At 43.7% G+C, this 144,179-nt stretch overlaps 3 protein-coding genes across 8 annotated transcripts in view; all 3 read left to right on the top strand.

The window, feature by feature from the left end:
• UBA3 (ubiquitin like modifier activating enzyme 3) overlaps positions 1-35,292 on the top strand; it is a 73,031-nt gene extending 37,739 nt beyond the window's left edge. For all 4 annotated transcript variants that reach the window (XM_068253948.1, XM_068253947.1, XM_068253946.1 and 1 more), the window contains 13 exons: positions 7,529-7,609; positions 9,511-9,554; positions 9,647-9,711; positions 10,112-10,267; positions 19,425-19,527; positions 19,940-20,053; positions 21,000-21,053; positions 24,089-24,125; positions 24,209-24,290; positions 26,721-26,821; positions 28,167-28,230; positions 32,988-33,042; positions 35,137-35,292. In XM_068253948.1, the coding sequence (XP_068110049.1) occupies positions 7,529-7,609; positions 9,511-9,554; positions 9,647-9,711; positions 10,112-10,267; positions 19,425-19,527; positions 19,940-20,053; positions 21,000-21,053; positions 24,089-24,125; positions 24,209-24,290; positions 26,721-26,821; positions 28,167-28,230; positions 32,988-33,042; positions 35,137-35,225 (1,045 nt within the window). In that variant the 3' untranslated portion in view covers positions 35,226-35,292. The remainder of the gene's footprint in view (positions 1-7,528; positions 7,610-9,510; positions 9,555-9,646; positions 9,712-10,111; positions 10,268-19,424; positions 19,528-19,939; positions 20,054-20,999; positions 21,054-24,088; positions 24,126-24,208; positions 24,291-26,720; positions 26,822-28,166; positions 28,231-32,987; positions 33,043-35,136) is intronic.
• A 12,660-nt stretch (positions 35,293-47,952) lies between these two features.
• Positions 47,953-106,333, top strand: TMF1 (TATA element modulatory factor 1). 3 transcript variants are annotated; one of them, XR_011024075.1, is made up of 18 exons: positions 47,953-48,190; positions 55,802-56,994; positions 61,882-61,985; positions 64,156-64,282; positions 65,796-65,901; positions 70,353-70,495; positions 74,713-74,879; positions 76,327-76,483; positions 79,971-80,063; positions 80,739-80,895; positions 87,492-87,684; positions 93,212-93,281; positions 93,355-93,447; positions 94,675-94,794; positions 95,040-95,192; positions 97,770-97,895; positions 99,725-99,947; positions 103,216-106,333. XR_011024075.1 is itself a non-coding variant. In XM_068253945.1 (17 exons), the coding sequence occupies exons 1-17, from the start codon at positions 48,049-48,051 to the stop codon at positions 99,866-99,868; spliced, it is 3,288 nt and encodes a 1,095-aa protein (XP_068110046.1). In that variant the 5' UTR covers positions 47,953-48,048; the 3' UTR covers positions 99,869-99,990. The 3 variants fall into 3 exon arrangements, 1 of the variants encoding a protein (XP_068110046.1); XR_011024074.1 differs by lacking the exon at positions 103,216-106,333 and adding an exon at positions 103,067-103,162; XM_068253945.1 differs by lacking the exon at positions 103,216-106,333 and having other exon boundaries at positions 99,725-99,990.
• A 24,486-nt stretch (positions 106,334-130,819) lies between these two features.
• GPR176 (G protein-coupled receptor 176) overlaps positions 130,820-144,179 on the top strand; it is a 103,293-nt gene continuing 89,933 nt past the window's right edge. Inside the window, exon 1 of the mRNA XM_068251828.1 lies at positions 130,820-131,208. Within this exon, the coding sequence (XP_068107929.1) occupies positions 130,917-131,208 (292 nt within the window). The 5' untranslated portion in view covers positions 130,820-130,916. The remainder of the gene's footprint in view (positions 131,209-144,179) is intronic.

The raw sequence follows: 144,179 nt of genomic DNA, 5'->3' as shown, positions 1-144,179 counted from the left end.
GTATAAGCATCTGCAAATTTTGATGACCGGTCTATGAGGGGCTGAATTTTGTGGAACCGGTCAAAAGCAGGGTGGCCTCTTAGATGACAGGTTGTATTGGCACTGAGGTGCAGGAAGCGCAGAATGTTCTCAAATCGTGACCTGAACATGGCAGCAGAGAACATGGGCATGTGATATATTGGGTGCATAGACCAATAAGACCGCAATACATTCTTTTTGACTAGACCCATGTTAAGGAGAAGAACTTGGAGTGGTTTCCACCGAAAAGCTGGGCATAGTAGCTTCTTGGATTGGCGGTTGCGTATTGTGTAGCGTAACGGTTGGTCTGAGCCACAATTAAGTCGTAGAGACCAGCAGTGATCAGAAAAAAAAATTCTGTCACTGTGGTGGGACGGGTGAGGGTTTGGCCGGGTGATCAGAAGCCCACAGGGGGCATATTAGGGCCTGATCTGATGGATAGGAGTGCTAGGGGCGGGGATGACAGGTGGTGACAGGAGGTGATTGATGGGTGTCTCAGGGGGTGATTAGAGGGGAGCATAGATGCAATCAATGCACTGGGGAGGTGATCGGAAGGGGGTCTGAGTGGGATCTGAGGGTTTGGCCGAGTGATCAGGAGCCCACAGGGGGCAAATTAGGGCCTGATCTGATGGGTAGGTGTGCTAGGGGGTGACAGGAGGTGAGTGATGGGTGTCTCAGGGTGTGATTAGAGGGGACTGCACTGGGGAGGTGATCAGGGGAGGGGGGGGTCTGAGGGCGATCTGAGGGTGTGGGTGGGTAAATGGGTGCCCGCAGGGGGCAGATTAGGGTCTGATCTGATGGGTAGCAGTGACAGGGGGTGATTGATGGGTGATTAGAGGGGAGAACAGATGTAAACAATGCACTTGGGAGGTGATTTGAGGGCTGGTCTGCGGGCGATCTGAGGGTGTGGGCGGGTGATCAGGTTGCCCGCAAGGGGCAGGTTAGGGTCTGATCTGATGGGTGGCAGTGACAGGGTGTGATTGATGGGTGATTGACAGGTGATCAGTGGGTGATTACAGGGGAGAATAGATGTATACAGTACACAGGGGGGGGGGTCTGGGGAGGATCTGAGGGTGTGGGGGTGATCAGGGGGGCAGTTTAGAACCTAATCTAAAATATAGCATTGACAGGGAGTGATTGATGGGTGATTAGGGGGATGATTGGGTGCAAACAGTGGTCTGAGGGGGTGATCGGGGGAGGGGGGTGGGTCTGAGTGGTGCTGTGGGCGATCAGGGGGCAGGGGGGGCAGGATCAGTGTGCTTGGGTGTTTACTAGAAGGGCTGCCTCCTGCCCTGGTGGTCCCTCGATCACTGGGACCACCAGGGCAGAAGGCAGCCTGTATAATGCACTTTGTTAGCTTAACAAAGTATAATATTATACACTTTGTATGGGGCAGATCAGGGGTTAACAACCCGCCGGCGCTGCTAATTGGCCGGCGGGTTGACGTCACGGGTGGGCGGAGCCTAATGCCCGCGTATGCGCGCGATCCCCGGCTACTCAGTCCCCCAGGTACTGCCGCCGATCAGCGTTAACGCGGTCCTGGGGGTGCCTCTTTGCCGACGCCCATAGGTAGTGGGCGGTCGGCAATGGTTAATATGCATGTGAAGAGGTGTATTACGAACATTTTTTAAATTATAAGCTTGTAAATAGTGATGGACGCAAAACTGAAAAAAATGCACCTTTATTTCCAAATAAAATATTGGCGCCATACATTGTGATAGGGACAACATTTCAAGAGAACCCGAGGTGGGATTTACTTATGTTAGTGGGGCACAGAGGCTGGTTGTGCACACTAACACCAGCCTCTGTTGCCCCATGGTGTGCCTCCAGGACCCCCCTGTGCGCCGCTATACCCCCTGCAGTGCTGGCGACACACAGCGTGTCCCCAGCACAATGTTTACCTATGGCTGCCTGTTAGCGCCGCTCCCCCACCTCCTCTGTATCGGCGCTACCCGCCCGCGTCCCTTCCCTCCCGCTGATTGGAGGGAAGTGACGCAGGCGGGTAGCGCCGATACGGAGGAGGTGGGGGAGCGGCGCTAACAGACAGGCATAGGTAAACATTGTGCTGGGGACACGCTGTGGGTCGCCAGCACTGCGGGGGGTATAGCGGTGCGCAGGGGGGTCCTGGAGGCACACCATGGGGCAACAGAGGCTGGTGTTAGTGTGCACAACCAGCCTCTGTGCCCCACTAATCTAAGTAAATCCCACCTCGGGTTCTCTTTAAATGGTGTAATAACTGAGACAAATGGGCAAATAAAATATAGGTTTTAATTACGGTAGCATGTATTATTTTAAAGCTATAATGGCCGAAAACTGAGAAATAATGAATTTTTTTTAAATTTTTTCTTAATTTCCTGTTAAAATGCATTTAGAAAAAAAAATAATTCTTAGCAAAATGTACCACCCAAAGAAAGCCTAATTGTGGCAGAAAAAAAACAAGATATAGATCAATTCATTGTGACAAAGTTATTAGCGAATGAATGGGAGGTGAAAATTGCTCTGTTGCATAAGGTGAAAAATCCCAGCGGTCTGAAATGGTTAAAGAGCACCATCAGCATGCTCAAAAATAACCATGATGCAATTCTCTTGTTATAAATAGAATTGGTAATTAGTATTTATTGTTACTCATCCGGTTGCCCTAAAACAAGGCCAGTGCTTGAAACCCTGTCCCATCTGCCTGCAGTCTTTCCTGAAGCAACCATTAGCTTTGTGGCCATTCTTAGCTGTTATGCTGCAGCCCACCTCTAGCTCAGAAACCACCTACTAGGTCGCGGCCGCCAACCTCACACTTTCAGAGATTACTGCTGTGAACTTCTTGGTCGGCATAACTGTCCACCACTTTTATCTTTTATTTGTAAAGCACCAGCATTTTATGATGTGCTGAACAAAACCTATAAGCTATAGGTGACGAACCTACACACATACCAAGTAGACATACCAACTTGCAAAGCCAATGAATGTTAGGAACTCAGTACTCAACATACAAATACATTTTTTTGGAAGAGTTATTCATTTGATAAATACCTGGGAATTTTTCCAGCGGTGAATTTTAGTTTGAATTTTAGTGAATTTAGTGTTTGGATAACCATCTTTATATGAAACCTATAGCAAAAATTTAGAAATGTAGAGTAACACTTGGGTCCTCAGATTAGAGGATTTCAGTGATGCTGGCCCAACATCCTCCCACATGTGACTAATCCTCTGATTTCTACACTGGAGTATAACATGAGAAAACCTGTTCCTGCAGTCTTACTATCCAAATGTGCAATGAGGTACGAGTACCCACTGGGGCTCAGTTGAGCTTTTTGTTTTCCAAATGGCAGGGATTGGTAAACAAAGATGTACAGTATAGCAGCCTTTTTGATCAGTGTGACCAACCTCAACCATTTTATGTGGCCCATGAGAGCTTCAAATGTGCATAATTGTAAGCAGTAAAAGAAAGGAGAAAAATGGAGAGCACCAGCCTGTGCTGTATACATGCTCAGAGTAAACTGGAAGTTACCACATTGTAGGATGACCCGTCACGTGTACAGGCATTGTCTGGTGTTTCCATGAAGATTAGTATCCATGGCTAACTTATGTTAATTTGTTGTGTTATGCATTCATCCCCATCTTCTACTGTGATTGGGGGTACATGGGTAGGGAACAAGTCTACAGTTGGCGCACGTGCGTGATCAGTGCTTAACCACTTCTGTACCAGCAGTCTCTAGCCCCTTAAAGAAGTCATCAGGGGATATTTCATAAAATAAGTGGTACTTACCGGGGGCTTTCTCCAGCTCCAAGCTCCCAGGACGTCCTTCGCCGCAGCTCTGCCCGCAGCCGTTCGCCGCAGGAGCTTGGAGCTGGAGGAAGCCTGCGGTAAGTACCACTTATTTTACGATATATCCCCTGATGACTCCTTTAAAGGGAACCTGAATTGAGTAAAATTATTTAAAATAAACACATGACATAGCTGCAAATGAATATTACATACTTACCTCACCGTCAGTTCCACTCAGAAAGCTCACCATTTTCTTCTTAAAGTGATCCCTTCCAGTTCTGACAATATTTTGTCAGAACTGAAATATACCAGTTGCTGTCAGTTATATATCAGCTGTTGTCAGTTACAATTGAATGTGCAAGGTAATTTCCATGCTTCCCTGTGGCTCGAAGTGGACGATATTACAGTTTAACAGTGTGCTGACCAGGAAGCTGTTAGGCGGTAATGGGCATTTGCAAAATGGAGGACAGAGAATTTAATTGATCACAATGGGCAAACAGGATACAGGAGAGGAGAAAGAGATTGATGAGTAGAACACACAGGAGGTAAGCATGACGTGTTTGTTTATTTTGACTTTTAATTTTCAGTTCAGGTTCTCTTTAAGGACCAGAGACTGCTGATTCTTCAAAACACAGCTGATCGACGAATTGCTGCACAGACCCGCCGGTCATGCCGCTCAACCACCACGCAGGGCTCTGTGAGCCAGTCAGGAGCCCCTTTCATAGGCTCCAGACTCTGTCATCAATGTAAGCCAATGGGATTTTCGCACAGTGATCACAAGGTCAGGAGCCAATGAAATCGGCTCCCGACTGGCTCACAGAGTTCTGTTGTCATATTAATGGCAGGGCGAGTGAGCTGCAGCGGAGGCAGAGTGGCAAGAACGTTCTGCGATGTTGAAATCTATATCCTGTCTGAAGTAAGCAGCTACAAACAGAATGTAGATTTCAACTAGCGTGGTCTAGAAAAAGTTTAACCACTTGAGGACCCACCCTTTACCCCCCCTTAAGGACCAGCGTTGTTTTAGCTGATCTGTGCTGGGTGGGCTCTGCAGTCCCCAGCACAGATCAGGGTGCAGGCAGAGCGACCAGATCGCCCCCTTTTTTCCCCACTAGGGGGATGATGTGCTGGGGGGGTCTGATCGCTCCTGCCTGCCGGGTGTTGCGGGGGGGGGAACCTCAAAGCCCCCCTCTGCGGCGAAATCCCCCCCCCCCCTCCCTCTCCTGCCTGGCCCCCCCTGGTGAACCGGGCTGCACAGGACGCTATCCGTCCTGTGCAGCCAGTGACAGGTTGTCCCCTGTCACATGGCGGCGATCCCCGACCGCTGATTGGCCGGTAATCGCCGATCTGCCTTACGGCGCTGCTGCGCAGCAGCGCCGTACAATGTAAACAAAGCGGATTATTTCCGCTTGTGTTTACATTTAGCCTGCAAGCCGCCATCGGCGGCCCGCAGGCTATTCACGGAGCCCCCCGCCGTGAATTGACAGGAAGCAGCCGCTCGCACGAGCGGCTGCTTCCTGATTAATCAGCCTGCAGCTGGCGACGCAATACTGCGTCGCTGGTCCTGCAGCTGCCACTTTGCCGACGCACGGTATAAGCGTGCGGTCGGCAAGTGGTTAAAGCATGGCGTCCTTGCCCTGCCTGTCCATAACTTTTTAAAAGTTGCTAGCAAGCATTCTTTTTACCCAAAAACAAATGTTAGCTGTTTGGAGCTGTCACCCCTATCACCTGCCTGCCAGGGCATCCTACAGTACAAATGATACTTCCAGTTTGTCATGGACTAAAGTATACAGCAAAAGCCAGTGCTCTCCATTTCCTCCTTTCTCTTATTGCAGATGACGGCCTGCTGCTGCCTTTCCATCCAGAGGAGCTCACATTCAGAAAGTGCACCTAAAATTTTAGGGTGCACACTGGAGATTCCATCCTGTTAAATTTTAATAAACACCGTAATTTGGCCTGTAACATAGACTTTGTTTTAAATTGTGGCCTTATATGTGAGAGGATAAAGGCTTGAGCACACTGGTGACCAGTAAAAGCTGCTTGATCCTCTTATGCTGTAGATCAGGGGTAGGGAACCTACGGCTCGGGAGCCATATGTGGCTCTTTTGATGGCTGCATCTGGCTCACATACAAATCAGTAGGGGTTGATTCACTAAGCTACACTGCTCAAGCAGCGAAGCTTTGTGTGGCAGTGCAAATGAAATTTTCAAAGTAGGCATCCTACTGCTGTAGCATGCACTACTAACTTACTCGCGCTACCCCAAAACTAATGGCCGCTCCATTTGTCTCACCCTGGATCCTGTCAGGCCCAGTGACTTTGTAGGACGAGATCCCTGCACTTTGGCCCAATAGGCTGCCTGTCAAGCGACAGGCAGCCTATTGGGCCAATTTAAGTGTGTGGATCTTGTCCTAAAAAGTGAATCAACCCTCAAGTCAATTAGCTAATTGTACAAGCTGTTAGTTGGTATTTCTCCTGTCTGGCTGTCAGGGACATTGCTGATGTTGCTGGAACCCAAGAGAAGCTGAAGACGTGTCTGACACTTCCACTGCCCACTGGATCAACTGTATACACATCACCATGGCAACATGGCCCTCTGCTGCGCATGCGCACTGTCCCAGTTTGAAACATATTGTATGGCTCTCACAGAATTAAATTTTAAAATATGTGGCGTTTATGGCTATCTCAGCCAAAAAGGTTCCTGACCCCTGCTGTAGATGAAGAGAGGCTGGGGCCATTTTCCTGAAGGGGGCAGGGCTACGTGCTGGAGCCTGGCTGAAACAGGGCTCTCGTGACATCTAATGCAGTTTGCCGGCCTATTATAATTCCTCTTTATTAGTTATTAGAGTATTGTGTAGTTTTTACTGGTCACCAAAAGTGTGCTTTAAAGGATGCATCCGAGGTAATTAGATCTCCTGCGCAGAACACTCCAGGCCATGAGAGTGTGATCACGAGTGGCACGGCCGCGTGCTCGCACAGGTGCAGCAGACCCTGACCCGGCGAGGTCAGCATCTCCAACAGAGGGGATCCCGGGACTCTGGAGCTGTGGCGAGGGACAAATCGGCTGCCAGGGGCTGGAGGAAGACCAAGTAAATCTCGTTTTTATTAATATTATTACCTCAGACGTATCGTTTAACAGAAGCTCATTACATTTGATTCAGCAGTAAAATAATGACATACAATAACTTGCAATATGGGATATCCAGCCTCTGAGGGCTGCAGCTGTTGCCAGGTTTGTTGAAGCAAGTCTTTTCTCCTCCCTCTGGAGACTAGGGGCCTGATGCATGGTATTAGCAGTTGCTATTGTAACGTGCGTTACCATTAGTAGTGCACATTACCTTAGCAACAGTCGGGCTAGTCGAGTGCTACGGGTCCCACTAATAACTTACCGTAACTAGCCGCACACAGTGTCTGTAGTAAGGGTACTATTGCAGTGTGATGACTGTGCACGACAATATTACGCTGTCGTGCATCAGGCCCTAAATGGCAAGTTGCTGTTAGGGGACAAAAGTCTCCCAATACTGTAGAAGACTCTAGTTTCTGGAAGGAAGTTTCTGATCAACGAGACTGTTGGACGTTCCAGTATGGTACTGCCCTGACTTTTTATTAGTTTTTATTTTTTGTACTGCTCTACAGTTAAATTAGAAAATGACTTTTGAAAGTGGGATCTCCTCACAGTGGGGGAAGTGAGACTCTCAAGCAGTTGTATTATACACAATAAAACAATTAATTGCTCAGTTCTTCTATTTTTACAGACCGAAGGATGTAGGAAGACCAAAAGCAGAAGTAGCGGCTGATTTTATAAACAGCAGAATCCCTGATTGTTGTGTCACTCCGTATCCTTCCTAGAGGTTTATGCAGGATTTCTAGAGTGCTATTGTGGCAAGGAAGCGCCTACATTTCTTACTACACGATTATTCACGCTAAGCCAGCCATTGTGGTCTCATGCCTGAAATAAGAACATACAAACTCACCAGATTAAACTATTCATGTTTTGGGGGTTGAAATCAAGCTAGGCATACATTTACCAGTCTATTGGGCCAATTTTAATCACTTTCATCAAAACTGACAGACATGCATTGACCTTACTACCAAATTTACTGTACTTTTGATCATCGTCAGTTCATCAATAGGAAAATTGATCGCACATGTTAGAAAATGTCCATGCTGGTAGGTAGGGGAGGAATGGTGGGGGGAAGTAGCACAGTACTGCATCTAGCAGTAGCAGTGTGGCTGATGCTGTGCTGAAAAATTGGCAGCATGAAAATAATCTATATCAGATTTCATGGCATGAAAATAATCTATATCAGATTGGGGAGGAAATAGTTTAGTTTCCGGATCGGGATGATATTGACGTCTGTAAACCTCGGTTTAGATTATTGGAAATGTATTTAAAAGGAATAACTGTACACAGGTAAATCTCACTTTGTATGTTTGCTTCCTGATTATGTTTAGTTATGTGCTTTCCTGTCTATTGCTGGGTACACACTATGAGATTTTCTGGCCAATTTACTGTCAGATCGATTATTTCCAACATGTCCGATTTGCTTTCCGATCGATCTACAAGCATTTTCAGATCGATTTCTGATTAAAGTTCACGGAAATCGATTGGAAAGCAAATCGGACATGTTGGAAATAATCGATCTGACAGTAAATCGGCCAGAAAATCTCAGTGTGTACCCAGCATATGAATCCCTATTAAGATTGCAGTCTGGCATAAAAAAATTGCATTTCTTGCATAAACGCTGGGATTTTTCGTCCAGACTAGTGCCCGTAAAGTCTAAAACTCAGTTGTTTGTCGATAAACTACTAACAGGGCTCTGTAAGGTAACAAAGGAAATGTCACGCCCCCCATTTTACTGTAGCAGGGGATGCCACAGTCAGATGTTCACAAAGCTGCCGCATTTACATTTTTTTTCCTGCAACAGTGGGTGCGAGACAGCCGCAGTGCATGCCGGGAGATGTAGTCTGATGCGAATACAGTACATGGCAAATACAGTGGTTTGCAAAAGTATTCAGCTTTTTTCACATTTTGTCATATTACTGAACTTTCCCACATTTTCGTTCCACTTCTCACATGTACACCACTTTGTATTAGTCTTTCACGTGGAATTCCAATAAAATTGATTCATGTGTGTGGCAGTAATATGACAAAATGTAGAAAACTTCAAGGGGGCTGAATACTTTTGCAAACCACTGTACATATGCACAAGCTTATTTTCAGTTTATTTTTTAAATTGGTATTAATGTATATTTTTCTAATTTGACGTCACCAACTTTAGACTATTTTGTGCAGAAATATCACGTTAAATAATATTAAGAAACATTAAAATTACAGGTTGGAGTGTTACAAAATAGGCACAAAGCCGGTGACTGCTTGGGAATACTTTTTGCATGAAATATATTGGAAAATCGTCCTGCTGATGCCAGACAACTGACATTTTTTTAAAGGAAATAAATGTAGCAGCCACCATATGTCTCACCCCGAGTTCCTTTTTAAAGGGATTCTCGCTTTCTCTGGAAAGCAGTCCTATCCTCAGTCTGGCAAGTTCAGCAGATCATAAAGCCAAGAGATAGTGGTTGTTATAGAAATAGTGGAGGAGGCCTTTCAAAAATCTATTGTCAAACTGCGTGAGAGATCGAGATAGTGGATTAATTCTTTTTGGGAGGAAATTATGCTTTTGAGTTGAAAATATGTGGCATATCTTGTCCTTAACGTTGAATTCCATGATAAAAGTCATTATAATAAGATTCAAGACATGGATGAATCATTTTATCGAGGTAAGTATACCACATGATTTTGTTTAATAACACAACAATACATGAATCTGGATATTAATGTATTTATGCTGATGTTGTTGTTCTCATTCCAGATTTCCATATTATAGTGTGCGGTTTGGATTCTATTATTGCCAGGAGGTGGCTGAATGGAATGCTGGTAATTTGACACCCTATTCTTATTATTTTGCGGGAAACCCATTACTAATAACATTATTATCAATTTGTAAAGCGTCAACATATTCCGTGGCGCTGTAGAGAGTAAGAAACAAACATGGGGTAAATAATACACATAATGGTATACACAAAATATAGGCGTTAGTACATAATACAGACTTGTTAGTCATATTAATTTCAGTGACAAATGTAATATGAGGAACAAAGTTTTTTATGTTGTAAATAAAGATATCAATTCCAAATATTCTCTCTTTTGAGTTGCAAGGTTAAATATGTTAAAGCCGTACTGCTCCTTCATATCACTGGTCTCACCCACACAATGTTAGCATGTGCATTATCTGTCCAGATAGCTTTATAACGTTGATAATTTTTATTACATCTAGATGTCTCTTTTGAACTATGAAGATGGAGTGTTGCAGCAAGGTTCAGTTATTCCTCTTATTGATGGAGGTACAGAAGGCTTCAAAGGAAACGCCCGAGTCATTTTACCAGGAATGACAGCATGTGTAGAGTGTACGCTCGAATTGTACCCTCCTCAGGTTAGTATGTACTCCTGCTCCGTAGCATTTTTATCTAATATATTGTATGTTACAGAGGTTTTGGTCTATATCCTTTTCTATTCCTTAAAGCGAATCCGAGATGAAAAACTAAATATAACAAGTGACTTGTCTATATATCTTATCTAAAGTTTAGATAGTTTACACAGCAAATCTATCTTCAAACCGCTTCAACAGTATATTAATAATTTTTCCTGTGATACAATGGGAGCAGACATGTTTTCTGCTTGTCACTATTACACAATTACACACACAGGCAAGCTTATCTGTATCTAGGCATGCTAATCTGCATATTCTGTGAAAACTCCACTCTTATCTCCTCCATTACACAGGCAACTGATCTGTATCTGCACTGCAGCTCTCAGATTGTGAAAACTCTGCCTCTGAAATCTATAGCTAGTAACACCTTTTTCACCTGCCCAGACTGAAATCCCACAATCCCTTGCAAGCGCCAAGGCACTCTGGAGAAGATGTGGGTGTGGCTTGTTTAGTTTATAGGGAATTATAGTATTAAAAAAAAAACAACAAGTATTTGGCTTGAGGAATGCCCTATAAACTATATGTAAGGAACACAATTATGCAAGGAGTAAAAGTTCATCTCGGATCCACTTTAAAGGACAACTAACAAAGATAACTAAAATTTGAAATACCACATATATTTCTAGTAATTACTAGCAAATGGCAATAGAAAATATTTTTTTCATCTTTTCATGTATGTGAACAACATATGACATTTACAGAGAGCAGTTTTCACTGTGGGCATTACTATGGAGGACTGTGTCCAGCACATCCAGCATAGAGAAACAGTCCTCACTATCTGTAATCCTGTGACTAAAATGTCTTCAGAATGATGGAAAGCAGAAATATAGCATCAAATAGTGTGTAAATAACTCATCAGCTGCTCCTGTATATCTATCTGCCTCATACAGTTATATAGTAAACAGAGATTTCAGCCAGGAAGAGCTCATTCTGAATGTTGGGTGTAAGCAAGCAAGTACAGGAATAAAGTACAGGTAGCTGAAAAATCTATCGTCTGTTCTCATATGATCTGTGAGAAAGCAGTGTGTTTGGGCAGGGCAGAAACAGTAAATCATTCTCTTTGAATAGTGATAGAGAAGTGGTACCTACATGGTACAGCTCTAGCCTCCACGCCAACTTTGTTACAAAAAGCTGATACACAAGGTATTGCTTTCACACAGGCTGTGATCAGAGACTAATGAAAAGTTTTCAATTGTTGCTGGCTAAAAGCTTTATGGGTAGGTGGGGTTTATAGAATGACCGTTTCTTTGATAGTTCCTCTTCAATTAACAATGTATTCAGCTGGTGAACTTTAACTGTAAAACACACACACACACACACACACACACACACACACACACACACACACACACACACACACACACACACACTCACTCACAAAGCCTCCCTCAATATAATGTGTGTGGAGTGCACAGAACATAGCAGCCACTGGGACTACTCTAATCTCATCTTAGCTGGCAGTTAAAGAGGAAGTGTAGTAAAATAAGAAATGTATAACATAATGAACAAAATACCTTTTTTTTTTTTTTTTTTTTTTTTTTTTGTACAATGTTCATTTATAGATTTAGTCAGTGTTTGCCCATTGTATCTTTCCTCTCCCTGATTTACATTCTGAAATGTATCACTGGTGGTGACATCTTTAGTCCTGCCAGGTGATCTGTACAGAATGTTCGTTACTGAGAATTCTATGCACAGAGGTAGATACTGCTCGCTTGACAGTTGGAAAAAGCCATTATTTCCCACAATGTAACGAGGTTCGCAGACAGCAAACTCTGGACCTGACATTACACTGTGGGAGGGGTTTCACCCCAATACCAGCCGTACAGACCCCCCTGATTTATTTGTGAAAAGGTAAAGATTTCTCATGGTAAAGGGGGTATCAGCTACTGATTGGTATGAAGTTCAGTCTTGAGTTAATGTTCATTTTCAACTACAGTTCAGCATTAAGCAGCTATTAAAGTGAATGGGAACCGCATTTAAAAAAAAAAATGAAGCAAATACTTAAGGAGAGGGAAGGCTCCGGGTCGTATAGAGCCTTCCGTCTCCTCTCTCGGTGCCCTCTATCCTGTGCTGGCTCCCCCCCCCTTCAATCCCCCACCAAAAGGGTATTTGGAAGTCTTCGGGAGCCGTGTCCTCCCGAAGACGTGCGGCTCCATACTGCACAGGCGTGAGCGTGCAAGAGAGCGTGCTTGCGCAGGCGCAGTACAGGGCCGCCCTTCTTCAGGAGCACTCGGGCTTCCTGAGGACTTCTGAAGCCTCCTTCGGCCAGGTAAAGCAGTATTTGACTAAATTAGTCAAATACCGCTACCGGGCGAGCCAGCACTGGAACGAGGGGACCAGGAGAGGAGCGGGAAGGCTCTCTAGGACCCAGAGCCTTCCCTCTCCTTGGGTAAGTATCTGTCTCATTTTTTTAAATGCGGTTCCCATTCACTTTGAAGCAAAAGCAATGTATGCAACACTATCTCTTTTAATTCTTTATAGTGCTTAAAGCGACCCAGAGACAAGCGTTCTTAAAATGTTTTACTTACCTGGGGCTTCCTCCAGCCCCATAAGCACGGATGCGTCCCTCACCATCCTCCCGCAGTCCTCCGTTAAGCTGCGGTATTCTGCTCAATCGGGCCCAGTCTGACATCAGCCGGGGGTCTTCTGCGAATGCACAGAAGGGCTCCCCCCCCTTGCTGACGTCCCTTAGCAGGATACCGGAGCTGATTGCTGGATGACGGCGAGGGACGTATCTGTGCTTATGGGGCTGGAGGAAGCCCTGGGTAAGTAAAAATATTTAAGAACGCTCGTCTCTGGGTCACTTTAATGATCTATTTATTTATGTGAACTCATTTGTAACACAAAAAAAAAGCCTGCATCTGATTTGCAATGATGCACGTTGCCTCATTGCAAATCTCTTTTTTTAGCATGCTGGGCCACAGAGTAAGTTGGGTTCAGCATTGGTCACAAGGCCTTCCCATTTGTTGGGATGGGTGGAGGCAGACCCTTTGTTAACCCCCTGACAATCATAACAATATTCTTTTTTTCAATGATTGAGTGGGATATTCTTCTGCTATCCTATTAGTCAGCAAGGTCACATGATATTTCCAATATCGTATTCTCCATTCAAACCAATGAGAAACCTGCAACTGGAAAAAAAATTCATGCTTGTATATGCAAATACAAAAAAAGAATCCGCCTTTTATAAATAAGCTGATGATTTGTTTTGCCATTAACTGAATATGAGAGGCAAGTTATAAAGCGGTGATCTGTCACTCCTTTGTGTTTTCCACATGACCGTGTAGGAAAATTGTATCTAAAGCTTGTAGGTCATTTACACATTATTTCCATCATACAAATTTACATAGCATTGACACATTGTATACAGGGTTTTTTTACAGGAATATTACATAACTTCTGATCTGATGTCCCTATCAGTCTATTGTGACTTTTTTGGTAGTTAGCCAGTCAACCTCATATTTGTTTTGTGGGTTGTGGGAAGGAAATGGCGCACTAGTAGGAAAAACTAGTAAAAATGGTTGAACATACAAGTGAATATGAAGAAACTGAGAAAAAGGGTGAACTGAGGTTCTGGGCTGCTTAGAAATAACATTTCAATTGGTAAAAAATGCTGCACAGCCATATACATAATCCTAAGCACTGAATATACAAAATGCCAGACCTACATCTCTATGATAAAAAAAACAATCAGACTGCATAGTGAACAATATTCTTGCTGAACTATAAAACTGCAGCTATGTGCTAAAAGTGGATTTTAGCCTCTGAAGCTAGGCATCACCTAACTGGCACCCGCTAACATCACCCCTGACCCAGTACCACTCCCAGATGGGATAAGTAAAGTCTATTTGCCAATTTGTGCACTATATGTGTTTATTACAGTGATGTGATGCACACTACTGTTTCCACTAGATATTAAAGCAACAATGCCAGACTTTTTTTTTTTCATATCCCTGTTTGATTCTGGATTTGCACACTGTGTCTTGAGAACGTTGCTGGTAACTGTGGTTTACAAATCTTGCAGCTCACAAGAGTTTCTTAATCCAATTCACATTGTGTTCCAGTGCCTGCCAGTCCTTTTGTCCATACTTTGTGAAGAATAAGAAGTCCTCCATGACGTCATTTGTGGACCAGACAATGTGCAAATCTATATTTTGCAAATTTGTGTTCTACCATTATAGGCCAATTCCTTTGCTTCTACATCCATTCCTTACTCCTAAAAGTGCCCATTATTACATGATGCATTTTTCGGTCGATTTTCCATTCGATCGATTTTTTTCGATTAGTTTTTCCGCTTCATTTCCCGCTTGATTTCCTTATCTTTTTTTTTTTTTTTTTATCAATTTCTATGAGAAATTGAGCAGTAAAACGATCAAAAGTAAGATCGGACATGTCGGAAATTATCTATCTATCGAACCATCTATCTGCTGAAAAAACGCATTGTGTATTCCCAGCATTATACAATCTTGATTGTACAATCTTACATCTATGTAGTAAGGTTAAACTGAGGGCATATACTTTGAACAGTTACTTGAGGAAGTCCCTCATATTACATAGAAGTGGTAAGATTGTACGATCAAGAGTGTACCATTAGTGGGCATCTTAAGAGGTTAATTTCTTCTGTCAGGGAGTGGGGCTTCTTGGTGAGTAACCACAATTCTGTTCAGTCAACATGTCTATAATGCATCAGAGATTTTTATTGTATGGGAAGGTGGTAATTGCAGCTACACTTCTTTACCAATTAACTACAGTGTTACAGAGTTAGAAAACAGAAACACCTATATCAAATGCAGCCTTTAAAATGTACCTGATATGATTAGAACCAAAGCATTTATACTTACCTGGGGCTTCCTTCAGCCCCATGCACGCTGTTATCCCCCTCGCTGTTCTGCCGCGCAGGTGCTGGATGCCTCCGGGCCACGAGTGCACGCACGACTGTACACGACCGGCCAATTTGCTGCAGCCTGGGAGGATTCGTGAAGGAGCCTACGACGTGCATGGGGGCTGAATTAAGCCCCCAGGAAAGTATAAATACTTAGTTTTACATGTCTCAGGTTTCCTTTAAAGGGAACCAGAGATGAACGATTCACACAAAATAAACATATCAGTTGATAGCTTGTAAAGAATAAATGCTCTACCCGATAATTTCGCCACTCTGGTGTGCCTTTTTGAGTGCTTTTTATCCATTATTGCTCCAGGAAATATCCAATATGGCCACCGGCTCATATTCCTTCTGCTTCCAGGTTATGAGGTGTTCTGGATGTGCTGTCTAGGCTATATGAGACTATAGACAAGCAGGGCTGCTGTAGGCTTTCATCTGTGTGCTTTCAACTTCATATTCTGGTATGCTTTGTGGCTGCCTGTAGGAAGTGTCTATCATAGTAATGAAACTGCATACAGTAGATAATAATGACAGGCTGCACAGACAGAGCACACAGATCACACACACTATAGATGTGGAGCTCCGCTCACAACCTCCGTCCACCGACAGTGCAGGAAAGCAGGCTGCCAAGACCTCAGATCCAAGACCGTAGAAAGTGAAGTCCGCACAGTCCGGTAGAATCAATATGGCTTTATTCAATCGTTACACATAACAAGCTAAAAGCCAGCACCACATGCTGACATGTTTCGGGCGTTACACGCCCTTAATCATAGCATAGGCGCACGTGAGAAAGGGTGACTCCTATATAGAGTAAGGTTACACCCGATACCACATGCTCAATTGACCCCACCCACAAAGAAAAGTGCATATAAAACAATGGGGGGAGAAAAGGACACACAGAAAATCCCCACATTGAAATAATCTGTTACATAAAAACATTATAAGGAGCATAAAAATGTAAATGCATGCGATTTAAAACAAATTTTTCAACTTGCCACTACTGTAGTGTCCACAAACCCACCCGTTCTATTGTTTCTTTCATCGTGCGGACTTCACTTTCTACGACACAGATCACACAGCCACACTTGTCTGTTAGACAGAGATTTTTCCTGCAGCAGCAGCCCCTCCCATATCATCACAGCTCTCATTATGTAAAGCATGAAATTTGATCCAGGAGGGGAAAGGCTTGGGCTTGAAAAGACTCCACAGAAGAGTGACTCAGCTATAATGATTCCAGGTCAAACCTCGACTGAAGTCGGTGGATTCTTATCACAGTTGATAACAGATAGATTAGACTGAGAAGAATAAAACTAATGCTGGATACACACGGTGCGTTCGCGCACTCGATTTTCCCGTCGATTCGTTTATTTCCAACATGTCCGATTTGGATTTCGATAGATCGTTAGGTCGATTCGCATGCAAAGTATGTCGAATCGACCTAACGATCAATCGAAATCCAAATCGGGCATGTTGGAAATAAACGAATCGACTGGAATCGACGGGAAAATCGAGTGCGCGAACGCACCGTGTGTATCCAGCATAAAAGCAGGGTAGGTGTTTACTGTCATGTTCCCACTGATAAATGTAATAAAATACATGAGGGTGCTTCGTCTCTGGTTCTCTTTAACCTCCCTGGCGGTACAAAAAATCCGCCAGGGGGCAGCGCAGCACCTTTTTTTTTAATTTTTAATTTTTTTTTAAAAGCATGTAGCTAGCCTAGCGCTAGCTACATGCTTCCCCCCTCCCTTTGCTATCTCTCCCACCCCTCCGATCGCCGCCGGCGCTTTTGCCCTGCAGGGAATCTTGTTCTGAACGGGATTCCCTGTATGGGCTTCCCCGTCGACCTTGGCGACAATCGGCCAGGCAGCGCAAGGGGTCTGGGGGGGCGCGGCGCAGCGGATAGCGGCGAATCGGCGGCGATCAGACCAAACACGCAGCTAGCAAAGTGCTAGCTGCGTGTTTGAAAAAAAATATTATGTAAATCGGCCCAGCAGGGCCTGAGCGGCACCCTCCGGCGGCTTACCCCGTGTCCAGCACGGGGTTACCGCTAAGGAGGTTAAAGGGAAGGTCCAAGCACAATAAAAAAATGAGTTTCACTTACCTGGGGCTTCTCCCAGCCCCATGCAGCCATCCTGTGCCCTTGTAGTCACTCACTGCTGCTCCAGTCCCCCGCTGGCAGCTTGCCGACCTTGGAGGTCGGCGGGCCACATTGCGTACATTTTTACGCATTCCTGCTGGTGCAGGAACATTAACACATACATTTTTACGCGTTAGTGGTGCAACGCGTAAAAATGTACGCATTGAACCAGTAACGCGTAAAAATGTATGTGTTAATGTTCCTGCACTAGCGGGAATGCGTAAAAATGTACGCAATGCGGCCCGCCGACCTCCGAGGTCGGCAAGCTGCCAGCGGGGGACTGGAGCAGCAATGAGTGACTACGAGGGCACAGGATGGCTGCATGGGGCTGGGAGAAGCCCCAGGTAAGTGAAACTCATTTTTTTTTTTTTTTTTTGCTTGGACCTTCCCTTTAAAGAGACTCTGTAACATAAATTTCAGCCTTATTTCATCTACCGTATATACTCGCAAGCAAGCCGAATTTTTGACCCCCCAAAAGTGGGCCAAAAGTTGGGGGGTCGGCTTGCTTGCGAGTCGTGGGTGGGTGGGTGTGTAGGTGCTGTCCCTCCCCGCTCCCCCCGCGGCCGCCGCTGCTATTACCTTAGGCGGCGCCGCTTCCACTATCCCCGTCCTCCTCCGGTAACTAATTCACAGCAGCGCGCCCCTCGCTGCTGTGATGACGGAGGAAACCATAGAGAGCGGCCGTTACTATGGGAACCGCTCTCTATGGTTTCCTGCGTCATCACAGCAGCGAGGGGCGCGCTGCTGTGACTTAAATAGTTACCGGAGGAGGACGGGGATAGTGGAAGCGGCGCCGCCTAAGGTAATAGCAGCGGCAGCCGCGGGGGGAGCGGGGAGGGACAGCACCTACACACCCACCCACCCATACATACTGGGGCACTATGCTAGCTATATGGGGCACTATACAAGCTATACTGGGGCACTATACAAGCTATACTGGGGCACTATACAAGCTATACTGGGGCACTATACTAGCTATAATGGGGCACTATACAAGCTATAATGGGGCACTATACTAGCTATACTGAGCACTATACTAGCTATACTGAGCACTATACTAGCTAAACTGGGGCACTTCACTAGCTATACTGAGCACTATACTAGCTATACTGAGCACTATACTGGCTATACTGAGCACTATACTGGCTATACTGAGCACTATACTGGCTATACTGAGCACTATACTGAGCACTATACTAGCTAAACTGGGGCACTTCACTAGCTATACTGAGCACTATACTAGCTATACTGAGCACTATACTAGCTATACTGAGCACTATACTAGCTATACTGAGCACTATACTAGCTATACTGGGGCATTTTACTAGCTATACTGAGCACTACCTACCTATATTGGGCACTATACTAGCTATACTGGGCACTATACTAGCTATACTGAGGCACTACCTACCCATACTGGGCACTATACTAGCTATACTGGGACATACTGGGGGGATCACGCGGCCAGCGTTTCCTACCCCCGGCTTATATGAGGGTCAATCATTTTTTCCTGTTTTTTGGGGTAAAAGTGGGGGGGGGGGGTCGGCTTACATGCGGGTCGGCTTGCTTGCGAGTATATACGGTATTCTATAAGTTCCTATACCTGTTCTAATGTGCTCTGTCTAACTGCAGCCTTTCCTACTTGCACAATGGCTGTGTTAACTCTGTTACATAATCTAATCTTCTCTCTTCTGTCAGGTTTGTCTGCTGAGGCTGGAATATGTGGAATGTGCTGCACTGCTTGTCATTGGCAGAAGCTATACACACCCCCTCCACACTCTGTGTGAGTCACAGTCTGAGCCTATCACAAACTGGTTAGTTTGTTTGTAAACACTGCCTAAAACTCTCAATTACAAGCCAGGATTGCAGCAGGGAGTGGCAGAAACAGCACAGAGGGGCCCAGGAGAACATAAGGAATAGAATGGAATGCTTTTTATTGTAAGAATTTTAGAGTAGATTCTCTTTAAGCATCTATCCACATTAAAGTTGTGTTATTTGAGTTTGGTGCTTTTGCAAATTTCAAAATGTGATCCCTCTTAGCAAGTTTAATCTAAATTTGATGCATTTTGTTTCTTCTGCAGATTAACTTCCCCATGTGCACAATTGCATCTATGCCCAGATTACCAGAGCACTGTATAGAATATGTCCGGATATTACAATGGCCAAAAGAACAGCCCTTTGGAGGTATGACTTACAAGCCTTTTAATATCTTCTAGCCAATTGGTGAGTGTTGGGCATGGCTTAGGTCAGGGCCGCCATGCACATTACAAGAATAGATTACTTACTGGACTGGCTATGCAGGCAGAGAGAGGGTCCATGGGTGGCTTTGTATGCAGAAAATGCATTTGGATCAGAACTGTGCCCCAGCATCCAATCTTTTAGGCATAATTATTTTTTTTTCTTTTCTTTATACCTCAAAAGTAAAATGACTGGCAATTTCCGGCTTCTAACTACTGCTGATGCCAGCTTATGATATATGCAAAGTTTTTAGTTCCAGGGTATAGGTTTTATTTAATGGGAAACGCTGGCTTGTTTAATTACTTCCCAGAATTTAATTTGTTTTTGTAAAGTAGACTGTTGTTTTCATTTCCTCTAGAGGGCGTAGAGCTGGATGGAGATGACCCTGAACACATCCAGTGGATATTCAAGAAGTCACTTGAGAGGGCTTTACAGTTTAATATCCGAGGAGTGACATACAGACTCACTCAAGGTAAACCAGAAACCATATTCTGTCAGATTCATCCTACTGCGCAAACATTTGAGATGCAGGTTTGACAAGTTTCAGTAAGAAAGCTATTGCTAACATGTCAGAATAAGAAAAAAAAAAAAGGCTTGCCTGGGCTATAAAATTCCAATGAACTACTGAAGACTGGAGGAAGGTGTTATGGACTGAAGAATCAAAATTTGACATCTTCGGTTCATCTTGCAGAATTTTTATATTCCACTGACTAGGCAAAGGGATGGTTCCTCAGCGTGGGACATAAATACATCAAACAATGAGGAGAAAGTGTGATGGCCTGTGGCTGTTTTGCTAGATCGAGGCCATGGTGTACCTTCTGGTATGCGGCTAGTTGAGCAGCACTACAGCCACATAACAACCCAAAACAAAAGTCCTTTAAAGGGATCTAGTAGTAGCCAAAATATTTTAATCCACTACTGCATGCTGAAAGAAAAGTAAGCAGCAATAGTACTTTTAGGACACACATTTCTTTCAGTACATAGTAATACTGTAGATTGATATACCTGGATACACTGTAAGGTCCATTTTTTTAAAGTTGAAAGCTCTGTTTGGTCTTTTGTGGTGGCCTACAGATCTTTAAGATGTAGTAGTCTGCAGGTTCCTCTAGCCAGCCTGCCATCTACAGACTAGTCGATAGATATTGCAGAGGAATGTTTACATAAATAGTGCAGTGGCTGGTATGTTAGGGCCTATTAGCCCTTTTTCAACCAAGAAATTTGGGCTAAATTTATGTTTGCAGCAGAACATTGCGTTTCTGCAATCGCTGTCTGGTGATGTTGCCATAGTAATGCCATGAAAGCCCAACCATTGGCTGAAAAATTGTTCCAGCAGAATAGGATTTTGAGTGGGAAGGATTTTTTATATTGTCATTTTAGATTATGTTCCAACCTAGTATATACTCTATTCTTTCTTACAGGTGTTGTGAAAAGAATCATTCCAGCTGTAGCATCTACAAATGCAGTAATTGCAGGTAAAATTAATATATTTCTAGAAAGTAAAGCTGCTGCTCCTTTAGTTTACTAATTTGGCAGGAGCACATAGATGGTGTTTATCAAGTGTAGCATCAAAAGGGATTTCCTGGAAGTGACACCGAAGTGACAAAAAACTCATGATATAATGAATTGGTTGTATAGTACGGATAATTAATAGAAAGTTAGTAGCAAAGAAAATGGTGTCATATTTTTATTTTCAGTTATATAACTTTTTTTAACATATAACAATAACATTGCATCATTCTCAGTGGCGTAGCTATGGAGCTCGGGGCCCCAGTGCGAGTTTTACATTGGGCCCCCCTGGCACTCTATATGTAACTATTGATACGGCGCAACAAAACCTGCCATGGTCATGTACAGTGTCAGAGGTGTCAGAAGGGGATGGGGAACAGCTTGTTTATGATTACCACTATTCAAAGCATCTATAGAAGTGACCATTACCAGCACAGGACCAATAAACAGCTTATACTTTGGTTTAGGAAGGGCCCCATGGGCCCCCTCTGGCCCAAGGGCCCCAATGCGGTCGCTACCTCTGCAACCCCTATTACTACGCCCCTGATCATTCTCTAATAATTGCAGTTTCCACAATACACTCAGCATTTTAAATGATTTCACAGAGCAGGCTAGTGACCCTTTGAACTTTTCTGTGCAGAAAAACCATAAACAAAGGAGAAACCATAAGAGACAGTTGAGATAAGTATTTCAAAAGACAGTGCTGTCTACAAACTTTATAAAATCGTAGTACTCACAGAAGCTCTTTTGCATAGATAACTGAAGTTTCTTAAAGGATACCCGAACTGACATGTGACATGATGAGATAGACATGTATGTATGTACAGTGCCTAGGACACAAATAACTATGCTGTGTTCCTTTTTTTCTTTCTCTGTCTGAAAGAGTTAAATATCTGTTATGTAAGTGGCTGACTCAGTCTTGACTCAGACAGGAAGTGACTACAGTGTCACCCTTACTGATAAGAAATTCCAACTATAAAACACTTTCCTAGCAGAAAATGGCTTCTGAGAGCAAGAAATAAATAAAAAGGGGAATTTCTTATCAGTGAGGGTCACACTGTAGTCACTTCCTGACTGAGTCAGCCACTTACATACCTGATATTTAACTCTTTCAGACAGAGAAAGAAAAAAATAAACACAGCATAGTTATTTGTGTGCTAGGCACTGTACATACATACATGTCTATCTCATCATGTCACATGTCAGTTATTTTTCAGTTTTCAACCCTTACAGTTTCAAAATAAAAAGTGTTACTGTAGATCAAACCTACACATTGTATTTGCCCATGTGTCCTGTTTATTTTAACATTTAAATTATGTTCCTAGTACAATGTATGGCGACAATATATTATTTGTAAATAAAGGTGTATTTTTTCAATTTTTTCGCATTGTACTTTATCAGTAATTACAGGCCGTATTTGACAAAGTAACAGTAATTTACCCTCATGGCATACAAATTTAAAAAGCTAAACCCATTTATTAGCTCCCACCACGTAGTTAACCAGATGTGCCCCTTTATTCCCCTCTGATTCCCCCCCCCCCCTCCATAGATAGCTAGGTGTGCTACTTTACTCCTCCCAACCCCCACAGATGGCCAGGTGTGCCCCTTTATCACCCCCTTCCGGTATAGACAGCCAGATGTGGCCCTTATTAGCCCCTCCCTATATAAAATGCCCAGATGTGACCCTTTATTAGCCAGATTCACCCCTTTGTCCCCTCACCCCCATTGATAGCCAGGTGTGCCCCTTTGTTCTCCCCCTCCAACAGATAGCCAGATGTACCCCTATATTCCCCTCACCTCTCCATGGATAGCCAGGTGTGCCCTTTTTTGCCCCCAGTATAGCCAGATGTGGCCCTTATTAGCTCCTCTCCCAGTTACAACAGCTAGATGTGCCCTTTTGACCCTGCCATAGACTGCCTGGTGTGCAGATTTATTTCCCCCTTCCACATAGATGGCCAGGAGTTCCCCTTTGCCGCCCCCTCCCCCATAGTTCCTTTGCCCCCAGATAGCCAGGTGTGCCTCTGTCGCCCCCCCCCCCCCCCAATAAGTGGTAGGTGTGCCCTTTAAATCCCCCCTCCAGATAGCCATGTGCCTGAATTATTACCCCCCCCCCCCCCCCCCCAATGCTGCGATCGGGCAGCAGGGAGGATTAGCAGCATGTAAACATACCTCGTTCCAGCGCGATCAGCCTCCTCTCTGTGCATTACCGCTGCCTGTGTCACTATGCTGAACGGATCGGGTCCCGGCTTGATGACGTCATCAAGCCGGGACCCGATCCGTTCAGCATAGTGACACAGGCAGCGGTAATGCACAGAGAGGAGGCTGATCGCGCTGTCACTGGATGGGGCCTCTGTACACATACTTTACTATTGGCTGAGGCAGTCATCGGCCAACTTTAGTCAGGCTTGTGTACGGGGCTTTTCTCCTTTAATAACCAGACAACATACCGTACACTATGACCCTTTGCTTTATATAAAAAATTATTTTATTCCCCATCCCCTCACAAAAGCATGTTCATTTTTTTTTAGAACATGTCACTAGGGATGATCAATGAGATGCATAAATTGAGAGCTGATGTAAGATTATGCAACTATATGCAGCTTGAAAATGGATCAGTGGAATCATGTTGAGGTTGGTTTCGATTGGTCCATTTTCAAGCTACATAAATTTGCATAATCCTGCAATAACTTTAAGCCCTAAATTCCACGAAGAATCTGCTTCCTTGATCTGTGGAGTATCATTTCAATTCACTAGCCTGTCTTCACAGGACCTTGCTCTGGATAGACAGACATTCCTGGATGATTCCTATACTCCTCTCTCATCCCTCATTTCAGGAGGCATTAATTCCTTCCTGCTTAGAAATGACCATACATATTTAGTCAAGCGTTAGTTTTCATATGCAGAACTTTGTACAATCAACCACCATTTAAACTCTCTATGCAAGTTTATTTTCTAACATGCAAATGCTTTTGATTTGACTATCTTTTCTCTGTGTTTTTAGCTGCATGTGCCACTGAAGTATTTAAAATAGCCACAAGGTAATACTGTTTGCATTGAACCTTTCTAGTTTAGTTTTATGACATTTCTGGTTCTCATAGATCCTTGTTTTCGATTCTTTCAGCTCTTATATGCCTTTAAATAACTACCTGGTATTTAATGATGTGGATGGCTTGTATACGTATACCTTTGAAGCTGAAAGAAAGGTTTGTACAAATATCCATGTTGGTGGTTTCTCTGGTGTGTTTCTTAAAATGCTGTTGTGCAGTAATCCATGTCCAGCTAGGTGTAGTCTTCTGACCCCTGTAGGTGCCCACAGTAAACGTCTGGTGTAGCAAAGAAAATGAAATAATCTATGCAATGGATTATTGGACCTCTCATCTGGTCCTGGCTCAGAAATTCATTAAAATCTAACAATTCTGAAAGTAGAAATACTCCATATATAATATTTGGATTACAGATTTGACTTGCCATAAATATTGTATCTAACAAAAATCTATGAAAACGTAGAGCATTTTTGATTGATAAATGATCAAAATCCTGTTCAGGCATTGATCAGAATTGCCCACCTCTTATACAAATATTGCCTTGTATATCATGCTGCATGGTGGTAGGACTGGTAAACTATTATTAGTTGGCAGACATCAGTTGTTTATCTGATCTCCTGAAGATTGCCTAATGTAACTGTGAAGTTGGCCATACATCTAGTGATTTGGCTGTACAATCAACTACTTGATTATTTTATCGAATAGAGTGTGTTCCAGTATGCCCAATTGATGAAAGTGGCTGATATATCGAATTGACTAGCTTAGTCGATCGAGTAGGATGCAAGATATCGGTCGATCGCACAGGAATCGGCTACTGTCCATGTGTCATTCGATCGACTATGCATTGATTTTTGCATTCAGAGTGTGGAGGCACATCAGTCAGATTGATTAGTGGAGGTGAATCGCATTGAATATCACTTGCATTGTGTGGGACATTAGTTGAACGACTTTCAATCAACCATACTGAGGTCAGTCGCTTAAAGAGGAGCTTCAGCCTAATCAAACATACTGTCATTAAGTTACATTAGTTATGTTAATTAAAATAGGTAGGTAATATAATTTCTTACCCACCCTGTTTTAAAAGAACAGTTTGATTTCATGAGGGCAGTCATCTTTTTGGTTGAAAGGAGGTGACAGGGAGCATGAGACACAGTTCCAACTGTCCTGTGTGCTGATCAACCTTCCCAGTTGCTAAGCAACGTGAATAACAACATAGGAAACCCCATCATGCTTTGCACAGCATCAGGGAAAAAAGCCCGGGCAGTTTTCTTTGATGGGTGGAGCTTAGCTAAACATTCAGCTAAAAATTATGCTTTGGTAAGAAAAACAGAGTTCTGATGCTGCGAAACTTAAAGAAACACCAAGCCTTTTCAGTTCTGCTGAGTACATTTTTAGTCTGGAGGTTCACTTTAATAAAGTCAGTCGCTTTGTCAATTGAATCAGAATCGCTAGATGTATAGCTACCTTTAGGTGGCAGAGGAGAAGTGTGACATTTGCAAGGTACGACGGCCAAAAGCATTTTGGACAAAACATTTTTGGTAGATGAGTTTGTCTGTATCTGTCAGGGAAATGAAAATTAAAGGACACATCCAGCAATTTAAATAAGTTTCACTCACCTGCGGCTTCTTCCAGCCCCTAGAAACCTGTTAGGTACCACGTTGCAGTTCCGCTCTCCACTCCATAAGATTGTGACCTGCGGCTGGGTTGGGAACTTCTGCGCACCTCTCCTGATTATGCTCCAGTCGCTGGGAGTGCTCTGTGCTTGCAGTTCAATATTCTCTGAACTGTGCAAGCGCAGAGCGTTCCCTACTCATTTGCACACTATTTTGGCAGTTGGACTTAGCAACTGCAGTTCAATAAGGGCTTTTGTAAATTAAAAAAAAAACTGAAAATGTTTCCCATCCCCAATAGGAAATGGACTAATCCTAAACTGGATAGTGGCTGGATAGTGTAATGGTTAAGGGCTCTGCCCCTGACACAGGAGACCTGGGTTCGAATCTCGGCTCTGCCTGTTCGGTAAGCCAGCACCTATTCAGTAGGAGACCTTGGGCAAGACTCCTTAACACTGCTACTGCCTATAGAGCGCGTCCTAGTGGCTGCAGCTCTGGCGCTTTGAGTCCGCCAGGAGAAAAGCGCGATATAAATGTTCTGTGTTTGTTTGTTTGTTTGTTAAACTTGACAGTCCCAAAATACAACAGTTCTACCATTCTGGTAATTGTTACCATGAACACCCTTTCTATTAGGGGTACTTAGATGGGGTTTTCACCTCAGATTTTTAATACTTCCACCTTGTCTGCACTTGTAGATATTGAGGGCTGAGTGCTAGGTCTAGACTAGCTCTACTTAAGATTGAATAGAGAGGCTGGAGGCTGTTGCTTTCTGCTTAACAATGTGGAGAGGAAGAGTGTGTGGGACTGGAAGAATTCAGAGAAAAAGTCTAGGATTTTCAAGACACTAGACCTCCAGTGCTGCTGGGTGTGGACAATGTGCAATGTGGTCTTTCACAAGACTGAGGCAGGTATTTTGGATAATGGCACTTCAAGAATTACAGCTACCATGAACTGAAACATTTGTATCTTTGTTTTCCAGGAAAACTGCCCTGCATGTAGTCAACTGCCCCAGAACATTGAATTTCCATCCTCGGCTAAACTACAAGAAGTTTTGGACTATTTAACTAATGATAACTCATTGTAAGTAATATGGTTTTCACTTCCCTCTCGCGAAATCATCTGCACCGGAAGTCCCCCTTCTCTCATTTCTCTCTCCACTGAACAGTACATGCCACAAAAACACGTCTTTGACTCCATAAGCTACTGTGGGCGGAGACAAATGTACATTGACATACAGGTGGTGTTCCCACCTCATGAAGAAACAAAAAGCCCTAAATGCCGAACAGACTTATGACACTTAATGTTTTCCACAGAAAACACTTCTTAGATTATTTAAGCAGACATGCGCACACAATAATTATGCAGTGGGACTATGGTGGGGATTCAATTGTTAGCTTCTCTGAGGACAGTCAGTGACATGACTATGTTCTCTGTAAAGTGTTGCAAGAGATGACCGTGCTATAAAATATAAAAATAAATAATATGATAGGAAATTTGACTAGGTTGTGAACTCTTCTGAGGACAGTGACATGACTATGTACTCTGAAAAGTTTTGCCGAAGATGTCAGGACTAAATTAAAAATAAAATGCATAATAATATGGTAGGACATTGGACCAACTGTGGTAGGCATTATTAGATTGTAAGCAAATGACACATGCCGCAATCATGAAGCCCGGAGGAGCCATATATTGTACAGTATCTGATCGATTTTGTATAGAAGTGATCAGAAAAAACGATTGAAAATCAGATCGGACCTGTCGGAAATGATCTATTGGACCATCTATCTGGCGAGAAATTGCTTGATGTGTACCAGACATAAGAGAAATTAAAGTAGCCAGTCTATTACTAAAAACTGAAAGTATTCTGTGTGTGTGTGTGTACCAGGCATTAGTTTCCCACAATATTATTCATGAATCATACAGGAATTCAGCTGCTAAAGCCATGATTCTCATGCTAGGTACACTCCATACAATTTTCTGGCAGATTTACCTGCCAGATCGATTATTTCCAACATTTCCAATCTGAATTTCGATCGATTTTCTGATCATTTTTCTGATTGATTTCCATGGAAATGAATGGAAAAATGATCGAAAAATCTATTAAAATTTAGATCAGACATGCTGGAAATAATTGATCTGGCAGGTAAATCTGCAAGAAAGTTGTATGGTGTGTACCTAGCATTACACTCAGGGAAACGCAGAACATTTTTTCACAGGCTGTCTATTTTTATACCGTTATATAAATCAGTCATGCATTATTTAAACAATGTAATGACATTAACAAAAATCATAAAAATAAATGCAATATTTCTGACGTGATGTTGAGGCAGGCTGAGATATAAATTGATACAAATGTTTAGGTATGATGGGTTCTTTTTATGTAACTTTGTCTGTGATAAATCTGATTATAAATGTCTTTATACAGGCAGATGAAGTCTCCTGCTATCACAGCAACACTTGATGGGAAGAATAAGACGCTTTATTTACAGGTAACATAATAACTGAGCACAGGCAGCATAGTGGCATAGTTGTTAGCATGCTTGCCTTGTAGTGCTGGGTCACCGGTTTGAATCCCAGCCGGGGCACTATCTGCAGGGCGTTTGTATGTTCTCCCTGTGTCTGTGTGGGTTTTCTTCCAGACCCTCCAGTTTTCTCTCACAACCCCAAAACATACAGATAAGCGAATTGGCTTCCCCCTAAATTGACCCTAGACTACACACACAGACTTATGACTATAGTAGGGATTAGATTGTGAGTCCCTTTGAGGGACAGTTAAGTGACACGACTTTGTATTCGGTACAGCGCTGCGGAAGATGTCAGCACTATATAAATACTAAATGTGCACATTTTGGCAGCGCGTATAGTGTGCATAGACAGCCCTTCTACTGTTCCCATCATATGCACTGCGCAACAGTGCGTTGCACTATCGCACTGCTGCATGCATTTTCGGGAATCGAAGCGCAGATCTCATTCACTGTAGTGAATGGGATGCACAGTGCATAGTAGCGCAGATGGCGTGCGATCGTACTCATTGCGTTCTGATCGCACAGCCATCTGCGCTGAATGATCTTAACGAGACCTAAACTGAGAAGAACCTCAGATTTCTGTTGAAATGCAGTCAGTTAGTATGTAGATTGAGGTTCATACACTACTCACAAAAATAAAGGGAACACCAAACAACTCAATGTAACGCCAAGTCATTAACACTTCTGTGAAATTTGTGTCCATTTATGTGTAGCAACACAGATTGACAATTTCAAATGAAAAGACAACAGGTGGGAATTCTAGGCAATTAGCAAGACATCCCCGATAAAGGAGTGGTTCTGCAGGAGGTAACCACAGACCACTTCTCAGTTCCTATGCTTTCTGGTTGATGTTTTGGTCACTTTTGAATGCCCTGGTGTTTTCACTCTAGTTAAGATGGTGAGACGCATGGGAGGGTGTCTACAATCTACACAAGTGGCTCAGGTAGTGCAGCTAATTGATTTGCAGCTCACATCAATGCGAGCTGGGGCAAGGTTTGCTGTGTCTGTCAGCGTAGTGTGTAGAGCATGGAGGTGCTACCAAGAGACAGGCCGTTACATCAAGAGATGTGGAGGAGGGCAACAACCCAGCAGGACTGCTACCTCTATCTTTGTGCAAGAAAGAACAGAAGGAGCACTGCCAGCCTGCCACAAATGTGCACGTGTTCAAACGGTCAGAAACAAACTCCATGAGGGTGGTATGAAGGCCTGACGTCCACAGGAGGGGGTTGTGCTTACAGCCCAACACCGTGCAGGACATTTTTGGCATTTGCCAGAGAACACCAAGATTGGCAAATTCACCACTGGCACCCTGTGCTCACATGTGATAGAATCTGGAGATGCTGTGGAATATGTTCTGCTGCCTACAACATCCTCCAGCATGACCATTTTGGCAGTGGGACAGTAATGGTGTGGGGTGGCATTTCTTTGGGGTGCCGCACAGCCCTCCATATCCTCGCCAGAGGTAGCCTGACTACCATTAGGTAACGAGATGAGATCCTCAGACCCCTTGTGAGACAATATGCTGGTGCGGTTGGCCCTGGGTTCCTCCTAATGCAAGACAATGCTAGAACTCATGTGGTTGGAGTGTGTCTGCAGTTCCTGCAAGACGAAGGCATTGATGCTATGCACTGGCCCACCGATTCCCTAGACCTGAATCCAACTGAGCACGTGGGACATCTTGTTTCATTCCATTCACCAATGTCACGTTGTACCACAGACTGTCCAGGAGTTGGTGGATGCTTTAGACCAGGTCTGGGAGGAGATCCCTCAGGAGACCATCTGCAACCTCATCGGGAGCAGGCCCAGGCATTGTAGGGAGGTCATACAGGCATGTGAAGCCCACACACACTACTGAGCCTCATTTTGTCTTGTTTAATGACATTAAATCAAAGTTGAATCAGCTGTTTTTTTTTTACCACTTTAATTTTGAGTGTGACTCCAAATCCAGACCTTGGGTTAATAAACTTGATTTCTATTTATAATTTGTGTGATTTTGTTGTCCGCACATTCAACTCTGTAAAGAACGAAGTATTTAATAAGAATATATCATTCATTCAGATATAGGATGTTTTATTTTTGTGTTCTCTTTATTAAGCAGTGTATAAATTGTGTATAACCCTGTGAATGACATTGGCCTCAATTCACTAAGCTTATCTCCTGTCTTTAATAACGTTTCTAGAGTTGTTACCATGGTGAAAAGGCATGTAGTATTCAGGAAACATTTTACCTCAGGCAAACCTAAAGTTAACTCTTCTGTCTTTAACCTCTTGAGGACTGTGGGCTTAAACCCCCCCCTAGTGACCAGGTCATTTTGTTCAAAATTGGCCACTGCAGCTTTAAGGCCAAGCTGCAGGACCGCACAACACAGCACACAAATGATTCCCCCCCCCCCCTTTTGTCCCCACCAACAGAGCTCTCTATTGGTGGGGTCTGATCGCCCCTGCAGTGTTTGTTTTTTTAAATATAAATATTTATGTTATTTGTTTTTTATTAAATTCGTGTATTTTTTTAAATATTTTATTCCCTCCATCCCTCCCACCACCCAGGCAGCCAATAACGGCGATCGGCTGTCATAGGCTTCAGCCTATGAGAGCCGATCGCTCTCTTGTCCTCCAGGGGGACAGCCGTGTCACACGGCTGTCCCCAGTACAGCGCTGCTGCAGATCGCAGCGCTGTACAATACAATTAAGCGGCGGTTTCGCCGTTACAGTCTCCAGAGCGGCAATCGCCGCTCGGAGACTGAAGGCGGAGCTCCGCTCCGCCCACCAAGCAGGAGATGTGCGCGCATCCTGCGCGCGATCTCCTGCAAATGCAAGCCCCAGGACTTTCCGCCAATCGGCGTTAGGCGGTCCTGGGGCTGCCGCCGCGGCCACGCCTACCGGCGTGTAGCCGTCGGCAAGTGGTTAACCTCCTCAGCGGTATGGACGACTATACACGTCCATCACCGCCGGAGGTCGCCGCTCAGGCCCTGCTGAGCCGATTTGAGCGAAATAAAAAGCAGCACACACAGCCGGCACTTTGCCAGCCGCGTGTGCTGCCTGATCGCCGCCGCTCTGCGGCGATCCGCCGCGAGCAACGGCGAAAGAGGGTCCCCCCAGCCGCCCGAGCCCTGCGCAGCTGGAACAAAAGTTCCGGCCAGCGCTAAGGGCTGGATCGGAGGCGGCTGACGTCAGGATGTCGGCTGACGTCCATGACGTCACTCCGATCGTCGCTATGGCGATGAGGAAAGCCAAACAAGGAAGGCTGCTCATTGCAGCCTTCCTTGTCAGTTCTGCTTGCCGGAGGCGATCGGAAGAACGCCTCCGGAGCGCCCTCTAGTGGGCTTTCATGCAGCCAACTTTCAGTTGGCTGCATGAAACAGTTTTTTTTTTATTTAAAAAAAACCCTCCCGCAGCCGCCCTGGCGATCTCAATAGAACGCCAGGGAGGTTAAAGAGAATCTGTATTGTTAAAATCGCACAAAAGTAAACATACCAGTGTGTTAGGGGACATCTCCTATTACCCTCTGTCACAATTTCACCGCTCCCCGCCGCATTAAAAGTAGTCAAAAACAGTTTTAAAAAGTTTGTTTATAAACAAACAAAATGGCCACCAAAACAGGAAGTAGGTTGATGTACAGTATGTTAACACATAGAAAATACATCCATACACAAGCAGGCTGTATACAGCCTTACTTCTGAATCTCAAGAGATCATTTGTGTGTGTTTACCTTCTGTCCCCAGCTTCTCTCATGCACTGAACATTACAGGCTTCCTGCAGACAGCTCTGCCTATGTCGTCAATTCCTCAGTATGTGACAGACCAGCTCCTTTCACAGCCTCCAGAGGAGGATTTTTATCCAGCTCTCTTCTATCACTGATAAGATAGCAGAGAAGCTGCTGGCTTATGTAAATAAAACACACACTGGAGTGTGCATAGAGGAACAGTTCAACACTGAAGAACTTGGCAGCGTTCCAGACACAGGCCGACAAGTCTGACAGGGGAAAGATACATTGATTTAATACAGAGATGGTTATAGTAGAAAGAGCTGCAGTAAGCCAGAACAGATTAGAATAGGTTTAGGAACTTGTAGGATGGTAGAAAAAACGTTGTAATTTTTGTTACAGAGTCACTTTAAGTTAACTCTCCAATCCTTAAAATAACTCCAGAGTTAAAGACAGGCTGTTAATTAACTGCGTGTGAAAATAACTACAGAGGTAAATTAACTACAGAGGAGGTAAGATAACTCTCTCACTGTGCGGAGGTAAGTTTTCTCTTGCCTTATTATCCCCAGCATGATCTTAGTGAATTGAGGTCATTGGCCTCAATTCACTAAGATCATGCTGGAGATAATAAGGCAAGAGAAAACTTACCTCCACACAGTGAGAGAGTTATTTTATCTCTTCATTCCTTAAGTTACCTCCTCTGTAGTTTACCTCCTCTGTAGTTAATTTACCTCCTCTGTAGTTAATTTACCTCCTCTGTAGTTATTTTCACACGCAGTTAATAACCAGCCTGTCTTTAACTCTGGAGTTATTTTAAGGATTGAAGCGTTAACTTAAAGACAGAAGAGATAACTTTAGGTTTGCCTGAGGTAAAATGTTTCCTTAATACTACACGCTTCATCACCATGGTGATAACTCTAGAAACGTTATTAAAGACAGGAGATAAGCTTAGTGAATTGAGGCCATTGTATGTTATAACTTGCAATTTGCACATATAAACTATTTTTTTTCCTCCACAGACTGTATCATCGATAGAAGAAAGGACGAGGCCCAATCTCTGCAAAACATTAAAAGGTCAACTTGCATTTAAAAATGAATTGTATAGCCAAATTGCTATGTCTGATTAGCATTATGTAGTGTAACATGTGACAACTCTGGCAGGTATGTCTAACAAGGCAAAGAATAAATGTGCAATAGAGGGCTTTAAAGGGTTTTAATTAGAAGATGCAATGCGTCAGCCCATTACTTGCATCCAGCCTGATACTAGCTTTATACAATATTCAATTGTGATGGGGAACCTTGATGAAGGAAACTCACTTCAGGTTTGATATATATCTGTGAGAGTTGAGGCTCTGAATACAATAGAGACTTCCCAGTCCTTGGTCTGTCCCATCATTCCAGCACCATCCCCCGTTAAAGTTCTGCCACTGGCTGTGTCTTTGGCACTCCTCGGACAGCCTTCGTAAGTACTCACATCCAAAACGCATCTGAGAACAGGTACATCAGTGCTGCACATGCTGGACCTATGCATTGCAGTATAGATGCGCTCGTCTTTGGGAGTACTTGGAAACACGGTTACTTCCAAAGGCAGCCTTAAAGAGACACTGAAGCGAAAAAAAATATATGATATAATGAATTGGTTGTGTACTATGAATAATTACTAGAAGATTAGCAGCAAAGAAAATATTCTCATATTTTTATTTTCAAGTATATAGTGTTTTTTCTAACATCGCATCATTCTCTAATATGTGCAGATTATACAACATTCGGCATTCAAAATGATTCTTTCAGAGCAGTCTGTGAACTAATGAACTCTCCTCTGCCAGAGGAAAAGTAAATGGTTAACTAACAGTTGAGATAATAAAAGTCAGAAAACAGCCCTCTCCACGACTTTTGAAAGTCGCAGAGATAATGGCTTTTTTGTATAGAGATAACAACTGGAGTTTCTTAACTCTTCCTGTACTGGAAACAATTAGACTGATGTAACGGATCTTAATGTTTTATTTCTTAGCTGTACTACACATATAAATCATAATATCATAGTTTTTTTTTTCGCTTCAGTGTCTCTTTAAGAGTGCTGAAAAGGTATTTGACCTAGCGGGTCAAATAGTTTCAATGAGGGACGGCTTTGGAACAACAGGACGGGGATAAGGAAGGCTCTCTAAGGAAACTCACTTTGGGTTAAAGTTCACTATCAGTTTGGTGACTGTTATATTATAAAGTGGACTGAGAGAAACCTCAGCCCTCTACTAAAAATACTATTAAATACAGTATGCAAGTAGGTAAATCAGTATGCAATCTGTACCTTGTACTGATGAAGGGAAAATACTTTAAAAGACTTTTATGTGAGTGAGATTTATGAATCGGCGTAATTAAAGAGAACCTGAGATGAAAAAAAAAATGTATACATACCTGGGGCTTCCTCCAGCCCCCTTCAGCCTGATCACTCCTCCGCCATCCTTTTCCGCCTCATCGATCCTCCATTATGGCTCCAAGCAACTTCGGGAGTCGGGGCATACTGTGCATGCGTGCACCCTGCTGCGCTCTTGCCGCTGGGACTGGTCTGCACAGCATGCTTCCGGCCACTGGAGCATGCCGAGGCAGACGCATGCAGAGTAAAGCCCAACTCCCACACACTGTGCCTGTGCTGACTGGACGAAGTTACCAGGAACCATAACGGAGGATCCAGAAGATGGAAGAGGTGGCTGGAGGAAGCCCCAGGTATATATGAATTTTTTTATTCATCTCGGATACTCTTTGAGGTTTATAGATGTTACTTTAAACCATCAGTTCTAGATGGATTACTGACCCACAAAGACAAAAAGAAATGATTTCCATTGTCTTGTAGTGATTCATTATTGGTGTTTTTAAGACAGTGGAAGTGCTTATCGTTAGTGGGCACTTTAACTCCTCCCACCCATTACAGAGAGTGTTCTCATTTTAGATTTAGTATAGCAGGCAGAGTTAAATACAGTTATGAGTGAACATGCCCCTTTAAGATTTTGCTTATAATAATGCACTTAATAAAAACAGAATGTTGAGTACACTTTATGCAAAGCTTTCTACAGTGCCATCAGCTTTTGGAGAAAATGTCAAGCCTTTCTTAATGATCTTGGACGTTCATGCATCAAATATACTGACCATTATTCTTCTCTGATCTCTTTGTAGAGCTCGGCCTTGTTGATGGACAAGAACTTGCAGTTGCTGATGTTACTACCCCTCAGACGGTCCTATTTAAGCTTCATTTTACGACCTAGCTGTGGTCACGCTGAAGATTCTGAGAAGATACTTTTAGTTAGAAATACATGACAGGACTGAGCAGCAGTTTCTAGTATTGATTTGCAGTACAAGTGACTTTGAGAGAATGCAGTGGCTTGGTGACTGTCACATACTGGTTGCACCCCCAGTTTGTGGTAAATGGAAGATGCTCATGTAACATAGTCCCCTCTGAACAATTATTTATGAAAGGGAAAATATTTTTTAAAAGGTCCCCCCAAAAAACATTTAAGAGCTGAACTGCAACCAAAACCATTTTTGGCCATGGATAGTGTGGAAAAGACTAGAACAAGTTTTTTTTTTATACTGCCTGTGCCCCCACATAGGGAAGATTCACCTTTTTTTCCTGAGATCTAAAATCAGAGAAACTTTATCAACCAGTACACCAACAGCAATAAAAGCTTTGTATATTCTAGTACTTTCTCACACCACTACAAAAGTATTTTTATTTCCTCCTCTTCATTGGAGATCTCATGTTGCTTCCTATTTTTAATGGTGCTGACATAGGCATAAGGGGGTATTAAAGGATACCAAAGGTGAAAGCCCTTGTAGGCTTGTGTGTTCCTTATTGTCCTCCCGGGCCTCCTCGCTCAGCTGTTCATCCCACTACAACAGCCAAGTCACGCAGAACTGTGCCTATGCTCACTTAAGGTGCGTACACACGCACTACTAAAGAGAACGACAGGTCCGTCAGACCCTCCCGCTGGGCGGTCATTCTCCCGACAGTAGTGCGTGTGTACAGTCTGTCTGCAGACTGATAAGGCTGTTTCTGAATGAACCGCTGAGCAGTCGTTCTCTTTAGTAGTGCGTATGTACGTCCTTGCTCACTCTCCCGTGGCTGGGAGCTTTCGACGCATGTACGGCTATGAGGCTTGATGTAGTGCACATGCACAGAGTGTTCTCGGATATGGGAGTGCAATCGAGGACGTGGGCCAGCACATGCGCAGTACTGTGCGATTTGGGACACTCTAGGGGGCCAAACAGCTGAGAGAGGAGGAGGACCGTGAGGGACATACAACCCTACTTGGGGCTAGAAGAAGCCCCAGGTAAGTAAAAGAACAGTCTTAAAGGGGCAGTTTAGTGAAAATTATAATTTACCATTAATCACATATCAGTTATTTAAAGAGACTCTGAAGCGAGAATAAATCTCGCTTCAGAGCTCATAGTTAGCAGGGGCATGCGTGCCCCTGCTAAAACGCCGCTATCCCGCGGCTAAACGGGGGTCCCTTCACCCCCAAACCCACCCCCGCAAACCTTGGTCGTAGACTTGGTCGTTCCTGGAGGCAGGGCTAACGGCTGCAGCCCTGCCTCAAGTCGCGTCTATCAGTGGCGCATCGCCGCCTCTCCCCCGCCCCTCTCAGTGAAGGAAGACAGAGGGGCGGGGGAGAGGCGGAGATATGCGCTGACAGAGGCGTGTGGGGCAGGGCTGCGGCGGTTAGCCCTGCCCCAACCAGGAAGAGGGGATGCGCTGCATGGAGGGGGATTTGGGGGTGAAGGGACCCCCGTTTAGCGGCGGTTTAGCAGGGGCACACATGCCCCTGCTATCTATGAGGTCTGAAGCGAGATTTATTCTCGCTTCAGACTCAATTTAATATAGAGAACATATGTTTCTCCACAGACCTTGTGTTTAAAAAAGTAGATGATATCACTTAATTCTGGTTTCACAGAGAGCTGAGCTGCTTTATTAGCATACTATGCAATGGACGGACTTCACCGATACCAGACACTCCAGCTGATTTATAACACTGGTTCACACACTACAGAGAGCTGCTGTTCTCACATGTAACTAGCTAAGTAAATAGATAAAGCAGGCTGCTAATTAGTTACTTACTTAGCAGCCTGTTTGTTTATTTACTTAGCTAGTTACAGAGAACAGCAGGGCTCTCTGTAGTGTGTGAACCAGCGTTATAAATCAGCTGGAGTGTCTGGTATCAGTGAAGTCCATTCCTCAAGTAGTATGCTAACAAAGCAGCTCCGCTCTCTGTGAAACCAGAATTAAGCGATATCATCTACTTTTTTTAACGCAAGATCTATGGAGAAACATTTGCTCTCCATATTAAATAACTGATATGTGATTAATGGAAAATAATAATTTTCACTAAACTGCCCCTTTAAGTTTCACCTCTGGTATCTTTTTAAAAAATAAGGCAAAGCGATACTCAGAAAACAATAACTGGACAGAAATTCTTCCCTACCCTAAGCAAAGCTTAAAAAAGTGATGGTTGTAGTTCCACTTAAACTGTATGTATACTTTTAAAAACATTCTCTGTGTACAGTATTTTGAACTAATAAAGTGTACCTGTCCAAGGCAGAGCCATTGCGTCTTCACAAGTAGCTTATGAATCCACTAGGAATTGGTATTATCGCAGTGATGCGAGTCAGAACTTGGTCTGTGCCCATGACACCATCTCTTTGTGAATAAATGAGCTGCAGTCTTAGAACCGCGTATCTAACCCACAGAATGGTTGCTGCCACTTATGCACAATGGGTACACTTTAGCTGCTCTGAACTGTATAAAATCTTGTATCTTTTATGTTCTCTTATCTCTCTTATGAGAGAAAACTGTTTGTCAGATGTAAACAATAATGTAATTTAGGCATAATAAAATCATCTGTACCTTACTTGTTAGGAAGAGTGATCTCGTGATGGTATTAATCACTTTACAACGGAGGGGTTTTACCCCTGAAACACCAGCGCGATTTTTACGTTTCAACGCTGCTTCCATTCTTTTTTTTTCTTCTGTGATATGATTGGTTATTGGGGACTGGGGTCCCCATAACCAATCATTGCACTGGAGAGCGGGGGTGTGTGTGTGTGTGTGTGTGTGTGTGTGTGTGTGTGTGTGTGTGTGTGTGGGTCGCGGGGGCGCGCGATCGCGCGCTGCACGTTTGTTCACTATTCATTGTTATGAATGAAGACTGCCTCTGTTTGAAGCAGTCTTCATTCTATTCACAATCGGCGAGTCTAATTGGATTTAGGAACGCTTATTCCTAACATCCAATTAGTCACGTGCTGGCTGGCTGCAGTGTGCGTGCGAGTTCCCCGCCAGTAAACAAACTAGTGCGCCTTTCTCCGTCCCTGGGGGTGAAGCAGTGCGCAGAGGGATGGAGAAATTTAGCACTGGGGGGGGGGGGGGGTGAAGTGGTTAAAGATAAACTTCAATCAAGGGTTTGACAATACAAGTTAATTTATATACATGGGAATACTTTATATCTATCAAAAGATTTATTTAAGGTGTCCATACCCTTATCGGTTTTCCTGTTCGGTTCCTGGCAGATTGACCAATAATTGATCAGACAGGACAGAAAATCTAGGTAGATTGGGGACAGGGCAGTAGTGGCAATAGATCGATGGCCTATAGCGTTAAAGGGAACCAGAGAGGATTAAAAAAAGGTTTTATACATACCTGGGGCTTCCTCCAGCCCCATACGCACGGATCGCTCCCACGCCGCCGTCCTCTGCTGCCTGGATCCACCGCCACCGGGTCCCTTCATTGGCGCCAGTCGGCTGATTCTCTGCATCACACGGAGCTCCCTCTATACAAGTACGCATGAGGCTGCCTACCGCGCAGCCGCATGCGTACGGGTATGGAGGGAGCCCCTGTGATGCGGCCAATTGTCCGCGTCCGCCGGAAGTGACGGGCCCGGTAACGGCGGTTCCAGGAAGCGGATGATGGCGGCGTGGAAGCGATCCAGGCTTATGGGGCTGGAAGAAGCCCCAGATATGTATAAAAGCTTTTTTCATTTTCCAGGCTCCATTCCTCTCTCTGGTTCCCTTTAAGGTGCGTACACACGCACTACCGCCGGCAACAACTGGTCCGCCGGACCCTTCCACTGGGCGGGCGTTCCAGCGGCAGTAGCACGTGTATACGCGCTGTCAGGCGGACTGATAAGGCTGTTTCTGAACATTCCGCTGAGCGGATAGTTCAGAAACTGCCTTATCAGTCCGCCGACAGCGCGTATACATGTGCTACTGTCGGCTGAACGTCCGCCCAGCGGGAGGGTCCAGCGGATCCGTCGTTGCCGGCGGTAGTGCGTGTGTACGCACCTTTACACTGCATCACAGCAGTTCGCTCCATTTTCAATAGATTCCCTAGAGGAAATTGATGTACAGTGTGTGGTAGGAATTTATTGTTTTCAGAGAGGAATCTATTATTTTGCCACACCGGGTAGCAATCTATAAAAGTGGCCACACACAATATAATAAAATGATCCTTTTTGGATTTCCCAAAAATCGAAATTATTCCTGTAACATTAATGTATCTTCTGGCCGCAGCGCAGCGGCCAAATGTATCACAACTTAGTTAATTTAATACAATTAAGCCGGCGGCAATGTAACAGGTCAAGCCGCCGGCTTTTTCTCTGCCTCTCTCTACCCCCCCCTCCCCCCCGCCTCTCTCTCACTCTCCTATGGGCAGCCGGTGGGGACACGCATGTCTCCCCCCCCCCCCTCTCCCCCGAGTCGTTCTTGCAGAGCGGTTGCTGGCAGAAGCAATGTCTGCAGCCTCCCCGCTCTGCTCTCCTGCCGCGACGAACGACTCTCGGGGACACGCGTGTCCCCGCCGTCTGCCCATAAGAGAGGGAGAGAGAGGCGGGGGGGAGGAGAGAGAGGCAGAGCAAAAGCCAGCGGCTTCATCTGTTGCATTGCCGCCGGCTTAATTGCAATAAATTAACTAAGTTGTGATACATTTGGCCGCTGCGCTGCGGCCAGAAGATACATTAATGTTACAGGAATAATTCCATTTCTCACATTGGCCAGAACTAGAAGTGGCCAAACTTCGGGTTCTGGCCGTAACATATACATAATTGGGGAATAAGTGTGTGTGCGTGCGTGCGTGTGATCAGAAAAATTGATTGCAATTCTTGAATTGGAAATATATTTAAAAAATTGTGTGGTGTGAGTGGCCATCTTGAAGGATACCAGAGCCCCCAAAAAAATGAAACTGGGAGCAGCCGTGTATGGTGAGCTGTCCTGATGCTAGTTTCTCCCCCCCCCCCCCATTCCCCTTTCTGCCCCAGTCTTCCAGTCGACTTGGTCGGGAAGCATTGCGTCTTTCTGGCCGGGCTGCATGCATACTACAGCATGCAACCGCTGCCGGCATGCGTACCAGAGCATGTAACCTGTGGCTGGGAGCGCTCTGTGCATGCAGCCCGGCAACAGACGCAATGTTTACCGACTAAGCCGGGCCACATGGCAATTCCAGGTACAGGAGGGAGCAGAAAGGAGAACGGGGAGCGATGAGCATCAGAACAGCTCACCATACATTCAATAGTAAACCAGAGACGCATTCAACCAATCATATGCGTGATGTATCACACCGCTGCCACAGATAGAACAATTCCTTCATCCCAAAAGCAACGTGTAGTGGAAACTGTAGCGCTGTGCCAATCACATAAATGTAATACTCGACTTCTCATAGGACAACACTCAATCCCCTTCACTCTAGATCCAATCCACCTGTAATAGCACTCCAAGTGCATAAACAGAGAAAGGAAGAGGGAGGAATCCTCTCAATGTCCGGTCTTCAAATAATTTTAATGGAAGTGTATAAAAGCATAAAAAGTACAGGTTCACTCACATCTAGAGGGTCCTAATCCAACTAGGACCCCCCCTTGGCTGTGCTAGCTTCCCATTGGAGTGGTATTCTGAACCTTTCGGTACTCCGTTCGGTCACACTGCCCGGGACAAGAGCTCCGTGTAACCTGCATGCAATAAAAACTGTTCCATTGGCTTCAGGACACCCGCAGTAATAGGCAACTATGTAGCTGCATCGCACCGCTTGTAATGGAAACTGGCCCTTAGGCACACAGGTGGCTGAATTGTGCGTTTGCCAAGCAGTTTAGCCTCCCGTCTGCCAGTGCAATGCAGGTGCAATTTAAATGCAGCCCAAGTTGTAACGTCTTGACACGCGGTGCTGTTACTGAGCAGCAGATGAACACAACTTGCCGAGTCTGAGCGCAGCTGCAGCAGCGCTCAGATCTCACTACATGGGGGTGCTGTTTATACAGCGCCGGTACCGAGCACTAACAAGCACCCGGCAAGTGCAGGAGAGTAGCTGGCAGGCGGTGACTTCATTGATACATTTCAGAATGTAAATCAGGGAGAGGAAAGATTTTACAATGGACAAACTATGACTAAATAATCTATACATTAATATTGTAAAAAAAAAAGCAATTTTATTAATTGTTGTTTTCACTACAATATCTCTTTAAAATTGCCAGTTGCTGGGGTTAGTGGTTAAGGGGGCCTGATGGCCAGCTTCCATCACTGGTGTGTGGCAAGTTGCTTGTCAGTTGCTCCCGCTGAATGGGCGAGCCCTTGCCACCACTTGCCATGGGCGTTGGAATGATGCCACCCCTCCATGGAGTTATACAAGATCCGACAAGTTGTGTTTTTTTTGCTACCAAAAACGCCACCACATGTTAAGCAATGACTTGGTGTCACTGACTGCTGCCACTCAGCTGTATGAGACTGCAGGGAAAAGGCGCTAATAACTGGCAGTCAGGAGACTGAACAGACCAACAAGTGCACAGTTCATCTGTCCATGAGAAACAGGATTTAGTTGATAAGCATTAAACTTCAGACAGTGTAAGGTCTGCTGATTTCTGTCAGTAACAAAGTACAGTAGGCAAAACTAGTTGAGATTAGGGATAAGCATTCCAAATGGTACCGCTGTTCCGAATGCTTAAGGCAGGGAACACACTTGACTGTTTTTGTACGAGTTTTCTGCACAAAAAACTGAGAACTCATGTTAATCAATGGGCTAGTTCATACTTAATATTGTTGCGCATAGAAAAAAACCTGACATTCTGCATCCTGATTCTGCACATTTTGTCAGTTTTCTGTATCAATTACATTAGCTGTAAAAAAAACACCCATTTTTCTGCTTAGAAACACACTTGGTGTGCAGAAAAACGCACACAGAAAACTAAAAGACAAGTTTGTTCCTTGCCTCACTCACCCTGTCGCTGCTTTCCACGTTGCGTTTCAGCTCTCCAGCTACTTCCTCCTTCTGGGTGTGAAGGCTGAAGTGGCTGGGTGCTGAAACGCAATGTGGAAGGCAGCGACAAGGTGAGTTCAAATCTTCCACCCACCGCCCTTGAGTTCTGCTACGAAGCATTCGAAACATCGGTATCATTCGGAGCGCTCCTCCCTAAACACAAAGCTGAGCTGAAAAAAAAAATTGTCCTGTCTGATTGGAAAACAAACCACAGGAATACCGATGGATACTTTTGAATCTATTCACTTTAATATTGTACAATAATTTACATAATACATTACTATTCAAGCAACTCATTTAATGGAATTCCACTAAATATCTTCCAGCTTCAGTCTGTAGCTGCTATAAAAAAAATTTTGTAAACGATGGCACGTAAAAGATGCTCAGAATTCTCCCGGCTCTTTGTCTCACTGGTTCATAAGTCTGGACAAAGTAGTAAGAAAAACGTATTACATCGCTTCTCGCCATGGCCAGTTTGCTAGGTTTACTGAAATATGGAGCTTTATTTCCACAGACAGAGGGAATCTCACATCCACCGGGATACTAGGTAAGTGCATGCGCCCTTGGAAGTAATCATATCTCAGTGGGGGCTTGTTCACACTGCAGGCGGTTTCGGGGGGTTTTCGGCCACGTGCGTTTTTTAAAAATGCACCTCCTTCTACCCCCCTGACCGCATGGTCAATGAATGTCTATGAGAAGGTTTATATCAGCACGGGTCATGTGCTGTGCGGCTAGCAAAGCGGTGCGTGTTCCATTTTGGGGCGATTCCGCCTCAATTGAAGGTATAGGAAAACGCGTACAAAATTGCGCAATAAGGCGATTGTGCTCTCATTTTTAAGAATAAATGCATTGTATTCTTTTCTGGGTCAGAGTTCACTTCCTGACTTGCGTCAAGGAATGAATTACAAAACTGCTCGCAAAAACACTTATAAAACCGCTAAGCACAAAAACGAATTGTTCACCCAAAGGCCGGGAGTCAAAAAAAAATGTGTCAATGAGTCGAAAAAAAACGCCCAACGCAGACAGAACGCTATGTGAACAAGGCCTAAGGCAGGTGTGTCAAACCCAATCACATAATGGGCCAAAATCTGAAACATGGTCCTAGTTTAAATTTAACAGGGGACCCTAGTGGGCATGCTAAAATGTCAGGTGCAATACAGTGTGCTGTACTCCCTTTACTGGGGTAACTATACCTAGATACCCTGTACCTGGCTACCTACGCCAACCCCCGCCAGAACTCGTGACATCATGCCGCAAATACCCCCCAGTCCCCGGGGAAAAATTTGGTCTGGATAGCAGTCCCAGTAGACCCATATTAAAAATACAAGATTTCAGAAATAAAATCTATTTTATACATTTTAATAAATAGCCTTTTTTCAGCTACATGATGACAAATATAAAATATTTTACATTTATTGAAGGAATCCCTCCCTTCCTTTCATATTGCCAGGACAGAATCTGCCAAACTGGTGGAGTAGGAGGTGTCCAGCAAAGGAGGAATTGCTAATGGCTGCCACCTGTACAGGAACTTCTCAAAAAATTAGCATATTTTGATAAAGTTCATTATTTTCTGTAATATTAAAACAATAAAAGGCTTGAACTACTTCAGTTGTAGTGTAATGCATCTAAAATATATGAAAGTCTAATGTTTATCAGTACATTACAGAAAATAATGAACTTTATCACAATATGCTAATTTTTTGAGAAGATCCTGTATAACCCTAGTTATGGGAAGAGAAGGGTGAAAAAGCATGCACTGAAATGCTCATATGCTTGAAGGAGTGTTTATCTTTGTATGTGTCAGTGGCGCAACTAAATATTTTGAATTAAAAAAATGTTTCGTTTGGGTCCGCTTTAATGATGCACAAAAAAATACAATGCGTTTCACGTGTACTAGCCTGCATCCTCAGGTTAAATAAAGTGCCTAGGTCTGCATCAGTTGCAAATGTGGGTGCCCACATTTGCAACTGCTGCAGACTTAGGGACTTTGTTATTAACATGTGGAAGCAGGCTAGTACACGTGAAACGCATTGTATTTTTTTGTGCATCATTAAATTTATTTCAACCCATATGGTTTGTTCATTGGAGGTAAGATTGTATTACTGCTCTACTGTAGTTTAAAGAGGTTCGGTGGTGGTATAAAAAAAACACAAAAAAAAGTGTCACCGCTTCTAACGCTGCCCTGCAAATATCCTGTCCCGCGCCGTCCGTCATTCAAGAATCCTCGGTCCAATTATTTGTCAAGCTAGATGAATTTTACGCATGGTTATTTAAAGAGAACCCGAGGTGGCATTGTATTACGTAAGTGGGGCACAGAGGCTGGTTGGTCACACTAACACCAGCCTCTGTTGCCCCATCGTGTGTCTCAAAGACCCCCCTGCTCGCCGCTATACCCCCGCAGTGCTGGCGACACGCAGCGTGTCGCTAGCACAATGTTTACTCTAGCGCTGTCTGTCAACGCCGCTCCGCCGCCTCCTCCGCATCGCCGCTACCCGCCCTCGTCCCTTCCCTCCCGCTGATTGGAGGGAAGGGACGAGGGCGGGTAGCGGCGATGCGGAGGAGGCGTGGGAGCGGCGCTGACAGACAGCGCTAGATTAAACATTGTGCTGGCGACGCGCTGCGTGTCGCCAGCACTGCGGGGAGTATAGCGGCGAGCAGGGGGGTCTTTGAGACACACGATGGGGCAACAGAGGCTGGTGTTAGTGTGCCCAACCAGCCTCTGTGCCCCACTAACGTAATACAAGGCCACCTCGGGTTCTCTTTAAAATTGTATGCATTGTTTTTCCCGCATGCGTAAAAAGTGTGGTAAAAGTCGGTACTTCCTGCAAAAAATCAAAATTCACAAAAAAAAAGGGGTGCATTATTTCTGACTTAAAGTGGACCCAAACTAAAAATACAAGATTTCAGAAATAAAATCTATTTTCTAAATTATAATAATAAATAGCGGCCTTTTTTCAGCTGTGTGATGACAAATATAAAATATTTTACATGTATTGGAGGAACCCCTCCCTTCCTTTCATATTGCCGGCATATAATCCGGCAATTTGGTGGAGTAGGTGTAGGAGTAGGCACTTATATGAATGTGTATGAAAGGTGAAATAAGAGTAATTGTTTTGCTTCTCAGCTTAGATATGTGACCTGTTTGTGCATGAGGCCTGTCCCCTCCATTGGCTCGGTCCGGTCCTGATGGCTCATGCATGGAGGGCATGCCCATAAAATAAGTGGGTGGTCGGAAAGGGATATTAACCACTTAATGTTAAGATGGGTAGGTGAAGTTTTTTTTTTTTTTGCTGGTGTTTGTGTTTTTTCTTACTTTCTTTTTTCTCTTTCTTACTATAATTAGTTTGACCTGAGCCACTGGTGGAATATTTGATATATTGTAGTGATGATGGAGTGAGGGAGGGGGGGGGGGAGGAGAGGAAAGAAAATCAAACTATGATGCAGACCTGAGACCCACGTATGATGGCTTCACAGCTGTCACATGGTCATATCTGGGTCACATACCGGCTGAGTTTGAAAAAAAAAAAAAAAGTAGGTGGTGTCCGGCAATGGAGGAATTGCTAATGGCTGCCACCTGTATAACCCTAGTTATGCAAAGAGGAGGGTGAAAAGCATGCACTGAAATGCTCATAGGCTTGAAGGAGTGTTTATTTATCTTTGCATGTGTCAGAGTGGTGCAACTAAATATTTTGAATTAAAAAAATATTTGGTTTGGGTCCGCTTTAACTACCGATTTTAGGCCCAATTCACTCTTAAAAGCGCAATCGCCGGCATTTTGCTGGAGTGATTTTTCTGTGATTTAACGCGGAAAAATCACTGGACACTGCAGCGATTTTTCCACGATCTCGTTTAGCACTGAAACGCGATTACTGGAAAATCGCCTGAAAATGGTGCAGGCTACACGTTTGCGTTTGGCGATTAACACAAGTCACCCAAGTGAGAATGGGCCCATAGAGTATCATTGCACTAGCGCTTTAAAAAGCGCTAGCGCTTCAGCGTTTTGCTGAAATTGCAGGCAAAATGCTCTAGTGTTATTGGGCCCTAGTCTTCAGCCTTGAGTGCGGAGTTCGCTGGACTTTTGTTTTGACAATTTTTTATGCCACTTTTTTATCGCATGTGAACTACATAGTTGCACGTTTCCACAAATTTTGTATGCATTATTACCGCATGCAGACATTTTTTTGTGAATTTAGAAAAAAATGCGGAAATCACTGCGGGTAATTTAGCAGTAGAAAATAATAGAATAGAGCCTAAAGTGTTGTGGTTGGCCAAATAGTATGGGCGCAGTTTACTACAACCTATTCGAAACCTAGCAGTTCAAGAGAGTGCCGTCCACCCAATCACCATAGCGAAATTTCCCTATGAGATTTTCTGCTGGGTCCCCTAAAGTAGACTACCGCCCAGTGTGCAGCATCAGACCGCACTTCAAGCAGTGCTGCTAAAGCGTGCAGTTTTGGTACAGCAGAGCATACTTTTCATTGACTGTATGCTTCACTCTATAAGAACCAACCCATGGATAACATGCTGCTCAGCTTTCACGAACTGTTGCGTTCCTGCTGTCATGGGGAATGCAAAGCAACGTCTACAGTAAACAGAAAAACACAGTCTATAGACCCGTGGGAAAATATGATAAACATTTATTGAGCCTGCAAATAAAAAGGGAGCCATATAGGTCCTAGATCAAAATGGGTCCCTATAGGGCCAGAAGTTTAAAGGGAAGGTTCAGGGATGCTAAAAAAAAAAATCCACATACCTGGGGCTTCCTCCAGCCCGTGGCAGGCAGGAGGTGCCCTTGGCGCCACTCCGCAGGCTCCCGGTGGTCTCCGGTGGCGCGCCCGACCTGGCCAGGCCGGCGGTCAGGTCGGGCTTCTTGTGCGCTCCAAAATGGGCCTGCCTGCGCAGTACAGCCCGGAGGACGTCCGATGACGTCAGCGTGCCGCCGTGAGGCGCATTTTGGAGCGCACAAGAAGTCCGACCTGGCCGCCGGCCTGGCCAGGTCGGGCGCACCACCGGAAGCCTGCGGAGCGGCGCCAAGGGCACCTCCTGCCTGCCACGGGCTGGAGGAAGCCCCAGGTAAGTCGATGTGGATTTTTTTTTCTTTTAGCGTCCCTGAACCTTCCCTTTAAGTAAATGGTCTACGGGCTTGTATGAAAGTACCAAATGCTCTCTGCATGTCTATTTCGCATCAGGGCCCATATGCAATGCACTGTTTCCCCTGAGTTTTCTCTTAGGTGATATTTTATTGTAAATAAAATGACTTTTAAACCACCAGCAAGCAAACAAATGCTCAAAATAATTTTGACAGTACTTTTTCACCTACTTTTTGGTCCTTTTTCTATTGTAAATTGCTAAAAAGTTATTTTAAATTGTATATGAAAAATTATCTCCTAGGAGAAAAAGTGAATTGCATACAGTTGTCTACTGCATAACACAGTACACCAGGTTTGAGGCTTTGACTGTAAACAAAATGTCAGTGCCGACCCCGCAGCACCTGAACGCAAATCGCAGTGATAAAGTATGGAAGCCAGGCTACAGACCAACAAATCACAGTAAAGTATAGAAGCCTACAGACCATCAACAGACTAGCTCTCTCCCGCAGCCGCACAATGCTATCATTGACTGGTCATGTGATTTGGTAAGGCTAGCCTTCTTCCTGGCAGCGATCACCTGATCCTCCACGGCTGAGACACTGCGTCGCGGTTTGATGACGACACGTCGGGTTGTGTTTACTGCTACGTGTTCGGGAAGTAGGTAGAGGGATCCGGGCTCAGGAGGTGGAGGCGGCGGAGAGCCCGGCTGGCGATATGAGCTGGTTTAATGCTTCGCAGTTATCCAGCTTTGCTAAGCAGGCGCTGTCCCAGGCTCAGAAGTCCATAGACCGGGTGCTGGACATCAAAGAGGACGAGACAGCCTGGGCGGATTCCATCATCACCCCCTTCCAGGAGGGTACGTCACTCCACTTCATCTGTAGATTTTCTGTTACCATGGCAACCACAGCCCTCACCTGACCCCCATTTTTATGGCGCCTGGAAGTGTCTGAGGATGATTTCCAGGACTTGAATAATATTACGCACCCAGAGCCGGTGTAGTGAAAAATTTTGCTACCCATCATATTTTGCAACTTGCCATAGTGGACAGTGTATGACTGTGTAGGCGTGGCTCCTCTCTGTTAACACGCCTGTAATTTTTTGCAACCACAGATCCCATTGAGCTAGAAGGGGGATTGTTCCCTACATGGGGGGTTATTAGTTGAGCAAGAGAGGGGATTGTTCCCTCGGGGCGGTTATTCGGGGGGTTATTAGTTGAGGAAGAGGGGGGATTGTTTCCTCCAGGAGGGGTTATTAGTTGAGCAAGAGGGGGGATTGTTCCCTCCAGGGGGGTTATTAGTTGAGCAAGAGGGGGGATTGTTCCCTCCAGGGGGGTTATTAGTTGAGCAAGAGGGGGGATTGTTCCCGAGGGGGTTATTAGTTGAGCAAGAGGGAGGATTGTTCCCTCCAGGGGGGGTTATTAGTTGAGCAAGAGGGGAGGGTTCTGTGTGAGAATTAGTGTTGTCCGGATCATGAACGATTCGGATCTTTGATCCGAATCTATTTAATGAGTCGATCATCCGAATCATCAAAATGAACGATTTGGATCGCAAAAGGGGCGGGGCCAGGAGCGACACGCCCCCTCTCAGCGGGCAGCGGGGTCCTGGAAGCAGGGATCGCTCTGTTGGATGGGAGGCAGCCTTGCAGGGACAGCAGGTAGATAAGAGAGAGGGGACATGGGTGCCACTGCCAGATATGTGTAGAGCACACATACTGGCTGAAACGTGCTTCTCATTATAGGCTGGCTGTTCCGTAGTGCTGCACAGTGAACACATTTGAAGCTTTTGGCTCAGCACAGCTCAGTAACTTTGCAGGCACTGTGATTGCAGGGCAAAATGATCCTCCTGCTCTCGGCACTAAACAGCTGCACTTCACTTCTGGGAATGCTTTCCTTCACTGTGTGACGTTTGCATGGAAAGTACACAGATGAGCATATAGGTGAAATAAATACATGTAAAGCATATGATTGCAGCATGTGGGTATTGTGTGCACAAACATTTCTGCTCTCTGCTCGTCCCTCCTCCCTTCTCTGTCCACTCCCTGCCCTCTGTCCATCTTCTCCCCTTCTCTCTGTGTGTCCACCCCCCTCCCCTTCTCCTGTCCACAGCAGGGAAAGACCTGTCCTGCTAGTCATCTCACCCCGAATGCTTCGGTAGTAAAATGATCCGAGATTCGGATCAAAGATCCGGATCTTTTCAATGATCCGATTCGAATCATCCGGATCATTGAAAAGATCCGAACTTCCCATCTCTAGTGAGAATAGGGTTTGGTTGGGTTGCATTTTCTGATACAGATAGGTTAAAGTCAATGGTTAGGTTGCACTTTCTGATAGCTATACCTATAAATAAGTGCAACCGGTTGCAAAATCTGATAAAGTTGCAAAAAATTTCACCACACCTCCATTGCAGGGAATGGCCATGTACTGAGCTCGGGATACTATATGTGGGATTTCAAAGCAAGCTTTCAGGACATATACATTGCTGCCCATTATTATTCATACCCCTGGCAAATTTTGACTTAAAATTACTTCTATTCAAAGAGCAAGTAATTTTTTGATGGGAAATGACAGGTGTTTCCTAAAAAATAATAAGACAATGTACAAGAGGCATTATTGTGAGAAAAAAATTTCCCAGCTTTTTTATTTACATTTGAGCAAACCGTGTCCAGCCCAAAATTATTCATATCCTTCTCAATAATCAATAGAAAAGCCTTTATTGGCTATTACAGCAGTCAAATGCTTCCTATAATTGCAGACCAGGTTTTTGCATGTCTCTACGGGTATTTGTGCCCATTCATCTTTAGCAATGAGCTCCAAATCTTTCAGGTTGCAGGGTCTTCTTGCCATCGCCCTTATCTTTAGCTCCCTCCACAGACCCTCGTTTGGATTCAAGTCTGGACTCTGCCTGGGCCACTTCAAAATGTCGGAGCAGTGCTTTTCAGCGCTGCTAGATTTGGGCGCAGCCGGCGCTTCCATAGACTTCAATAGGAATCATTCCTATTGAAGCGCTCAGTGAGTAACGTCGGCTCCGTCAGAAGACGGAGCCGAGGTTGCTTAAAAACATAATAATTCGGCCTCCAGCAATCGCTGGAAGCCGAATTATTTTATTCCCCCACTATCCATGTCGGCTTGGAGGGGGAATAGTAATTAAATCGGCCCGGACTTGTGCAGAAACAGGATCAGCTATATACCGCTGTATCCTGCACCCAAGTCTACCGGCGCCAATTTCAAATGTACTCCCAAAATATTAATGTTATTGTCTGCTAACCATTTCTTCACCACTTTTGCTGTGTGTTTAGGGTCATTGTTATGCTGAAATGTCCACTGGTGCCCAAGGCCAAGTTTCTCGGCAGTCTGCCTGATGTAGTCGTTGAGAATCCTCATGAAGGGCTGGTGCACACCAAAACCCGCTAGCAGATCCGCAAAATGCTAGCAGATTTTTAAACGCTTTTTTTTATTTTTATGAGGCGTTTTGCTAGCGTTTTGCGGATTGCTGCTGCGGTTTTCAGTATAGTAGATTTCATATATTGTTACAGTAAAGCTGTTACTGAACAGCTTCTGTAACAAAAACGCCTGCAAAACCGCTCTGAAGTGCCGTTTTTCAGAGCGGTTTGCGTTTTTCCTATACTTAACATTGAGGCAGAAACGCATCCGAAATCCAAAAAATGCCTCACCCAGGCATTTTTCGTTTCTGCAAAACGCCTGCCGCTCTGGTGTGCACCACCCCATTGAGATACATTGACCAAGCAGATCCGCAGCCGCAAGCGGATCTGAAAACGCCCAAAAAGCCGCTCGGTGTGCACCAGCCCGTATTGCTCTTTTTTTCATGGTGCCATTTACTGTGATTAGGTTCCCTGGTCCATTGGCGGAAAAACATCCCCAAAGCATTAGGTTCCCTCCACCAAGTTTGACAGTGGAGATGGTGTTTTTTGGGTTGAAGGTTTCTCCTTTTTTACGCCAAATTAAGGAAACCTCATTGTGTTTCACCTGGCCATTACACAGAAGTCCGGATGTCTTCTTCTTAGTCCAGATGAGCATTTGCAGAGGCCAATCAAGATTTTGTGTGCCTTATCTGGAGAAATGGCGTCCTCCTTGGTCTGCATCCGTGGAACCCAGCAGTGTCCGTTGGCCACTAGCCGAGTCCAGATTCACCAGGATGGCCTTGGTGGTGATCCTTGGATTCTTTTTCACTTCTCTCACTATCCTCCTGGCCAGCACAGGTGACACTTTTGGCTTCAGACCACTTCCTTTGAGATTTTCCACACTGCGGGACATCTTGTATATTTTAATAATACTTTGCACTGTAGCCACTGGAACTTGAAAACATTTAGAAATAGCCTTGTAGCCCTTTCCTGACTTGTGAGTAGCTACAATGCACAGCCACAGGTCCTCACTGAGCTCCTTTGTGTTAGCCATGATTGTTCACAAACCAACTGCAGAGAGCTTTTTCAACTGTTGAGTTGATTAAAACAGCTGTTCCCAATTAACCAGGGTAATTAGGATGCTTTAGAACAGCTAGGACTATTTGGAATGATATAGAACTTTGGATTTTCCCACAGACTGTGACAGTTTGTTAAGGGTATGAATAATTTTGGACTGGACAATTTTTGCTCAAATGTAAATAAAAGCTGATAATTGTTTTTTGTCCCACAATAATGCCTCTTGTACATCGTCTTATTCTCTTTAGGAGACACCTATATCACCGTCAAAAAAATTACTTGCTGGTTGCATAAAGGTAACTTTGTCACATTTTCCAGGGGTATGGATAATTATGGGCAGCACTGTACCTTACATAGCTGAGTGTCCAGCAGATAGTTGATTTATTTATTATTCCAACTATATAAAAAAGCTTTCATGATGTCAGTATAGTTTGTGAAGTTATATATATTTGCATTCACTTTTACCTAGTTTTAGTGTTTAATACATACGGTAGATTGCATCTGTTTTTTATTCAAGATGTGTATTTAAAGGACTTCCGAGGCCAAATCAAAAAAAAAAGTGAAATACCTGCATCATATTTGAAGGCACAGGGGACGCCGTCCGCGCCCTCCGAGCAGTTCCACCGGGTTCCGCCACTCAATATCCCCCCCCCCCCCCCCCCCCCGGGCCGGCTCCCGACCTCACGGCCCGGGTCGGGCTCTACTGCCTCTACAAACATGGCTGCATGAGCTGGCCGTGGATGCGCAGTACGCATAGCCACGAGTGCGGCTGCGCAGCTCTAGGGCCAACACAGAAAAATGCCTCTACCTTTTCTATATCTGCTATAGAAAAGGTCAAAGCAGGCAGATCTATGTAGGTAGCCAGAATTCAGGAGAATGAGGGGATTCTTCATGCACCATCTAGACCAGGTTTACAGGTGATAGACAACACCTCTGCGTTCAATGTGCGCAACATTCTCAGTGGATTCCCTGCAGCTCTGTGGGGAGTACATATGTAGAGTTTAGTACTACTTTGTAACTTAACCCCAAATTTAACACCATAATCAAATTAATTGATTTCATGAGCAAAGGGAGTGCATACATTTGCATACAAAATTTGCATAAACCTGCATCATGGCAGAATTTGCATCTCATTGGACATACCTACTAGCTACACAACAGGCTTCCTTCTTACAGCAGGTATGTTATTATATATAAAAGATTCCAGTCACAGATATACAGTCGCAATCAGATATGTATATCTGATTTTAAAAATATGGTGACTGCTTTTTTGTGGTAACACAAATCAATTGTTTTTTTGATTGGTTTATTTTTAGTCTAACCTCCCTGGCGGTAAGCCCGACACAGTGTCGGGCTATCCACCACAGATGATCCCATCGCCCCGGGAGGATTTTTAAAAATAAAATTAGTTACATACTGTTAAGCTAGCACTAGGCTAGCTAACTATGCGGCCCAAGTCCCTCCGGTCCCCTCCGATCGCCCCCGGTATACGTACCCCCCAGGGATCCCGCGATGGCGCAGCCTCCCAATCGGCACCCCGCTTCGCTATGGGGAGGTTCAGAACTGCGCATGACGTCATGTCTGATCGTCGCCATAGCGACGAATGAAGCTAATTGGGAAGCTGCGGCTCTCGCGGGATCGCGGACAGGTAAATCTAGCCGCAGCGATTGGAGGGGGGGGTTGGCGGTCAGAGAGGTGCCGGGGGACTTGGGCCACATAGTTAGCTAGCCTAGTGCTAGCTAACATTTAAAAAAAACAAGACTTTTAATTTTAAAAAAAAAAATCCCTCCCGCGGACGCAGCCACTGAAACTGCATACCGCCAGGGAGGTTAAAGGCTAGAGCTGGCCATACACTTAAGCAGGGCTGTGGAGTCGGTACAAAAATCATCCGACTCCCACTCTGACTCCGACTCCTCAGTCTATGAAACCACCGACTTCAACTCCGACTCCAGGCACCCAAAATAGCGCCGACCAACTCCTTAGTCCCGGGGTCAGGAACCTTTTTGTCTGAGAGCTCTAAACGCCACATTTTAAAATGCAATTCCGTGAGAGCCAAACAATATGTTTCAAACTGGGACAGTAGGGCTCACGTCCCTGTTGCCATGTTGATGTGTATACAGTTAATCTGCCAGGCGGCAGAAGTGTCAGATACGTCTTCAGCGTCTTTTGGGTTTCGGCGACATCGGCAATTTCCCCAAGAGCCAGACAGGAGAAATAGGGACTAACAACTTGTACAGTTAGCTAGCTGACTTGGGGGTTGATTAACTTTCTAGGAGAAGATCCCCGCACTTTGATTGGCCCAATAGGCTGCTTGTCACTTGATTGGCAGCCTGTTAGGCCAAAGTGCGGGGATCTTGTCCTACAAAGTCACTGGACCTGACAGGGTCCATAGTGGGACAATTGGAGCAGCAGGTTCGTTTCAGGGTAGCATGAGTAAGTTAGTAGTGCATGCTACAGCAGTAGTGTGCCTACTTTGAAAATGTTATTTGTGCTGCCACACTAAGCTGTGCTGCTTGAGCAGTGTAGCTTAGTGAATCAACCCCTACTGATTTGTATGTGAGCCAGATGTAGCCATCAAAAGAGCCACATCTGGCTCCCGAGTCATAGGTTCCCTTAGTCTAATACTTACCAGGGTTGTCGATTTAAAACAAAAATCATCCAACTCCTCAGTTAATGAAACCACCAGATCCGACTCCAACTCCAGGCACCCAAAATTGCTTCGACTCTGACTTCAACTCAGACTCCACAGCCCTGCACTTAAAGGGGAACTGAAGAGAGAGGTATATGGAGGCTGTCATGTTTATTTCCTTTTAATCAATACCAGTTGCCTGGCAGCCCTGCTGGTCTATTTCTCTGCAGTAGTATCTGATTAAAACCAGAAACAAGCATGCAGCTAGTCTTGTCAGATCAGACTTATAAGTCTGAACCACTGAAACACCTGATCTGCTGCATGCTTGTTCAGGGGCTATGGCTAATAGTATTAGAGGCAGAGGATCAGCAGGGCTGCCAGGCAACTGGTATTGTCTAAAAGGAAATAAACATGACAGTCTCCATTTACCTCTCTTCAGTTCCCCTTTAAGTTGACTATACACCATACAACCTTAATTGTACAATTTTACCATTTCCGTGTGGTGTGAGAGCATATCTAATGCATTCTCAGCCTGTTGACCCTCCTACTACCGGTGCTTGGATGTGATAAGATTGTCCATTTAAGATTGTATGGCCACCAAGATTGCATGGTGTAAAGTCCTGCTTTGAAAATACTGGCTTGCCATTGTTTACATTAAGAAATGAATCACCACTAGGACAAACCTTTTGTACATTGTGTTCATAACGTGATTATAAGTTTGGTAGGTATTTCAGAGGTACAGGTTGTTGTTTTTTTTTTTTTTTTGAGGAAACCTTAGAGAACCCCAGTCAGATTTTTTAAAAATCTGAATAGGACACAGGGCTTCCCCGCCTCTGTCCCCTTGCTCACTGTCTCCGTAAGCTTCCTCCAATCGGAAGCTAAGCCTCAACCCAGTACTTCCATTTTAGAAGCCCATGTATCATACAGGGATCAGCACTTATTACTAATAGATTGGCTATAATATGAAGAATGCTTCACTGGAGTGGTAGGATGGCACCACTTCTAACATTTCACCATCTGGCATAGTGGGGATTGTAATAAAATCTACCATAATTAGATTCTGCACAATCGCTGCGTTGATTGCTGGCACTAGTGGGTGAAACTAGATTTACATTTCTATTGTGTACAGTGATTCTCTTTTAACAAAGAACATAATTTTAACACTCCAGTGTGAACAGGCCTTGGCATTCTATAGCAGCGAGGTATTGTCATAAAGGTACAGTATATATTGAGTTGCCAAGAATTTGTCAGAGGTCAGAGAGAAGGAATATAGCTCAGCACAAAGTTATTGCATGCAAACATAGGAAAAGTAAAAGATGTGCATTTTGATCTGTAAATGTTCTTGTTTGTATTAATATACAACATGCATGTTCTAACAATTTACCCTTTTATTTTATATTTTAGGCAACAGTTCAATTAAGGGAAGCTGGGAAAATTCAAATTGGGGAACAAATTCAGAAGAGTCTCAAACACAAGTAGTGTTGTCACCAACAGCTATCACCAAACCAGTAAGACGAACTGTAGTGGATGAATCTGAAACCTTTTTCAGTGCCTTTCTGTCTTCGTCAGAGGTCAACCCTGGTACAGTTAATTCTGTGGTGTCCACACCCCCCACCAAGTCTCAAAGACCCAAAGAAGAAGTAAAGCAAACATCACCCAAGCCTATACTGAAAGTCAGGCAGGAAAATGCTAATAATGAGCAGGAATTGCTGCCTCCAAGTCCAACTCAAAGCTTTGAAAAAATTGAATTATCCAATGAGAACTTGATCTTGGCAAAGCCTGATGATTCAGCTGAGGAAAAACATGACTGTGATGAGACCAACCAGGATTTGAGTGACAATTCTGAAGGTCTTGCAGTTCAGTTGGAACCCAAACTGGAAGAGGAACCTTCTAGTTCAGCAGCTCCTACTGATAATAAAGACAATGCGTTAGAGCTTAAAGACCAAAAACTTGAAGACAGGCAAAGCAACACCCCATCTCCGCCAGTTAGCAATTTCTCCTCTGGCACATCAACAACTAGTGACATTGAAGTTCTGGACCATGAAAGTGTCATAAGCGAGAGCTCCGTTAGCTCAAGGCAAGAGGTGAATGATTCCAAAGGAAACCTGAGCTTAATGCAGACTTCTTTCCAACTCCTGTCTCCTTCTGTGGAATATGGTCGTTTAGATGAGTTTCCCAAACTGACAGAGAGTTGTTCTTCCTCTGATGCCTTTGAAAGAATTGACTCTTTCAGTGTACAGTCATTGGACAGTCGCAGTGTCAGTGAAATCAACTCTGATGATGAGTTACCTGGCAGAGGATGCACACTGGTCGCCATTGCAGTCAGCACTTCCACTCCCAGTTTGGATGTTACTGACTCCACAGATAGCAAAACTGATGATGAAGTCAATGACACCTTGCTTGTGCACTCTACTGACGATATAGAGATGGAGGAAAGTGGAAGGAGTGCAACGCCGGTGAATTCAGAGCAGCCGGACCTCCTATTCAGTGCACTTGCCACTCAGGAGACAGAGGCAACTAACCAGGAAGTGGCAGCTGAGTTGGAGGAAGCGGTCGGTGAGCCAAAGGTTGATTATTCTCTAGAGGATATGCAAAAGGTAATTAAACATACAATAGGCTGTCAGTAAACCGTATTGTTTTCTGGGATGTAATGCTTTCTGCACAGAAATGTCTTTCTTTGTTTTTGCTTTGTTTGTTTTGTTTGTTTTTTTTACTTTGTTCTTTTTTTTTTTTTTTTTTTTTCTGCTCCAGACCATGGTAATTGAAATCTATGCCCTGTTTGGGACCTGTTATTCCTGCCAGGGCGTAGATTTCAATTACTGCTCCATTCGCTTCCGCTGATCTTGCCCCTCTCCCACCACTGCAGCCAACTTGCTTTGCAGTCGGTATAACAGCAGAACTCTGTGAGCTATTCAAGAGCCCATTTCATTGGCTTCTGACCCCATGATCACTGTGGTTAGCTCATTTGTAGCTCTTGTTCTTGGCAGTGTGGTCTCAGTGTCATGATGCAATGAAAGAAAAAGCATCTCTGGCTAAAATCCTTGGGTGGCGTAGTGGTTGCAGTAATGGGACTCCAATTCAAATCTGTGCCAGGACAATATCTGCTTGGAGTTTGTATGTTCACCCCATGTTAGTGTGGGTTTCCTTTGGGTACTCTGGTTTCCTGCCACATCCCAAAAACATACAAATAGGTTAAATGGTCCATAAAAACTTGGCCTTAGAGAACTTGGTCCATAAAACTTGGTAGTAGAGATTAGATTGTGAGCTTCTCTGAGGGACAGTAAGTGACATACTGACTATATACACTTTATAAAAGTGCTGCAGAAGATGTCAGCACTATATAAATACACAATAATAAGAATAATAGTAATAAACAAAAACCAAACTAGTCTCAAGTTGTGTACAGACTTAAAGAGACTCTGAAGTCTTGTTTTTTACCGATTTTCTTCATAAATTCCTATTGAGCATGAAAGCCCCCCTTGAATCGCCGCATTCCAGCGGCAGTTGGGTGATTTATTGCTGGGTAATTGACCTGCAAAGTTCTACTACTTTGCAGATCGTAGATTATACTGCCCTGACACGCAGGGCTTCTCTTCCTGGAGAGGCTGAGCTTTGAGCTGTAGCTCAGCCTCTCTGCAATCAATCTCCGCGGATCTCTGCCTCCTCCCCGCCCCTCTCAGTTAAAGAAGGCTGAGAGGGGTGGGGAGAGGCGGCAATCAGCAGAGATTGACTGCGGAAGAGGCAGAGCTACAGCTGAAAGCTCTGCCTCTCCAGGAAGAGAAGCTCTGGAGGTTTGCAGGGCTGTAAAAACAGTAATAAATCTGCCGCGGGTGCGGCGAATCTATTGGGGCATTCATGCAGAACAGGATTATATGAACAAAAGAGGTGAAAAACGAGACTTCAGAGTCTCTTTAAGACTTGATACATTTCAACTGTTATCTTCAGTCTGTTCTGCTGTTCTCATGTATATGCGAACAATAGTCTCTACTAGAGAGAGAGAGGGAAATGAAATAATGTAAAATTAGTCTTTTCTCCAGGAAATACAATGGCAAGTCACCAAATAAATCCAACGTTACCAATTGCTGTTTCCCTTAGTAAGGTTTGGTGTAGAGGATAGGGATGGCCCAGCCTAGGAAAAATCATGGAGAAGCATGTGATCAGTCTGATCAGCTGATAGATTTGTAAGCCTCTGATTTGCTGTGCTGACTTAATGGTTTAACACATGATCATGACCAGCAAATCAGGACCTTACAAATCTATCAGCTGATCAAACTGATCACATGCTTCTCCATGAGTTCTCCTAGGCTGGGCCATCCCTCGTAGAAGACAAGATCAGACTGTGACCTAACAAATGGTCATTCCAGGTAATGGAACCCTGTGTGTTTGAGGCTTTCATGCAATCAAAGACAGAGGTATTAATACGCATAACTGCAGATGTATTGCAAGCCATGGTGCCTCAACAAGGCATCTCTGTTACCCATGGTGCCTTTTCTGGCACTTTGGGACTTGGGTTGCAATAGATAAATGCAAGGGTCTGTAGGCTGTCTGGTGGCTTTTTTGGATGTGATGTTCAGGTGGACATTAGTTATACCAAATGCTGCTAAAGAATCAATTTGTCATGGCAACCTATTTACAAAGAAAAAAATTGACAGTCTGTTCTATCTGAAATACCCTGTTGCTGGTAGTTGATTCCAGGGATATGTTTTATTACAGTATGGTGTGCCTAGTTATGGTATAGAAACCCAGAACAAGCTTGCTTTTTTTTGTAGTGGACTAAATGGACTCTAGAAGCCCCTTATTATAATTGCTCTAATATACAGAATTGCCCTATGCACTGGTTCAGTTTCATGCCGGCTAAAGAAAGCTCTGAAACCTTGAAAATTGTTGATTGTACACATAGGCTGTAAAAGCTGACCTCTAGGTAGAAAAGAAACTCTCTCCTGATTCTACCCATTACTGCTTGATAATTGAAAGTAGACTGGTACTGGCCATGCTGTACATGCATCGATTTTTCTTCACCGGCAGTCTTGACTATTCTGATCGAATCTGCCAGAAATCTATGGCACAACAGGCCACATCGAATCCTAATTTGGCTTGATTAATAGCAGAGATCATTCGAAATTTCCATCAGATGCAGTATTGAAAATCGGTGTGCAGTGTATAAGGGGATTCCACTACTCTCTGATTATTGTATTATTATGATTAGATTAAGATCAGAGGGTGGCAATTTAAAGGTTTCGATCAAACCTTTGATAAAACAAGCCCCCAACATGCCGCCCTGATCACTCATGGTGCCAGGTTCAGAGTCCTTTATAGGCGCGCTCCCCATTGAAGCTGTCACCTTTGAAGCAGCCAAGTCTGCGATACACATGAGGTGTGGTGGGTACAGGAGCTGTCTCAGTAAAACACTATGAGCTTGCTGGATCTGGGAGTAAGCAGACCATTATTTGTATTTGTACTGCACTCAAACGTTGCTGTCTGCAGGAGGTCACTGTGAGCAATTGTTGCTGTTCTACTACCACATTATTATATGTTCATGTGACTATTTATGCATCATATAGGTTAATGGTGTTAGCCTGCTTTTCCTGATTTGCTCAGTGTTTACCAACTATTTATAGATCAAGGATTGCATATATAGATTGATTGATTGATGGTGACCCCCATCTTCCTTTAATACTTTTTTTTTTTTTTTTTTTTTTTTTTATCCTAATAAACTTTTATGATTATACAATTTCGATTGTTGATTTTTGTTACCTGGATGTCTACTTGTAAGTGTATGGTTATACTATCATCCATGGCAATCTACTTTTTTTTTTTTTTGTTATGTTTTTTGACTCACCAGTCGATCAATAGATCGATACTTTAAAAAAAAATTATCAAATTGGTTGATCATAATAGAAGATATCAATCGGTGTCGGGTCGGGAGCAGTGGCAGATCGATGATCCTTAGTGTTGCAATGCATTTATATGTATTGGAGGCAGAGGATCAGCAGGATGCCAGGCAACGGTATTATATAAAAGGAAATAAATATGTCGGCCTCCATACCCTTCTCGCCTCGAGTTCCCGTTAATGAGATGCTAATAATTCCAACTAGATGCTTATTGCATGTTCGTTTTATGCAAATATATGCAGTTTGGGAATTGACAGCTGCATTTGGTCTATTTCCAAGCTGTATACATTTCCATAAAATGTACAGTATCTCATCTACCATCTATGTATGTTGTGTTAACAGTGGTGATTGTGTTGCGCTGTTATAGCTGATGCATGCATCCGTATTTAATCAAAAAATGTAGATACTTGCCTAACGAGCGAAGCCTCTGGATCCTCCAGAGGCTTCCCACATCTTCCTGGTGACTACTGCCATTTCCTGGGACCCTTGCGACCATGCTTCTCTTCCTGCATGAGTGTGGCAGTTCTGCACCTGGGCAAGTTGGACCACGCCTATGCCATAGCACAGAGCAGCTTGTGTACCAGCAGCCTAAGCTTACTGTGCAGGCACGACCAAATTTGCGCAGGTCCAGTACAGCCACACGTGCAGGAAGGCGAGTACGGCAATGAGAACCTATTCAACAAGCTGTTGGATAGGTTTTGGGGGTCTGCTTGTGGCAATGCTGGGGGCCAGGATGACAATCCAAAGGCTTCTCTCTTATTAGGTAAGTATCTAATTTTTTTATGTTTTTTCTGCCACCAATTAGGCTTTCTTTGGGTGGTACATTATGTTAAGAATTATTTTATACTAGATGCATTTTTTGAAAAAAAAAAAACAGTTTTAATTCTTGGCGGACATTGTCCCCTGCAGCCAATCCCCCCCCCCCCCCCCCTGCTACCAGCAACATCGCAATCGTGGGCATCAGCCCGCACAGCCCCCCGAGCTGCAGGGACGTGACTATCGTGTCCCTGCGGCTGTAGCAGCTGCCGCTGCGGACGTGAGGCTCACGTCTACGTGGCATAAATGGTTAAAGGACACCTAAACTGGGAAATAAAAACAAAAAAAGTTACATATTGACTGAGTAGTCAGAAGTCACGTCCATCGCTCCGGAATTATTGCAGCCTCTCCAAACTTGTGGTCTGTTCGGCAGAAAGTGCCGATCTGATTCGATTTAACGGAGCAATGTGAACAGATCCTGTTGATTAACATAGGATCCGTTTATCACCGTTAGGATCCTTTCCGTTTATCTCTGCTTTATGCCAATGTAAACCAGGGTTTACTTTTGGCTGTCAGTTTGAACCAGTCTAACCATTCATTCAGTCTGTCACTCTGCTGCTCACTGGAATTTTTCATTCTTTGGGCCTTTCTGAGAAAATGCTAGCTACGGTTGTGTTAGCTACAGAGCAGTTCATCAAGTAGAACACATTTCTCTATTTCTCAGTCCTACACAATGACATGGCTATGGACCTCGAGGACTTGTGTTTGACATGCATGTCTTTAGTAGTTTTTTATAATAATTTCTACATTTGATTCATCCATAATTTTGCCTTTTAGATAATTGAAGAGCTTAGTACCCGGCTGGAGAAGAGGGAGGCACAACTGTTGTCTGTCAGTAAGGAGAGGGCACTTTTAGAGGAAACTGTTGATAATCTCAGAGAGTAAGTATTTGTATTTTCCTCGCATATTTCTGTTACAAGCACCACATTCTTTAAAAGCCACCATTCAGGTTCATTGTTTTCTGTATGCAGTTATCAGAACATTGCTTTAAATTATTGATAATAAAGGTGTGTGAAAATATTGCAGTTTTTGCAAAATAAAAAAGGAAAATACCCGCTATCCCAAATAAATCATAGACCACAGTGAGTGCAACATTTTTGCTGTGAGATTTTGTGAGGCCCCCTGCAGCCTCTGCTGTAGACAGCTGTAGTGTCTTTTACTCTGGCAGCAGAACTGCACATGTATGGAGTCTTAGAAACACAGGTAGCAGTATCTTAATGCACAAGTTGACAGTGCAATACATACATACATACATACATACATACATACATACATACATACATACATACATACATACATACATACATACATACATACATACATACATGAATGTGCAGTTCAGTTGCCGGAGATACTACAGCTGCACACAGCAGATGCTCCAGGAGGACTCACTGAACCTCACAGCACAAGTGTTGCCAGCGGAGCACTGGAACTCAGGGTTGAAAGATGCCAGTATTCGTAACAGCCTGGGCCGGGGAAATGGGCCAAAGCTGCTATCTCAATGGTTCTCCCCCGCACCAGTACGTGGACTTCTGACGTCCTGCACAAATCTTTCAAGTGTAATGTTTCTTTCCTGTTTACTCTAAACAATCCATTTTTTTTTTCAATTATAGGACAGATGATAATTATTTATATAACTACAAAGCTATTAGTTCACTGTAGTGCACCTTTAACCACTTCACCACTGAGGGGTTTTACCCCTTGAACACCAGAGCAATTTTCACCTTTCAGCGCTCCTTCCATTCATTCGTCTATAACTTTATTATTACTTATCGCAATGAAATGAACTATATCTTGTTTTTTTCGCCACCAATTAGGCTTTCTTTAGGTGGGACATTATGCCAAGAATTATTTTTTTCTAAATGTGTTTTAATGGGAAAATAGGAAAAATGTGGGGAAAAAAATAATTATTTTTCAGTTTTCGGCCATTATAGTTTTTAAATAATGCATGCTACTGTAATTAAAACCCATGAAACGTATTTGCCCTTTTGTCCCGGTTATAAAACCATTTAAATTATGTCCCTATCACAATGTTTGGCGCCAATATTTTATTTGGAAATAAAGGTGCATTTTTTTCAGTTTTGCGTCCATCCCTAATTACAAGCCCATAGTTTATAAAGTAACAGTGTTATACCCTCTTGACATAAATATTTAAAAAGTTTAGTCCCTAAGGTAACTATTTATGTATTTTTTTTTATTGTAAATTTTTTAATTTTTTTTTTAATTACAAAAAAAAAAAAAATGGGGAGTGTGGGAGGTAATGAGTTAATTTTATGTGTAAAAGTCATTTATTTGTATGTGAAAAATGTGTAGGGTGTAGTTTACTATTTGGCCACAAGATGGCCACAGTAACTTTTTGTTTTAATGCGACCTCCAAGCTTCCCTCCGGAAGCTTGGAGGAAGAATAAGGAGGCTGGACACGTGAGTTTTTTCTCACAATGATCGCGCTGCCCATAGGAGAGCAGCTGATCATTGCGGGGCTTAGATCAACGAACGGGAATAGATTTTCCCGTTCATTGATCTCTGGGCGAGCGGGCGGCGGCGTGTTTACGAGCGGGAGCGCGGGCAGCGTCGGGAACGCGGAAAGTACGTGTTTCTCCGTCCCTGGTTTTTAAAGGATGGAAAAAGGGGCGGAGAAATACGTACGCGCGGGGGTAAAGTGGTTAAAGTAGACAAACGCCCATTAACATGCAATACTGCTTGAAGGCATCGATCATTTCCAACGTTTTGAGGTATATCAAGGTATAGCATACAATCATTATCTACAAAGCAATCATTTAACAGTAATCTATAATTGCTGGTTAAACTCGCACAAAATAACCCTAAATGATAATGCAGCGGATGTTCGAAAGACACCGCTAATTAATGTGTGCTGAAACCCATCACAATAACTAATGCTATCATATGAGACTATAAACTAATAATGCTTTAAAAAAATACTAATAATAGCATAAGCACTCAACCACTAATCACCAATAGTAAGTGAAGTATACTGTCAGATGATTCAAGGCAAAGTGAAGTGACTAATAATTTTTTGTTTTTGCTTTCCAGTGAGCTGGTTCGGGTGAAGGAGGAAAGCACCAGTGTTTCGTTACTGAAAGATGAGTTCACACATCGAATCGCAGAAGCAGAAAAGAGGGCACAGTTGGCGTGTAAAGAAAGAGATACTGCTAAAAAGGTAAGTTATAGTTAAAGCTATAATCAAGGCATTGAAAATAGGGGAATAGCTACCGTATGTTCCTTTTACTGCAATCGCTCTGCATTTTGAGAGAAACTGGCCACTCTGCATATAGTATTGGAAAGGGGGGGGGGGGGGGGGGAGGTTGTTGCACTTTGGGGAGGATTTTCCTTCAGTTAGAAGCTCTAGCTTAAGAGGGTCAAGTATTGGTGTCGACCTATACATGAAGTCGACTTATATCTGAGGATATATGGGAGGAAAAAAGTAAGTGCTGAGGGACATTGGTGATCCAAACAATGGATTAGATAAGATTAAGGAGTGCTGCCCTCAAAAAAGACCTGCTAAAGCTGACTGGTCATAATGTTAGCAATCTATGTCGGAGCAGTGCTTTTCAGATTTGGGCGCAGCCGGCGCCTCCATAGACTACAATAGGAATCACTCCTATTGCAGCGCTCAGTGAGTAACGTCGGCTCCGTCAGGAGACGGAGCCAAGGTTGCTTAAAAAACAGAATAATTTGGCCTCCAGCAATCGCTGGAAGCCGAATTATTTCATTCCCCCACTATCCATGGCGGCCTGGAGGGGGAATAGTAATTAAAACGGCCCGGACTTGTGCAGAAGCAGGATCAGCCATGTACCGCTGTATCCTGCGCCCAAGTCTACCGGCGCCGATTTCAAATGTACTCCTCTATGTTGGCTACAGATTATTTATCATAACAGTGAAAATATCTTTTAGCCCTTCGACTCCCCATTTATTTAAATTGGAATTAACGGGACCCTGAACAGACGCATTAAAAACCAATCTAAACTTACTTGGGGCTTCTTTCAGCTCCCAGTAGACTTGGCATCTTCTGGGTCCCCTTCGTGGTCCTACTGGCGGCCCTGTTAGTGTTGCGACTTCTGCCAAAGTCATGCCTAACTGCGCATGCGTCGCCCGCCTGCGCACCTGATCACGTGTCCTACTTATGCACGGTTCAGTCTTTAGAGAACTGTGCAGGATGCTTACAGTGATGGAGGGGACCCAGATGACGCTGAGGGACCTCGTGGTCTACGAGGGGCTGGAGGAAGCCCCAGGTAAGTTCAGATTTGCTTTTAATGCGCCGCTGCACTGAGACAGTAATTTGGGCACCCTCAAAAGACAGCTCAAATTACTATAAAAACAGCGTAATTCGGTCGGCAGCAAAAGCGGCCAAATTACATCTTACACGAGTCCACAGTCGCCTGGAGGGGAAATGGTAATTAACCCCACTGGGACTTTGGCAGAAATAGGGTGAGCAGTTTTTCAGCTTTGCACTGCTCCCAAATTTCCCAGCTCATTAATTACATGCATGGGTCCCACCCAGGCGAAGGAAATGTCCGTGTTCTCCTATAGGTCAGTGCACACCTACTTATTGCTGTGGATGGGAAGTAAAAACTGTTCACTGACAGAATGGGCTCTGGTTATTAATGTAATACACTTGCATTTATTAATTATGAAGTTGTTTGCTAAACATTGTTGTTTCATTGAATTCTCAGGAAGTAAAAACCATGAAGGAGGAACTTTCCACACGGTTGAACTCCAGTGAGACGGCTGAGTTAATGAGAGAGAAGGATGAACAGATTATAGGGCTTCTGGAGGAAGGTGAGTAGGTGGGCATTGTGATCTGGTTAATATGTCTAGAAGTAAAGAAATGATTGATTTGGTTTCAGTTTTCATTCACTGAGCTGATGTTGATTACATTGGTGTTGCATTGTCTACTGCAACCCCAGTGCCAGTATATTGTAAGAGCTGTTGGCTGCCGCGGTGTCATAGGCTAATAGTATCTACAGTGTTTAATCATGATGTTGTCATAGACAGCAAAATCTGTCAATGGTTAAAATCTTCGTAATCTTAAAAAAAAAAAAACCGGTGATTTTGCTAAAAGTGAGTGGACCATTCTTCCCAATGTGCTTCCCCTTTTTTTTTTTTTTTTTTTTTTTTTCCTTTGCCTGTTTACCTCTCCCATACATAAGACAGATACAGCATTTTTTTTTAACTCAGCAGGTCAATTTATTAAAAAAAGGTAAAAGCAGTAGTATAAAATCAAATTACTCTGCACTCAGATAGGATACACGTCCAGTCTTACATTGTTTCATGTTATGCACACAGAAAAGATATCAATAAATGACATGCGGAATGAATGCCGTCACTTAAAATGAACAGTTTTGGAACACGAACAGACCCAACATCAGTGGGGTGCTAAGATCCCTGGCCCCGCCAGGCCACCCAATAAAAGATGAGCCCAGAAGGGCAAGCAAAGTAATAAGGAGATAAGTACAGAACCAGGTGGTAAGTATACTAATCAAATAGGAAGCAAATTAAATAGTTACATAGTTATTTTGGTTGAAAAAAAGACTTGCGTCCATCGAGTTCAACCAGTACAAAGTACAACTCCAGCCTGCTCCCTCACATATCCTTTTTGATCCAGAGGAAGGCGAAAAAACCCTTACAAGGCTTGGTTCAATTAGCCCCAAAAGGGAAAAATTCCTTCCCGACTCCAGATGGCAATCAGATAAAATCCCTGGATCAACATCATTAGGCATTACCTAGTAATTGTAGCCATGGATGTCTCTCAACGCAAGGAAGGCATCTAAGCCCCCTTTAAATGCAGGTATAGAGTTTGCCATAACGACTTACTGTGGCAATGCATTCCACATCTTAATCACTCTTACTGTAAAGAAACCCTTTCCTAAATAAATGGTTAAAAAAACGTCCGTTGAGAAGGCCTAGGGACAAAAAGCTCATCCGCCAAGCTATTGCCCTCTGATGTATTTATACATGTTAATTAGATCCCCTCTAAGGCGTCTTTTCTCTAGACTAAGGACGTAAGGATAAGCAAAAGGTCAAGGGAAAATAGAGTTAGCCACGTACATACTTTATCCAAGGGTCCCAGATAAAATAAGATACAGCACATTTGAGGGAAGCATTGTTCCAAATACTTCGTTTTTTATCTTCAAATCACCACTTTTGGGAGTCGTCATTTCTGTCCAATGCCATAAGGTCCCTACTCCTCCTTCCCCACAGATAGCTGCCTTTTCTTTTTCCACTTAACACTGTTCACAAGTGAATGATGTAAACTAACTCTGTGGAGATCGGCCAGTATATACGGTAAACTTGTAGACACCTTTTCACTGTATATTGCCAGCCTATCTTATTTGAAAGTCTGCAGTAGGTGACTCATGCTGCCATCTCACATTTCTGGTTTAACGTTCTGCTGGAATAAAAACTAAAGTATACACATGTTAAACGTCAAAGGTGAACAGCACCCTATATAAGCAAAAAAGAAGTGTGCAAAGACCTAATACACTGGGGTCAATAAAGTCCAGTTGTAGTAGGGGTAATCACATTCAGTCCTCTTTTACACTTGCTTTGAAAACCTGCGTCAATGCAAGGCAGTGGGGCCTAGCACACTAAAAGAGAATCTGTACTGTGAAACTCTTACATAAATAAATGTACCAGCCTGTTTGTTGTCTTCTCCTAGCCCACTCTGTGACATTTTCGCCTCCCCACTGCTTCCTTGGTGATAAAATTACTGTTTTATTCATTGTTTTTGTAAACTAAAGATGGCCACCAAATAGGAAATACATCATCAGAACAGGTGCCTGTTTTCAGTGGCTCCTCTCAAACGTGACTTGACTGCTGGAATGTTTCTCCCACTTGTTGCCTTAGCTGCTAGTCTGGGCTTTGAACTGATTGCTCTGCACTCACAGCTGTTCACAAGGTCACAGCTCCGTGAGGCAGACACGCTGTCTGTGAGCAGAGACCTTTCATGTGACTCATACACACACAGCACACAGTAGAGCAGAGGGGGGCGTGGAGGGGCGTGCATAACTTTTTCCTATCAGAGCAGAGGCAGTGCATTCCTCTCTGGCTCGACAAAGCTTGACAAAGAAAAGATTAGATATTTTACAGAGACCGTGTAACTAGAAAAGGCTGCAGTAATCCAGACCACATTAGAACAGGTATAGGAACTTATAGGATAGAAGAAATAAGGCTGAAAATTTTGTTAGTCTCTGTAACATGTTGCGCTAGTGGTGCCTGATCCATACCCTTTAAAAAGGTTGGCGGTGGCGCACAAGCGCAGATCACCGGAAGACAAGGGGAATCCCCGGGAGTCCCAGTGACATACTTCCTGTCCAGCCTGGAGCATGTAACTGAGCGGGGTGGCAGTGCTATGTCCCTGCGGCAGAGTGTCCTATAGGGACACTCTGCCACAGGGACATATGTTTATGGTTTTGTGATCGCACCACAAACGCACACCACAAGTGTAATACCAGCCTCAAGGTAAAAAAAACAAAAAACCTATTCTATTAAATAAGTTCCAATCTATGCATAAAATCACAGGAAGTTGTATAATGGGAAATGTGCTAAAAGCTGATTTGCACCTATTTTTTTCTTCACATGATATTTAGGGGTTGATTTAGCCCTGGATATGATGTGCGGGGATCACGCCCTTTAAAGAGAACCCGAGGTGTGTTTAAAGAATGTTATCTGCATACACAGGCTGGATCTGCCTATACAGCCCAGCCTCTGTTGCTATCCCAAACCCCCCTAAGGTCCCCCTGCACTCTGCAATCCCTCATAAATTACAGCCATGCTGTGAGGCTGTGTTTACATCTGTAGTGTCAGTCTCAGCTGCTCCCCCGCCTCCTGCATAGCTCCGGTCCCTGCCCCCGTCCCTTCCCTCCAATCAGCAGGGAGGGAAGGCATGCAGGCGGGGACTGGAGTTCTGCAGGAGGCGGGGAGAGCAGCAGACTGACACTATAGAGATAAACACAGCCAGCTCTGACAAGCTGTTTGTCAGCAGCGTGGCTGTGATTTATGAGGGATTGCAGAGTGCAGGGGGACCTTAGGGGGGTTTGGGATAGCAACAGAGGCTGGGCTGTATAGGCAGATCCAGCCTCTGTATGCAGATAACATTCCTAAAACCCACTTCGGGTTCTCTTTAAAGTGATTGGACCCGAAGGGGCTCAGGGCGGGAGGAGAGGAGCGCTTCTTATTTGCAGGAAGGAGGCTTGAGTCACTAGCGCTCACTATACTGCACTAACCGCAGCATTGCACGCACTCCTGTGATTACTCGCGCTAATGGCGTGCGTAGTGTGTAGCCCATTATTATTATTATTTATTTATATAGCGCCAACATCTTCCGTAGCGCTGTACATAGTACAAACAAATAATGGGGAACAAATATACATAAGAAATACAAGACACTGTACAGTCATGACATTGAATAGAATACAGATACATACATAGTTGATGTGTTGTTGGTACATGTACATATGTTAAAATTACAGCAGTATGAGAAACACTAGGAGGAGGTCCATGCCCTTGCAGGCTTACAATCTAGAGGGTAGTGGGGAGGAAAGAAAAGGGAAGGAAACGCAAGGATTAGTGGGTGAGCCAGTGTGCCTTCGGTGCTGCCTATAGCAAATTATAGGCTTGTCTGAACAGGTGTGTTTTCAGAGTATGTTTGAAGGTTTCCAGACTTGTGGCATGACGAACCGGCTGAGGAAGAGCGTTCCAAAGGAAATGGATAGCCTGTGAGAAGTCTTGGATGCGAGAGTGAGAGGAGGTGACTAGGCTGGAGGACAAAAGGGTCTCCTGTGAGGAACGGAGGGTCCGGGCGGGGAGGTATCTGGAGATTAAAGAGGAAATGTATGGAGGCGATAGCTTGTGTAGAGCTTTGTATGCAAGCTTGAGAAGCTTAAACTTGATCCTCCATTACATTTAAAGCATACTGTGGAAATAGCGCGAGTAACGGAAGGTAATTCGCGCTATTTTCTTTAGTGAATCAACCCCCTAGTGTTTTATGGATATACTTGTGCTAATTTTTTACTTTAAAGCACAGTGAAGGATTTTTGATATGTGGAGTTTCACATTAAATTCCTGCTTATATGGCTATGTGGTAAGTACATTTGGAATTGTCATGTTCAGCTTAGGTTAGCTATACAGTAAAGCGACAGAAGCAGTTAATGTCATTGGTCCCACATCAGTTAGCAAACCTGTCGCAGATCTTTCGCCTCTGAGAAATGTAACATTTCCTGGTGTTGCAGGAGAGAAACTGTCAAAACAGCAGCTGCACAATTCCAACATCATCAAGAAGCTGCGATCGAAGGAGAAGGAGCATGAGAATACTATCACCAAACAGGCCAAAAGGAACCGCGAGCTGGAGGAAGAACTGCAGCTATTGAAACAGGTATGAATTTATGGCAGGAATAGGAAGCTTTTTCAATTTCCATTCAATTCAGTTTGAACCTGCTCGGCAGCATTCCAGTGAGATCAGAGGAATGATAAATGCACAAGTAGTCATCAATCATGACTTGCCTTAAACTTACAACGTATAACTTCATATATTGTATAAAACATTGAAGCAAGGCATATAAACAGTCGAAAATAAAGAATGTTCGTTTACTGACCTGGGGATTCTTCCAGCACCTGTAGTCTTGACTGTCCTCTTCCTTGATCCCCTGTGCAGGCCGGTAAAGTCTTAGCCAAGTTGCGCAGTATCCCGGATGTGCTGACCCGGTGGTGCTTCCTTGATCCCGCTCCGTGGCCAAGAGTGTTCTGCGCATGCGCAGTTATGAGTCTTAACACACTGCACCTGAGCAGAACATTCCTGGCAAGGTGAGTGCAATCAAGGAGGCTCGCCACAGGGTCAGCTCATGCGCAGCCGTGTGCATCTTGTATAAGTTGCGTACTTTACCGGTCAGCACAGTGGATCAAGGAAGGGGACGGGGAGGACAGCGATGGACCTACAAGACTACAGGGGCTGGATGAAGCCCTAGGTAAGTAAAACACTATTTACAACTCTGGCACCCCTGTCGGTTTCGTACATGCAAGTGCTAATAGCTGCACTGTCCTCGTTAAATTAAATAATAAATCGTTTCTCTTCCCTCATTAAGTAAAATATGAACTCCTACCCAACTAATTAACCTCTTGTGTCACCTATACTTGGCCCTAAGATTAGTGGACACCTTCAATGGCTGCCGCCCATAGCGATAACACGCGATAGATAGGGCGACAGCTCTGGGCCCGAACACTGTACATATACATCAATGTGCTGTTGCCTAGCAATGTATCTGTACAGGGGTCTCCAAACTGTGTGCTTTAGTGATTGGATCCAGCCGCTACAAACGCACAAGCTGGCAAAAATGGTACGTAACATTCACAACTAGTGATAAAATATGGCATGTAGGGTATCGATATAAAGAGAATCTGTACTGTCCGATTTGTGCAATAAAAAAAACATACGAATCGAGTCACTGTGATCTCCTGGATCCCTCTTTGCTGTTTCCGCCGCTCCCCATCGCGATCCTGGCTTTTAATCGCCAGTTTTTTAGGCAGTGTTTACAAACAAAAAATATGGCCGCTAACCAGGAAGTGGTGTGTGTGTGTGTGTGTGTATACATCTCATTTCACAGTATACTACAAGATTTTATTACATAGGGAATTATCTGCACTCCAGTCAGGCCCGTTACACACTGAAAGCGTGCAGGAGAACGGCTCCTGCACGCGTTGCGGCGTGTCGTCGGGAAACTCCGGTGCGACGCTGAGTAGCGGCGGTAGTAGTTAATTAACCCGAAGGGGAAACGCCGATTCCAGACGATAAAATGCGCCGGGACGCGTTGTACCGCAACGTATCGAAACGCAGCGTCGGGTGTGAAAGGTAAAAGGAAAGTCTATGGACTTTCCTTTTACCTTGGTTAACGCAAAGTATAGACTTTGCGTTAAAACACGGAAAATGGGCTCTGGTGTGAAAGAGCCCTCAGGGATTCTCGCACACTTTCTTAGCATGGGCAGCTCCCTCCCCCCTCAGACAAGCTGAAATTGAGAGCAGAGACCTGTCTGTGAGGGATAAACAAGGCACACACACAGAGCCTGGAGGGGGCGTGCATAACATCTCCCTACCATAGCAAATGCAGTACATTTCTCTCTGGGTCGACAAAGTTTGACAAAGAAAAGAAGATTAGATATATTACAGAGACAGTGCAACTAAAAACGGCTGCAGTAATCCAGACCACATTAGAACAGGTATAGGAACTTATAGGATAGACGAAATAAAGGTGAAAATTTTGTTACAGAGTCTCTTTAACCAGGAAAAGACAAGTAACCTATTTTGAGATGTTTCATAACTGTGGCACTTGTCATGTGAAACTTGTAGGGTGAAATATGAAAAAAAAAATGTTTTGCAATTACGCCTATTTTTTTTTTTTTCATATCAAATGCCTGTAATACTAGCTAATTCTTGAAAACAAATATTACCCAAAGAAAGCCTAGATTGTTTTGAAAAAAAAAAACGACCTGCGTATGACTTTGATGGCATAAGTAATTTTATATATATATGTATATATGTATGTTATTGATGTATCAATAGTAACAGCTGAAATGACAAAATTGACAGGATCTTTAAAGAGGAAAAAAACCCGGAATGCGAAGTGGTTAAAGGGGCCCAATGGTAAAAATTGTGCTGTTCGGCTATCCCTGTTTTCAGTTATATAATAGGGACAGCATATATTTCTCCACGGAGCTTGTGTTTAAAACATACAAGCAAGTATCATTTTTCCTCGCCTTACAGCTGATCTCTCACCAGAAAGAAGCTGCTTGCTAACATGGTGTTCCCCTGCACCCCATGGCCTGACCTAACTGTCATCTCCCCCTCTCCTCATATATGCTGTTATGTGCAGCTGATGATTTCTTCTACTCACACACTCTTTTCTCTCTATGTGAGCTGTCTGGTTGCAGGTGAAATTACATTTAGAAGTTCAATTTCGGCTTTCTCTAAATTATTTAGCTGCCTCTAAATTCACATACTTCTAAATGTAATTTCACCTGCAAACAGCTCACATAGCCTGAAGACTGTGTTAGTTGAAGAAACCATCAGCTGCTCACAACGTCAGCTTTGAGGAGAGAGGGAGATGAGTTGGGTCTGACCATGCGGAGCACCTCATCACCAGCAGCTGCTTTCTGATGAGAGATAAGTTGTTAGGTCTGTCATCCTTGTATCATTGTATGTTACGGCCAGAACCCGAAGTTTGGCCACTTCGGGTTCTGGCCGGCCAATGTGCGAAGTGGCCGCTGCGCTGCCGCCAATGTGAGAAATGGAATGATTCCTGTAACATTAATGTATCTTCTGGCCGCAGCGCAGCGGGCAAATCTATCACAACTTAGTTCATTTAATGAAATTAAGCCGGCGGCAATGTAACAGATGCAGCCGTCGGCTTTTGCTCTGCCTCTCTCTCCTCGCGTGTCCCCCCAGAGTCATTCGTTGCGGCAGGAAAGCAGAGCGGGGAGGCTGCAGACATTGCTTCTGCCAGCACCCGCACTGCAAGAACGCAAGGATTCCCTGCCGCGACGACGACTCTGGGGGGGACACGCGTGTCCCAGCCAGGCTGCCCATAAGAGAAGGAGAGAGAGAGCCGGGTGGGAGGAGAGAGAGGCAGAGAGAAAGCCTTCATTTCGGGACATTAACTAAGTTGTGATAAATGTGGCCGCTGTGCTGCGGCCAGAAGATACATTAATGTTACTGGAATCATTCCATTTCTCGCATTGGCCGCAGCGCCGCGGCCACTTCGCACATTGGCCGGCCAGAACCCGAAGTGGCCAAACTTCGGGTTCTGCCCGTAACATATATATTTATTGTCCAGTGCTGCGTAATATGTTGGCGCTTTATAAATACAATAAATAATAATAATTATAATAGGTGAGGTAAAACGCTACTTTGAGTCATTTTTTTTTTTTTTAACACAAGTCCTGTGGAGAAATGTATGCTGTCCCTATTGCACATTTTATAACAAGAATATTAAAACCGCACAGTTTTCACTCTAGTGCCCCTTACGGTATTTTTAGACTACATTCTGGGGCTCAGAAATCTTAAGCAGGCTGGGTGCTGCATCACTCTAGTACCCCTTGGCTTTTTCTAATGCCTTCAGGGAGGCTGGCCAAGCTAACTCTGCCCCTTACTCCAGATTCTCTTTATAGTAGTCATGGATTGTGGCTCCAGTCTCCCTTCCTCCCATACATAGCAGATGTGACTTGTCTGTTATTCACTATGCCTTCACAAAATGGAGAAGGGCTTGGCTGTTCTGTTGGAGGAATGATCACTTGACCACTAGCTTGCAGCCTCAGAATTCTTAGGAGATGGACACCTGTTTGTTTTTCATGCGTGCATTTTACCAATTCATTAATGCACACATTTTCAGGGAAAAGATGCAAGCAGCAGTGCGTATAGAAAATGCACGGCAACACAAGAGGCTAAAATTAATGCAATGGTGTCCTGCATTTGTTTGTTGGGAGAAAAGAAAAGCACCAAAATATGTATACAGCGTGAAAAGTTTTAGATTAAGCACCTGTATTGTGTGTGTACATCTAGAAACATTACAAAGAGTACCAGTTTTCCCTCCCTCTGCCTTGCAGACATTAGATGGGAAGGAAGAGCTGGAGAAGCAACATCGTGAGAACATCAGAAAGCTGAACAGTGTGGTGGAGAGACAGGAGAAGGAGGTGGGAAGACTACAGGCCGAACTGGAGGAAATCCAAGAAAAGACTCGCAGTCTTCAAGCTGCTTTGGACAGTGCATACAAGTAAGAAAAGCAGGAAGTGAGAAATCCCCATAATCGGCAGAGGCATTACATATGGCACCAGTACTGAAGCAAAAAAAATTAAAGTATTTTCCTAGAATAACATTTACAATGGGTGCCGCTGGCTGATAGACGCGCATGGAGGCAGAGCTGCAGCTCATAGCTCTGCCTCCATGAGCAGTGGTTTTTGCAGGGGGGGATTTGGGGGGTAAAGACCCCTCGCTCTGCCGCGGGATAGCGGTGTTTTAGCAGGGGCAAACATGCCCCTGTTGAATATAAGGTAAAAAGCGTTTGTTTTTTTTTAATTCTCGCTTCAGAGTCTCTTTAAAGAGAATTTAAACAGAATCTGTCTCTAAAATTCTTACAATAAAAAGCATACCATTCTATTCATTATGTTCTCCTGGGCCCCTCTGTGCTGTTTCTGCTTCTCCCTGCTGCAATCCTGGCTTGTAATTGCCATTTTTATCCAGTGTTTACAAACAAAAGACATAGCAAGCAATTGGCTGAGAGTTCTTACAAGTGTAAGTCATACAGCGGGTGCAGGGGGCCTGGAGAGGGTGTGTATAGCTTCTAGCCAATTACAAGCAGCACAGCACATTCCAGCCTGACTGTTTCAGCCCGACAGAGCTGACAGAGGAGAGAAGATTAGATCATATAACAGAGATAATACAGCCACTGTACAAATAGGAAAGGCTGCAGTTAGACAGAGCACATTAGAACAGCTATAGGAACTTATAGGATAGAAGAAATAAGTATGAAAATTTTGTTACAGAGTCTCTTTAAAACGTCTCTCAAAGGATAACTGTACTACTAAAGCATTTTTGCACTTACCTTGTAAAATTTCCCTGGAACATTGTTGATTAATTGTGGTCTCCATTTACTCTACAGAATAGATGCTCAGTAGCCTCATCCTCCTTAATACACAGCTGTATTTCAGATCAGTACACTTCTTTGTGACGTATATTTGACTGCATCCCCAAAAATTTAGGTCCATTAGAATGGTGAATCTTCTCATGATTTTTAAGGTAAATACACACGGCATACAAATGTATTTAGCTGCGAGGCAGGAACTAAAGACAGAAGATTGCAGCGTGCGGTTTTCAGTGACAATTCGCACCAGCAACAATTGTACACGCAACAACATGCTGTGATGGTGTAAAGTGATCATCATCGTCTGGTTCCTAGCTGTCAACAAGCTGTTCATCTTTAAGATAATCGTACACATAACACAACAACTCTAAATTGCGAGACAGTTTGCATTACAAAAGTTGTGAGTGATTGGAGGATTTGAGCTCTCCTGCTAGGGGTTATCTGCAGACTCTTTGTCACACGCTGCATACTCACGGAGCAGTTGTTGCACAAACTGTCCTCCATCACCTGTTTTGAGAGCCATTTGTATGCTGTGTATTTGGGCCTTTAGGCTCAGAGATGTTTCTTCTTACTCTTGCAGAGAGCTTGCAGAATTGCACAAGGCAAATGCCACGAAAGCCAGTGAGGCCCAGGAAGTTGCACTGAGCTGTGAGATCAAAGCAAAGGAAGAAATGTGTCTAGCCCTGGAGAAAGCCAAGGAGGAGTCCCATAAACAACAGGAAGCATTGGCAATGCAGGTGAGTACTTCAAATGTTGGTTTACAAAAGTCTTTATTGTGGATGATGCAGTATGGCTTATGTTTATTTTTTGTTAACCACTTGCCGACCGCACGCTTATACTGTGCGTCGCCAAAGTGGCAGCTGCAGGACCAGCGACGCAGTTCTGCGTCGTCAGCTGCAGGCTGATTAATCAGGAAGCAGCCGCTCGCGCGAGCGGCTGCTTTCTGTCAATTCACGGCGGGGGGCTCCGTGAATAGCCTGCGGGCCGCCGATGGCGGCTCGCAGGCTAAATGTAAACACAAGCGGAAATAATCCACTTTGTTTACATTGTACGGCGCTGCTGCGCAGCAGCGCCGTAAGGCAGATCGGGGATCGCCGCCATGTGACAGGGGACGTCCTGTCACTGGCTGCACAGGACGGATAGCGTCCTGTGCAGCCCGGATCACCAGGGGGGAAAGGTAGGAGAGGGAGGGGGGGAATTTCGCCGCGGAGGGGGGCTTTGAGGTGCCCCCCCGCAACATGCCTGCAGGCAGGAGCGATCAGACCCCCCCTGCACATCATCCCCCTAGTGGGGAAAAAAGGGGGGTGATCTGATCGCTCTGCGTGCACCCTGATCTGTGCTGGGGGCTGCAGAGCCCACCCAGCACAGATCCCAACAAACAGCGCTGGTCCTTAAGGGGGGGTAAAGGGTGGGTCCTCAAGTGGTTAAAGAGGTGCACTATTCTAAAGTTTTTACCACAGTCGAATCATTAAAGAGTATGGTGTAGAAAAAATGCCTCGCGCAGCTTTGGAGAACTCATGTTTACTATTGACATGCAGAGCTAGAGGAGTGTTGTTTACTCTCATAATTGAAGACCTGCCCCTTTTTTCTTATATAGATACCCAAGTTTATCCAGATTTCTTATGGCCGTGTTTCACACTGAAAATCACCTCTATTTTGCTGCAATTCTGTTTGGGATTCTCATTCATGGAGCGATTTTTCATTCACATTGAACGAGAATTGCAAACAATCAGCAAAATTATTCTGCGATTTTCAGTAATCAGTCATTCCTCTGCTCTCCATGCCGGAGCTGTGTCTGATCCTGTGTGTGATCACATTTCTACAGTATTATATTATGCTGCTGCTATTTAAGTCCCTCAGCACTCATACTTCTTACACACTTCATATTTTGAGGGTAGGGAGAGGACCCCCAACTTCTTCATAAACCAGTCACCCAGAATGATCACCAACAATCATTTATTATTGATCTGTGTGCACATAGCTTTAGTCCTGGAGACAGCTGGCAGCTACTGTCCACTCCCAGTGCATTGTCATAATTGCGCACTTCCCTGAAAGTCTGCTGCTACGGTATGGCTGGTTTGCTTACTTTCAGTCCTTGTGGACCATTATTTAGTCCATAAATAGTTTTATCTAGTTTATTATGCTTTTTATTTATTTTTTCCTACTAGGGCCACCCAATCAGCACATTTTGGAGGAAGCCTATTTCTCTGAAGTTCAGCATATTAGGCAGACACTTCTCCTCCTGCTGTTACAGTATATCCTGTCAGCTCTTTTGTCTCAGATGTTATGCCTACACCAGCCCGCAGGGTTCTCCCCAGAATTTTTTTCCAGCCAGGTAGCATGAAAAAGTAGCCGGGTGGGGCGCAACAGGGGGAATGCAGGGCCGTGTAAGCTCTGCTTACAGCATAGGAGGAGGAAACGAGACTATATCAGACGGGTGCTTACCAAAATTAGCTGGATGGAGGCCTGGTGAAAACACTGAGCCTCCATATGACTCTTGCTTTAATGCTAGGTACAGAGATGCTAGGTGAGATTTTCTGGCCGATTTACTGTCAGATCGATTATTTCCAACATGTCCAATCTGCTTTCTGATCGATTTCCAAGCATTTTCCGATCACTTCAATAGGAAATTGATCGGAAATCGATCAGAAAGCAGATCAGTCATGTTGGAAATAATGGATCTGACAGTAAATCAGCCTGAAAATCTCATAGTGTGTACCCAGTATTAGATATGCACCATCTGTCTTAAAGTGAACCTGCCAAGTCAAAACCAGGGAAAAAAGTTTTTTTGGTTGTTTTTAATGTGCTATTACAGTGCTTTTTGTTTGCTTTTGAAAAAAAAAAAATAGGCTTGATTTGCAGTACACAAATCCGGTTCACAGTGCAGGTGAAACAGACATCATATTTTTCACACATGTCCAGAGCTAGACAGTTACCGTATACGTATTGGGCATGATTAATGGTTCCGATCAACCACTATTGTTCCGTCAATGTTTTTGGGGTTGGTTCCTCTACCAATCATCTGATTGGTAAGGTTTTCATTATTTGTGGACCCCATCGTTGTGGAACCACAAGGCTCAGCACGTCCTACAGATTAAACTGACAAGCTGCAAACTCACTAGATATGAACTGTTTTTTGTTTTTTTTAGAAAATGCAAAGCTCAGCATGGTCTGAAAGGACATGCTGGCCCCTTGAGATTCCAGAGGTTTATTAGTGTATCCTAAGGGTTAAAAAAAGAGGGGGTGGGAATAAACGTCAGGACAGAGCTTTGTGTGCAAGTTGACCTAAGGTCACAGCTTTTTTTGCCTGTACCTGTCAGATCAGATGGCGTTTTTCCCTCTTCAGTGCTGCTGTCTGTGTGCTCTGTTCTCTGGGCAACCAAAACATCCCGCTCTCTGCACTGCAGCTAGTGGAGATCTGCTCCATGCGTCTGACACTCGGGGGAGGAAGTGAGTGATTGCCTGCACTCCTCTCTTCAGTCAGACGAAAGTGCTGTAATTCACAGAGATGGGAAAGTTAGTACGGCACGTAAATGTACAACAATTGTATGGTGGGGAGGGAGAGAGACAAGTGACACAGCCGTGAGGGGGAAAGGAGGCACTAAATACCAAGATTACAAGCCAGACGGGCTGTAGTTTGCCCAGCTCTGCTTTAGCCACACAGGCTCCAGCATCCCTTCACGATCGTGCAGGCAGAGTGAGAGAGAGACTGCTCGCAATGTGCCTCGTTCCTGGAGGCGAGGAGCACTGCACTATGCAGTCAGTGTAACAGATGGTCCCGCCTATTGCCATGCCAAGCCAATGAGTGTACGAGCCAACCGGATAGTGCGAGATCTCGTACATAGAGGAGCTGGGCAATCTGCTACAGAGGAGTCAGAACAGCGCTGGCTTTTCTAATATGCAAATTAGCAGCTGGGCGGGGCCTTATATCACCCGGGCGGCCCGCCCACTTAATTGATCCTGGGGAGAACACTGAGCCCTATTTTGCGTCCCTGAGTCTCCTTTTCCCAGCTGTTCAGAATGACAGCTTGTAGAATCCATGCAGATACAGAATAACATAAAATATGCTGAAATGTACTAAGGTATAATGTGCTTTATCTGACAGTGCTTTCAGTATTATACAGTATATGTCATATTTAAAAAGCAGAACATGGCTATGTTAGGGTTAAAATAACATGTTCAATTTCTTTCTTTTCTTTTTTCCTCATGTTTTGCCACTGTAAGGTGGGCGATCTGAGGATGGCGCTGCAAAGAGCAGAACAGCAAGCTGCACGGAAGGAGGATTATTTGCGTCAAGAAATTGCAGAGCTACAACAGGTATCTTTCCCTAACCAACCACATTTTTCATCACTGCGAAAAGTAAAACCCCTTAAATGAAACCCTGTGCTGAGAACACTATGAAGAGCAATAGGGGCGCGTGCAAGTGCAGTACAGTGCGACTGTGGATGACTGGCAATGTACCAGGCTGGTCAGTGGATGAGCAGAGTAGCCTGGGAGGACAGCAATGGAGCCCACGGCGCACATAGGGCTTGAGAAAGCCCCAGGTAATTATAAATTCCTGCACCTTATGTCAGATTACCTGTAAACACTTCTAGGGGTGAAGCTGTCCTTATTGAATCGGGTAAGTAATTCCATTGAATAGGAACAGCATGACAAAAGGGTCTGGTTCCAAACCTTTTTTGAGGTGAATTCTGTTGATATTTCGACTAAATTAGACCCCGCCGGGTGAGATTTTAAAAGGTGTAGAGCAGCAGGAGCTAATACAACCAGTTAATTTCAGAATAATTATTTGATGAGGATTCACTAGTGTGATTGATTAGTGTGTACACAGTGTCACATATTCTGGCACATGATCAGGTCACTGTAAATAGACCTATCCTGAAAGCCCTTCGACTCTACATCACTCATACATAGATTTTTTTTTATAGTAACGTTAAATTTGCAACATAATGATTGAAACCAAAATGATCCGTGTTCCTTTAATTGTGACAGAGACTGCAGGAAGGTGAGGCTCGGAACCAGGAGTTGAGTCAGAGTGTCACCTCAGCCACCAGACCATTGCTGCGACAGATCGAGAATCTACAAGCCACACTGGCAGCTCAGACATCTTCCTGGGAAAAGCTGGAGAAAAATCTCTCTGATCGCCTCAGTAAGTACAGTTTTTACAATGCCATACACAAAGAGCAAATACCACCTGGAAATACAGAAAGCATTCAGTGGGGTAGAACTAGATATGGCGGAGGAGAACAAGGTATGCGAACAATGGCAGTGGTATATCATATAAGACCGCATATTTAAATAAAAGTATAAAAAAAATCTGGTCACGGTGGGTTTGCCTCAGATCTTATGAAAATTAGTTTGGAAAATAATTACTTTGATCCTAGCGCATCTGTGATAAACAAGGGCCCTGAAGAAATATAGAAATATTGCTACCAATACAATATTGGAAGTGCATTTCCTAGGACTTTCACTAAGGTCAACATTTTAGGTGTTTTTATTGGGCTGGAATGGGTTTTGTAAGATTGTAAGAATTTCCAACTGTTAAAAATCGTTTATAAATGATGCATTCCTAATCATCCCAGGCTCCCTTATGTGGTATTGTTTGAATTGTAGGAATAGGTGAGAGGGGCAGGATTATTGGTAAACGTCCTGTGGTGTGTTTTGCTATCGAGCTCACTGACCATGAGGCTTGAAGAGCTGGAAAGGGCAGTGCTAACTTGTATACAGGGATAATGCCTGTAGGGATGCTAGTTTGGATTCTGCAGAATTGAAATTTCCAAACAGAAATCTGGTTTCCTACTGGAAATCGGAATTCTCTGGAAATCAGATTTATCGCAACGCTGTAATTTTTGCCCAATCACAGAACTCTGAGGCATTGGACAAATCGGAGAATGCAGAGTTTTTCAGCAAAAAAATGGAATACGGTGATAATTTTAGACCAATCACAAGATTCAGTTTTTCCGATTTTTTTAAATACTCCTCAGAAATTGGGAAATCGGAAATTGGCGGAAATCAGGATTTCCGCATAATCGGAAATGGCATTTCGACCATCCCTAAATGCCTGATATACAAGAAAAAGAGAACACAGGTTCACGTTAAATAGAAATGTTACAATGACCTTAGAACAGTCTCCGCTGGCTATTAAGTTGCTTAGCTGTCCAGCTCTATTGTAAATTTAGCTAGATTGATGTGGAGTTGCTTGCGAAAAGGTGATTGTGGATGCACAATGTCATTGTTTCATTTATAAGCAGAACAATGTAGCATGAACAGCATGGTCCAAAGATCAGCTCTGAAAAACAAGCAAACTCTGATGTTATAAAGGTTCTTTGTAATATTCAACCTTGGTAGATTTCATCACTGAAGGTAGCCATACATAAGGCCACTTGGCGGCCGATCGACCATCAGATTTGATTATTATAATCAAATCAGTGCCGCCAAGTGCATGCCTGACCGACAAATTGCTAGATCGGATATGCAGCGGTAACGGCGTGCAATTTTGGGACGACTTAATGCGACAAAACCCCTGGCGCTGTCCCCCCTAATGTTAAAAGTTCCCGCGGTGCCCATTGCAAGTTATACATTACCTGTCCGCGGCCCCCGCTGGCTCCATGTGCACTCCGCTCTCCATACACGTGTGCCCCCACGTGGTTGCATAGTAAGACGCGCGTGTGACGTCAAACGTCACACACGTGGCCATGTTACTAGGCAACCACATGTGGCATGTGTGTATGAAGAACAGACTGTGCCCGGAGGCCGCGGACAGGTAATATATAACTTGCACAGGGGGGAAGATTGGGCATTTTAACATTAGGGGTATAGCGGTGAGGTGATCGGATGTGGCATCACTAGGCTGATTCCTGATCAATTTCAGCATGACATTGATTGGGAATCAGGTAAATTATATATGATCAGCGCAGAGTCCAAAAACAAAAGACGAGTCTTCAACAAAGAATAAGAGCAGGTAAATCTCCACCACAATAAGTATGGGGGTCACGGCACAGCTCTGCAATCATGGATACCCAAAAAAAGGAAAGAGGCTTACCAGCTGGTGACAACCCACATTATAAGGTTGTATCAATGATTTGGTAGGACATCGGGAAGCAACAGTCTGTCCAGGATCCACCAATTCAGCAATGATTAATCTCACGAATAGATATCAGTAAACATAAAAAACAAACGGCAACTCGAAGTGTAAACCGTTTAATATAGAGTTTTTATAGTAAAAACACCTTAAAAATAACATAAAAACAAAACTTATATACGGGGCCCATGCAATGGGAACCCCGAGAAGGTTGCACGTGTGTATGTGTCAGCAGGGGATGACGCTAGTTTGCGAAACCGGTCGGGAAGGAGACAGGCGGCACCTTTATACTGTCCTTCACTCGTCTTTTGTTTTCAGACTCTGCGCTGATCATATATAATTTACCTGTTTACTCTGGACATTGTTCTTCTCTCAGCAGCGGCCACTTTGTTTCCTTGGCAGTGATACACATATGCAAAATTGATTGGGAATCAGCCTACGGTGTATGGGCAGCCAACAAATCTCTCTCTAGTCTAATTTGATTAGCGAGAAATTTGTCTCTTGGTTGAACCTGCCCATCATTGCTAGATATATGGCTACCTTCATTGTACACTGCCTGCTAGTTATGTATTGCTAGACTTGCAGCCTGAGCTGCAAAACATATTTGACATATGAAAAAGGTATTTCTTCCACCACTTTGCTTTCTATACACTGTTTGTTTACATTCACTTATCATCCCGACTGCTGTTGTCTGGTTCAGTCTGGGTTTTGTTGGGCTTTGGGGCAAATTCCAGGATAAGTTCTATAATTCAGTTATATGTATAATTAATCTGGAAATAATGTTTATTTTGATTATATCTTTTTTTGAAAAGTTGCTGAAAACAGCACTGTACACACTGTACCACAGAGTATGTCTAAATCGACTTTTTGTGGAGGTTTTATTATCGATTTATAAAGCACCAACTTATTCCATGGAGCTGTACAAAATAAGAAACGAACATGGGGTACAAATGAATACAGACAGTGCTTTACACTAATATACAAAATGCAGAGTTGGTACAAAGTAGAGAATTGGTAATAACAGTGACAAAATTACCGTAATATGAATAAATGTGTAACAAAATAGTATACACAAAAGGGTGAGAGAGCCCTGCCCTTGCAAGCTTACAATGTTTTACACTTTTTTTTTCTACTGTTAACCTCCCTGGCGTTCAATTTCTGCAGGATTTTTGTGCAAAAAGTGGTTCAACATTCAAAATGTTGCTTCTGCATAAACAGTGAAATTTTGCCTGCAACTTACTGAAATCAGTTAAGTATTCATTTTGAGTATAATAAAAGTTTCAAATACAAAATCATGTCAAAAAAATTAAATCAACATTTCTAAAATAAACGTATTAATCATAAATAGAAAAAGAAGTAAATACTGTCCAGTGTTTACCTAAAACATCTCCCTTCTGTGGTACAACTAAGGGCCAGTTCACATGCACACTTGCACGTCATTTACCACTGTTTATGCAGAAGCAACAATTTGATCACCATTTTTTCCACAGTTTGGAAGCAGCAGGGTCTGGTCCATTAGCGCCGCACACCTTTGTCCCCCTGCCGGATGAAAAATGACGATCGCTGGGAATCGCCGCTGAAAGTCAACAAATGCTTTTCTGCACGCTTACAGAAAAGCGTTTGGACAACACACTGGGCAGGTGGATCTTCAGACAGGCGGAGGGACAACAAGCGAGTCCTACAAAACAGCTTCCAGCGGGTGGGGAGGTGCCACGAACAATGTTGTTGGGTGATGCACAGGCATTGCCAAATGTCCGGCATACCAGATCTTTAGCGATCATCATTGGGCCGCTGTACACACTCTGGTTTGCTGCTTAATTCTCAGTCTTGGTGGTCGTTATAGTCCGTCACGGCCGAGTTCAGACCAGTGTAGCAAGAAGTGTCATTCTCTGTACAGTATATTAGATTCAATACAGGTGTTTGTATAGAATATTTGAATTTTCTTTATGCTGTGATATGTGCAACTGCCAGTAGGTGGTGCACATACACTAGTATAACTCTTTCTAGGCCAGTTTTCAGTGTGGAGAATTGTTACAGGAGGCTGACTCTTCCATACCATTTGAAGCAAGTTTTTTTTTTTTTTTATTTTATTTTTTTTTATGAATGAGTCAGCCACGGCCTTACCACCAGGGAGGCTACGAATAAAGTTTCATACACACTTTAGACTAAACGCTGCTGAGGTGGTATGTTCAGGGCCATCTCAGGTGAGGCCATGCAGCTGCCTTTTATACGTCATTTAACTTTATAACTGCTTCTTTTTAGGGGTTTTTTTATGTGCCCAGCAGCCCACTCTGGTGTGGCGGATGTTTAACCTTTTAACTGACAGTGAGGACAGTGAGGTATTTTCCCCCATTCTTATCCTGATCTCTGGAAGCCATTCCATTGTGTTCAGCACTGTCATCACTCCTCTCCTACCCATATCAACAGTATAGAGTTTGTTCTCGGGAACTGCTAGTAGTGCATCTGTACGCAGCTTTAGGCTACTTACACACTAAGACGTTGCGTTTTAGGGGACGTTATGGTCGCATAAGGTGCCCCTAACGCAACTTATGGTGGTGTTGAAGTTGGACGTCAGATTGAGCTGCGTTATGCAGCGCTCAAAGCAGCCGCTCCAGGTTAGTGATAGGAAGTCCGGATCTTTTTAAGGATTCAGATCATTTGAATCGGATCATTGAAAAGATCCGGATCTTTGGACCAAATTATTTGAATCATTTTACTAGGGAAGCAGACTGGGGGAAATGACTAGCAGGACAGGACTTTCCCTGCACTGTACATTCTGTATGTTCTTGTTTCTTCCAGACAGACATCCACTGTGAACCGAATCTCTCATTGTGGTGATCCGGATGATTCGACTCACAAAAAAGATCCGGATCAAATGAACGATTCGTTCATGATCCGGACAACACTACAGCCCTACCACGAGTCTCTGCAGTGCAGTGAATATTAATTAGCCATGTGGCTGGCCGCGGAGGAGGAGGGGAGACCTCCTCCTCCAACATTACTGAGCATGTGCAAGCAGTCTAACGCTGCTTAGCCCAGTATAACGTACATCATGCAGCACTTTGTTTAAACGTGTTGCGTTACTATGTAACGCAACGTGGGCACTGTGAACAGCACAATTGAATTTACAGTGCTGTGAGTTAGGCTGCATTACTGGCTGCTGTAACGTGGGACTTTAACGCCCCACTGTGAAACCAGCCTTAAAGGGAGTCTGAAGCCATCTTAAAAATCAGTTTTTACCTCTCAGTTTAAGGATCATTGCCAGACCTAAACGCTGCATTCCCGCAGCAGAACAAGGGTTTTATCACCCCCAAATACCCGGGCGAAAAACCGGGCAGCATTTCCTGGTAGAGGCAGAACTTTCTGCAGTAGCTCTGCCTCTCCTTACATCAATCCCCGCTGATCGCCGCTTCTCCCCGCCCCTCTCAGTCTTCTTTCACTGAGGGGGAGGGAGAGAGGCGGACATCCGTGGTGGATTGACGCGAATGGAAGCAGAGCTACAGCACTTAGCTCTGCCTCCCTAGGATTTGAGAGTGATAAAACCCTAGTTCGGCTGCGGGAATGTGGCGTTTTAGGTCTGGCAATGATCCTTAAATTAAATAAAATGTAAAAGCTAATTTTTAAAGAGGCTTCAGAGTCTCTTTAAGAGCCTATTTCCTCTACACCCTAATCCAGTCCGAAACTAAAGCATACAGTCCAGATTCGCTCCACAGTGTGATCTGGACGGCAAGCCACTAGATGGATAGGAAACATTTCCCCACCTCTATTGTCTGTGGGGAAATGCTGCCTATCTATCTAGTGGCTTGCATCCCAGATCATCCTGTGGAGTGAATCTGGACAGCATGCTGCAGATTTATACATCCCACAGCCAAATCCCTATAGTTGTGCATGGCACGGCTTAGTGATCCGAGCTGTGGCTACACAGCAGAACTGGAGCCATGCCCGAATTGGAAATGGCCGCGGCTCATAGTGTAAATAAGCCCTAAGAGTTTTTGCAAGAGCTGAGGGGTCATTAAAGTGTACCTGAAGGGGAAAAAAGTGCCCCTGAGGGATACTTTCCTCGGGAGGGGGAAGTCTCAATCCTAAAGAGGCTTCCCCCCTCATCCTCAGCAAAGGGGATCCAGTGCTGGCTCCCCCAGAAGTCCACTTGTCTCTGCTCCTGCGCAGGCACACTAGCGTCTTCCTGCTTGGGCTCTGGCAGAAGTAGCCGAGCCTGAATGGGTCCACTCTATTGTGCAGGCGCAAGCTGTCTTTGCAGTAGAGCAGACCCAATCGGGCTCAGCTATTTCTGCCGGAGCCAGAGCGGAAATACACTAGTGCGCCCATCGTAGGCAGGTCACTATAATTGTAATCATTTGTTTGTGGGGGCCAGCGCTGAAACGGAGATGCTGTCGAGGACGTGAGCAGCCTCATTTTAAGTTACAGGTTCCCTTTTATGCAAACTGGTGAACCAGCTAGCTGGATAGAGAGCATGTTGAAACCCCCTGCAACTGGAATTTTAAATAAAACTTCATGGAGTTAACTTTTTTATTTGGCTAAAATCATTTGCCACCTTCAGAAAATGACTGAAGATGTAAACTTAGGGCTTGAGCTTTAGACTGTTTTTTGGATATTATCTCTGACATCTACGAACAACTCAGACTTCCTTCTCTTCTTTACTTTAGCTGAATCCCAGACTTGGCTGGCGGCAGCAGTAGAGAAAGAGAGGGCATCTACAGAAGAGCTCCTCTCTGTGAAGACCCAGATATCCGCCATGGAGTCTCAGAACAGCCTCCTCCGACAAGAAAAGAGTCGCCTGCAGGCTCAGCTAGAAGTGGAGAAGTCCAGGCTGTCCAGGATGGAGGAGGAGCACAGCAGGTACTAGAAAAGTCATGGCATCAGTGGCTGACTTAAACAGTAAGGGCCGTTTCCACTAGCCGCGGTACGACGCGATCACTGCATCCTAAGTGGAACCAATGCAAGTCAATGGAGTAGTTTGCATTGACACAAATTTACATATGCGGGGAAAATTATGGATAGCATGCTGCAGATTGTCGCAGCACGCATCCGATTCCCCTTCCCGCTAACAGGAGGCCACATCTGGACATTTGGACACGCCTACAGCTGGATGCGGTGTGATGCGGTCATCACACTGTGGCGATGCAGCTAAAGGAAATAGGCCCTTAGTGCCCTTGTTTAAGTGTATTTTTTCAAATCTTCAAAAAGGGGGACTTACTGGTTGAGCCAGCCATTTAAAGAGACACTGAAGTCTCTTAAAAATCTGTTTTTTATAACAAAATCCTCTATAACATTTTAGCCCTCCCTAAACCGCCGCATCACCACGGCTGTAATCTATCTAAATCCCCCCCCCCCCCCCTAACTCCCCCTCCCTCTCCCCTGCAAAATCCACAACTTACTTGGTCGTGGATTTTGCTGCCCTCTACTCTTCCGTGTGAGGCAGAGCTATGAGCTGTAGCCCTGCCTCACATGCGTCTGTCAGCGGCGGATCTCCACCTCTCCCCTGCCCTTCTCAGTGAAGGAAGACTGAGAGGGGTGGGGGAGAGGAGGCGATCCGGGCTGAGAGGCAGAGGTGCGGCTCATAGCTCTGCCTCTCACGGAAGCGCTGCCCGGATAGTTTGGGGGGATTTAGTTAGATTAGAGCGGCGGGGATGCGGCGGTTTAGGTAGGACTAATATGTTAGTGGATTTTGTAATAAAAAATGATTTTTTTTTTAGAGACTTCAGAGTCTCTTTAATGTGAAAATCATTCAGGCCTGAAACCCACTAAGAGTGCTTTTCTGAGCGCTTTGTGATTTGAAAACATTTGCTAATGTAATGCTATGGGTGTGATCCCACTTGAGCGATGTGATTTTATAAAAATCCCCCATAGCATTGCATTAGCAAGAGCTTTTCAAATCGCTAGCGATTAGAAAAGGCTTCTAGTGGGTTTGAGCCCTCAGGTTGACCTGCAAGGAAGCTGCTTTATACTTAACTGGGAATCGCAAAATATTCTCTTGCTTGGTCAGCAGAGCTTTCATTGTCAAGTGGGATCGTCAGCTGGTTAATTATAACAGCTTCTGGCTAATTGACCATCAGCTAGTTGACTTTATTTGCCAGAACAGCTTCCATTTCCTGAGTGAGTGGAGATTTGCTTTTTGGGAAAGTTCATATCTCATCATTGCTTAGTAACCATCAGCCACACTTCATAGAGCAGCGTAATGTTGCAATTTCTGTAGTTCCGCAGCCAGAGCTGATTATACAGGGTTCTTGGAGCCAATCTGGCAGCCTGGGATGAATTGCAGAGCAGTATAATGCAGTGCTATATAGACTCAATTTATATTCATAATGAATAAAAGGAACTGAGGGGTGATGTCAAGTAGCGGCCGTAGCAACAAATGTACAGCCAACAACTATTTCTTTTTAGCTTTTATCTTGTTTAGGTAATATTAAGGAGACAATTTTGTATGTTTAGAAGTGTATGGCTTAGTACATAACCTCTGTCGTTTTGCTGAAGTTTCTGCAGTGTGTTTTCAACTTTGTGTTTTGAAACATTAGGTGGTGGTGTAAAACACATTACACACAGGTACTAAGTCCATCAATACATACAGTTGTGTTCAAAATTATTCAACCCCTACTGAAATTTAGTGTTTTAGCCAGTTTGACATTGATTTTGATCATTTCAGTCATCTTGTTTACAATTAAATCAAAGAGGCACTTGTAAGTCAGACAAATATAACATAAAATGTATAATGAAATAGCCACAAATGTCTTTTCTGTGCTCACATTATCAGTTTTATTCAACTCCCAAGTGACATTCATTCTTAGTGCTTAGTACAACATCCTTTTCCAGTTATAACAGCTTTTAAACGTGAAACATTTTGATTTCATCAGTCCACAGAACACTATCCCAAAACTTTTGTGGAAGTGTTCTGTGGACTGATGAAACAAAATTAGAACTGTTTGGGCCCATGGATCAACGCTATGTTTGGAGGAGGAAGAACAAGGCCTATGAAGAAAAGAACATCTTGCCTACTGTGAAACATGGCGGGGGGTCAATCATGCTTTGGGGCTGTTTTGCTTCTGCAGGTACAGGGAAGCTTCAGCGTGTGCAAGGTACTAGGAATTCTCTTCAGTACCAGGAGATATTGGAAGAAAATGTGATGAAGTCCGTCACAAACCTGAGGCTTGGGAGACGTTGGACCTTTCAACAGGACAATGATCCCAAGCATACCTCCAAGTCCACTAGAGCATGGTTGCAGATTAACCCTCCTGGCAGTCTATTAAAAACCGCCAGGGGGCAGCGCAGCCATTTTTTTGTAATTATTTCTTTTTAAAATCATGTAGCGAGCCTAGGACTCGCTACATGATAGCCGCTGTGCAGCGGCATCCCCCTACCCTCTTCGATTGCCTCTGGCGATCAGGAAATCCCGTTCAAAGAACAGGATTTCCTGGAGGGCTTCCCCTGTCGCCATGGCGACGGGGCGGGATGATGTCATCGACGTCGTGACGTGATCGGGAGTCCCGATCCACCCCTCAGCGCTGCCTGGCTCTGATAGGCCAGGCTGCGCAAGGGGGGGGGGGGGGGGCGGCGAATCGCGGCGAATTGGCGCGGGGCGGCTGCGATCGGTGTGCTCACGCAGCTAGCAAAGTGCTAGCTGCCTGCAGCAAAAAACAAATTGTGCAGATCGGCCCAACAGGGCCTGAGAAAACCTCCTGCGCGACTTACCCCGAACGTTACCGCCAGGAAAGTTAAAGGTTGGAACATTTTTGGAGTGGCCATCACAGTCACCAAACTTAAATCCGATTGAGAACCTCTGGTGGGACTTAAAGGGGAACTGAAGAGAAAGGTATATGGAGGCTGTCATGTTTATTTCCTTTTAGACAATACCAGTTGCCTGGCAGCCCTGCTGATCCTCTGCCTCTAATACAATTAGCCAGAGCCCCTTAACAAGCATGCAGCAGATCAGGTGTTTCAGTGGTTCAGACTTTTAAGTCTGATCTGACAAGACTAGCTGCATGCTTGTTTCTGGTTTTAATCAGATACTACCGCAGAGAAATAGACCAGCAGGGCTGCCAGGCAACTGGTATTGATTAAAAGGAAATAAACAGGACAGCCTCCATATACCTCTCTCTTCAGTTCCCCTTTAAAGGAAGCAGTTGCAGCGTACAAGCCTAAGAATGTGACTGAACTGGAGGCTCTTGCCCATGAAGAATGAGCTAAGATACCCGTAGATCGCTGCAAGACATGTGTGTCAAGCTATGCTTCATGTTTAAAAGTTGTTATAACTGGAAAAGGATGTTGTACTAAGAATGAATGTCACTTGGGGGTTGAATAAAACTGATAATGATGTGAGCACAGAAAAGACATTTGTGGTTATTGCATTATACAATTTATGTTATATTTGTCTGACTTACAAGTGCCTCTTTGATTTAATTGTAAACAAGATGACTGAAATGATCAAAATCAATGTCAAATTGGCCAAAACACTCTATTTCAGTGGGGGTTTAATAATTTTGAACACAACTGTAAGGAAGGGGATATTTTGTTTATTCTTAGTCAATGGCTTTTCTTTGACTTGTGCAGACGCCATTAGATTAACAAATCATTAGTACTTGTAATGGATTTTCTTGGTCAGTCACATTTCCCCCTTCAGTTGAGTTCATTTTGTCCAACTGTCATCTTGTGTCTACAAGTACATAATGTAGCTACAGTGCTGCCCATAATTATACATGCCCTTGGCAAATTTTTACTTAAAGTTACTTTTAATCAACCAGCAAGTAATTTTTTGACGGGAAATGACATAGGTGTCTCCCAAAAGATAAAGCGATGTACAAGAGGCATTATTGTGGGGGAAAAAAAATAAATTCTGCTTTTATTTACATTTTGAGCTAAAAGTGTCCAGTCCAAAATTATTCATACCCTTGTCAATAATCAATAGGAAAACTTTTATTGGCTATTACAGCAATCAAATGCTTCCTATAATTGAAGACCAGCTTTTTGCATGTCACCACAGGTGTTTTTGCCCATTCATCTTTAGCAGTGAGCTCCAAATCTTTCAGGTTGGAGGGTCTTTGTGCCTTCACCCTGATCTTTTGCTCCCTCCACAGATTCTCAATAGGATTCAAGTCATGACTCTGGCCGGGCCACTCCAAAACGTTAATGTTGTTGTCTGCTAACCATTTCTTCACCACTTTTGCTGTGTGTTTTGGGTCATTGTCATGCTGAAATGTCCACTGGTGCCCTAGGCCAAGTTTGTCTGCAAACTGCCTGATGTTGTCGTTGAGAATCCTCATGTATTGCTCTTTTTTCATGGTGCAGTTTACTGTGATTAGGTACCCTGGTCCATTGGCTGAAAAACACCCCCAAAGCATTACTTTCCCACCACCATGTTTGACAGTTGGGATTGTGTTTTTTGGGTTCAAGGCTTCTCTTTTTTATGCCAAATGAAGGAAATATCATTGTGACCAAGCAGTTTAATTTTTGTTTCATCTGACCATAACACAGAAGACAAGAAGTCTTCTTCTTTGTCCAGATGAGCATTTGCAAAGGCCAAGCAAGCTTTTGTGTACCTTATCTGGAGAAGTGGCGTCCTCCTTGGTCTGCATCCGTGGAACCCAGCAGTGTGCAATGTCCGTTGGATTGTCTGCCTTGAGACATTGCCACCAGCAGAGCCCAGATTGACCAAGATGGCATTGGTGGTGATCCTGGGATTCTTTTTCTCCTCTCTCACTATCCTCCTGGTTAGCATAGGTGTCACTTTTGGCTTCCAACCACGTCCTCTGAGATTTTCCACAGTGCAAAACAGCTTGTATTTTTTAATACTTTGCAGTGTAGTCACTGGAACTTGAAAACATTTAGAAAATGCCTTGAAGCCCCTTCCTGACTTGTGAGCAGCCACAATGCGCAGCCGCAGGTCCTCACTGAGCTCCTTTGTCTTAGCCATTACTGTCCACAAACCAACTGCAGAGAGCTACTGTTTTTCAGCTGTTGAGTTGATTAAAACAACTGTTCCCAGTTAATCAGGCTAATCAGGATGCTTTAGAACAACTTGGACTATTTGGAATGGTATAGAACTTTTGACTTTCCCACAGACTGACCGTTTGTGAAGGGTATGAATCATTTTGGACTGAACACTTTTTGCTCAAATGTAAATAAAAACTGAAAAATGTTTTTCCCCGCAACAATGCCTCTTGTACATTGTCTTATTATCTTTTGGGAGACACCTATGTCATTTCCCGTTAAAAAAAAAACATTTACTGGTTGAATACAAGTAACTTTAAGTCAAAATTTTGCCAGGGGTATGAATAATTATGGGCGGCGCTGTATGCTTCTTGTTACTCTGCACTGTGAACCTGTAAATGGTGTTTATCACACCCATGGATAACATATTTGTTTTCTTCTTTAGAAACCAGGTGGAATTGGAAAATCTGAAGATGGAATACAAAATAATGGTGGAAGAAGCCAGGAAAGAAAAGGTAAGGGAAGAAGGTTTTTCTTTTACTTACTTTCTTTCTTTCTTTCTTTCATATTGAGAATTTTTCATTTCAGACTCTCCTGAGCAGCCAACTGGAGATGGAGAAGATGAAAGTAGAGCAGGAAAAGAAGAAGGCAATGTTGGCTCAGGAAGCTGCAAAAGAGAAGGTAGATACTATCTTGCCGTTGGATTCATGTCTGGATTCATACAGCTTGTGATCTGTTCCTTCAGTGCAAGAACCACTATATGTGTGCAAGTACATTTTAGCATACCCCATCTCTTATCCTGTATGCTTAGCGAGCCAACTAATTCTGGGAGCCTCTGAACAGAAGCCTTCACTGTCATCAAGACATCAGTGAAATAATCTGAGTACCTTGTAGATCCCATGGCAATTTCTGACAAAGACAAACACTTATATAGCGCTTTTCTCCTGGCAGACTCAAAGCGCCAGAGCTGCAGCCACTAGGACGCGCTCTATAGGCAGTAGCAGTGTTAGGGAGACTTGCCTAAGGTCTCCTACTGAATAGGTGCTGGCTTACTGAACAGGCAGAGCCGAGATTCAAACCCTGGTCTCCCATGTCAGAGGCAGAGCCCTTAACCATTACACTATCCAGCAACAATTTGTGACCATTTGTGCCCTAGCCAACTTCCTAGATCGTGCCTAATATTGGAGAGATAGCCATACGAGCTACATCCATCTAGCTCTTTAACTTCAGTCACAAGGAATTAATATTAATATTGTGATTTCCAGGGTGAGGACCCATCAGACAAGTGTATGCTGGTTTTACAGCAAAATGCTGATGGTTGACCTGGTGTCCAATTTATTTGTTCTACAGCTTTACACTTTTTCTGGAGTGATATCATTACATGCTTTATTGCTCTATATAAGTATAGCAATGAGATACTGATATATGAGATAGGGCTGTTATACACTACACAAGATTTTGCTGCACCTTCCAATCGCATGCAAGTTGCATAATGCAAGGGCATCAGCAAAATAATGAAAATCACAGGAACCCAACTAGTGCAATTGCAATGTGATCTTGCCTGGTCACAAATATTTTGCATGCTGCATTTTCTCCTTGTGTTCCTAGCATTTAGTGAAAATCACAGCACAACGTTGTGAGATTTCAATAAAATCACTTTGCGATTTGCAGTGTAAAAAAAGCCCTCAAAGGGCGTTCCCATCAAAATAGCTCAAAACAGGTAAAGGGAGAGGAATTTGAGGAATTTGTGAACGTGGAGCAGGCAGATGATTCTCATATTTTGCAAACTGGCAAAACCTGTAATGTTATATATTAGGTTTTTTTTTTATTAATTTAATATTTGTAAGAACACTCATTGAAATAAATAATTTTCCTAACCAATAATTGGTTGGCTATTTTTTTTCTTAGGAAAGAAAATCTTATGGGCTACCTTCTGCGGATCCAGGCACTCCAACTCCAACTTTGTCCAGGTCAAGCTCAGTCAGTGGGTTGGAAATGTCTGGCCTTCAGACGTCTGTTTCGGGACAGGTAAGCAGAGATGTTATTTGTACTATGTGACTAAATTATTATTAGTACTAGCTTAAAAATCTAAACACGATAAAATAAGTATGCTAAGAAAAAAAAAGTACAATTTCCCTTTAGTGTTGTTCCTCACAGTGACCTGTAGTTTCCTACATTTTCATGTATTCTCTAGGACAGTTCTACACCTATATACTTGTCTGTCTCTAGTTGTTTGTCATGTCTATATGTTTTTATATATAATCCTATCCTAGGATGAGTCCCATGATCACCTGTATGGCTCCATGACAATGTCCATCAATGGCAGCAATCTCTATGAGGCGGTGAGGATGGGTGCCGGCTCCAGCGTTATTGAGAACTTACAGTCTCAGCTAAAACTGCGAGAGGGTGAGCTCGCCCATCTGCAGGTAATGGACGTTCAGAAATTATAGTCACATTTATTAATTTGTTCATATAAAACCTTATTAGAGAAGAATTTCTCAAGAGAAGTTGCCATACCACAACATACAGCTGAATTGGGGAACACATTGCTGCTCAGGAGAACCCTTCGGTGGGCAGGGCTGCTGAGGTGGTAAGTTATGTGGTCCACCTGCCAGTGCACAACACAATAGTCCACTACAACAGTGTTTCCCAATCCTGTCCCAAAGGACCACCAATAGTGTATGATTTGTGAAAATCCACAGAGACATTTAAATTAGCTCTGCTGAAACACTAATTGCCCGCCTGTGAATGTGTGTGGTTTCCTGCAAAACAAAGAGCCTGATTTACAAAGCGGTGCAAAGTGTTTGCACGCCTGTAAAAAACCCTTTATCAAGCCTAAACTCAGTTTAGGCGTGATAAAATGAAACTCGTGCGAAATTCCCGGGCGCTAAGTTTGGCACGCGCAATCGCATGGTGCAGTGCGTGCGATGCGCCCATTAAACCCTATGGGTGCTGCGCACGGAATTGCGCGATTGCATGCGCGGGACTTTGCGCGCAATAACCAGCACAAAGCGGTGCTAACTCAGCTGTGTAAAGGTTATCACGCCTAAAGTCTTTTAGGCGTGATAACTGAGTTATCACCGCTTTGTGAATCAGGCCCAAAGTGTTGCTGGGCCTTGAAGACAGAGTTGGGGAACTCAGCACTACAGGATTGCCTTAAAGAGACTCTAACAAAATGTTCAGTCTTATTTCTTCTATCCTATAAGTTCCTATACCTGTTCTAATGTGGTGTGTCTTACTGCAGCCTTTTCTAGTTGCACAGTGGCTGTATTATCTCTATAATATAATCTTCTTTCCGCTGACGGCTTTGTCGGGCTCAGGCACTCAGGCTGGAATGTGCAGCTCTGCTTGTGATAGGATATAAGCTATACACACCCTCTCCACGCCCCCTGCAGGCTCTGTGTGAGTCACAGACTGAGCACCTCTGAGCCTGTCACATTCTGGTAACAGCCATGTCTTTTGTTTGTAAACACTGCCTACAACTGGCAATTACAAGCCAGGATTGCAGCAGGGATTGGCAGAAACAGCACAGAGGGGCACAGGAGAATATAATGAATAGAATGGTATGCTTTTTATTGTAAGAATTTTAGAGTCCAGATTCTCTTTAAAGCAAACCTGTTGGGTTTGCTGAAAGACAAATCAGATGCTTGCCTCAGGAGGGGGGTGCCTCTTGATCCTCAAGTCTTCCCCCATCTACCTCCCCCAAGCTGTTTGAGAACAGGGACCTCCAAAGCGAGGCACACTGTGCCTGCGCAGTAACAAGGACCTGCTTGGGCTCCTGCGGAAATGGCCAAGCCCAATCAGGTCTGTACTGCTGTGCAGGTGCCAGATGGCCTACACATGTACAGTAGCACAGACCTGATTGGGCTTGGCTTTTTGTGCAGAAACTCGAAAGGGAGCCATACGACTGTTCCAGCGTTGTCTCTTCCACAAAACCACTTGAACAGCCTGGTGGAGGAAGATGGGTGAAGCCACTGGAGGATCCAGGGGCTTCCCTTTCCAAAAGTGATTACCCATTTGGATCACTTATTTCCTATACAGGTTTCCTTTAATTATGTCTTAGCCTCCGATAAAAAGAATGTTCCAAACCAGCATCCAATCACATCTGTTTTTGTTTTTTACGTGTGGATTGTAAAAATGAGAGTTGGAAGCAGATTAATTACAGTAGCCTAAACTTTTGTTAAAGGAAATGTCCAGGCATGTAAAAAATGACATTTACTTACCTGGGGCATCCTCCAGCCCCTTGCAGCCGACGTGTCCCTCGCCGCAGCTCCGCTCCCAGCCGCCGGTCCGATCTCGCAAGGTCGTCTTCTGCTGTGCGAGCGCCACTGTCATTCACTTACACGTGGTGTGGAGTGTACTGCACAGTAGTTCTGCGCCTGTGCAGTACACTGCACACCACCTGCGGGTGAATTACATCAGCACATGTGCAGTAGAAGACGACCTCGCAAGGTCAGCCTCTGCACTGGCGGGGACCCCAGACCGGCGGCTGGGAGCGGAGCTGCTGCGAGGGACATGTCGGCTGCAAGGATTTGGAGGAAGCCCCTGGTAAGTAAATGTCCTTTTTTCCCAGAACGTCCTCCTGACAGCATCCCTCCTATGAGACTTGTCTCCCCCTTCCAAACTTTGGACAGGAAGCTATAAGACACAAAATTTGCATAACAGGCAGGCAGGAGACCTATATAAACGAGCCACTCACTTGAGCCCTTTAGTTGTTTTTCCTGTCCCGGACAGGACGCTTCGGGGGTAAAGTAAATGTCATTTTTTTTTATATGCCTGGATATTTCCTGAAGGCGTGGCGGAGCTCCGTCATCAGAGCGGAGATGCGTGCGCCCTCCTGCAAAGCCCATTCCCAGTCATTTAAGCCAATCGGCGTGGAGTGGTCCTGGGGCTGCCGCACTGCTCATGCCAATCGGCTTGGAGCAGTCGGCAAGAAGTTAAGAAGATTTTATACAGGAGCAGTTTCTCAAAATAGTGTTTCACTGAAATATTTTCATTTTCAGCTTGAAATTGGGAACTTGGAGAAGACCCGCTCCATACTGGCTGAAGAGGTAGTGAAGCTAAACAATCTGAATGATGAACTAGAAGAGAAGGTAAAGGAGATCCCCAAACTGCGGGCTCAGATGAAGGTAAGTAGACCTGAACTAATGAACACTATTTATCCTGATCTTTCTTCACCTCATCCATGAGACTGATTTGATCTATATCTGACCTAGAACACTTGAGTAACTGTTAAGGTGCGTACACACGCATTACGGAAGCCAACGACGGGTCCATCAGACCCTCCCACTGTGAGGACATTCAGCAGACAGTAGTGCGTGTGTACGCACTGTCGGCGGACTGATAAGGCTGTTCCTGACCGATCCACTCAGCGGATCGTTCAGGAACAGCCTTATCAGTCTGCCGACAGTGCGAACACACGCACTACTGTCTGCTGAATGTCCTCACAGTGGGAGGGTCTGACGGACCCGTCGTTGGCTTCCGTAATGCGTGTGTTTACACCTATGCACACACTTGCACAGTAAAAACTGCAGTATATATGGTGGCTTAATGTGTGGCGTTTTGTCAGGTTGAGATCATGTTGTATGGGTGGCTTGTGCAAAGGGAAATACACTCACTGCCAAATAGGGGGCTACCAAGAGTTCACAAGTTCATAACTTGGTCTTCATGCATAGACACGTGAAGAGAATGGTTGCCATTGGAAAGTGAGCGCAGTCGGCCTCCAGTGGCAACTCATGATATTGCAGGCTCAGGCAGGGTTATCATTGAATTATGCTGAAGGAAAATCTACCGGATGTACTCGGCTGCAAATCGAGAAATTTAGGACTGACATGTGACTTTGGGAGCCCTCATTAATGCTCGCAGACCAGCGTGAGTGAGGCGGATAAGGGGACGCTGCGCCTCAGGCTGGGTTCACGCATGAAAAGGTGTCAAGTCCTGTCAATTTGTGACAGTTGGCATCAGTTTTGTATGTGTTTCTATGGCTGTTTTATGTTCACACAGAAATCTGTAGATTTTTGGTCCAGTCCTGTTGTGTCAGTTTTGCATCAAAAAAGGTGTACATGTACAGATTTATGTGTGAACCAAGCCTTCTTGACAGCTCAAGGCTGGAGATAACATACCGAACATCTCCCTTGTTTTACAGCCTTTGTGAATTGACATTTGCCAAAATGTTAGTTAAAATCAGTTGTTTTCTGCTTTACCTCATGCAGTAATGCTTTGTGATTTGAGCCCTTTGTTATAAATGTAACCACATAAAGCCTGCTTCCTTATGTCGGGAGAATTCCTACTTCCGGCCACCTTGTAAAACAATAAGCTCTAACTCGGCTTTAGAATAATGTAACAGATTGGCTTTCAGCCAGCTGCAGTTCCAACAAAAAATAGACCTCTTGCTGATATGGGCCATGTGAATTATTTGCATGTGTTGAACTCTTAGGAACCCAATAGACGTGAGTTTATTTCCTGGCGTAGAGGAAGCCTGCAGGTGCTAGAGGACATTTTCAGTGAAGTTTTGCTATGTTCACGTTGAACATTTAGCTCACTGAGAACTTCATTGCCAAATCTGTTTTCACCACTGCAATGTACTAAAACATCATAAAATAGTAGTAGTGGTTGGATAACGTAATGGTTAAGGGCTCTGCCTCTGACACAGGAGACCTGGCTTCAAATCTCTGCTCTTCTGTTTCAGTATGCCTGCACCTATTCAGTAAGGAGACCTTGGGCTAGACTCCCTAACACTGCTGCTTCTGGCTGAGCGCATCCTAGTGGCTGGAGCTCTGGCTCTTCGAGTCCACCGGGAGAAAAGCGCAATATAAATGTTCTATGTCTTGCTAAAATATACCTTTCATTTGACCAAAGCTCAGTCTGTCATTTTTTTTTTTTTTTACAACTTCATTAGGTTGTTCACTGCTCTGTATAAATGCATGAAATCCTGATACTATTGTGCTTTCTGTTGCAGGACTTGGACCAGCGATACAACACCATCCTGCAGATGTATGGAGAGAAGGCAGAAGAGGCAGAGGAACTGCGGCTGGATTTGGAGGATGTAAAAAATATGTACAAAACTCAAATCGATGAACTTTTACAACAAAGATTAAATTAGATTTTTTCCCTTGAAGTATAAAAACGGACAAAATCTGATTACTAGCCTAAAATATTTTAAGGAGTAAAATGTTTAATATGTAAGTAGCTTGTATAAATAATTACTGTATATTAAGAAATCAATTTTATTGCTTGCACGTTTATATGATCGTCTCCTTCATGGACTTTTTTTCTGGATTAACGTCTTTCCCAAAATCCACTGCTTACCTCCCAGACTTATTGAAAATAGTTTAAATACAAAAAAAAACTTGCAAATGCCTTTATTTCATAGCAGATAATGGTGAGTTCTGCTGCCAGAAAGCCCTTGCTCAAAGTGGCCACTCTCTTGGATTGCTCCCCTACATCCATAGGAGTGACTGAATGCCATATCATTGTGACATGACACAACACCGTATCCTGGGAGCTTGGAAAAATCTGGACAAAGCAGTGGCATCATTTATTTTCTGCAGTAAAATAAAGATATTCCCAAGCTCACCTCTTCAAGCCTATGCATTTTGAAGGGTGGTCAGAGGTGTGGACCAAAAGAAAGATGGATTTTCCTGAAGTTTTACTTTTTATAGAGAAGCTCTACAACAATACATATATTTTACTGTGTTGTGTGCAACAGTTCAGTCCAATCTAGTCAATTTTGCTTCGAGACTCTGAAAAGATCCTTGTATTACCAGCTTATGAGTTATCTGTATATTCCTACGAGGAAGGCACTGAAAAAATAACATTTTAAGTGTTAACTGTTTGTTTTTTTAATACAAAGCACTCTCCCACTGTTAAAATGCCACTAAACCCTGACAGTAAGACAACCGCCCTGGTTTCTTCCCCGTAAAGTATGTATGCTGCAATGACTGTGGCTTCCATCTGACTAAACTGTGGTCCAGCTTCCATTTACTTGTATTAGTATTAGTTTCCATTGCACGCTAGTGTTTAACGTGTGAGATTTCACATGCAAATTTTTATATGCGACTAGCATATTGGACAAATTCTCTGTGGTTGCTTTCTATGTAAAATGTACACAGATTTTAGCTTTTCACTTGCATAGCCATGTGCTAGTTGGACATTATGTGAAAAACTCAGGAGACCTTTTTTTTTTCTAATGTGAATTTTCATTCTGAAATAAACGTGGAAAAATTGCAATAGAAACTGCACATTAGGATGTGCGCAAAACCTAATGCAAGCAAGTGGAGGTCAGACCATGATTAAGCTGGGCGAAAGATGCTGTCATTGCTGCAGACTGCCTTAGTTGTGAGGACACCTGCAAACCTCCACTCTGCTTTACTCCACAAGAGACTTCCTTTGTGGGGGAGAAAACCTGGTGGTGATGTGGTTGCCAGGGCTTAATATAAAATATGTGCTATTGAAGCAATGTTTAAAACTTGTATTGGGGCTGAATAAAAGTTAGTTTCAATATTACTTTACCCTAAATCAGTGATGGAGTCGCGTTGGCAGGGAAACCTATCTGACGCCGATTCAGCACATACCACTATCAAGACAGTGGCCACGGCTCTGAGGGAAAAAAAATGTTATTCCTCAGAGCCGTATATCACTGTTCTGAGATGTACGGCAGCTCAGATGAGCTGCAAAACTAAACGAGCGTGCAGTTACAAGTTGGATGAATCCTCTGACACTACATCAAAGGGGGGGATTGCAATGACAGATGAAGCGTCTGATAAGGCAGCCTCCTACTGCACAATGGAATGTGCTGAATCGGCATCAGGTAGGTTTCTCTGCTAACGTGAATCCATCACAAAGTAATATTGAAACTGACTTTTATTCACCCACAATACAAAGTCTTAAACATTAGAACAATTGCACATATTTTATATTAAATGATATTATAAGCAGTAATTTTTCTATAGTGGCCCTGTAATAAGACTGTAATGTGGTTCTCCTTTGATTGTTATGTAGTGAAAGAAGTTGTGCTGAAGGTCACCCACTCTATACTCTTAGCTGCTGCATAGAGATTACCCTATGGCAGTGATGGCTAACCTTGGCACTCCCGCTGTGGTGGAACTACAAGTCCCTATGGTGTGGTGGAGGGCAAGATATGTGGCAAGAAAGCAGGCTTTTTACTAGGCAATTATTTTACATGGTCTGTCATTTTCATACTAAGGATAGGTGCTAAGGGTCCAGCATGCTTCAGGCTGGATGTTTTTCAAGGGGATGCAAAGCGGTGCAACTCAATGCAACAAATCTATGTATGACTCCAGCCTCTAACAGAATTTTAATGCCATAAATAAGGTATGCACCCTGTTTAGATAAAACGGTGTAATATTATTTTTCCATGAGAGGTACCCTTTTATAATAATAATAATTTGCTCCTTTGCCTTTCACTGACCGATTAATTTCCATGGAAATATTTTGAAAACCATCTTAGTGACAATAGGAAATTGATGGCCCTTCATAGTCCTGCAGAAAAAGTTCATCTGTTGATTCATTGTAGATCAAACAAAGCTTTAATACACCCAAAATAAACACATACATTTTAATGGAGATTCTCTAGAATATTAAATTATTTGTGCAATATAAATTCACTTTGGGCTTAGTAAGATAATTTTACTTTTGCTTAAAGGGAAGGTCCAAGCAAAAAAAAAAATGAGTTTCACTTACCTGGGGCTTCTACCAGCTCCATGTAGCCATCCTGTGCCCTCGTAGTCACTCACTGCTGCTCCAGTCCCCCGCTGGCAGCTTTCTGACCTCTGAGGTCAGGGCCACATTGCATACATTTTTACGCATTCCAGCTAGTGCAGGAACAAAAATGTACACGTTGCACCACTAACGCGTAAAAATGTATGTGTTAATGTTCCTGCACTAGCGGGAATGTGTAAAAATGTACGCAATTCGGCCCTGACCTCCGAGGTCAGAAAGCTGCCAGCGGGGGACTGGAGCAGCAATGAGTGACTACGAGGGCACAGGATGGCTGTATGGGGCTGGTAGAAGCCCCAGGTAAGTGAAACTCATTTTTTTTTTTGCTTGGACCTTCCCTTTAAACTGTAATAATTTGACATCACATTAGTTGCTATTTTTCTTTGAAAACTCTATGTGGTTCCCTTGTAAATGTTTAGGCCCAGCCTATAATCGTTTGTTATTTTCATGTTTTATGTTCTTCTGGAAATAAGGCACAACCTTATTTCTGAGAAATGCTCTGTTTTATTGTTTATTTGCTAACTTATTTATAGGAAACAAAAACTATTACATGTATTTTCAGATCGGTTTGCAAACTGGTGTAAAGATCATGGCAGAGGTTTGACAAAATACCATTTCCAAGTGAGAAAAGAGAAAATAAATAAAAACTGAAAATAAAGGACAATGTGTATTTTTGTGGCTTATAAAATTAAACCTTTTTTTTTTCCCTAGAGTTGGAAATAATTGTAGCCCACATATCCCTCCTCCTTACTGCTAGGCCCTTAATGAATCATTATATGATGAAACTAGTAGGGCGGAGCTGAGCAGTACTGAAGACGTGAACTACACATGAATTGTTCTTGATATGCGCATTTTATGTGGAAAATTGTGAGTGCTCTTCTTTTAAATGGAATAAACGGTATTACACAATGTGGATGTCACTTTGAGTTTGAAGGTTCTGTGGTTGGTGCATTGTGCAGAAGATTTGTAGGAGACAAACGCAGTTGCTGGTCTGTGCTGGGTCAGCCATGTTATTCAGTGAGAGGCTTGATTTTACATATTGGTGCATGGAAACACGTTTGGTGAGGACTGTTTGGGAGCACTGGAGGTGATTTATCGAATATACCAAGCAGTATTACACCATAGATGTTTTCATTCCTTTGCATGAGTATATGAAGATACCCAGGGCCGGCCCTAGACTTTTTGCCGCCTGAGGCAAAATTAGAAAAAAATCGCGCCGAGCTGGAGGGGTAGCTGGCAGAAAGGGGGTATTGGGCATAGCGGTGGGGAGCGGGGTCGGACCCCCCCTCCCTCGCCTGGGTCCCCCGATCTGCGCTCCTCCTCCAGCATTAAGTACCAGCCTGCATATGATGAAGAGGCAACGGGCGGGGGAATCGCTCACCTCTTCCGCGTTCCATCGTGCGCTCCACTGACGTCACTTTCTGCAAGGCCGTTCACTTACAATACAGTGGGCCATGGTCGGAGGTTACGCATGCGGACCAAAAGGGAGGAAGTGTGGCATGCCTCTCTCCGCCGCGTCTCAACCCACAATGACGCAATTCAGCAGCGCTACGATGGCTACACAGGGACAAACATCCAGACAACATACAGACATACCGGTCACCCTTGGCAACTAGTGTCCATATCTATTGACTACCTAAGCTTAAAAAGAATCGGGAAGAATGCATCTATATATCCACATATATATACTATAATAACATGAGGTCTCAATGGGCACAAAAAATATATGAACTCCTAAACCCACCCCACAAAAAGTAATGGGGCTGGATAAGAGATCTATGCCTGTCTGAAGCACCATAGCCTACAGACCTGCATGTGAATAACGTGAGAAAGCCCATCATACACTAAAAAGTGGGAAGCATCAAGCCCTATGCAGAGAATTTAAGCAGCCCACGGGGGACCAATGGCTAGGTTAAAGGGGAGAGAAGGTGGAGTACAGTCAGGAGGCCATCAGCACCGGATCAGTGAGGCAAAAAATGAGCAAAACTAAAAGTCTCATTCAGACCCGGGGATTGGCATGCTTTTAAATTATACATCCATCTGGTTTCTCTTTGAAGGAGCAAACGATCAAAATTGCCCCCCCCCCCCCCCCCGTATGGTTCCGTGGATTCTATCAAGACCCACAAACCGCAATCCACTGACAGTACATTTCAAGCATTGTCTTACATGTCGAGCTATAGGAGTGAGAGACTTGTCATTATTCACATTCTGTATGTGTTCAGATATTCGCCTCTAAAGTGGTCTCTTAGTTTTTCCTATGTAGAAGGACCCGCAGGGGCACAGTAATAGATAAACTACAAGTTCGGTCTGACAATTTACATAATGTTTTAATTGAAAAATACTACCATTAGGAAGGGGGATAGATCTACCCACATGTATGTATCTACAGTAGGGACAGCCCCCACATGTGTAGGTACCCAACACTATGCAGTGGCGCCTTGGGTTGACTCCATTAAAGTGACTGTGCACCAGACTATCGCGTAACGACTTAGCCCTTCTATACGTGATGCGTGGTTGTCCTGGGACTACATGTCCAATAGCTGGGTCATTTTTGTAATAAATACCAGTGCTTTTGTAAGGTATGTTTAAGAAAAGAAGGTTCAGCACAGTATTTAGTCACAAAACGCAACTCAGGAGTATTCTGGGTGGTCTGATTGTGATACCGCTGTCTCAAGAGACTCGGCCGATCCCTTCTTCTAACTTTATTAAAAGCACGTCGAAGAACAACATCAGGGTAACCCCTCTTTAAGAAACGCGTCCGTAAAATATCGGCCTGTCTACGGAAGTCAGTCTCGGAGGAACAGTTCCTCCTAACTCTCATGTACTGACCCGTGGGGATGCCTCTTATGGTATGGAAGGGATGAAAACTAGTTGCGTGTAATAAAGCATTGGTGGCTGTCTCCTTCCTGTATAGGTCAGTAATAATCTGACCCTTCGAATCGATTAAAATTTTAATATCCAGAAAAGGGATAGACCGGTAGTCACAAGACATCGTAAAAGTTAAATTACGACCATTGGCATTAAGCCTAGTGACAAATGCCAACAATTCCTGGTGGGTACCCGTCCACAGTACGAGGATGTCGTCGATGTACCTGTGCCACGATAGCACGTGGCACAGGTACATCGCAAGTCCCTCGTCTGCGAAGATGGAACGCTCCCACTCACCCAGGTACAGGTTGGCGTACGACGGGGCACAAGTGGTGCCCATCGCCGCCCCCTGCACCTGGAGGTAGTGGGCCCCGTCAAATACAAAAATATTATTAGTGAGCAATAATCTCAAAAGACCCAGCAAGAAAGTATTATGCAAGATCTCGTTGCAGGCACGTTCACGCAAAAAAGTGGCCACTGCCCTGATCCCTCCGTCGTGCGGGATGCTAGAATAGAGGGCCTCCACGTCCAGGGACACGAGAAGGGTACCCGGAGGTACACTTAGACCATCTAAAATTCGTAACAATTGAGTGGTGTCCTTAATATATGATGGGAGACTCTGCACATGGGACTAGAGGTGCCTGTCAATGTAGCGCAAACTGTTTATTGAATTTATCTGGCGTCTTAGAATTATTGTAGATTGGACTGTGAAAGCCCTGTAGTGTTACACAATACCCTATTATGTATGATCACTCTGTTCTGAGGTTTATTAGGGGAGGGACTCTCGGAGACGGTGCCCTGTTGGATACATTGAACAATATATGCTGGACCTTGATGTTCAATTTACTTAGATGTTGTCGAGACTTGGATAACATTACTATTGAGTGCTATACCATTAACCAGATATGATCCTTGATGTTTCTATATTCTTTGAGCCAATAAACCGGATTTTGAGACTGAGGCTGCCGTGCCATTTGTGGGGAAGAAATAGATACGACTTCAAAAAAGTGTATTTACTACTAATGATCAGAGGTGGATTGCATCTGGTGGGCGGCTGTATGTGATTGGAGTGTGTGATCACTGATTTTCAAGCACGGAGTGTCACGAGCACGTTGGAGAGGATTGCCTGTGTTGTTTTGATCTTTGGTCCAAATTATGAGACCGTATTATGCTATGGAGGATTGAATGTTTTACAGGTTCTCATACAGAGTGGAGTGCACAGCAGATAAGCAATTGACATTTGGCATCTCATACTGGAATTTAACTGCAGCGAACCCAGGATTTAAACGGTACTGTAATATATTTGTAAAATTGGAGTGGCGCGGCATTTATGAATCACTGTTTAACACCATATATACGGTAGTTGCATTACGCATCCTGAAAAGTAGGATACCAACAGAGATTAACAGTTACTTTACACATTGCTGGTACGATGCAACACATATAATGTAAGCAGACAGTCCATAGCCTTTTATACTTGCACCGCAACAGTTACCATGTACGTTAATGGTCATTCCGCAAACCCACAAGTGTGGAGGCGTCATTAGAACAGAATTGCATTGTGTTGCAGTGATATTGTCTGTCGGGTTGCAATGGACATGGTGTGAAAGAACCCCAAGTTGCACAAACAACCATGGCATGATCAGGCCATAGACAGTTTGCTGATGCTATATCTGAGTTGACCAATAAAATTGGTGTTAACATCATATAGTCTGTCCTGCCATTCATTTTAGTTAGGAGAGAGAGAGCGTTAAATTCTTCAATTTTAGATGCATCAGTGATTTCCAAGGAGCCCAAGCGTAAGAAGGCTGATGACTTCTATCCAGTAAGCAGTTACCATACTGAAATCTACTATAATCAAATGATTATTGGAATATTACTCCAGCTCCTGGAAAGCTGTAATAGGAAACTAGCTTATAAAGTCTGGGAAGAGAGTAAAGATCCACAAATGTGTTTTCCCTAAAAAAAGAACCCAAAGGTTTGAAGTATAATAAACAAATTGGGACACCCTATGAAAGCCTGTGCATGTTTGTAACATTCTTGGACATATACGTATATTTCATCTCAATTTTATCAATACTGTGAGATGCAAGTAATACAGTATAACTAAACAATTAAAATTGAAGAGAAGCCTGCTATAAAATGTTATACGTTTGGCAGAGAGAATACAGACGAAGAACAGGACTTTTGGAATAATGTACTTTGGACAGATGAGTTTAAAACTGAATTATTTGGACTCCAGAGAGAGGATATGTTTGTCATAAACCAAATACAGCATTCCAGGAAAAGAACCTCATACCAACTGTAAAGCATGAAAGTGTAATAGTTTATGGATGCTTTACTACTTTAGGACCTGACCAACTCATCATAGATTCAAGCACTTTATTGTCATTGTATAACACAACTAAATTAATTTTCATGGAATTTCTGACTGCACAATAAGCAGAGGTGTCTACTAATTGAAAAGTTTGTTCCTTACCCTGATCAGTTGTTTCACCTGGCCCATTATCCATGGTTTTTCATTTGGGTAAACAGTAATTGTTTTGTTGACAGTGACGTTATCCACACAGTAATCAACATATGGCAGTCTGTCTAGATCATAGAATCCACCATGGGTTCTACCATGCATCAGAGGGTGCCTGAGGAGAATGCAAGCAAATCTGTAAGAAAATTAAAAGCCGAACTGGACCCAGCAACATAACAATGACTCAAACCATATCAGTAAATCCACTAAGGATTAACTGAAAACTAAGAAATGGAGAGACTTGGAGTGGCCAAGTCAAAGCCCAGATCTTAATCCCACTGAGATGTTATGAAGTGATTTGGAATAGGCTGTACATGCAAGAAAATCCTTCAACTTATCATAGTTACGCCCCGTTCACATCTAAAAGTACAAAACGGAAGCGATTAGCGCTTCCGTTTTGTGCGAGTGATTTTACCGCAATAAGAATTACTGGACACTTCTGTGATTTCAGAGCAATCGCGGTCAGTGCTTTACAAGCACTGTACTGCAATCGCTCCAGAATCGTGCAGGTAACACGTTTGCGACTGGTGCTAATCGCAAAATGCCCTGTGAGAACACTGCCATAGGATAACATAGCACTAGCACTTTAAAAAGCACTTTATCGATTAGCGGGAATCGCCTGCTAATCGCTTAAGTGTGAATGGGCCCTTAGCATTCTCTATTGCGGTGTGTGTGTGTGTGTGAGTGCCTGATCACCGGGAAGGTGATTGCTTCATTGTGGGAGTATTTAAGGATTGGATTTCCCATCAACCCCTGCTTTTGGATTGGCAGTCCTGCTTTGCTTTGCCAACAGCTCAGTACTTAGATCCTAGATCCTGTCTTTTCTTGCCTTGCCTTATTCAAGCCTGGTTGCATGCATCTTGGTTGTGTGCATTCTGAATCCTGTTTGTCCTGTCTTGCCTGGAACCTGCATCTCGGTGGTAAGCATTCCGAATCCAGTGTCCTGCCTAGCCTTGTTGCCCCTTGTTATGCTAACATAACTCAATTTTAGTTTCATAAGTCCACAGCACCTTATTCCAAAATGAAGCTGGCTTGTCCAAATGTGCTTTAGCATACCTCAAGCGGCTCTGTTTGTGCTGTGGGCGGAGAAAAGGCTTTCTCCGCATCACTCTCGCATACAGCATCTCCTTCTGTAAAGTGCGCCGAATGGTTGAACGATGCACATTGACTCCATTTGCAGAAAGATGATGTTGTAGGTCTTTGGTGCTGGTCTGTGGGTTGACTCTGACTGGTCTCACCGTTCGTGACTTCTGTTTATAGAAGATTTTTCTTGGTCTGCCACTTCGAGCCGTAACTTGAACTAAGCCTGTGGTTTTCCATTTCCTCAATATGTTCCTAACTGTGGAAACAGACAGCTGAAATCTCGGAGACAGCTTTCTGTATCCTTCCCCTAAACCATGATGGTGAACAATCTTTGTCTCAGGTCATTTGAGAGTAGTTATGAGACCTCCATGTTGCTATTCTTCAGAGAAAATTAAAAGAGGAGGGAAACTTACAATTGACCTCCTTAAATGCTCTTTCTCATAATTGGATTCACCTGTGTATGTAGGTCAGGAGTCACTGAGCTTAGCAAGCCAATTTGAGTTCCAATAATTAGTTCTAAAGGTTTTGGAATCAATAAAATGAAAACGGTGCCCAAATTTATGTACCTGTCTAATTTTATTTAAACAATTATTGTGCACTTTCTGTAAATCCAATAAACTTCATTTCAGTTCTCAAATATGACTGTGTGTCTCCTATAGGATATATTTAACTGACATTTTTTTATTGTAACAGCCAACAATTTGTACAGGAAAATCATTAAAATAACAAGGTTGCCCAAACTTTTGCCTCCCACTGTATTTTGATGGGAAATGCATAGTTGTCTCCCAAAAGATAAGACGATGTACAAAAGGCATTATTGTGTGAAAAAAAACATTTCTCAGTTTTTATTTAAATTTGAGCAAAAAGTGTCTAGTCCAAAATTATTCATACCCTTCACAAACTGTCACAGTCAGTGGGAAAATCCAAAGTTCTATAACATTCCAAATAGTCCAAGCTGTTCTAAAGCATCCTAATTACCCTGATTAATTGGGAACAGTGGTTTTAATCAATTCAACAAGTGAAAAACAGCAGCTTTCTGCAGTTGGTTTGTGGACAATCATAGCTAAGACAAAGGAGCTCAGTGAGGACCTGCGGCTGTGCATTGTGGTTGCTCACAAGTCAGGAAAGGGCTACAAGGCCATTTCAAAATGTTTTCCAGTGTCAGTGGCTAAAGTGCAAATTATTATTAAAAAATACAAGATGTTCTGCACTGTGGAAAATCTCTCAGAGGACGTGGTTGGAAGCCAAAAGTGACACCTATGCTGGCCAGGCAGAAAGTGAGAGAGGTAATAAAGAATCCAAGGATCACCACCAGTGCCATCCTGGTGAATCTGGGCTCTGCTGGTGGAAATGTCTCAAGGCAGACAATCCAACGAACACTGCTGGGTTCCACTGATGCAGAACAAGGAGGACAACACTTCTTCAGATAAGGCACACAAAAGCTCGCTTGGCCTTTGCAAATGCTCATCTGGACGAAGAAGAATACTTGTCTTCTGTGAAACAAATTTGGTTTGGTCACAATGATGTTTCCTTCACTTGGCGTAAAAAAGGAGAAGTGTTCAACCCAAAGAACACCATCCCCACTGTCAAATTTGGTGGTAGGAACCTAATGCTTTGGGGTTGTTTTTTCAGCCAATGGACCAGGGAACCGAATCACAGTAAACGGCACCATGAAAAAAAGAGTAATACATGAGGATTCTCAACGACAACATCAGGTAGTCTGCAGAGAAACTTGGCCTTGGCCACCAATGGACATTTCAGCATGACTATAACCCAAAACACACAGCAAAAGTGGTGAAATGGCTAGCAGACAACAACATTAACATTTTGGAGTGGCCCAGCCAGAGTTATGACTTGAATCCAATTGAGAATCTGTGGATGGAGCTAAAGATCAGAGTGATGGCATGAAGACCCTCCAACCTGAAAGATTTGGAGCTCATTACTAAAGATGAATGGGCAAAAATACCCGTGGAAACATACAAAATGCTGATCTGCAATTATAGGAAGCATTTGATTGCTGTAATAGCTAATAAAGGCTTTTCTATTGATTATTGAGAAGGTTATGAATAATTTTGGACTGAACACTTTTTGCTCAAATGTAAATAAAAGGTGAGAATTTTTTTCCCCACAATAATGCCCTTTTGTACATAGTCTTTTGGAAGACACCTATGTCATTTCCCGTCGAAAAATTACTTGCTGGTTGAATAAATAACTTTAAGTCAACATTTTCCAGGGGTATGAATAATTATTGGCAGCACTGTAGCATCATGATCTATAATTCTGCAACACGGAGAGGTGATTCAGCATCATGAACTTTGAAACGTAACATCTTGCTCATGAGGAATAATTATATCAGTGAATCATGTTCCCTTTCTAGAATATAGAATCATGTTTGTGGTGACTCAGTGCTTTGAGCTCTTTATGGAATATTTGTCAATTTCAGATCAGGAGCATTGATAGAATCTGCATAATTTTGCTCATATTGTGGTCGAGTGAATTAATTTGCTTATTTCTATCAATCTGTGTTTTCTTGGAAATAATGATGCAGTAATTTTGCGGCGGATGGTCATCAGAAAGGATGAGTGTTGAAAATTGACGTTCTGCTGATGAGACTGAGCAAGGTTATTGGATTGCAAGGGCAAGCCCATTGGCACAGAAGGAAAATAAAAGAAGATGGCTTTGCAAGAACTCAAAGAACAAGGTCCCTGCTCTTATTTTGAAATGCACCAGAATTATGAAACACTAGGTTAGTTGAACTAATGAAGACAGGTGGGTGCCAATTCCTGGAGAAAATTGATGGAACAGAGATTACTGCCATCATGAATTATTTTGTAAAACGGGCAAGTTTCTGAGTTGAGAACTAACTACTCTATTTTAAGATCCCACTTCCTGGCCTATGCCCAAATCAGATCTTTTGTACCTGAACTCATGCAAAACATAGTGAATATAGCATGCTCTACACCTTTTGACTATTTCTTGAGACCAGGGAAAAGTAAAATAACACTATCTGAAATTCAATTGGCCCTGTTGAATCTGAAAGCCCAGACCATGTCAATTAAAAAATGTTAAAGTTGGAAAAAGTATGTTTCAGTCTCTGACATAAAGGAATGTATTATTGCAGGGAATAATGTTGTGCGGGATACCATTACTGGGGAGAATTAAAGGGAGTCATATTTGATATTATATAACAAAGTATGCATTTAATGTAAAGTATAGGAATCCTCCTGGATATGTCAATGAGTGCCTGAAATGCAAACTGAAGGAGGCAACTCTTTGGCACTGTCTATGGGAATGTTCGGCCATTCTGGGATTTTGGAAATTGATGTGTACTTTACTTAGAACGATTTGCAGAAAATATATAACTGAAGACCCTATGTTATACCTGTGCCATTTGGCACTCCTGAGCAAGGAGATGCGCCTAAGGTTCAGGGATCCCTCCTATTGCACACTTAATTCTCTTAGATGGGGAAAAAGTGATCTCCAATCAGTGGATATACCCTGCTACACCAACCATACAGGATGTTCATGATTAGTTGGGTCATTTTATTGAAACTGGACAAACTAAAAGCATTGCTGCACCAAGATAAGGGGATAAAATATTTCTTCCAGAAATCGAAACCGTACTTTTTCCATTCCAAGGCTGACTCACAGCTTAAAGTTTTTATGGAACCCTTTAAATACTCTGCTTGGTATACAATGGAGCAATTACAAGGGTCTTTGGCAGGCTGGAGATAAACTAAACCCAGAAAAAGAAAGTTCTCGCGGTTTGTAATCACAAGTAAGCCTATAGGTTATTTTGAATTTCTGAGATCAAGAAGTGAACACACCATGTTCGTAGGTTTATAAGAAAATTCAATAAAGCATATTAAGAAAAAACAAAACACAGGCATGTGTCTACCAGCATTGCAAAAAAATGGTAGTTCATTTAATCAGTTTCCAATGGCATTTCAAAGTTAGATGCAAAGATTAGATGAGTTTGCACCCTCATATAACATGATGAAGAAGTGGTCACATGAAATCAAGTGTGGTCCACAGTCAAGTCAAGGTGGTACTTCCAGAACAGTGATCATTCAACTCACGATCAAAAAAATCCATAAAACTGTCAATTATCAATATAATATTTAGCAGATATACCTGCTGTATCAATAGGAATTATGTATTCAATTTAGTAAGATGAACTTGTCATGAAAAAAAGAACAACGCTCAACCTGCTGGGTACTCCAAATGTTGACTTCAGGCAGAAGGATGAAAGAATTGTTGCAATTGAAAAACTTTTTTTCTTTGGCACACACTATGCTTCTCTAATTCCTGATTAGAGAGAGGCAATACAAATAAAAAGTTGTGGAACGTTACAGAAAGGTGTCTGCAACTGCTCCGCCATAAAGGTTTACAATGCCTTTGCTGTAATTTCTCCAGCATAATTCACATTGATTGACCAACAACATTGGTTTCCAAACTTGACCCCCAGTAACGCAATCATTTGAACAGGGCACCTGGAAAAAAGAGCTCCTTATATAGACAAGATTTTGTCTCTAAAAGGGTGCTGGATATAGCTGAGATTTTTTAAGACTAAAAGGACACTGGATATAGCTAAGATTTTTGGGGGGCTATAAAAGGGCACCTGATATAGCCGAGATATTTATTTTTTTGTTATAAAATGGCACCTGATGTAGCTGAGAAAAGTGATTTAGCCAAGGGATATAGGCAAGAAAAGTTATTGCTATGACCTTACTTCTCCCTACTCTTACACAGAGCCCTCCCCTGGTGGTGCCTAACCCTAATACCCAACTGGTGGCGCCTAACCCTAAGACCCCCCCTGGAAGTCCCTAACCCTAGGACCCCCCCAGTGGTGCCAAACCCTAACACCCCACCTTGGTGGTGCCTAACCCTAAGAAGCCCCACTGGTGGTGCATAACCCTAAGACGGTGGTGCCTAGTACGTATCACACGTAATCTTAATTACTGTATTTTTCGGCATATAAAGGGCACTTTTTCTTCCAAAACATGGGGGAAAAAAGTCTGAGTCTTATATGCCGAATTCAGGACGACTTACAAACACCCGCCTATAGGAACCACCAACCATCTGTGATGTCGGGGACTCCCTGTATTGTCCACCTGTGCCCTCCGCTCCCCATGTGTCCTCCTCTGCCCCGTGTATAACTGTGAGATGCAGCAGCTTGTTAACGGCAATCACAGACCTCTCCTTCACTGCGCTTTTAGTGTTTGCTTCTACTGATGGCCGTTGATTGGGTGAGCCAAGCTGCTGATTCTGATAGTTATACACAGGGACAGAGGAGGGTATACGGGGGAGCGGAGGATACACAGGAGGACACAATAAAGATCTACTCTCTCTCTTTCTGTATTTATATCGTCTGTTATATTGCCAGGTAGATACTTTTTAACACCCTTTTCTCACACTATTTTGTATTTGTTCTTTGAAAAGGGTGTTTTTATAGGATAACAGTGCTTTCTACATTCATATGTAACCGTAACGTGTCAAATGTGCAATGTTTATTTGCTACTTTAAGATGGGTTGTCTTCTTTTCTTTAGTTGGGTGGAGTCCTCTCTCCACCCATCTATAAAAATCCCAACTCTCTACAGGTTCATTGAAACTATGACTAAGGGCGTATTCTGAGCCTGACACGTGTCAGTTTGATCCTGTGGTTGTCTGTCTTCATGTGTGGATTGTCTTTAAGGATACCAGAGCCGAAAGTGTTATTAAAACGGGGGGGGGGGGGGGGCAGGCATGTATTAGATGTAGTCCTCATGTCCACAGCGCTCCCCGTTGTTCTCTGTCCCCCTCCTTTCTACCCTAAATAGCCACCGCATCTCAGTCCAGGTCACCCAAGTCGGGCGGTAGTGCGCAGGCAAGCGCGGCCAGGTGCACGTGCGCACAATGACATTGATTTAGGGTGGAAAGGAGGGGGGCAGAGAAAAATGGGAATCGGTGAGCATGAGGACCCGCTCCTCCTGTTTTTAATAACTCTGAAGTCCATCGACTTCAATGTATTTAGCAAAAATGAGTGTTCTCATGCCTATATATTTCTGCAAATATTCTCATCTGTGCAAAAATGTAACATTTTTGTGAAAATTCTGGTGGAACAGACAATAGGCTCATTCACTCACAAGACAAATAACATTTATATTGTGCTTTTCTCCTGGCGGACTCAAAAGGCTTGAGCTGCAGCCACTAGGGCGTGCTCTGTAGGCAGTAGCAGTGTTAGCAGGTTTTCTGTAGGAGAGGACATGTAGATCTATTGGCAGGTTATCTGACTTATTGAATCACTGATCATCTGAACGACCAGGAGGAAGTGGAGGAAGACCATATGCACAATCGGTGCAGGACAACTTGAGAGCGATCTTTGACCAATCTCACAGTGGTCAAACAGGCTGGGTGAGTGCAATACCTTATGGGTCTGTGACTTGGCAACTGTGATTACATTGTGGAGCGCGATCTATCAATATATAAGAGTAGCAGTGTTAGAAAGTCTTGCCCATGGACTCCTTACTGAATAGGTTCTGGCATATTGAACAGACCGAGCTGAGAGTTGAACCCAGGTCCCCCCCTTGTCAGAGGCAGAGCATTTAACAATTACACTGCACAGACACTTCCACTGCTCAGTGGACACGTTACTGCAAACATGCAAATTTGGCAAAAATACGCTGGTGGATTTTGTAAATGCAATTTATTGTAAATTGCAAACATTTTTGAATTCAAGATTACCCACAAAATCGTAATTGCGATCAGAATTGTAACTGCAGAAATGAAGCAATTTGGCTGCGGCTTTGCAGAAACGCAGGTGTTGCATCTGATTCGGAAATGGGTGCAGCTTCCCAGTGGAAACCGTCCCTTAGGTCCCATTTACACTTATTCAATTGGTACGCGTCGGTGCACGTTTTTTCCATAGCAGCGCATTGTGAAAAAGATTTCAGTTAAAACGCGTTAAGTGTGAAAGGTGCCATAGAAAAACGTAGGCATTACTTTTAAAATCAGTTTTCTTTCAGTTATAACTGAGAGCAACTGATTAAGTGTAAAAGGGGCCTTAGTGCCTCAAATTCATGGGTTGCAGGCTTGCAATCAGGTCCTTGATCAAGTGGGTACCAAACTGAGGGCATTCTTCAGTCAATACACCCCCAGTTATGAAGAATCTGAACAAATGTATTGTCATAATTGAAGTGGGTAAAATATTAAGCCCATTGTGTGGCCTGTAACAGGTTTTAAAGCAAGTTTTGTAAATATTTTTTTCTGTGATTATCGGCATAAATAGTGACTTAGGGCAAGGGCATCAATGGCTGGATGGTAGAGTGGCTGGATAGTGTACTGGTTGAGGGCTCTGCTCTTCTGAATATCGGCACTCTTCCTGTTCAGTAGCCAGCACCTATTCAGTAACAGTAAGGAGACCTTGTGGAAGATTCCCAAACACTGCTGCTGCCTATAGAGCGTGTCCTAGTGGCTGAAGCTCTGGGGCTTTTAATCTGCCAGGAGAAAAGTGCAATGTAAATGTTCTGGGTCTTGTCTGTTCTGTGTCTAAAGATAAGCTTTAACTTGTATTCAAAATTGTAAAATTTGTTCTAGTGCTGCATGCAGTATCTTGCTCATGGGGTGTGGATGATCATGAGAATGGTGTGGGCAGGGCAGCCATCAGGGGGGGGGGGAGGGGGGACAACTGACACTTCAGTGAGAGGCCCAGAGTTTCTGGGGGCCCTGGGCCCCCCGAAAACGCTGGAAGGGCCGCATGTGCTGTCTGCAAGCCTGTGGCTCACTACCCAGCAAACCGTGTTCCAGCACTGAGAGAAGAATGACATCAGCTCTTGAACGTGGGGAGCAGATGAGTAAGCCCGCTACAGCGGACTTTCTATACTGGGGCACCACCTATATCTAGCTACAGGCTACCTATACTGGGCCATCACCTATACCTGGCTACCTATACTGGGGCTGGAACCACCTAAGCTACCTATACTCGGGCACCACCTATACCTGGCTACCTATACTGGGGCACCACCTATACTTGGCTACCTTTACCTCCACTTTTTGCCACATCACGCTGTGCATGCCGCTTTCTTCAGTGTCGGAGCCATGCACATTTTTCGCTGCAGCGCACTTCACGCACAGACACGGGTGTGGGGTGGCTAGTGGGCGGGCTCAGCAACCAGTGGGGGGGCCAGGCCTGACGATGTGTGAGGGGCCCCAAAATTTCTGATGGTGGCCCAGGGTGTGGGATCTGCCCGCAACAATGCAGAGTAGTTCACCAGCCTCAGGATATTACCATGCAGATTAAGGGGAGTCCTACTGGGATGAGGGGTCCATCACACCTCTCAATTTCAAAGTCCACAATCATAAGAATTTACCATCCAGGACTCGACCCACAAACGGATGTGATATGAATCACTAGTGTTTATTCCATTATTGCAGAAATGTATACAGTACAACAAAACAGCACTGTGCTGTTTTGTTGTACTGTATACATTTCTGCAATAATGGAATAAACACTAGTGATTCATATCACATCCGTTTGTGGGTCGAGTCCTGGATGGGAAATTCTTATGACTGTGGATCTGCCCGCAACTACATGGGTGGAGTTTGTTAATGATCTGGACTCAGTTGGGACCATAAAGTTGAGATGAACAATGAGGCTTGGCTCACACTGCAAGTCTGCATGGCAAAACAGGCCATTTTGCTGGATTGCAATGGATTGTAAAATCTGACAGCCGACGGATCCTGTTATTAATCCAGAATGTTCTATGATCTATTCTGGTAAACAAAACGCAAAAATCCAACTTGCACAATTTTCAATTTTTCCGGATAGCAGATGCATTTCCTGTAGAAAGCTTATGGTGCAAACACATCGGCTCCAGACGTGAAACACTATCGGAATGGATACCGAACTGTCCGTTGCAGTGGGTGATTTGTGATCTGGCTTAAAGGGACTCCGAGCAGTGCAGAAACTATGGGAAGATGCATATCATTTTAAAGCTCTCTTTCTCCTCTTTCCAATGATATATAAACCACTGCCCTACGCCTTTTAGTTTTCGCTATTTACGCAATTAAAATTGCCGCATCGGCGATTTCAATCGCGAAAATAAAGAAAACTAAAAGGCGTAGGGCGACGGTTTAGGTGTCGCCAGAAAGAGGAGAAAGAGAGCTTTAAAATGATATCCATCTTTCCATAGTTACTTGTATTACACAGGACGACACTTTCCCCAGTGTCAGCAGCTCTATGCAGCAGAATGGAGCTGCTGACTTTAGGAAAAAGTCGGTCTGTGTAATACTATGTAACTATGGAAATATGGATATCATTTTAAAGCTCTCTTTCTCCTCTTTCTGGCGACACCTAAATCGTCGCCCTACGCCTTTTAGTTTTCTTTATTTTCGTGATTGAAATTGCCGCCGAGGCAATTTCAATCGCGGAAATAGTGAAAACTAAAAGGCGTAGGGCAGCGGTTTATATATCATTGGAAAGAGGAGAAAGAGAGCTTTAAAATGATATGTATCTTTCCATAGTTTCTGCACTGCTCGAAGTCCCTTTAATGTAAACCGAGCTAACTAATCGTGTTAGTTGACACTGCAACATGTAATTTCCTAGTGATTTTGTAATGCATTTTTTTGGGCTGCGAGGAATGTATCGCAGTCATAAAAATGCTGCAAGAAGTGCATTTGTACCTTTTATACAAATTGCAACACTGCAGTGTGACTGTTTACATTAAAATACATTGTCACCATGCTTTGCTGATTGCCAGCAAAGCACTGAAAAAGCTTAGTGCTTAGTCTTCAGCTGAATGTTGATTTCTGTAGCTATATACACCAAACATTAAACTGCAGAACAGTAAAAGCTCCTTCCCTGTGAAATGTTACCCATCATTATCCTTTATAGATGCTGATATAACATGAACAGCTGATCTGCCAGATCAAGCTTCTGAAAGAAATCTGGTGTAGAAATATGGCTCAGTCTCAGCTTTCCACTCAGGGAAATCCCTTGTCATAATATTTTCATGATTCTCTAGAAATCTCAAAGGCAAAGTAGCCCCTCCCTGCCTCTCACCACCCTCATCACTTCGTCATGCAGCCGACCCCCTCCTGCAGCATCTTGTCAGAGGGAGGCACGAACTCGGAGGGGGGGGTGATGTACTGACTGTGGTGACATTTATTGACTAGTGACACGTTCATTGCACGTCGCTAGAATCCGTTCCCAGGCTACAGCATTCTCTTATCCCACATTGACATGAAAACATGAATTCTACTGACAGTTCGCTTCAGACTCAAATGCCATTTGAAACTCACTACATGCCAATATTTTTATTTCAACAAAATGTTACTGTTGTACCTTTCAGAACTAATTAACTCATTTATTCTACGTAACATCAGGAGGAGTTTAAAGAAGCTCTCGCACTTGGAATACAGCCATAGACATCAGAACTGAACATTAAAATGAATAGTTATTTACTTTGACTGCATTGACTAATTAGGGAAGTTTAGTTTACTAATTAATCAGTACATCCTGAAAAGACCCACTAAATCAAATTTTTTCATAAAAACTGAGCATCTAGCTCTATAGATTTGCAAATTTAGGTGGAGGCAGGCCTGTATTTACATCACTGGAGCCTATAGGCACAGGCGTCCTGGCACCCTAGACTTCTCCCTCAATGAACCTACAAACCCCCACCAAACTGCATCATAAGTATGCTGCATGGCCAAGCTGTCAAGGAGGGAGGTAGTACTAGGGGAGGGGAGGGAGGCACCTTTCCATCATCCGGCACCTGTAGGCACATCACGTGCCTTATGGTAAATCCGGTCCTGGGTGGAGGTTAATACTTGGTCAAGATGCCCTTATGTTGTACGGTTTTACCTATGTAGAGGGAAGGCTCTGAATCTGGTTCTCGCAAAAAAACATAACATTAGGGCCTATATGTAATTCTCTTTTTCTCTTGAGTTTTCTCCCAGGTACTCGTCATAAAATTCCTTTGAAGTCAGCAGCAAGCAAGGAAATACTCAAAATAAGTTTGATGGTACTTTTCCACCAACTTTTGGGTACTTTTTCAATTGTAAAATGCTGAAAAATTAGTTTAAAGAGAAAATTAAAATGATCTTCTAGGAGATAACTCAGGTGAAAAAAACAATTGCATATGGGCCTGAGTCTCAACATGTACATTCCCCCTACCTGGATCATCAAGATAAAGGTTGATACAGACTTTGATGAGGCCAAGGCCAATGGAATCATAGAACAAAGCACCTTTGGTTTGTAATTAATCTGTTGTTCATTCCTTTGTTCCATTGTTGTATGGTTTGCCCAAAATGTATAAGAGCTTTGTTAAACAAATTTCAGCAATTGTCTGAGCCTGTTCTGGATTCTGTGGGCTATTTAGAGGATTCAGTAAAGTCATTAGCATATAAGAATACAAATGATCTGTAGATAAAATGAAATTGCTTAGGTGATCTTCCAGGGGATTTATTGTTCACCTCTATCCCACATGAAGCAGGGATGCAATTATTGAAATAAAATAGCATAAACGTGATCTGGTGCTAAGCCAGATTCACAGCTCAGGAGCCTTTAGGCGCAGAAGTTCTGGTGCCCTAAACTCCACCCTTTGCCAAACCCATAAATTCCAACATGAACACAGGTTCACCCACAAATCCATAACACAAGTGTGCTGGCTGTGTCTATTCCCTGGCAGGCCCAGCTTTTTCCTCTCCCCCACCACCCTTGCCTGGTGGGCTTTACTATGTTGAAGGCACAGTAATGTCATCATCCCCGGATCACAGAGAGCTGGATGGGCAGACTGGGCCCATCCAGCCCTATATGCTACATGAATGGAGCTAGGCTGGTCACTGCCGGGGGAGAATAGAAAGCTGGATGGTCGTGCTGAAAAGGCAGTCCCATCCAGTCCACCCATCCAGCGTCCTGCGTTTCAGGGGCGTCGATGTTAGCGTGACTCCACAATGGGAAGTGTAGGTTCACACACCCATGGCAGCTGCCTCTCCGCATACTAGCACCTCTAGGGTGCCTAGTGCTAAATTCAGCCCTAATCTAGTATATTTTCTCATGGATTGTCTGGATGTGCTCTCGTAAAACTGTTTGCTAATTACTATTTTATACAGTTGCGAGGCACAACCATAACCTATTTAGTAGTCTCCTCCTTTACAGATCTGTTCTTCACTGTGCAAACCCATATACATTTCCTGGACAATATATTGTTTAAAGAATATTTATTCTTTGTATTTCAGATTAGCGAATGACATGATATTGCTGTTGACAAAGCCTTGGGAATTCCTCTAGGTATTGGTGACAAAGGCTAACAAGCTACACCCTACAATTAAATTTACTGCTGAGGTTTCTCAAGAGGGAGTTATTTGGATATTTCTATAAAGAATTTGGGCTCAAATTTGGTCACTGGAGGCCTTTTGACCCATAGACATTTGTTACATGCTAATAGCGTCTGTGCTCCTTGTGTTATTTCTAAGTGGAAGTTTCTTTTTGGGATGTGAGAAGAAACCAGAGTGCCCAAAGGAAACCAGTTAGTGGCACTTTACAGTTCTTACAGTAGCAAATAATGCATTTAATTATACATTTTAATATATAAAAACACTTTTAATCCACAATCACATATGACAGATAGGTGACAGGCTAACATGCATTAAATGCTGAGGAGGAACATTCCTGCACCTGATATTAACCATCATAGATTAACAGACTCAGGACTGCAGTAGTTAGTATCTACGACGCATCTGCGGCTCTCTAACTCTGATGTGGCGTACATTCTACACCACAGCTTTCCGCGGTCCTGAGCTGATCCCTGCTTGCCACTGCCGCAGACTCTTTCTCTTAAAAATGAAAAGAGCTCTTTGACCCCCTCAACTCCAGGAGAGGATTTTGGCAAGGGAGAAAGGCTTTACCCACTACCTCCCTGTCTGCTGTCCCTTACAATAGACTGAATGAGTAATGGGAACTTTTATTCAGGGCTGTGGAGTTGGTACAAAAATCCACCGACTCCGACTTCTCAGTTTAGGATTCCTCCGACTCCTCTAATTTGCATATTACAATCTTGTTGATTGAAAGTATGTAACATGAAAATCGTCTCTTAACTGCCAACGCTTAGGAATTTTAAAAGACAACTGAAGTGAGAAGGATATATAGACTGCCATATTTAATATTTATTCCCTTTAGTCATAGACTAAAACTAGTCCTTGGTAAGAGTACTTGTAAAAGGTACAGACCGGAACAAAGAACATCTATCAGGCCCTAAGCAATGTAACTGTGGGTGCATGTAAGAATGATGTGCAGGTACTCTGCAGGGGAATGAGGAGATTTTTCCTCTATTACACATTCTTCATGCACAATCTGAACATGCATCAGGCCCTAGGCAATGTAACTGTGGGTACATGTAAGAGTGATGTGCAGGAGAATGAGGTGATTCTTCCTCTATTACACATTCTTCATGCACAATCTGAACCAGGTTTATGGGTGATAGACAACACCTCTGTGTTCAATGTGCACAACATTCTCAGTGGATTCCCTGCAGCTCTGTGGGGAGTGCATATGTAGAGTATAGTACTACTGTGTAACAAAGTAAACCTGAGACAGATGAAATTAAAGATTTATACAGGGCAGTTTCTAGGCTAAAATGCACCCAGGGCGAGGGTGTAAAAATTGCCCCCCCCCCCTCTCGGAGCCAGGTATAGGTGCCCGCAGTATAGGTTAGCCAGGTCTAGTTGCACTCAGTATAGGTCCCCACAGTATAGATAGCCAGGAATAGGTACCCCAGTATAGGTAGCCAGCTATAGGTCCCCCCAGTATAGGTAGTCAGGCATAGGTGCCCCAGTATAGTTGCCCCCAGTATAGGTTAGCCAGGTAGGTGCCTCTAGTATAGGTAGCCGTATAGTTGCCCCCAGTATAGGTTAGATAGGCAGGCGCCCCCGGTATAAGTTAGATAGGTGCCCCCAGTACAGGTTAGCTAGGAGGGTGCCTCTAATATAGGTAGCCAGAATAGCTGCCCCCAGCATAGGTTAGATAGGTAGGTGCCCCCAGTATAGGTTAGTTTAGGTAGGTGCCTCCAATATAGGTAGCCAGTATAGTTGCCACCAGTATAGGCTAGCTAGGTAGGTAGGTGCCCCCAATACAGGTTAGATAAGTAGGTGCCCCCAGTATAGGTTAGATAGGTAGCAGCCCCCCAATATAGGTTAGATTGGTAGTTGCCCTCCAGTATAGGTTAGATAGGTAGCTGCCCCCAGTATAGGTTAGGTTAAGTAGCTGCCCGACCAGTATAGGTTAGGTTAGGTAGCTGCCCCCCAGTATAGGTTACAAAGGTAGCTGCCCCCCAGTATAGGTTACATTAGGTAGGTGCCCCCCAAAGTATAGTTTATATTAGGTAGCTGCCTCCAGTATAGGGTAGGTAGGTCCCCCCATATTGGAGAGGGGAACTGCAGCCGTGCGGAGGGTAGCCCGACCTCTCCCTCCCTTCCTCTCCCCGGGCTGCCCTCTGTGCTCCCCCTTCAGATGCAGAGTAATGCACAGGGAAGCGCTGTAAATAGCTACTCACCTCCCTGCGTCCAATCGCCGATCACTTACTTGCCGCCGGTCTCCTGCTCTGCATATAAGCGTATACACGCTGCTTCCTGCTAAACAGGAAGCACCGTGTGTATACCCGGCTATGCAGAGAGGAGACCAGCGGCTAGTGAGTGATCAGCGATTGGAACCAGGGAGGTGAGTAGCTATTTACAGCGCTTCCCTGCGCATTACTCTGCATCTGAGGGGGGAGCATGGAGGGGAAGGGAGGGAGAGGTCGGGCTGTGGCCCCCCCCCATTACAGCCCCCTCCTCCCAATAGCGCTCAGGGCAGCCGCACGGCCCCTAGAAACGGGCCTGGTTTTATACATACCTGGGGCTTTCTCCAGCCCCCTTCAGGCTAATCAGTTTCTCGCTGTCCTCCTCCTCCACCACCTGGATATTCTGCTTTGAGTCCAGGTACTTGGGCCAGTGTGGCGTAGTGCGCCTGCACACACACTCTGCCGCCAGGAGCGTACTACACCTGCGCAGCACTATTGCGTAGGTGCAGAATGCTCCTGGCTGTAGGAGCGGCATGTGGCCGGACTGCGCTGACTGGCTGAATTACCGGGACTCCTAGCAGAAGATCCAGGTGGTGGAGGAGGACAGCGAGGGACTGATTGGCCTGAAGGGGGCTGGAGGAAGCCCCAGGTATGTATAAAACTTTTATTTTCATCCATCTCAGGTACCCTTTAATTCGTAGTCACCAAACCAAATTTTAACAACATATCAAATTATTTGATTTCAGGAGCAAACATTTGCATAAATCAGCATCAATGCAGAATTATTTATTAATCTCATTGACCATCTCTATTAGTGACACGGCTACACATCGGCTTTATTCTTACAGCATAGATGTTATTTAGTATATATAAGAGATCCTGGTGTACACATCATATATACAGTCACAATCAGATATGTCTATCTGACTTTAAAAATACGGGGACTGCTTTATTGAAGCAGCACAAGTAACTAATTCTGATTGGTTTATTTCATTTTTGTGGACTAAGCACAGCTATTACTGTATATATAAATTATTTATAATGACTGTTATCTGAGAAATAGAACATTTTATCATATTTTCTATTTTAATTACAGTTTAAATTCATTCGGAGTTGGAGCATTTTTTTCCGACTCCAGGCACCCAAAATTGCTCCGACTCCACGACTCTGATTCCAACTCCACAGCCCTGCTTTTATTTCAAACCACTTACCGGTACCTATCCACTAGCAGCAGCATGACAATCTTACTAATATTTTATAAATGCGAAAGTTTGGATGTTTGTTTAATCAATCACGCAACAATGGCTGAACGGATTTGAATGAAATTTGGCACACACTTACTAGATTACCTGAAATAACATATATGATACTTTTTATCTCCATAACCAAAAAGTGGGCGGAGACAAATACAAATTTGACTGGGAAAATGTAAACTGTTACCATTCTTACACTGTTTATGGTAGGGTTCTCAAACTTTGCACAGTTGGTCACTGGGTGACTGGGTTAATATTCAGAAAAGTAGGTGGAGCCTACAAAAGCCAATCAAAATTCACCTATCAATTTTCAAGGGGAATATTTAATTGCTGACATTCTTGCACTGTTACGGGCACAAGCTTCAATCATGTTACAGTTGGTCATTGGGTGACTGGGGTTCAAATTCAGAAAAGGGGGTAGAGCTACAAACAGCCAATTATATTTGTTTCATTTCAATGCAAATTATTGATGCCAAAGACCACAAAGCTCACAAACTTGGTCATTCAGTAATTGTGTGTTAGGGTTAGAGAAAGTGGGTGGAGCCAACACCAGCCGAATACATACCGGGGCAACGTCGGGTCATCAGTTAGTTAAATATAAAAACACAAACACTAAATGTAAAATAGGCTTTAAATAAAATACAGTATTATTAATTGAAAGAAAGAAAAGATTGTTGATGTTGTTATGATTTTCTGTTCCAGGTTGTACACTGGTTCTTCTCTCCTCAGTCTTCTGTTGTTGAGTCTACAAAGAGGAGGAAGGTATGTTCTTCTCTGTATGCTTTCCCTTAGGGTAGACTAAATGGCTAATGGAAACTTTTACTTTTACCAGCACTAGCAGCGCAACAAGAAAGACACTGACTTCCCCACTGGCTCTTCTCTCCTCAGTCTTCTGCTGTTGAGTCCATGAAGAGGAGGAAGGTATGTCCTTATTTTCAGTCTCCAGCCCTCACCTCTAGACTGATGTTATTGATGCTAAGTGGAACTTTTCTGTGGGGGTTCTGTGTAATGCATATATATATATATATATATATATATATATATATATATATATATATATATATATATATATATATATTTGCACCTATTAATTTAGACTCCTTCCTTCTGCAACAGGTGAAACTGTTATTTATATATTATGTGCCAACATATTATGCAAGCAATACATTTGTAAATTGCAGAATTGCAGAGGATAATGCCATATCCAGTTTATAATCACTGACGTGTGAGGGTAACAAAAATTAAAATTGGAAGGGGAAATTGTACCCTGATTATAAGAGTATATAAGAGTAGAAGAGTTAACACAGATAAAGATCATCTACCTGACTATATTTCCTGGTTCTTTCTTTATCTTTATTGGTCCAAAGTAGATGTAGGATAGCTGAAAATGGGTGTCCTTTTGTATTTCACCAAGTTAGTTGAATTAAAGCATGGAGGCTTTGGGTGTAAGTTCCTGTTGGGCCCTGGAGCCTCTTCCTCCTCTTGGACCTTGTCGTTCTGGGGAAGGGAGGAGGGATACATGGGGGCTGACATGTGCAATACCCTCAAATTGCATAGCAAATTGAGTGTTTCCCTTCTTTGGGCCGATTGCTATCTTGATATGGCCAGAGGGTTGTCTGCTACATATATTTTATTCACCTCCATCTTTGGTTGAAGGGAACCTAAAGCCAGGGTTATATGGAGGCTGCCATATGCATTTCCTTTTAGGCAATACTGGTTGCCTGGCTATCCTGCCGATCCTTTGCCTCTAATACGTTTAGCTACAGACCCTGATCAAACATGCAGCAAGATCAGATGTTTCTGACATTATTGTCAGATCTGACAAGATTAACTGCATGTTGTTTCTGGTGTGATTGTCACTACTGCAGCCAAATTGATCAGCAGTGGCAACTGGTATTGTTTAAAAGCAACTAAAAATGGCAACCTCCATATACCTCTCACTTCAGGTTCCCTTTAAGAATGTACCTTCTTCCTATAATTTTGATGTGGTTTAAATCTGCTTATCCTTCATTCTGTTTTTTATGGTCGATACAATTTCATATGATGTTTTGACGCTCTCTGTGTTGCTTGTATATACTAGGAAAATGTAAAATAAATAATCTTGCCAAAGAGCCGCCTTTCATACATTGGCCGTCTACAGGAATTCTCCTACAGTGCCAATGGGTAAATCAGGCCCTGATTGTTCCACTAGCCCAGCTTACATCTTTCTCTCTCAGGTAGTGGTGTTTTACAGTTTGACCAACGTTATGACTTCAGAGTTTTTGCTAGCCAAATTGTCAGACAATCTTGTAAATTTTCAGAACTCTTTGTCGCTCAATAATTTAGGTCTTCGACCTCTCCTGCAATTTACTTAGTGGCAGTGGCGTAGCTAAGGAACTATGGGACCAGTGCAAGTATTACATCGGCGTAACGCGGTCAGCAACAAGTTAACTGCTATGGCTGTGTAGCAAGCATGAGCACCTCTCTGACAGAGAGCACTGCAATGCACCACCTACACTCACCTAAAGGATTATTAGGAACATCATACTAATACGGTGTATGATACCCTTTCGCCTTCAGAACTGCCTTAATTCTATGTGGCATTGATTCAACAAGGTGCTGAAAGAATTCTTTAGAAATGTTTGCCCATGTTGATAGGATAGCATTTTGCAGTTGATGAAGATTTGTGGGATGCAGATCCAGGGCACGAAGCTCCCATTCCGTCACATCCTAAAGATGCTCTATTGGGTTGAGATCTGGTGACTGTGGGGGCCATTTTAGTACAGTGAACTCATTGTCATGTTCAAGAAACCAATTTGAAATGATTCAAGCTTTGTGACATGGTTCATTATCCTGCTGGAAATAGCTATCAGAGGTTGGGTACATGGTGGTCATGAAGGGATGGACATGGTCAGAAACAATGCTCAGGTAGCCCGTGGCATTTAAATGATGCCCAATTTGCACCAATCTGGCACCAACAACCATGCCACTCTCAATATTGCTTAAACCACCTTTCTTTCCCATTCTGACATTCAGTTTGGAGTTCAGGAGATTGTCTTGACCAGGACCACACCCCTAAATGCATTGAAGCAACTGCCATGTGATTGGTTGATTAGATAATTGCATTAATGAGAAATTGAACAGGTGTTCCAAATAATCTTTTAGGTGAGTGTATGTGACATTTACAGATCCGCCAGTGCTGTGTGATCTCACAGCGTTTGACAACCTAACACACTGCATGCATTACATTGCCCTAAAGTGCCCACATTTACAGTGTAGCATATTTTTCATAGACTGTATGCTTCACTGCAATGCAATGCACAAATAACGCGCTGTGCAACTTTTACGTTCCATTGCATTTGCATCCCTGCTTTTACAGGGACCACAATGCCCACTGTGAACATAGTCTTAAACAAAGTCATGTAGCCATCAGTCACCTGCCACTCCCATCCCTGATCATTCAATAAGAAGCCTTTCCAGATCAATGTTCACCTAATTTTTTTTGGGTGTGGGGTCAAAATCGATCAAGAAAAACTGGTATTTGATACACTTTATGGCCTGGTGCACACCAGGGGAGTTTTTCTGAGCGTTTTGAGTTTTTAAATCTGCTGCTAATGTTATCCTATGTGTCTGTGCACACTGGAGCAATGAGGTTTTGTAAAAAACCCCATAGCATTACATTGGGAAGAGCTTTTAGAGGGTTCAAAAGCTCTTCCCAATGTAATGCTATGGGGTTTTTTACAAAACCTCATTGCTCCAGTGTGCACAGACACATAGGATAACATTAGCAGCAGATTTAAAAACTCAAAACGCTCAGAAAAACTCCTCTGGTGTGCACCAGGCCTATTTCATTGGAGTTTTTTTTTTCTTTTACTTAGCATGTCAACTTTGCAGAAGAAATACAGAAAAGGCAATCGGATATAACAAGCTAATATTCAGAATACTATAAAATTATAGTGATGGTAAAAGAACCAGCACCAGGAATCAAATCAAATGGATAGTTTGGTTGCTGTAGTTGAAGTACAGAAAGTATTCCAGTCTGGTCCCTTTCCACTTACCGTGTTGCATCACTTCCACTTAACACAGCTCATTGCAATGGCCGTTAAAGTCAATGGACCATGTTACACTTCCTGCCACGCGCAGGAAGTGACCTAGCTCAGTGTTCCCCAACCCTGTCCTCAAGGTCCACCAAAAGTGCATGTTTTGTGGAAATCCACAGAGGGAGTTAATCGGCTCTGCAGAGACACTAATTACCTCACCTGTGAATGTTTGTGGTTTCCTGCAAAACATGTACTGTTGGTAGGCCTGAGGACAGGGTTGGGGAACTCTGATCTAGCTGACACAGAGGCTGCTGAGCATTATCGCACACCACATGTAGAACCAGAAGCAATGAAAGTCAGTGGTTACATGCAAATGTAGAATTTTTGGCATGGTTGCAGTGCGGTGTGCAAGTAGAGATCTTCAGATGATATGCTTCCTGTCCAGCAGTATACACGCAACTGAAGGGTGCGACTTTTTGAAGGCAGATTGCCTCCAACTTCCCTGTCAATGCAGTCTGCCGCATGTAAAGTGTGTATAATAGTAGGGTGTGATGTGGTGCGGCAGCTGTTTTGCCACTCGCAAATCGCATCACATGTGTAAAAGGACCCTCAATGATAAACCCCACATGAGAATATACATCAGTGACATACCAGCTGGAATACGTCTACATAGTTCTATTGATGGAAAATTAATCAACGACATTTGTTGTTGTTTTTTAATGTAATAGGCTTTTTTTAACACAGAAAAACCTTTTACATCCATTAGCTAATCCTTGGCCAAGACAACCGTTTTTGAGGATCTGGCATGCGTACAGCTACCCGATGATGTTGTCCAGTGGCATAGCAATAGGGCAGTGATAGGTAAACTTGGCTCTCCAGCTTCAAGTCCCACTGTCCCACAATGCATTGCAGGAGTCTAACAGCCACAGTCATGTTTCATAAAGGCAAATGCATTGTGGGACTTGTAGTTCCTTAACAACTGGAGAGCCAAGTTTGCCTATCACTGCATAGGGGATGCAGAGGTTGCGACTGCACTGGGGCCCTTGTGCCAGAGGGGCCCCCTCAACCACAGTATTAGCTTTTTATTGGTCCTGTGCTGAGAATGATCACTTCTACAGATGCTTTGAATAGTGTTAATCATTAATGCGTTATTCCCATCCCCTGCTTACACCTTTCTGACACTGTGGCCTTACTTGGCAAAGTTGGCAGGTTTTGAGGCACCATATCAATTTTTATGTATAGAATGCTTGGGGAGCACAAGTTCAAACTTGCACTGGGGCCCAAAGCTCCTTAGCTACGCCACTGTCTAGCATTTTGCTATTTAGGATTGCTAAATGACAAGTAAGCACACTGGTCCCCCAAGGAAAAAAAACACCATTTGCTTATTTGCTGCCAGTCTTCCCTCTACTCCTGTCCATAGAACAGCACACACTTCTCAGCTATAGCCAATCAGAGTCTGTACATTACTCGTGACCAGCACTATTGTGCTAAGGATTGATTAACCATCATTATGGGAAAAAACAATTAAGCATGTGTACGAGTCTTTACGTTGCATAACTGAATTGTAGTATTCTCACAACCGTTTGTTATAGCAGGAGAAAGAGAACAAGTCTGAAATGGATGCATGTAGCAGGCTGAATGTGGTGTAGATGATGCCTTGCTGTCTGTATACAGAGAGCTGTGCTAATAAGCCTGTGTTGTGTATGCAGGCTTCTGCGATCAGTGCATTGCAAGGCTAGGTGAAGGAGACATTTCATTTCAAGGCTTCTCTTCTTTTGTTTCCCAGCATCAGTCTTTGTGACTGATTACGCTTTTTGTTCTCTTTCCCAATCAGTAACGGTGACTGTAACAAGAAGAGAGAGGTGGGAGAGAGGGAGCCTGTTCTAGAAATTCATAGAGAGGGACAAGAGGAGCGATGAGACTGAGGGTCAGCTACATCTCTCCCCCTCCTCTTTCACCGGCATCTGACATGATCTTGTTTTGGCGATGTGCGTTGGGGGTGAAAAGCAAAGAGAGGGGCTTGTGTTCTTCCTGTCATCCAAAGAGCCAGACTGGCTGAAGGGAAGATGCCTGCTATGTGGATGTGTCAGGTAATTATTCTGAGATGGGCACACAAAGCCAGGGAGCATGCAGATCTGTGGGCTTCAGAGCCATAATGCCGAGACCATCAGCTGGAGAAACTGTGGCAGTGCAGCACATGCAGTAGGTGGCAGAAGAACCGCCATGGGTTATAATGGCAGCCTGATCTTCAGAAACAGGAGTGAGATTGGCTTCTTCCAGGCTGGATCATTAGAAATCAGGAATGTGTCCCTTTCTCAAGTCCTTCGGAGCAACCACAGCAGCGGCAGCGATGAAGAGCAGAGCTACAGACATTTCACCACTAGCATCCAAGTTATTATATTCATCAGCTCTCTCCTGGGTAAGTTCAGGCTTCCACTGATTTCCATATACTGTCACTTGATACTGAACGCTGCTAAATCACCATGCTTTCATCTGCCTGGCTACATTGCTGCACACCTACAGACAAATGCCATGCATCTCCTTCAGTTCCAATTGAATGCCTTAATAGAGGTGCCATAGAAATTAGGTGAGTCTACTGATCTAGCCCTGTGGATGTCATCATGGCCCAGCAACTATAGGAAAGCAAAGAGACTGGGCAGGTTCAAGAAATGTAGTTAGTTAACTTGATAAGTTGGCGCCAGCATGTCTATGTGAAACTCCCTTTCTCCTTTTATAATGCAAACAAGAATGCTTGCCCAAGCGTTCTTGTTTATTTGGCGGCTGACAAACCCTGAGAGAGCATGGATCATGCACATCTGACTGCTTAGTCCATGCTTAAGGCCCCAATCACACTGGGGCGATTTTTTTCTGCAGCGTTTTTGCACTTTGCTAATCGCTGGCGATCAGCAAAGTACTGTGTACAATGTATCCCTATGGGACCATTCTCTTTGCAGCATTTTTATAAATGTGCTGCATGTAGCATTTGTGGAGCAATCACAATGCAATTCCCATTCCCTGAACAGGGTTGCAAAGCGCAATCACTTAGAAATCACTGACAAATTGCAATGCAAAATAGCAATTGCTTAGGGATTGCGTATTGCGATCACAAGTGTGAACCGGCCGTTAAGGCTTGTTCACACTATGGATGATGCTATTAGTTCTGAAATAAAATACTGGGCTTGATTCAGGGCCGGCGCTACCATTAAGGCAAAGGAGGCAGCTGCCCCAGGGCCCCAGAGCTTGTAGGGGCCCCCAGTGGGTACAAGAGGAAAAAAAAAATTTTCAAATCGGCCTTATAGTTTTTGAGAAAATCGATTTTAAAGTTTCAAAGGAAAAAAAAACACATTTAAAAACCTGCCGACTTTAATGGTTAATAGCAAATCCACCTTAAATGCTAGAAACCCTAAATTTGCAGGATATGTTAAGGAGATCATTAGGAATAAGAGGAAAAAACAATTTTTCAAAAAGACCTTATAGTTTTTGAGAAAATCAGTTTTAAAGTTTAGAAGGAAAAAAGTATAGTTTTAAATGCGGTAAATGTAACTTTTAGTAGCAAACCTAACGGTAGTGTAATTTTACATGCATCAAATGAAAGCGCAATACATTTCCTGACAGGGTTTCCAGGGGGTCTATACGCAGCAGCAGCGCTTTGGCCAGGGATCGCTATACAGCCGCAATATGGCTGCATGAAGATCCCTGGCATTTTTTCCTATTTTCCCAATTTTTTTTATGTTTAGAGTGTGGGATTTTTTTTTTTTTTTTAAATTATGTGGGGTCCCCCCTCCTGAAACTTTTTAACCCCCTTGTCTCCCATGCAGGCTGGGATAGCCAGAATGTAGAGCTCCGACCAATTAGGACTTCACACCCTGACTATACCAGCTGCAAAAAAGGTCCCCTAATGCCGATTTTTGTTCCGGGGTATATGTTGAGGGGGCCCCCCAAGTTTATTTTGCCCCGGGGCCCCATTGTTGCTTAAACCGGCCCTGGCTTGATTCATTGTGAAGGAGCGGCCGCTATGCATGCCTTACATAGCAGCGTGCGTTGCCCCTGGTCTGTGATTAGTATGGTAACATGATAGTCCATACACTTTCATGTTATTGTTCAAAATACATCTATGCATTCCTGTGCATTGCAATGTAATGCATCTTTGAAAATTTTGGTGGCTGTCTCATGCGGTTTCACTTCGAGTTGTATTGTGGACACCAGTTTGTTTATGTTTAGTGATTGTTAAACATTTGGTAACGTTCAGGTTAGGGTTAGGCTTTTATTATCTTAATATTAGTCTTTGGGTCATGGTTTCTATGAGAAAGCCCATGCCATAGCAACCCTCAGATCTCGCATGATCTGAAATGTGGATCAAATCAAGTGCGGTGGCAATGGGCCATTAGGACTTAGTGGTGTTGATGTATTTTCACTTTCATTTGTTGCCAGGACCTAAATTATTACACCATGATCTACTGTGTTTGTCTCCCAGGATGCAAAGTCTGGTAAATACTGGAAATTGTATTCAAACTTTGCCCAAAACTTTTACTTGGACTTTAGACAAAGCAGGAACAATCAACTTTGTCAGGTTTAAATTTATGTTTTTGCAGAACTGAAGACATTTTCATTCACATCCTGTTTCCCTCATGGTTGTCACAAAAAGTCGGGTATTGTGTGAACATATCCACCAGCGAGACAGACAATAAAGAGTTTTGTTTTTTTCCTATAGTGGCACAGGGTTGGAATGTCTATCAGGATCCTAGTGTTGTCTGTGTTACTTTTGGTGAAATGTTACTGACTTCCGGGCCCGTATGCAATTAACTTTTTCTCCTGAGTTTTCTCCTAGGTGATAATTTTTCATTTTCACTTTAAAATAACTTTTCAGCATTTTTCAATTGAAAAGGTACTCCGAGTAATTGAAAAAGTACTTTGAAAATTATTTTGTGTATTTTCTTACCTGCTGGTGGTTTAACCTCCTTAGCGGTATGGACGCATTGTTACGTCCATTACCGCCGGAGGTCGCCGCTCAGGCCCCGCTGGGCCGATTTGAATATATATTTTTTTTAAACACGCAGCAAGCACTTTGCTTGCTGCGTGTCTCACCCGATCGCCGCCGATCCGCCGCTACCCGCCGCGATGCAGGCCCCCCCCAGACGAGACTCCGTGGGGTGGATCGGATTTCCCTTTGACGTCACGACGTCCGTGACGTCATCCTGCCCCGTCGCCATGGCTGGGGGGGCTGGGGGGAGGGGCTGGGGGGGTGCCGCTGAGCAGCGGCTATCATGTAGCGAGACGTTGTCTCGCTACATGGAAATTTTTTTTTTTTTAAACGTATTTGCTGCCCCCTGGCGGATTTTAATGAACCGCCAGGGAGGTTAAAGGGCATTTTATTGACAAGGTAAGAAAATATCACCTAGGAGAAAAAGTAAATTGCATATGGCCCCCTGTCTCTCATGGGCCCATATGCAATTCACTTTTTCTCCTGAGTTTTCTCCTATGTGATATTTTAAACTTCTCAATAAAATGCCTTTTAAGCCACCAGAAAGCAAGAAAATGCTCAAAATAGTTTTGATAGTACTTTTTCACCTACTTGTTGGTACTTTTTTAGTTGAAAAGTGCTGGAAAGTTATTTAAAATCAATGATGAAAAATTATCTCTAAGGGCCCGTTTCCACTCTCGCGGAAACGGCCGCGAATCCGCAGAGTTTCCCCGCAGGCAAATCGCGCGGGGAAACTCTGCCATAGGGGACAACGGCGCCGCCGGCCGAATCGCTTGCAGTAGCGATTCGGCCGGAAACCCCCACAGAATTCGCGGCGGAGGCTGCGATTCCCATAGCCGTGCATGGCACGGCTGATGGGAATCGCCTGCGATCCCGCCCACCCGCTCAGTGCCGGCGTGCGTCTACGAGACGCACGCCGCACTAGTGGAAACGAGCCCCTAGGAGAAAACTCAGGTGAAAAAGAGAATTGCATACGGCCATGGACCTATATGCAATTCACTTTTTCACCCAAGTTTTCTCCTAGTTGATATTTTCACACCTTGCCATAAAATTCCCTTTAAACCACCAACATGCAAGAAAACACTCAAAATAAATTTGATAGTACTTGTTCATCAACTTTTGGGTACTTTTTCAATTGTAAAATGCTAAAAAGTTATTTTTTAGAGAAGATGAAAATTATCTCCTAGGAGATATCTAAGGAGAAAAAATTATTTGCATATGGGCCATGGTGTCACAAAATCTCCCCAATGGAAGCAGAGATGGCAATACCAAACAGAGTGGTTCTTACTCATCCCTATCTATATACATTTTCTGTCTAAAACTAATAAAAGGTTTAGGTGTCAACTGGATTCATCCTAAAACATCCCTGAGATTTTTACATACCTACTTACTCCCAACTGTACCTGTTGAATGGAGAGACAGTGTCACTTAGCAAACAGATGGTACCGAGCGAAATATCTAAATAAAAACTGTCTCATCTACTGAGGCTCCCCTATCTGTAGATGAGGACAGATTGAAGCAGCTACTGCACCCTTTGCAAGGAGTATTGAAGGCCACAGGCCTGCATTTAGAATATTTGTATTTTACAACTGTGCTTATTATCCAAACCATGTTGATCAGAAGGAGAGCAGCACTTCCAGCCGCAGTGGGGCTTCGTGCTGTAGGTGCCTCAATTACTTACCCTCGCTGTTATAGACAGGCCTGCCAACCATAGCAGGTGTTGTTGTGGTCACACTTGTCATGGGTGGAGAGAAAATAAAACTTAGAGGACTCACTGTAATGGGTGGGGATCTTAGTTGCCACTCTTGTCGTAGGATCTTTGGCAGATGGGTTCCAGTTCAGAGGGGTCATCGTGAAGGGAGGACATAGCTGGTGTTAACATTGGGGGTCCCACCAAGGTTTTGCAGGGGTGCACCATGATTTGTAGAGTCTTAGCAGGTAACAAGTCTTTCCCAGCAGCTAGGCAAATATCTGCTGATCACACATGACTTGCTGGTTTCATGAGATCCTTGAGAGCAACTGATTATTTTTAGAGATGCTAAAACCAGTCACTTTACAGCCACAGTCAGGTAGTGAAGCCTCACTATTGGGCCCTTTGCAGTTGGCATCAGTTTCTGAAATGATGTCATTCATTGTAATGCAACTGTTCTGCAATCTGCCATTATTTTTCTACAATCATGTTGTCAGATTTGGCTTTGAAATTGCTCCATGCTGTTGTAGAATGAAGGTCTGTGCAGAGTTCAGTTTTCAGTAATTTCCCATTAAACCAAATCTTGTCTCTGCACATAATTCTTGTGTGGTGATTCTTGATAACACTGGCTTTTGTCCCTAGTCTTCCTTTGTTACATCACACTTGCGGGAGGGCCTTACTGAGAACTGTAAGAAATTCTGAGAAATGTCTATCATATGTTGTGCCATCATTATTTTTCTACGTTTGTTATTCAATTGCTTTTATACTAGACCTTCCCGTGTGTTTGCATACAAAAACATATGAGTTGCATTCGGGAAGTAACCTTTGCAGGGAGAACAAATGTTTTAATACCGTTATTTAAAAGGGATACATAACTATTCAGCAAATGACCATGTGTATGTTTCCATGACTGTATGGCTAGGTTCACAGTGTGACGTTGTGGAGCTGCGTTATAAAGTCTTATAATGCAGCTTACCACACTGCATCGATAAGCCTATGGGACATCCACAGTGCGGCATTAGCGTCACATTGTTGTAACGTGTAGCGTTATGGTAACATACTGCTGCAGTGCGTTACCTCTAAACATACACGTTACCAGGTAGAGGACAGCATACTTTTCATTGCCTGTATGCTTTATTGTACCTACTGTATGCGACGGTAACGCAGCATTAATTTGCGTTACCACCTTTTTTTTTTGTGTTGCTTTGTAATGCTGCTTTGCGACTTTTACGTCACATCACAACGCAATGTCCCCCTGTCAACCTATCCTAAAGCTGATATTTCTACATATGATGGAGTGGTGATATCACTTTTGCCTTGCAGCGCTTAAGTCCGTGGTTCAAATTTTGGCTAGGACACTATTTGCATTGAGGTTTGTATGTCCTCTCCATGTTTGCATGGATTTTCTTGGAGTACTTTGTTTTTTCACACATCCCAAAAACATACAGATAGGTTGATTGGTACCCCAAAAAACTGTCCTTAAAGAACAACCGAGGTGACATGTGACATGATGAGATAGACGTGTGTATGTACAGTGCCAAGCACACAAATAACTATGCTGTGTTTCTTTTTGTCTTTCTCTGCCTGGAAGAGTTAAACATTAGGTATGCAAGTGACAGTTTCTATCCATGTCAGACTATAGCATAACCCTCACCAATAAGTAATTAAAGCCATAAAACACTTTCCTGTCAGTAAATGGCTTCTGAGAGCGGGAAAGAGATAAAAAAAAAGGTCAATGCTTCATAGATTTGAGTTCTAAAATACTTCAATGAAGGTGTCATTGAGCAGAGACAGTGAAACAGTAAAAACTTAAAGTGGATCTGATATAAACTTTTACTCATTGCATAATTGTGTACCTTTCATATACTTTATAGGGAATTCCTCAAGTCCAATACTTTTTTTTATTGTTTTAATACTCTAATTCACTATAAACTAAACAAGCCTCGCCCACAGCTTCTCCAGTGCCTTGACACTCTCAGAACCATGTAGCAAGTGCTTATGGGAGCTCAGTCTGGGCAGGAGGAGGAGGAGGTGTTGCTAGCCAGAAATTTCCGAGGCGGAGGGAGGCGGAGAGGGTAGTGAAGTTTTCACATGCTGAGGGCTAGAGATGCAGATCAGCTTGCCTGTGTGTAATAACAAACAAAACATGGCTGCTCTCGTTGTATTGCAGGAAGAAATAATCATGTACTTTTGAAGCTGTTTGCAGCTATATTTGCTGTGTAAACTATCTAAACTTTAGATAAGATATATAGACCAGTTACTTGTTATAGTTTTTCATCTCGGATCCGATCTAGATTTAAAAATAAAATAAAACTGGGATATCGAAAAAAAAAGTCCTTTTTAGGAGAAGGAGGACAGAAACAATTGTTTTTCTCACCAGTTTATTTTCACCTCGGATGTCCTTTAAGGTGCATACCTACATCTAGCGATGTATGGGCAGATCGACCAAGAGACAGATCTCTCTCTGCTCTTATCAGATAGCAGTTGGCTGCCCATACACCACAGGCTGATTTCCAATCAATTTCAGCATGAAGTCTCTCGGTAATCGGCTCGTGATGCTGCACCCGCCGCCTCTGGTACTGTCCCCTGCAATGTTAATATGTCCCCGCAGTGCGAGAGCATTGTAAATCTCACCTTTTCCAGTAGCTGCTACTGTCCATCTGCTCCTTCTTCCCCATTTGTGTCCCATGTGGCTGCCGTGCATAGCAGTTACACATGCCAGTGCTCTGCACAGCAGCCACGTGAGGCGCGAATGGGATAGAAGGAGCAGCTGGAAACTCGTGGCAGGTGGAACAGGTGAGATTGTAATGCACGAGCATGGGGGGAGGGGCACATTTGTTGCTCATCCTGATATTGCACGCTGTTACTGCCATGCACACAATTGACCACATTGGCCTGAGATTTTCCAACTTGCTTGATTAATACATTCAACCGATTTCAGGTATCGTCGGATGGTCAGCCAGACCACGAAATTGCTAGATGTAAGGCCATTTTTAAAAGAAACATAAAACAATGACTATGGTAAGGATTAGATAGTGAGATCTTCTGAGGACAGTCAGTGACATGAGTGTAAACTCTGTAAAGTGCTGCACACGATGTCTTTAGATGACATTGTAGTTCACAAACAATATTATGTAGATCTCAATCATTTTCTTGAATGAACAATGTCTAGCTTTAGAGAAAAACATGGAAATCCTGTTATCACTAAGCTGAACAGCAATACTCAATGTCAAATAGCAATGACAAAAGCAAATATCTTAGCATTGATTTAAAAAAAAAAAGTAAAAAAATGTGGATTCAAATTATTTCCCCAGTGTCAATCACTTGTACAGTTACATGTTGAATGTGGAGTACAGTTTTGGGTGCCACCCTAAAAGTATGTCAGTATGTGCGCTCCCCTCCGCATAGCAACAGAACATGTCGCACTACAAATGTCGCCTGATGAATCCCAACTCTATCCACGCCTGGTGACATGCTTCACGATTAAGATCGGGGAAAAAAGGACATGCACTCATGGGAAATGGGAAAATTGTGGTGCTCTTGTGATCTGCATAATGGCTGCAATGTGCTTTTTGAAGTAGATCGCAGCTAGTGGAAAAGGGCCTTTAACCACATAACGACCAGCTAACGCCGTCAGGCGGCGGCTGATCGTTTGTGGATTTCCATGTCAGTTCACGGAGGGTGTCTCCGTGAACAGCCTGCGAGCCTCCGATCGGGGCTCACAGGCTAAATGTAAACACGCGGGGAAGAAATCCCCTGTGTTTACACCATACGGCGCTGCTGCGCAGCAGCGCCGTAAAGGAGGTTGGCGATCCCCGGCCTCTGATTGGCTGAAGCGCAGTCCTGTGCCGCCCATAGGAAGGAGGGGAGGGAAGGACAGGGAGGCTGGGAATTGCTGCGGAGGGGGGCTTAGCCCCCCCCCCCCCCCCCCGTTCGGCCACACAGAGCGGCGGTGATCAGACCCCCTCAGCAGGACATCCCCCTAGTGGAGAAAAAAGGGGGGGGGGGGAGTCTGATCGCCCTGCTGCAAACACGATCTGTGCTGCGGGCTGGAGAGCCCACGCAGCACAGATCCTAGAAAACGGCCCCGGTCCTTAAGTGGTTAAGGTATTAAAAGACATCGATTATCGTCCATGTAGACTGATCCTTCCTAGCAGATTGGTTCGGACGATTGTTAGTTGTTCATACCAAATGGTAACAAGTGGTCGATCCATTTAAAGTACTCATATGTGCTGAATTTCGCACTTCCAGGTTCTCATTTTCACATTTCCACTAACAATCCGATTGGCAGACCGTCCTTTTTGAATACAAATGTATGGCAACGTCTTTTGCTAATCGCTAACCTTCGGGGATCTCTTATTTTCCAACGACTGCTGTCTTGTGTGTGTACAGTGTTTTTGAGGATGAGAGAAAGCTCTAATATCTACTGAGAAAGGACAGCGACAATTGCTGCACACTGTGTCACAGCATGCCATAGACTCTAAATGAAATCTCCACAGACTGCAGTGCTTACCCATAATTCCTCTATCCCTCCCCCACACCCCAGGACTTATCCTCTTTCAAATCCCCCCATCCTTTTCTTGCTTTGGCAATGCTCTATGTATCTTGGTTATGCCAGTAAAGCTCTTTTTGAATTTAAGAGAGAGACAGACAGCAAGGTTGTGGATCGAGAATTAGAGATATTGAGAAGAGAGCTGGGGTTGAAAAGAAATAATAAAGCATACCATACACAAAATACAAATTTTAATGGATTAGACATTAACTAGGTGATAATTAGCCAGGCTTAAAGGGAATGCCTGAAGTAGTTTTAAAAACAAAAAATATACTTACCCAGGGCTTCCTCCAGCCCCTGGCAGCCGTCCTGTGCCCTTGCTGCAGCTCTGTTCCCAGCCGGTGGCCCAGGGTCCCCTCCGGTGCAGATGCTGACCTCGTCAGGTTGACATCTACTGCGCTTGCTCGAGAGCTGCTTGTGGTCGCGCTGACGTCATCTGGGGTGTACTGCACAGGCGGAACTGCGGTGAGGGCACAGGACGGCTGCCAGGGGCTGGGAAAACCCCCCCCTGGTAAGTATATTTTTGTTTTTTAAACTACCTCAGACATTCCCTTTAATTTTGATGCCTGACTTCAGCTACTTCTTTCTCTCTTCCTCTCACCTTCTCAACTCATCTTCACACAGTGCCTTGTAAAATCTCTCTGCTCCTTCCCAATGGGCACAGCCTTGCTAGTTAGTATCAAAGTTGTACAGTTCAGTTTTACATAACAGAAGTAGGTGGCAGCACACAGCTGGTCAGCAGTTCAGGAAAGTGTATTGGAGCTTGTCACACTAATTGTTTAGTTTTAAAGCAAACCTAAAGCGACCTGGGAAAAAAAAACTTAAATACTCACTTTGGAAGAGGGAAAACTCTGGATTCCATTAAGCCTTCTCTTTCTTCTCTCTGTTTCCTCATTCCCCTGCTGTCGCTCGTTGAAAATTTGTGCCATTGGGACTCCTCAGTAGGCTTCAGAAACACCCCCATGTCAGAGTGCTTGTGAAGACGGGTATATCTGTACTTTGCATGCATGGACTTGCGCATTTCTAGTATGGATTCACTCATCTTAAGAAATACTCATGGACATGAGAACTTCCGAAGACTGCTCAAGGAGAGCGGAAAATGAATTTGACCTCCACATCGCTAGAACGATAAGATGGAGAGAGGACCAGAAAGGCTTTATGGGATCCACAGCCTTCCTTCTTCTTAGGTGAGTATCTAAGTCTTTCCTTAGATAGGGGAACTGAACTGTTACACAGCACACAATAAAGAGTCTTAATTCCACAGATACTTGTTTAAAGATTCATACACATGCCTAACTAAGGCGGCCGATATCGACCACCTAAGCTAATAATCAGGCAACGGATCAACTCACCCCCTGCAGCAGTCGAATGCACTGTCTGTGCCGTTCCCCTGCCTTGCATGTGATGTCATGCAGGCGCTGCTCCATGGTCCCTCCACTATCCCCCCCATAGCAACAGAAAGTGTCATCAGTTACATAGCAGACATGTGTACGCACCTTAAGACATCCACTGCACTATAATCTGTGTTTGTTTAGCCAGATCAAGTTGTCTTATCATTAGCTGTGAATAGACTGCAGGAGCTCGTCCAGGATCTCAGCCGATGCTGTCTTCTCATACCTAAACACTGAGGCGTAACCTTTTCTGTGCCCTCTGGAAAGTGAATCCAAGTTTAGGATTTCCATAAATTGTAATGAATAATTTTTTCACATATCCTACTGTGGCTAATCTTGTAGAACAGAGAGCAAGTTCTGAGTTTAGTTCCACTTTAAGCATATAATCTTCTTCAGGCCTACAATTAAAACATGCAGTGTAATGAGGTCCAATAAACTTTGCTGAATTATAAACCTTTTGTGTGCCACCTTCTTCATTTGTTGGAGTCATTCTTGGTGCAAGAGGGGAGATTTTTTGATTGGATACAGATCAGTTATAATTAAAATGCTGTAGCTGTTGCCAGGCCTCACACATTCCCAGCTGATGCTCGAAATGTAATTTCTAATGACATGCTGTCTATTGAAAACTGTGATAAATTATTAACTCTAATGTATTACCTAGATGTCCCTTGATTCCTATAACTCTTCAGAAGAGTTTGACTTCTTCTAACCCAAAACGCTTTGCGATGTGAAAGGGTGGCCAACTCTCATCACCACATTTGGTGGAAACGTATGGAGATCACGCCTTTTGGGGAAAATATATGTAGTTGCTGAAGAAAGTTCTTGGCTTATGCTATTACTAACACTGGTTCGCACGACAGCTATTATGCTATTACTGTTAATTGATAATTAATGAAACATGAATATTCCAGGTTTGCAAGTGAATAGCATGCAGCTTGGAACAGAAGTAAACATATCCTACAGCTCGTGTCTGCATTTGTTTGGCTCAGTTCCAAACTGCATGCCGCTTGCATACAAACCTGAAATATTTGCATCTCACTTTTCATCACTAATGATAATTAGAGATGATCAATGAGGTGCTAATTTGTCTGACTTGTATGTAGTCCAAAATTGGACCAGCAGTTGTATATCCTCAGGCACGTTCGAATAACTGGGTGCTAGAACCTACAGCAGGTCTGTCCATTTGCTTCCACCCCCTCCGGGCTGCCCCCTCTGCCTGGACAGCCGATCAGGAGCTATGACAGCCCTGGAGCCTGACGTACTGCGAGCAGGCGTACTGCGCATTCAAGTGGCGTGTGTGCACAGAAATAATAGAATTGGTACGGACACAGACAGAAGACTCAGCGACTAAGAGGTTTTAATATAGAGGATTTATACATATATTTACTTAGTTGATCCTGCCTTGCAGGCAGAAGGTGGCAAGCAATTAGAAGCTCTCTGACCGGCACACTTGTACTCCTCCCTTGTAGTGGCATGTCACTGTGGCAACGAACATGCTGTCAGTCACAGTGACACTGTTCTGTCAGTAAATGTGCAGTTATACAGGGGTTTAATAATAGGACACCATAGTACCCAAATCTGTTTCCAACAAGATAGAAACATAACTTTCACCCAAAACCCCAACAACCATTACATGGCTTTCCAACTCCCAGTCAATATCAACATTGTCCTGAGTGACATGTGAGTGGATGCCACAGCCACCAGTGAAGGTGAGGTTGTCGTCAGGGGTGCTGTCCTTCTTATCCACAAGGTCAGAGCAGAGTAAGGTGACTTCTGCTCCTGTGTCTAGGAAACTGGCAATGGTCTGGTTGTTCACTTAGGTGAGCTGGTGATCATTAGAGCTGCTGCTGCTGTACTTTTCTCCACAGCCGAGAAGCACAGAAGAGGAGTCCATTGTCCCCTGTTGGCTAGGTGAAGTTGTCTTCTTCAGCACTGGATAGGTGGCTTTGATTTGCCCTGGCTTTTCACAGTGGTGACACCGTCATGTGTGGATGGCTTGAGACTAGATATTGCAGACAGCTCACATAAATACAGGGGAAGACTCAGGAGTTTGTTTTTCTCCTTCTAAGGGAGTTCTACGGCTGTCAGACACCTGGGTGGTGACATAGTGTCTGTGAGCTCCACCGCTGATTTCACAGTTTGTTCTCTAACACAAACTGTCAAACGTCTGTGAGAAAAATGTGTTGTTATTATTATTAATAAACTTTATTTATAAAGCACTAACATATTGCGCTGTACAATACATAAAGCCAATATTGGTTATAAGGTCTTCCAGACTATGGAAAATGTCCATTGCTGAATGTGTTGAGTAAATGGCTGGTCAGTGGTGACATCCACATACAGTAAGTATTTATGGATCCTTCTGCAGGGACTGAAATGTTTTGCAATGGTAGCTGGTACTTTGCAATGACTGCAGCTTTGATAGCCTCATAATCATCATTTATCCCCAGTGGCAACTCCAGGAAAGCATCCAGAGTTTTGTCTCGCAGCTTTCATGTCATGGCACACAGCTCCTGGAACAAGTGATATTATGGCACACTTTATCAGAAGAGCACAAATGTGTGACAATGTCCATATTAGGAAACTTCTCATTATATCTCACTGTCAAATGTATCATACTTCTTTGCCTAGGAGGACTAAGGCCTGGTGCCCATTAGAGCGCTTACAGGAGCGATTTGCCCTTTCTAGGAATTGAAATGCCCGTGATTCCAAAAGCGATTTGCTAATGTACCCTATTTTAGAGTGATTTGTGGTGGGCCCGGCCCTTTAAGTAACC

The sequence above is a fragment of the Hyperolius riggenbachi genome, chromosome 9, assembly GCF_040937935.1.
Source record: "Hyperolius riggenbachi isolate aHypRig1 chromosome 9, aHypRig1.pri, whole genome shotgun sequence".
Classification (NCBI taxonomy): Eukaryota; Metazoa; Chordata; class Amphibia; order Anura; family Hyperoliidae; genus Hyperolius; species Hyperolius riggenbachi.
This window is presented reverse-complemented; position numbering and strand designations above follow the sequence as displayed.

Bases quoted from the DNA above. Each gene is read 5' to 3' on its own strand.
- TMF1 (XM_068253945.1), top strand. From the start codon at position 48,049: ATGAGCTGGTTTAATGCTTCGCAGTTATCCAGCTTTGCTAAGCAGGCG. The intron at 61,986-64,155 runs GTAAGTATTTGT...TTTGCTTTCCAG, and splicing joins ACTGTTGATAATCTCAGAGA to TGAGCTGGTTCGGGTGAAGG. The intron at 74,880-76,326 runs GTAAGAAAAGCA...TTACTCTTGCAG, and splicing joins GCTTTGGACAGTGCATACAA to AGAGCTTGCAGAATTGCACA.